This window comes from Trachypithecus francoisi, unplaced genomic scaffold, assembly GCF_009764315.1.
Source record: "Trachypithecus francoisi isolate TF-2019V2 unplaced genomic scaffold, Tfra_2.0 Lachesis_group2, whole genome shotgun sequence".
Classification (NCBI taxonomy): domain Eukaryota; kingdom Metazoa; phylum Chordata; class Mammalia; order Primates; family Cercopithecidae; genus Trachypithecus; species Trachypithecus francoisi.
In genome coordinates, this window is record NW_022681465.1 from 178,499,579 (window position 1) to 178,643,757 (window position 144,179).

Here is a 144,179-nt window from a genome sequence, read left to right on the forward strand (position 1 = left end):
GAAAGAAAGATGATGAGCTGAGGAAGGAACACAGCCTCTAAAAACTAGAAAAGAGAAGGAAACAGATTATCCCCTAGAGCCTCCAGAAGTAAACCAGCCTTAGCGACACCTTGATTTTGGCCATGCAAAATTCATTTCAGACTTCTGACTTCCAGAACTATGGGAAAATAAACATGTTGTTTTAAACTACTATTTTTGTGGTAATTTGTCACAGCAGCAAAAGGAAACAAATAAAAGAGATTGAAGGAAGCTTAGGACTCTGGAGACAAATTAGCAGAATATTAACAGGAAGTACCAGGGAGGAGGTGGACAAGGTGCTTAACAATGGCGGCTCACCTGATAAATCTAGATGGAGCTAGTGGCCACTCTCAGAGCTTAAGATGGAATAGAAGTTCTAATCAAAGAGTCTGTGCTCTAATACTTTAAGTGGATGGGGAACTTTATATGCTTTGTTTGCCCTCTGAAGAAAATAAGAGCAAAAGAAAACAAGAGACATTCATGTTTAATTGTCTGCTACCTTCAATAATGGCAGGACTGGGCTGGAAGTGGCGAGAGAGAGCATTTTAATATTTTGACACTTAGCCAGGTGAACAAGCTATAGTGAATGAAACCTACTACTGTCTTCAGGCTACTTCAGATCCACCATAATCCATGAGGTAGTAATGAATGCTAATCATACACTCATGACACTAGTGACCATCAACTACAGGACACAGAGGCACTTTTCCAGCAGTCCTAATGGATTTGCACAGATATTACAACACTCATTAACTGTCCTTTTAAATGCTGGAACTAACTTGCAGGTCAGAGGGTTTGTAATCCGAAGAGAATGAAATTGACTGGACCCTGTGGGAAATACCTCCCCAACCATGGTTACTTTCCATCATGTGAAAACTAAGATTGGACCTATAATAAATTTGTAATGTCACCTACAAGAAAAAGAACTTTCATAAAAAGCATATCTCCAGAACAATGTCTATCAAATCTAACCATTCAAGTAGGTCTACTATTTGGGTTTAATACTTTCAGGATACATTTATGGAAAGAGGTGTAATTGCCTAGAGCACAGAGTTGAATAGATCTGGATTCAAATCTCTGCTCCTTTACTTACTAGTTAGGTAACCCTGGGCCAGTTACCTGGTGTCTCTGAGTCTCAAGGTCTCATCTATGTAAGAGAGGTAACAGCAGAACTTGCTCCATTGGAGTAATGGAAAGATTAAGTGGGATATGGTATGTTTAGTTACAGTAGCTATTATTCTGGCCATCCTCTAAAGGATTAAAGATGAATACTCTGTCTCCTTGAGTCGTCTTTCCTACGTTTGCATGGTTGTCAATTAGGTTGGTGGATCACCAGGGTTTCTGTGGCAGAGTCTCCAGGACTTTGCAGTGAGAAATGAAACTTGTGGGGAAGAGAAGGTCTGCAGGGAGGAGAAGGTCTGCAGGAAAGAGTAGAACACAGGAGGAGTACCATGAGGGAGAGAGGGGACCTTCCTGGGGCTACAGTGAGATTTCCCACATCTGTGGGAGGTGAATAAGAACTTTAAGTCCAGGCCTGGATTCTGCACCATAGCCCCTGACAGAGATAAGAGAGGAGAATGATACCCACATGGAATGACTCTGTGATGTATGGGCCATGATTATATAGCTTGGTTTCAAGTCTCTTCACTAGATAGTGCAAGTCCTTACTTCAATTGCATTATGTAATAGAACTTACAATTTGAGATTGTGTTACCAAATAAGCCAGAGATCCAGTGTACCATGGTCAAAGCTAGTGTATAGTTCTGTTTTAACTATCTTTAACCTCCAAACCATGGCCACCATGTAGGAACAGATTGCTGTATTGATATTATGTGTTAAGCAGCTTAAATGCATGATCTCATTGAAACGTTAAAATAATCCTTAGGAAAAGGTACTCACGCTGGGTAGTGGTTGAGATTCATAGCCAGTATCACAGAACCTAGACAGCTAGAGAATCACAGCTTAAATACAAATCTGTTTGACTGCTGCTGAGCCTGGCTCTCTGACATTAAGTTACACGTCTCCTGGACAGTGATCTCAACCTGTGGACTCAGTTCCCAGGGGACTTCAAGGTATGGCAAAGGATCTATAAATCCATGGGTGCATTTTCTATAGGCCAGATATATGATGTAGCCTGTTTTTAAATATACGTACTGTTGATATGCTTGAAAAAAGACAGACGGGCATATATAAATGTAAATTTAAATATCCTGTACAACTGGACCTTTCTCAGCAGGTGCATACATGGAGTTCAATTTGGAAGTCAGAATAATTATTGGGGGACACAAGGAGATTTGTCTACAGGCAAGTAGACTATAGCAGGGAGAGGAGTCCCATTCTAGGAAAGACAAGCTAAAAGGAGTTAGGTAGGCCAAGCCCTAGAGGAAGTCTTCTGTACTAAGCAGAGAAACAAGGTAGAAAATGTAGATAAGAAATCAAGGCCAAGTGAACAGTGCTTAAAAGCATGCTCCCTGGAATAATCAGAATTGAATCTTGGTTCTGCCATTTGCTCTGTGACTCCAGGCAACTTTGTTAAATGGAACCATTTATGATAGAATTTGTAATTCCACTGTGATGCCAAATCTTTTTCAGGATCCAGTGAGATGAAGTTATAATCTGCCTTTGTTTAAAGTCCAAGTTACCTTCTTCCCCTGAGGCTCATAGGGATGTTTGAGCATTAAATGAGATAATACGAATTAAACATTTAGCACAAAGCCTGGCAAATCTTCCTCTAAGTCTTGTTGGGAAGTTTAAAAGAGATAAGGCACAGTGCCAGAAACCTCACAAGTGCTCAGCAAAATGATAGTTATTATTATTAAGCAGGTATTTATTTAGACAAATTCTGCTTCCTCTCTCTCCCTAAAATCCAGTGATGTTTTGTGTCCAGGACCACCTAGAAACAACAGATGTAAATGAAAGATATATATATATGTGGTTAGAGAAAAGAAACTGCCTCATATTCTTCACTCTCTACTCCAGAAGACAGGGCTGGAATCAGGCCTCATGCATAGTGCATAAAAAATAAGACAATATTTAAAGCAGCAGCAAAGAACAACAGCCATAAGAAAAACCAGTTGATAGAGAAAAACATCATTTAAAAATATATAATAGAAAACTAGTATTATAAAAAAGCAGGATGGAATTATAAGAAAGCATTGAGTACTCCATTGTATGGTCAACAAAAAATGATCAACAATGATGCCCCTAAGTTTCTAAGCAAATAGATGACATTAGGAGAGCTCTGATTCAGAGAGCAAAGCAGAGAAGTATGCAACAGATCTTAGAAGGATTTCAATCTTACAATCATCAAAAATAGGTTTTTATAAACAGGTTTTGGTACTTAAAGTGTTTCTTCAGAATTCACTTATGGAGCAGCTGTCTCCAGCAAAGCTGAATTCAGGAGGTGTTACTGTATTCAACCTTTGAAAAATCACTTTACTTGTTCCTTTTCTTTTCTTATTGTTCACAAAGCATGGCAGTAGATTTTCCCCTAAATCCTAGGCCCAATTCTCTGCCATTTGGTCTTCCAGGATGGCAGGACACTGTCTAGGGACATGTAGGCTAGCCAACACATGTTTAAACAAAGAAGAAGAATCCTTTCTTCTACCCTGACTAGACAACTACCGAGTCTTTTGAAAGATCCTGCAATGGTATAAGCCGAGATGCTCAGCTTGGATCCTTCTCGATAATTTTCACATTTAAAATGCTCAGGTCTGGTGGGGTAAGTGTGGTTCTACAGATAATCTATTCTGTGCTGAAGACCTGGAAATAAAACAGAATCTGGCCTTGAGGGAACAGGGCAGGTAAAGAGTGTCACCAAACAGCTACACAGATATCCATCTGCTAGGGTGCCAGCAGGAAAGTTACACAGTCAGATCAGCAAACTTTCTTTGGAAACAAAAACAAGGTCACCCATAAATAAGATAAAATAAAAAAAGCAAACAAAAAATAACCCAAACAAATACATTTATTCTTAAGTAGCATGTTACTCGGCAGGTGGAATGGTTAGCTGAAATGAGAACAGGTTTTAATCAAGTCTCCCACATATATATACATAGATTGGTTCCTTAAGCTTACAGGGCCTCAGTTTTTCACCTATAAACTGAGGTGAGAAGATCTGTAATGGGGAAAATTCTTTAGGTTATACTATGGTTAGGCTTTATGTCCCCACCCAAATCTCATCTTGAACTACAATCCCAATAATCCCCATTTGTCAAGGGAGAGACCAGGTGGAGGTAATTGGATCATGGGGGTGGTTTTCCCCATGCTGTTTCTGTGATAGTGAGTTCTCACAAGATCCAATCGTTTTAGAAGAGTTTGATAGTTCCTCCTGCATTCAATCTCTTTCCTGTCACCTTATGAAGCAGGTGCCTTTCTTCCCCTTCACCTTCTGCCAGGATTGTAAGTTTCCTGAGGCCTCCCCTGCCATGCTGAACTGTGAGTTAATTAAACCTCTTTCTTTTATAAATTACCCAGTCTCGGGCAGTTCTTTATAGCAGTGTGGAAATGGAGTAATACAGTACATTGGTACTGGGAGTGGGCACTGTCATAAAGATACCCAAAAATGTGAAAGCAACTTTGGAACTGGATAACAGGCAGAGGTCGGAACAGTTTGGAGGGCTCAGAAGAAGACAGGAAGATGTGGGAAAGTTTGGAGCTTCCTAGAGACTTGTTGAACGGTTTTGACCAAAATGCTGATAGTGAGATGAACAATGAAGTCCAGGCTGAGGTGGTCTCAGACGGAGGTGAGGAACTCATTGGGAACTGAAGCAAAGGTCACTCTTGCTATGCTTTAATAAAGAGACTGGCAGCATGTTGCCCCCGCCCTAGGGATCTGTGGAACTTTGAACTTGAGAGAGATGATCTGAACTTGGAATTTAAAAGGAAAGGAGAGCATAGAAGTTTGGAAAATGTGCATCCTGACAACGTGACAGAAAAGAAAAACCCCCTTTTCTAGGGAGAAATTCAAGCAGCTGCAGAAATTTGCATGAGTGACAAGGAGCCAAATGTTCATCACCAAGACAATGGAGGAAATGTCTCAGGCATGTCAGAGGCCTTCACAGCAGCCCCTCACAAGCCTGCAGTCCCAGGAGGAAAAAAATAGTTTCAGGGGCCAGGCCCAAGGCCTTGCTGCATTGTGCAGTCTCAGGACTTGGTGTCCTGCAACCCAGTCATGGCTAAAGGGGTCCAACTTACTGCTCAGGCCACTGCTTCAGAGGGTGCAAGCCCTCAGCCTCAGTGGCTTACAAGTGGTATTGGGCCTGTGGGTGCAAACGAGTCAAGAATTGAGATTTGGGAACATCTGCCAAGATTTCAGAGGATGTATGGAAATGCCTGATGTCCAGGCAGAAGTGTGAGCCCTCATGGAGAACCTCTGCTAGGGCAGTGCAGAAGGGAAATGTGGGGTCACAGCCCCCACAGAGAGTCCCCACAGGGGCACTGCCTAGTAGATCTGTGAAAAGAGGGCCACTGTCCTCCAGATCCCAGAATGACAGATCCATCAACAGCTTGCACCATGTACCTGGAAAAGTCACAGAAAATCAACACCAGCCCAGCCGTGAAAGCAACTGGAAGTGGAACTGTACCCTGCAGAGCTAGAGGGGCTGAGCTGCCCAAGGCCATGGGAGCTCACCTCTTGTATCAGCATGACCTGGATCTGAGACATGGAGATAAAGGACATCATTGTGGAACTTTAAGATTTCATGACTACCAGCCAGATACTAGACTTGCATGGGACCTGTAGCCTTTTTGTTCTGGCTAATTTCTCCAATCTGAAATAGGAGCATTTACCCAATGCCTGTACCCACCCCCCTCAATTATATCTTGTAAGTAACTAACTTGTTTTTGATTTTACAGGCTCCTAGGTAGAAGGGACTTGCCTTGTCTCAGATGCACGTGGACTTTTGGGTTAACACTGGAATGAATTAAGACTTTGGGAAACTGTAGGGAAGGCATGATTGGTTTTAAAATGTGAAAGAAAAACGAGATTTGGGAGGGGACGGGGCAGAATGATACAGTTAGGCTTTGTGTCCCCACCTAAATCTCATCTTGAATCATAATCCCCACAATCCCCACAATCCCCATGTGTCAAGGGAGAGACCAGGTGGAGGTAACTGAGTCATGGAGGCAGTTTTCCCCATTGCTGTTCTCATTACAGTGTGTTCTCATGAGATCTGGTGGTTTTATGAACGTTTGGTTGTTTAACCTGCGTTCATTCTCTTTCCTGTCCCCTTGTGAAGAAGGTGCCTCGTTTCCCCTTTACCTTCCACCATGATTAGAAGTTTCCCAGCCACATTGAACTGTGAGTCAATTAAACCTCTTTCTTTTATAAATTACCCCGTCTTGGACAGTTCTGTATAACAGTATGAAAATGGACTAATACAGGTTGCAAGTGGAAAGTACCCGTCTTTCATTAGCTTAAGGGAAAAGGAATTCATCTGTTCATGAAACAGCTTAAATATGGCTGGATCTAAGACGTCAGCCCACTGGGAAATATTTTTTATCTCTTCATTTCATCTAAACTCTTCTCAGTATCTTAACCTCATTCTCTCCTACTCCAGACAATCTGGATATTTCAGGTAGCTCCAAATTTATATACATCTAGTAACAGAACCCCTAAGGCAAGAGGACATCTTCTCCATATTGATTTCAGTAGGAAAGTGCCAAGGAGAGCTCTCATAGAGCCAAACAGAATCACATTCAGTTTTTCAATCAGCCACTCAATTGGAAGGGGAGGGTGGTTAATTTTGACTGACCACCAGGGGACAATAGCCAGGGGATAGTGGGAGACTGTGATTAACAGCCTTCCTGGAACTATAAGGCACACAGCTCGGCACAGTAGCTCACACCTATAATCCCAGCACACTGGAAGGCCAAGACAGGTAGATCACTTGGGGTCAGAAGTTTGAGACCAGGCTGGGCAACATGGCAAAACCCCATCCCTATGAAAAAAAAATAATGAGAGAGAGAGAGAGAGAGAGGGAGGGAGGGAGGGAAGGGAGGGAGGGAGGGAGGGAGGGAGGGAAAGGAAGAAAGAAAGAAAGAATTACCTAGGTATGGTGGTACCTACCTGTAGTCCCAGCTACTCAGGAGGCTGAGGTGGGAAGATCACTTGAACCCTTGAGTTCAAGGCTACAGTGAGTCAAGGCTGTCCAGTCTGGGCAACAGAGTGAGACCCTGTCTCGATTAAAAAAAAAAAAAAAAAAAAAAAAAGAAAGAGGCAGAGATTCTTCAACAGAAAACTGTAAGGTGGCTACTGGTGTTAGAAGAACAGGAATAGGGAAAAGTACTAAGTTTCCACAAAAGAATGCTACAATATCTTTCTCAGGATAGTATAATGAGGATTAAAATAATAAAGTGAAAAATACATTGCAAGCCATAAAGCTCTATTCAAATGTTCTTTGTTCAATTTAAATATAGCATATCTATATCCAAAAACTGTAATGATATACTAAGTGTAGTATAAAGAGAAAGTATATTATGAGACAGTTTTTAAGATTTGTCACAGTGCCTGACTACAATGATGGGTTTTTGGTTCTCACACAACTTTGAAATTTGGGGTCTGATGTGTCACAATATTTGTTCAGGTTTGACTAAGGAAATAATTCCTTCTGAAAAAAGGTTGAAAAACAATAAAGAACTGAAGATTTTCTTTATTGAAGAAATATAAGAGGGGGAATACACACACACATATGTGTGTGTGTGTGTGTGGTGTGTGTGTGTGTATAGAGAGAGAGAGAGAGAAGAGAGAAAGAAGAAGAGAGAAAGACAGGAAGAGTGAGGGAGAGAGCAACAGATAGCAATGCTTATGAATTCAGTCTTTCCTGTAGAACACATAAACCTGTGAATATTTTGTCCAGCCTTCCAATTTAAGATGATTATTTACGTCTGTTCTCTGCAAAGAAATAAACCACTTTTCCTCCTAGGTTTTAAATGTACTGATAATTCTTTTTTTCTGGATGCTTTAGCTCATTGCTGTGTTATCTTGAGTGTGCCACAGAAGATCCCTTAAAAAAAGCAATATATCCTAATTTTTTCCTTATCCTTAAGGCTTCTTGCCACTGTAAAGCTTTACTTGGAGATTGTCCTGACTTACCAGCTTGTATAGCACTATAAAAAATACCACCTCTTAAATTTTAGGTCATTAAAAATCTGTAAGATTGCCTTTGCTCTAAATATATAAAAAGATATCTGGAACGACAGCATTGTATAGTTCATATTGAAATTCAGATTTTCTTATTTAATTAAGGGATATCCATTGATTCAAGCTCACCAGCTTTTCTTGAGGCATAACTACAAGAACAAATATCTACACAACCCACAACATCACATAGAAAACATTGTAAAACATCCACTAAAACAATAAAACTATTAAGAAACTCTTTAAACAAAGTAAAATACTCAGATCCCTGATTCGTACAAGGGAGATCAGAAAATTCTGGAAGTTTTTCTCAATTTTAAATTCTTCTACTTCTCTTTTATCAGGAATGGTTCAACCCACATTATGTGCCATTATAAGCAAAAGCTACAGATTAAAATAAAAATGGAAAGTATTGTTGCCTCAGTTTTTTGTCTAAAGCAAGTTTCAGACCCCATTCTATGGAGGAGAAATACAAAAGGAAAACAGCAATTTCTCTAAACCAAGAAAACAGAGATTTAAAGTCACGGGGCACAGGCAGCGGGAATTGGCAATTTGGAATTTACAAGAAAAGCGTTCTATAAATTTGCTTAAGATTCCTTCTGAATTTTTGCCTGACTACCCAAGTACACATGAGTAGGATGAGATTCCACAAGGCCTGCCAAAGAACAATTATGAATTTAAAAATACCTAGGTTTTTGTACACTGAACAACTGGAGCTCCCACTGGATTGGGAGACATTCCAGGGCTGGTGAGCCAGACTGAAGACATCACACTGAACATCTGGAACATTTATCTTAGGAACAGGACTAAGCCAGGACTAGAATCCCACAGGTAAACTAGCCCCATGGTAGTGGTTATTCTAGATCTACCCAAACAAAGCTTAAGTCTCAAAAGCATCAAGCTCATTCATTAGCAGTTAACTGCCAGAACAAAATTCAACTACTTTTAAAGGAAGACAATAAAATCCAAACACTTGGTAGCACACCATTTTATAGTATCCAGCATTCAATAAAAAGTTGCAATGTATAAAAAGAAGCTGAAAATTATCACTGATAACTGACAGAAATTTCATTCAATAAAAACAGGCCCCCAAATGACAGGTGATAGAAGTAACAGATAAAAACTTTAAAGCATCTATTATAAATATGTTTAAAGAATTATGAAAAAATAGCTCAGTATGGTGAGAATAACTTTTTAAAACTGACAGTACAATATTTAAAATGAAAAATGTGGCTGGGTGCAGTGGCTCATGCCTGTAATCCCAGAGCTTTGGGAGGACAAGGTGGGTGGATCATTTGAGGTCAGGAGTTCGAGACCTGTCTGATCAACATGGTAAAACCCTGCCTCTACTAAAATTACAAAAATCAGCTGAGCATGGTGGCAGATGCCTAAAAGCTCAGCTACTTGGGAGGCTGAGGCAAGAGAATCATCTTACCCAGGAGGCAGAGGTTGCAGTGAGCTGAGATTGTGCCACTGCACTCCAGCCTGGGTGACAGAGCGAGACTCTGTCTCAAAAACAAAACAAAACAGCAACAAACAACAAAAATAAAAACGCACTCGATGAGCTTAACAGATTAGATATTGAAGAAGAAATGATAAGAATACTTGAAGAAAAACAATAGATACTAGCCAAGTGTTTTCAAAGGAACAAAAAGGCAGAAAAAAAATGGACAGAGCTTTAGCGACTTCAAACATATCTGTAACTGGAGTCCCAGAAGAATAGGATTGAAAAGTTGGGGCAGAAAAATGAGCTCAAAAACATAGCAGGATAAACACACACAAAAAATACTATCAAAGCACGTCATAATCTTAGTGAGATTTTCAAGAATAAATGATGCAAAAAATCTTAATATCATCCAGAGAAACAAGACCTATCTTTTAGGAGACCAAAGATAAGAATCGCAGCCCAACATCATTTCAGAAGCAATGCCAGCCATAAAACAATAAATATGTGTTTGTAAAATTCTAAAAGAGAAAAACTATAAATCTGTATTTTATATCCAGTGAAAATATCCTTCAAAAATGAAGGTGAAATATGATTCTTTTCCTGAAAAAAGTAAAAGCTGAGAACCCACTGCCAGCAGAATCATACTAAAGGTGGTTTAAAGGAAGATCTTACTAAAGAAAAATATCAGATAATTTCTGCAAACTATAAAAAATAACAACAATGTTAAGAAATATCAGATTTATAACCCACATAGAAATAAAATATACAGTTGCAAATAGCACAAGGAATTAGAGAGAAAAAAATTGAAATATATTCTTCTATGGTTCTTATATGAAAAGTAATATAAAATTATTTAAAGGCAGACTGTGAGAAGTTAAAGATAATATTATAATCTCTATAACAAACACTAAAAAATAAAACAAGGCAGTTAATAAGCCAAGAGAGAAGATACAATGGAATACTAAATTTACTCAATTAATCCAAATGAAGGCAAGAAAAAAACAAAAAGAGGAAGAGGAAATAAATAAGATGGATTTTAGAAAGTAAAGTGGTAGATATAAATGCAACCATATCAAAGATTACATAAATAAGAATGAACTACGATACCTACAGCCATCTGATCTTAGACAAAGTTGACAAAAATAAGAAGGGGGAAAGGACTACCTAATTCAATAAATGGTACTGATATAGCTGGCTAGCCATATGCAGAAGAATAAAACTGGACCCCTACCTTTTACCACATACAAAAATTAACTCATGATGGATTAAAGACTTAAATATAAGACATCAAACTATAAGAATCCTAGAAGAAAACCTATTAAACACCATTCTGGACATCAGCCTTGGGAAAGAATTCATAACTAAGTCCTCAAAAGAACTGCAACTGCAACAAAAATTGACAAGTGGGATCTAATTAAACTAAAAAGCTCCTGCACTACAAAAGAAACTATCAACAAACAAAAATGAAAAAATGTTCCACATCACTAAGCATCAGAGAAATGCAAAACAGAACCACAATGAGATACCATCTCACACCGATCAGAATGGCTACTACTAAAAAGTCAAAAAAGAAAAGATACTGGTGAGGCTGCACAGAAAAGGGAACACTTATACACTGTTTGTGGGAATGTAAATTAGTTCAGCCACTGTGGAAAGCAGTATGGAGATTTCTCAAAGAACTTAAAATTGAACTACCATTTGTCCCAGCAATCCCATTACTGGGTATATATCCAAAAGAAAACAAATCATTCTATCAAAAAGACACATTCACTCGCGTGTTCATCAGAATACTATTCACAACAGCGAAGACATGGAATCAAACTAGGGTCTCATCAGTGGTGGACAAGATAAAAAAAAATGTGGTACTTACATATCATGGGATACTACCTGCCATAAAAAAGAATGAGATGATGTCTTTTGCAGTGACATAGATGCAGCTGAAGGCCATTATCCTAAGCAAATTAATGCAGGAAAAGAAAACCAAATACCACATGTTCTCACTTACAAGTGGGAGCTAAACACTGGATACTCATGGACATAAAAATGGCAACAACAGACACTGAGGACTATTAGAGGGGTGAGGGAAGGTGTGAGACAGGGACTTAAAAATAACTATTGGGTACTATGCCCAGTCCCTGGGTGACAGGATCATTCATACCCCAAACCCCAGCATCACACAATATACCTAGGTAACAAACCTGCACATATATCCCCAAATCTAAAATAAAACTTGAAAAAAAGAATAAATGAGTAAACACACAGAATGGACTAGCCATCCCAGTTAAAGGTAAAGATTTTTAGAATGAGCAAACACACAGCTATACACTGTCTACAAGAAATGCATGTTAAATATAAACATAGCAAAAGGTTAAAAAAAAAACAGGAAGGAAGGGAGAGATGGCAAACTAGACAAAGAAAGAAAAGGAAGAAAGAATATGCAATACAAATTTTAATCAAAGAAAGGCTGTAGTTGCTATACTAATATCAGACAAAATAGACATTAGGACTAATTATATTACCAGGGATAAAGATTGATATTTTATGCTGAAAAAAGAGTCCATTCATCAAAAATTCATAAGAATCCTCAGTGTGTATGTACCAAATAACAGTGCTTCAAAATATATAAAGCAAAATGAACAGAACTGAAAAAAGGGACAGATAACATAGTAACTGTTACTAAAGGTTTCAACAATTCTTTTTTAGTAACTGATGGAATCAAAGACAAAAATTAGTAAATATAAAGGAGACTTTAAAAAAACCACAATGATCCAATTAACTTAATTGATATTTACAAAATAATAACTCAAAATTATTTTCCAGTGCACTTGAAACATTTACCAACTTAGATTTTATGCTGAATCACCAACATGTCTCAAATTTTAAAAAGTTGAAATTTAACAGTGTGTTTTTTATACAACAGAATTTATTTGGAAATCAATTTTTAAAATCTGAAATTATACTAAGATTGTAGGATATAAGGTTATATACAAAAGTCAATCTTTTCCTGATATACCATCAATGAGCAATTAGAAACTAAAGTTAAAAATACAGTATCATTTACAATAACACCAAAAAATGAAATACTTAACTATCAATCTAACAAAATATGTAAAGGATCTATATGGAGAAAACTACAGAATCTAGTGAGAGCAATTAAAGATATTAATTACCTGAGAGACTCATTATTATTAAGATGTTAGTTATTCCCAACTTGCCCCATAGATTCAACACAATTAAAATCAAAATCCCAGTAAGCTGCTTTGTAGAAATCAATAAACTGATGCTAAAGTTTATATGGAAAGGCAAAAGACCCAAAAGAGCCAGCACAATATTAGCTAAAATGAAGAAGAAAGTGTAAGAACAGACATTGTCTGACTTCAAAACTCATTCTAAAGCTACAGCAATCAACACAGCATGGTACTAGCTAAAGAATATATATATATGTGTGTGTGTGTGTGTGTGTGTGTATGTGTGTGTACATACATATATACACACACACACATATATATCAATGGAACAGAATATAAACACCAGAAATAAGTCCACACAAGTAGAGTCAATTGATTGCTGACAAAGGAGTAAAGGCAATTCAAAGGAGAAGACAGTCTTTTAAAAAATGGTGCTAGAACAACTGGACATGCCAAAAAACAAATCTAGACACAGGTTTTGTATCTTTCATAAAAATTAACCCAAAATTCAATCATAGACCTAGTTGTAAAACCAAAAACCATAAAATTTCTCAAAGAAAACATAGAAGAAAATCTAGGTAAACTTGTGTTCTGTGATGACTTTTTAGATAAACACCAAAAGTATGATCCATGATTTAAAAAAAATTTAGTAAGTAGCACTTTATTAAAATTAAAATTACCTGCTCTGTGAATGACACTGTTAAGAGTACTAAAAGACAGATGACATTGGGAAAAAATATTTACAAATATATCTGACAAAGTACCTGTATGAAAAATATACAAAGAATTCTTAAAACTCAATGGTAAGAAAACAAGCAACCCAATTTAGAAATGAGAAAAAGATCTGAAAAGATACCTCACCAAAGAAGTTATACAGATGGCAAATAAGCACTTGAAAGAAAGCTTGACATAATATATCATTAGGAAATTGCATATTAAAACAACAGTGAAATACCATAACGTATGTATCAGAATGACTAAAATTAAAAATGGACAATACCAAACTTTGGCGAGACTGTGTAGCAAGCAGAACTTCTATTCATTCTTGGTGTAAATACAAGATGGTACAGCCAACTTGGAAGACAGTTTGGCAGTTTTTTTCCAAAGCTAAACATAGTCATGCTGTACCACACAGTAATCATGCTTCTACATATCTACCCAAGTGACTTGAAAACATATGTCTGAACAAAAATCTTCACATGAATGTTAATAGCAGCTTTATTCATATTTGCCAAAAAGAAGAAGCAACTAAGATATCCTTCAAAAAGTGACTAGAGTGGCAGACTGTGGTACATCCATACAATGAATTTCATACAACAATAAAAATAAATGAGCTACAGAGCCATGAAAAGACATGGCGGAATTTTAAATGCATATTGCTAAGTAAAATAACCCGGACTGAAAAGGCTACATACTATGATTCCAACATTCAAAAAGAGTAATACTACAGAGACGGTAAAAAGATAAGTGGTTTCCAGAGGTTTAGGGGTAGGAAGAGAGGGATGACTAGGTTCAGCACAGAGGATTTTTAGGGCAGTGAAACTATTATTTGTAATAACGTAAGGGTGGATAAATGACATTATACATTTGTCAAAACCCATAGAACTGTACAACACAAAGTGAACCCTAATTTAAAGTATGTATTTTAGTTAATAATATGTATCAATACTGGTTCATCAATCGTAACAAACCACTTCATGCAAAATGCTAATAATAGAGAAATCTATGAATAAAAGAGAGGAGGTACATGGGAACTCCATATTATCTGCTCAATTTCCTGTAAACCTAAAATAGTTCTAAAACAGTCTTAATTAAAAAACAAAAAAGTCCACTTCCAAAATCAGGTTAACAAGGAAATGATAAGGAAAATTAGAAAATATTCTGAATTATATGAAAATAAAAACATAAAATTTCGAAACTTTTGAGATTCAACTAAAGCATATTTAGAGGGGTAATTTACAGCTTTGAACCCTGATTCAAGAAAGAAAAAATATGTATCTAAAATCAATTATCTAAGCTTCTATCTTAAAAAGTTAGAAGGGCAAGTGAAACATGAATTAAGTTGAAAGGAGGTATAATAAAAATACAAAAATCAACAAAATAAAAAATGGTGAAAAAGTAATGAAATCAAAATTTTCAAAGAATAAACCTCTAGATAGACTAAGAACAAAAAGGAAGACATTACAATATATTACTATATACAGATCCTACAGAATCAAACAGACAATAAAGGCTATATTACAAATATTTTTTTGGATTTATATTGTATGACAAAATTTACCATCTTAACCATTCCTAAGTATAAAGTTCAATGCTATAAATATGGATATAACATTGTGCAACCATCACTACTATCCATCTCTGTAACTTCTATTCATGGTGTAAAACAAACTTTATGCCTGTTAAAAAATAATTCCTCATTCCTCTCTCCACCAGTTTCTGGCAACCACCACTCTACTTTCTGTGGCTATGATTTTGACTATCCTAAGTGTCTTGTATAAGTGGAATCATATAGGATTCATCTTTTGTGATTGGTTTATTTCACTTAGCATAATGTCTTCAAGGTTCATCCATGCTACAGCATATATTAGAATTTCATTCTTTTTGAAGACTGAATAATATTCCACTGTATATATATACCACATTTTGCTTACCCATTCATCTGCTGATGGTTAGTTAGGTTGCTTCCTCATTTTAGCTATTGTGAATAATACTGTTATAAACATATTTTTCAAGACCTTGCTTTCTTTGGGGCATAGATCCAGAAGTGGAATTGCTGGGTCATGTGGTAATTCTGTTTTTAATTGTTTTGGGGACTTCCATATTATTTTCCACAGTAGGTATACCAATGTACATTATTACCAACCCTGCAGCAGAGTTCCTATTTCTCAATACCTATGTCAACACTTGTTTTGTTTTATTGCAGCCGTCCTAATGGGCTTGAGGTAATGTGCCCTTGCAGCCTTCATTCACATTTTCCTAATGACTAGTCATGTTCAGCATCTTCTTTTCTTTTCTTTTCTTTTCTGATAGGGTCTCACTCCATCACTCCGGCTGGAGCACAGTGGCACAATCACAGCTCACTGTGGCCTTGACCTCCCGGGCTCAAGTAATCCTCCCACTTCAGCCTCTGAGTAGCTGGGACTACAGGTACATGCCATCATGCCTGGCCCATGTCTAGGAATGATGCCAGGGTTGATCTTAAACTCTTGGGCTGAAGTGATCCTCCCACCTCAGCCTCCCAAAGTACTGGGATTACAGGCATGAGTCACTGCATCAAGCCTTGAGCATCTTTTCATGTGCTTATTGGACATTTTTATATCTTCTTTGGAGAAATATCTCTTCAATCCTTTGCCCATTTTAAATTAGTTTGCTTTGTTGAATTTTAAGAGTTCCCTACATAGTCTAGATATCAATCCTTTACCAGAAATACGATTGGCAAATAATTGTTCCCATTTTATGGGTTGTCCTTTTACTCTTTTGAAGTACAAACTTTTAAAATTTTCATGAAATCTGGTTTACTTTTTCTTTTGTTGTCCGTGCCTTTTGTGTCATACCTTAGCACTCACTGCCAAATCTAGTGTTGTGAAGCTTTTGCAATGTTTTCTTCTAAGAGTTTTGGGTCTTACGTTTAAGTCTTTGATCGATTTTGAGTTATTTTTGTATATGGTGTTAGATACAGGTCCACCATCACTCTTTTGCATAAGGATATACAATTTTTCCAGCATCTTTTGTTGAAAGCACTTTCTTCATTGAATTGTCCTAGCCGTCTTTTCAAAAACCATTTGAACATACATAGGAGGGTTTTTTTGAGCTCTATTCTATTCCATTGGTCTGTATGTCTGTATGCCAGTACTACATTTTTTTGATTACTACAGATTTGTAGTAAGTTTTGAAATGAGAAACTATGAGTCCTCCCATTTTTTTCCTTTTCAATTTTTGTTTTGGCTATTGGGGTGCCTTGAGAGTCCATATAAATTTTAGGATGGGTTTTTCTGTTTCTGCAAAACACATCATTGGGATTTTAATAGGGATTGCATCGACTGTAGATTTTTGGGGGGTAGAACTGACATCTTAATATTATCTTCTAATCCATGAGCATAAGAGGTTTCTATTTATTTATGTCTAATTTCTTCAACCATAATTTGTAACTTTCATTATATAGGTCTTTCACCTTATTGGTTAATTCCTAAGTTTTTTATACTTTTTGATGCTATTGTAAATGAAATTGTTTTTTGTAATTTTCTTTAAGGTTATTTGTTATTAGTATATAGAAATGCAACCGGTTTTTGTATATAAATTTGTATCCTGCTACTTTGCTGAATTCACCTTTCAGTTCTAACAGTGTTTTGTGCAGAATCTTTAGGGTTTTCTACATATAAGATCACATTATCTCTGAACAGAGATAATTTTACTTCTTTTCCTACTTGGATGTCTTTTATTTCTTCTTATTGCCTAATGGCTCTGCCTAGAACTTTAAATACTATGTTAAACAGAAATGGCAAAAGCAAGCTCCTTGCCTTGTTCCTGATTATAAGGGAAAAGATTTAGTCTTTCATTGTTGAGTATCATGTTCACTATTGGTTTTTCTGATATGGCTTTTATTATGTTGATATAGTTCCTACTATTCTTACTTTGTTTAATGTTTTAATCATGGAAAGGTTTTGAATGTGATTAAATGCTTTTTCTAAATCAACTGAAATGATCAGATTACAAATAATTATATATCAATGAGTTTGTCAAAAAAGAAAAAATGAGCAAATTCCTTGAAAAATTCAAAACTTACACGAAGGAAACAAATAACCTGAATAGCCCTATATCTACCAAATAAATTAAATGTATAAATAAAAACCTTTCCGCACAGATATCTCCAGGCCCAGAAGGCTTCACTGGTAAACTCTATTGCACATATATAGCAGATCTCAAATTCTTTCAGAAAATGGATGAGGGAGAAAAAAATCCCAACTCATTTTATAAAGCTAGGATTCCCTGGATAGCAAAATCAGAACAGGAATGTGCAATAAGTTCTACTGCTAATTAAATGCATGACCTTAAGAAAGTTGCTTTCTCATTCTAGTTTTCAAATGTCTCATCCATGATCATTCAATAGAATATTCATGCTTAGATTCTGGCACTGTGAAGAAGAACCTGGAGGAGACACCAGTCATTTTCTGCCCAGGACTTCAGGAAAGAAGCTGCAAGGGACTAACATCATCTCCAAGCAATAGCAAGTGCATGTGAGTCCGCCAGAGGTCTTTCCATACAAGGAAATTCAAAGTAATGAAACTCAGGAGAGTAAGAGGGAAGCCAGCTGAAAGTGAATGCAAACATCATACAGGAGACAGAGTGAACTAGGACAACCTAAGTTACACATGAAGTTCCTATTATTCTTTCCCCCATCCCTACCTTCTCTTTATCTCTATTTTCCCCCATCCCCATCTTCTCTCTGTGTCTCTCTCCCCTCCCCCCGCATCACACACACACACACACACACACACACACACACACACATTAAGTATCTATTGTTTATTGATTTTCCTCTTAAAGCTGACAGTTGCAGCAAGAAACATTTGGGAACTGCTACAGTAGATCATCTTTAAGACTCCCTCCACTTCCTAAACACTTACTGAATGCCTACTATGTGTCAGACACCAAGTTAAGCAGAATCAAACTTGACATTTATCCTTATGGAGTATTGTTCTATGTTCTACTGTGTTAAAAAAGAACAATAACTCTTCCTGAATGACCCTATGCACTAGGCATTATTATACCTACCCTGGAGTAATTGAGACTTAGAGAGTGAATAGATAGCCAGGGCTCATAGAGCTAGAAAGGAGAAGAGCTAGCATCTGAGCCTAGGTCTGCCCTACCCTTAAGCTCATGCTATTTCTACTCTGCTATGTTGCTTAATTAAGAAAGAATTTAACTTGATCCTGATTATATTTTATATCTCACTAGTAGAATAACTGATTTCTATTTTTTATGACTAATAATGCTATATTATATTTGTTGTTTGCCTGCTTATGTTTTTGAATGACTAACTTTGGATTCAAAGTTTTTATTAGAATATATTCAAAATTCTGCTAGATTGTCTGAATTGCAAAAATAATTAAAACTCTCTTTCTCTCGATTGATGAAGCAGAAACAAACTTAACTTTATTTTCAATAGAAATTTCCTTGACTTTACCCAGGAAATTGGTGAGTCAATGCCTCTGTACAGTTTTTTACAAAGATTGTTAAGTATTGGGGTATATTTGGGGCTCGGGGTAGTGGAAATAATCAATATACTTTGGTCATTAAAAGCAAGTCCTAACCCAAATCTCCCACACCACAAAGGGAACTTCCAACTCAATTTACAACTGAATATGGTTGATAGACCCATACAAAAAAATGATGACATATTCTTTCTTGCTAATAATCTTTGTAAATACCCCATCTGCACATGATATCAGCAGGTGCTCTGCAGGCAGAGGTAATCAAATATAATGTATCAAGTCCGGATTCCTGATTTGGAATACTAAACCTCTGGCAATATGATCTAATTCTATATTTTCTTGCCTCATCTTCTGCCTCCTCCTATCCACCGACGTCTCAGCCATAACGGAAACAAAACCAGTCTCCAAATATTCCTCTAAGCCTTATTCTTCAGGCTGTCCCCATGAGACATATAGCCATCTCCACCTTTTAGCAGCTGTACCAACTCAAACTACTTTCTCTTCTATGAAATCCCACTCCCATGGGAACTGATTTCTCCTTCTGCTCCATTTTCAGAGAAGGTTCCACTTCTGGTGCCCTGCTGATCATCTGTCTTCATCAGGGCTCAGAGCATGAGGAAAGGATCCTGGATGGTACCTTCCCTTCTGATATTCCTGGTACCATACTCGATGACGACACAAGACAGGTGCTGAATAAACACCAAATCCCTGAATTCGTAATGTAAACAGGAAATCAGCCAAGAAACAAGGCTCCCCTAGTTAATGTGTCAGCAGGACAAGAATGAGACAGCCTCTCACTCTCAATTTTCCATCAAGGTCATTGCTTTGTTGGTCATATGTGTTCTGTATTCTAATTTGCCTTAAATCACTGATGCAAGTCTCAATTTGGGTTTCCTAATTTAAAACCACACCCTCAAGGTATTTTTCATTATTTTTTAAATCCATTTTAATCATTTTAATACCCATCAGAAGCTTGAAATTGAAATGTCATGACTAGACCGCCCTGATTTTTCTGCACTACATTTGCACAATGGATAGTCTCCTCAGATCTGCAGTGTAACTGTACTGATCATTTTCCTCAAGTAATATTTTTACAGCATTATTAAACCAATAACATAAATCAAAGACTATGCCCAGAAAGAAAAACTTGAGAATATTTCAAAAAACACCTAAGACAAATACATTTGTCTAACTAAATAAAGTCTCTCCTAGTCTGTTTTAAATTGCACAAAGAGGGCAGGTGAGAAGGAGAAGAGAAAGCCATCACCACCCGCCTTCTCTGATCCTCTGCCACAATGAGGCCTCCCCCTAGATGGGACAGAGAAATGTTCTCCAATTTTCAAACACCTGCTTTGTCTGTGCCTCGGTGTAACTGCTCTAATGCTCTTGGGGCCTTCTGCAAAGCGCAGTTCTGTACTCCTCCCTCAGGCAGTTCCAGTTCCCTACTTGTTCACAATTCCCCAAATGACGCTATTGACAATTATAATATCATACTGAAGTGGGAAAGGAGGAAGGGAGTGCTTCAAAAGGGCCATCTACCACCTGATTAGAATGTGCAGAACAGAGAAGAGCTGCAGCCCCTCAAGACCCAGGGCAGTGTCCTTTACCTTTTGAAACTAGTATGTGAGCACCCAGTGTTGTCAGGTGTCCCATATCCTGTATATCCCACTGCCCCTACACTATGCTCCTACTAGAGGGCCTCACAATATAGCATCCAGAGACCCTAGGCATCTCTGTGCCCCACTGAACCACACTTCCACATGTGGTCTTGATAATACTGGAGTGGTTTTGGGGTTCCCCCAGTGTACTCCCTATGCAGTATGTGAGCTAATGCAGATCCCCACTGATAATAGTATAAGTTTCCACTGAATGTCCCATTCAACTGCTTACAACTCTGTTGGCTGGGAGAAGAGAATGCTTAGGTCTTCAAATGTTGCAGAGACTGCCAAGTGATAGCTCCATCTCCAAAGCACTTCTCAAATGAAACAGCCATTGAAATAGAGGGATACAAATATAAAAGGGAAAATGGGCATCTTTTTACCATTACATTCAAATTATTTTCTAAGGGTAATTCATCATCATACCTTAGGCTTTTCATTTATCACTATTAAAAAGTTCTTGGCCGGGCGCGGTGGCTCACACCTGTAATCCCATCACTTTGGGAGGCCGAGGTGGGTGGATCACCTGAGGTTGGGAGTTCAAGACTATCGTGGCTAACATGGTGAAACCCCATCTCTACTAAAAATACAAAAAATTAGCTGGGCATGGTGGCATGTGCCTGTTGTCCCAGCTACTCAGGAGGCTGAGGCAGGAGAATCGCTTGAACCTGGGAGGTGGAGGTTGCAGTGAGCCGAGATCATGCCACTGCACTCCAGCCTAGGCGACACAGTGAGACTCCGTCTCAAAAAAAAAAAAAAAAAAAAAAAAGAAGAAAAGAAAAGAAACATTCTTTAAAAACCTACCTTATTTTGGAAAATCTTATGTGACTTAGGAAAAACAAAATTGATTTAAATGAAATGGAAATAAGAGCTATATTTGGAGTGAGGAGATTCTGTTCTGATCCCAGATCTGACACTCATATCATGGGATTTGGCCAGTGACATAAGTTTTTGTGTAAGGATCTTTTTATAAAACGAGGAGTTGAAATAAATGATGTCTAAGTACCCTCCAGCTCCCAGTTCTCAAATCACATCTATTCTCTTTTTGTTATTATTCCTCTTTCCACTCACTCCACACACATCTCTCTCATTCTATCCTAATTACGGCATAGCAGAGATCCCAAAATGAGTTGGATTACACATCACAGTGTGGGGATCTCTGGTAGAGACCAAGAATGCTGTCATCTCTAGTGCCAGCAGCAGCAGAACTGTCCCTTTGGGCATCAACTACCAAAGATACCATTAGCACAGGAACACTGAGCCAAAGAGGAGGGTAGGTGAGGCGTGAAGGCCAAGAGTACTACACCTCAGACAGCATCCACAACATCCAACTGGCACTTCAAGAACTATTGAGATGGAATTTAAGGAAGAGTGGAATTCCTGCACAGCAGTACCAAGGCATATTAGATATTAGTTATTGCTGCTTAGCAAACTATTAATAGTGGTGCATAACAAACTATTCTAAATCTAGTGAATACACACTTAAAACAACTATTTGGCTCACAATTTCACCTGGGAACAACTAGGTGTTTCTTTGTTGGTCTTACAAGTGCTCAATCACACATCTGTGATGAGCTAAGTGGCTCTGCTTCTGGCTGCCACCAGGTGTTCTTTCATCATCCAATAGGCTGGTCCAGGCTTCTCAACATGGAAGTAGCAGCATGGGTCTGCAGTGTAGTAAAAGACAAGCCCCAGTGTGCAAGCACTTTTCGAGACTGTTAGAGACATATTTGCTAATGAGCCCTTAGCTAAAAAGCAAGTCACCTGGCCAAACCAGATTCAAGGAATAAGGACGTGGGCCCTACCTCTTGATAATAGGACTTATAATGGCCCATTGTGAGTATATGAATGGAAGGGTGAGAAGGATTTGTGGCCAACTTTATAATGTACTATATAAAGAAATACGTATTTGTGCTTGCCAATATGACATTTTAATTTTCAGGTTGAATTGTCAAGTAAATAAGGTGAATTTAGTCCTGCACTTTACACAGCAGCATATTTTACAGTAAAATTTCAATGAGAAATGAAATTTGTGAGTCTTCAGATCAAAGAGAAATTGGAAATTTTTTAGCAAATTATCAGCCGCATTTAACCTTTTGGATTCCTTCCAAAGTTATACATAGAAATGCTAATTTAGGGAATTCCTCAGATGATTTGCTTTTGCATCTTTTGTATTATTCTTGCCCTGACAAAACCCAACCTTCTGTGCTGTTCCTCCTGCCTTCAGCCAAGTCACTCAATGCACCTTAAAGAAATTCATGAGTAATCACAGCCCGCTAAAATGTTTATATCTCTGAAATGTATACCATTTCTTCCAGTCTCCAATCTGTGTTCGGCAATTAAACTGAGCTTTATGCCAGATTCATTCACCAATCATTCATGTGACACACATTTCTTACAAATTAACTGGTTCCTGGGCATAGTGCTAAGGGGTATGGATATCACAGAGACAGGAAGGAAGAAGGGAAGAAGGGAATGAACCTGCCTTCTTGTGTCTGGTGGCTCAGCAGGATGTATACCCATAACTTTTACAAGAAATGCAGTTCCAGAACTTCAACTCACTTTCAACACTAAAGTAAATTTTGCACTTTTAAACAACTTCCCTTGGATCACTTTTAATTTTCATAGAGCCTGACTCCTCTGAAGAAGGTTTAAAAGTGACTGACTTTCTTCTTTCTACTGTTAAATTGTCACTAAGTTATTTTTAATTCTGACAATGTCTTCAAGCTCTTTCTAAGGATATTAAATCTCTCTGGGCAGTTGGAAAAAATTCTAAGTCAATTTCCTCTTACCTAGAACCAGCCTTTCACTTAGATAACACTTCAAACGAAGCTTGCTTCACCACACAAGGTTGGAGCAGAGTGGAGGGGCTGAACACAGGTCAGTCTCATCGTCCCTAGTGCTTTTCTTTAAAAATCCACAAAAGCTGGTCCTGAATAAATCTGAAATGTTCCACTTTAGATTTAAAAATGGTCCACTATTGGCAGTGATTAATCTGTTCTTTTGAGTGTTCTCGGTGTTTTCCCCTACTTTAACTGCATAAGTGAGGGGGATTTTGTTGTTGTTTAATAACAACTCGTGGTCTTTGTCTCCTGGTGGAAGAGTTCATTTTAACAGGCTACCTTAAAGATCTTCCCTCTTTCTCTCTGGCACACACACACACACACACACACACACACACACAAACATGACCTTTAAAATTCATAAGAAATTAGCTCTACTGATGGTGATGGATAACGAGAGATACTTTGGTAGAGCATACCTACTCTCAAGATAGATCCCATCAACACAGATGTCCAGAGTAAGAGAATTTTACCTAGTCTGAAGAATCAGTTTAAAGTGCCTTTCTCAGATTCTCACAGAAAACAAAAATAGTGTTTTCACCATGAGAAGAGAGAATAAAACCAGGGCAGTAAGTCAACATGCCAAGAAAAAATCTCAAAGTTGTACATATTAGAGTTGTCCCATCTTGAGAAACTTGAAGGGGAAAACAATACCCAGACATATTAAGTGAAACCCTGTGTCACTGTGCACAAAAGTGATGGAACCATATTTTGTCTATTTTTCAGTTGTCTACTAAAGCAAGTTTTAAGTGTAGTTGATTCTCCATTACTTGAGGTAGATACCCAATATTGCTTTCTTCAATCCTGAAATTGCTTTATTTGTATGTAGCATTCAATTTACTTCAAAATTATTGAACATCTGCTAAGGATCAGGCACTGTACTAGACAACGGGAACACAACAATGAACTGAGCTTAGGACCAGCTGTCAGACTCTCAAGGACAAATGTAAGTAGTGAATGGTCTTGAATGTGATGTTAAGCTGACATGTGTATTTATTTTCTAGAGAAGAGACTGTGGGGATAAGGAGAGGAGGAGGTAAGCATAGGCAGAAACCTTAGATTTGGGCATCATTCAGGCCTGAAGAACTGTATATGATATGGCTCTTTTGAATTCACACCGAACCAGGTTCTAAAAAGATTATTACAACAATAAGCAATAATAGCAAAAATACAAACAAGGAGCCAATAAAGTCTATGCTAATTGAACATCAGGATAAAGTCTAGAATACAGATTTAGCGGAAAAGAGTGAATATATCAATAGGACAGCCACATAAGAAGTTACTCAAAAGTAAAGAAATTTTAAAAATGAATTATGGACAATGCAATCAAGCAACTTAAAGACATCGCACAGGCTTATCTGTGGGTCTGCATCAGAGGGAATGCTATACTCCTCAGTCTACATCTCTAGGGCACAACTGATGGGGATATTCCAGTGAGACCAATGTCACTCAGGACACAAAATAGAAGAACAGAAAGATGATAACACTAACTAAAGGAGAAGAGAAGTTATTACAACCGTCTTTGATTTCACAGAACAAATATGGCATATCAGAGCCAATCCATATAAACTACAACAAAAGTTGTCTCCTGTTCATGAGTGACCAGAGAAAAATCACTTAGAGAAATCCACAGTCACTATGCGTTACCTATGCATAAAATGGCAGATAGGAGATAAAAATAGATGTTATTAGCATACAATTAATTTAACATGTTTATAGTACTTACTTTTAAGGAAAGGAAAAGTATTACTTTTAAAAACTTTAAAATATTCACTTGTTAATATTCATAGCTATCTTATAAAGTAGATACTGTTACCTCCATGTTACAGATGAATTAACTGAGGCACAGAGAAATCCACAGAAATTTCCAAGTCCAAAAGGCCAGTTAGTGGTAGATCCAGGATTGGAACGCAAGCAGTTTAGTCGCAAAGTCCATGTGCTTCACCACTTTGCCATTCTACCTTGAGTGGTGTCTTAGTCTGTTCTGTGTTGCTATAACAGAATATTACAGACTAGGTAATTTATAATGGACAGAAATTTATTTGGCCCATAGTTCTGGAAGCTACGAAGTCCAAGAGCATTAAAAGTAATACTTTTACTTTGCTTAAAAGTACTATAAACATGTTAATTATATGCTAATAACATTTATTTTTATCTCTTACCTGCCATTTTATGCATAGCTAATGCATAGTGAGTATGGATTACTATGCTCTTGGACTTCCCAGGCTCTGGCAAGGGCCTTCACACTACATCATCAGGGTGGAAGGGCAAAAGAGGGTGAGGGTGAACAAGCAAGAAGGGATTGAGGTCACTTTTTTTTTTTTTGAGACGGAGTTTTACTTTTGTTGCCCAGGCTGGAGTGCAATGGTGTGATCTCAGCTCACTGCAACCTCCGCTTCCTGGGTTCAAGCAATTCTCCTGCCTCAGCCTCCCAAGTAGCTGGGACTACAGGCATGCGCCACCATGCCTGCTAATTTTATACTTTTAATATAGATGGGGTTTCTCCATGTTGGTCAGGCTGGTCTTGAACTCCCAACCTCAGGTGATCCACCCACCTCAGCCTCCCAAAGTGCTGGGATTTCAGGCATGAAGCACCGCACCCAGCCTTGACCTCGCTTTTATAACCAACCCATGCTCACAATAACTAATCCACTCCCACAACAATAACATTAGTCCAAGCATTAGGGCTGCACCCACATGACCTAATCATCTTTTATGAGGCCCCACCTCCCAACACTGTTGCACTGGCAATTAAGTTTGCAATGCATGAACTTTGGGGGACACATTCAAACCATAGCACATAGTCCCTTATGAGTGTGAATATAAGACCTTAGTGGTATCCTTTGTGTACTGCCCATAAAAGATACTGTCATGAGAAAAGAGAATTGCAATAATGCAAATATCACACCCTATTGAGAGAGCTTTCCATATCCACTACCATGTATACATTCATTCACTTTTTTCCTAAAATATGACACATATATTCTGTACATATGAAGATTTTAGGTGATATACCAATGAACTTTTATTTGATTTTAATGTATGTGGCAGATGATATTGTATATCGGCTCAACTGTTATTTCAGTCCCTTTGTAGTTGCTTTCCTTTACTATAGAGGCTGGAAATACAAATAGGACTCCCTGCAATCTCCTGCATCTATGGTACAAGCATGTGACCTCTGCTTTTTCAAACAGGCATGTCTTCACAAAATTTCAAAATGAGAATGAACAATGTAATCTGACAGTCAAGAGTGGGAGTTTGGGAGGTGAAGGGCCTTCTGAGGCAGCTGTGATGGGGCTGCCAAGGTGCTGCTACTCAAGCTCTGTGGTTTAGGGAATTTTGTTGGCTGTGTGCTTCTCAGCTGCCACAGCTCTGGCATTAGTGCACCCAAGCCTGATTCTCTGGACCTTTCAGAAATTACAGCCATTATGTAACATCCTTTAATAAAAATTCTTCCTTTTTTAATTAGCCAGAGTAGATTCTACTGTTAGCAACTAATTAACTTTCTTTAGATAATATATATTTCACATGTATACATATGTATGTGGCTAGCATATGAAACCCTAAGATTTCACAAAAATCATGCTTTGCATGGAGCTAATATTAAAAAGTAGTCAAAGTAAAGAATACTAGTCAGGTAATATATGAATATGTTGAAAATTGTGGAGCGGAGCAAGATGGCCGAATAGGAACAGCTCCAGTCTCCAACTCCCAGCGCGAGCGACACAGAAGACCGGTGATTTCTGCGTTTTCAACTGAGGTACTGGGGTCATCTCTCTAGGGAGTGCCGGACAATCGGTGCTGGTCAGCTGCTGCAGCCTGACCAGCGTGAGCTGAAGCAGGGCGAGGCATCGCCTCACCTGGAAGCGCAAGGGGGAAGGGAATCCCTTTTCCTAGCCAGGGGAACTGAGACACACAACACCTGGAAAATCGGGTAATTCCCACCCCAATACTGCGCTTTAAGGAAACAGGCACACCAGGAGAATATATCCCACACCTGGCCGGGAGGGTCCCACGCCCACGGAGCCTCCCTCACTGCTAACACAGCCGTCTGCCGCGATCGATCCGCAAGGCAGCAGCGAGGCTGGGGGAGGGGCGCCCGCCATTGCTGAGGCTTAAGTAGGTAAACAAAGCCGCTGGGAAGCTCGAACTGGGTGGAGCTCACAGCAGCTCAAGGAAGCCTGCCTGTCTCTGTAGACTCCACCTCTGGGGACAGCCCACAGCTGAAGTCCAATAGGGGAAGCAGCGGGGGCGGTGCAGACGCAAACGACTCTGTCTGACAGCTTTGGGGAGAGCCGTGGATCTCCCAACGCGGAGGTTGAGATCCGAGAACGGACAGACTGTCTGCTCAGGTGGGTCCCTGACCCCTGAGTAGCCTAGCTGGGAGACATCCCCCACTAGGGGCAGTCTGACACCCCACACCTCACAGGGTGGAGTCACCCCTGAGAGGAAACTTCCAAAGGAAGAATCAGACAGGTACACTCGCTGTTCAGCAATATTCTATCTTCGGCAACCTCTGCTGCTGATACCCAGGCAAACAGGGTCTGGAGTGGACCTCAAGCAATCTCCAACAGACCAACAGACAGTCCTTCTGACTGTCAGATGGAAAACTATCAAACAGGAAGGACACCTATAGCAAAACCCCATCAGTACGTCACCATCATCAAAGACCAGAGACAGATAAAACCACAAAGATGGGGAAGAAGCAAGGCAGAAAAGCTGGAAATTCAAAAAATAAGATCACATCTCCCCCTGCAAAGGAGCGCAGCCCATCGCCAGCAACGGATCAAAGCTGCTCAGAGAATGACTTTGACGAGATGAGAGAAGAAGGCTTCAGCCCATCAAAATTCTCAGAGCTAAAGGAGGAATTACGTACCCAGCGCAAAGAAACTAAAAATCTTGAAAAAAGAGTGGAAGAATTGACAGCTAGACTAATTAATGCAGAGAAGATCATAAACGAAATGACAGAGATGAAAACCATGACACGAGAAATACGTGACAAATGCACAAGCTTCAGTAACCGACTCGATCAACTGGAAGAAAGAGTATCAGTGATTGAGGATCAAATGAATGAAATGAAGCGAGAAGAGAAACCAAAAGAAAAAAGAAGAAAAAGAAATGAACAAAGCCTGCAAGAAGTATGGGATTATGTAAAAAGACCAAATCTACGTCTGATTGGGGTGCCTGAAAGTGAGGGGGAAAATGGAACCAAGTTGGAAAACACTCTTCAGGATATCATCCAGGAGAACTTCCCCAACCTAGTAGGGCAGGCCAACATTCAAATTCAGGAAATACAGAGAATGCCACAAAGATACTCCTCCAGAAGAGCAACTCCAAGACACATAATTGCCAGATTCACCAAAGTTGAAATGAAGGAAAAAATCTTAAGGGCAGCCAGAGAGAAAGGTCGGGTTACCCACAAAGGGAAGCCCATCAGACTAACAGCAGATCTCTCGGCAGAAACTCTACAAGCCAGAAGAGAGTGGGGGCCAATATTCAACGTTCTTAAAGAAAAGAATTTTCAACCCAGAATTTCATATCCAGCCAAACTCAGTTTCATAAGTGAAGGAGAAATAAAATCCTTTACAGATAAGCAAATGCTTAGAGATTTTGTCACCACCAGGCCTGCCTTACAAGAGACCCTGAAGGAAGCACTAAACATGGAAAGGAACAACTGGTACCAGCCATTGCAAAAACATGCCAAAATGTAAAGACCATCGAGGCTAGGAAGAAACTGCATCAACTAACGAGCAAAATAACCAGTTAATATCATAATGGCAGAATCAAGTTCACACATAACAATATTCACCTTAAATGTCAATGGACTAAATGCTCCAATTAAAAGACACAGACTGGCAAACTGGATAAAGAGTCAAGACCCATCAGTCTGCTGTATTCAGGAGACCCATCTCACATGCAGAGACATACATAGGCTCCAAATAAAGGGATGGAGGAAGATCTACCAAGCAAATGGAGAACAAAAAAAAGCAGGGGTTGCAATCCTAGTCTCTGATAAAACAGACTTTAAACCATCAAAGATCAAAAGAGACAAAGAAGGCCATTACATAATGGTAAAGGGATCAATTCAACAGGAAGAGCTAACTATCCTAAATACATATGCACCCAATACAGGAGCACCCAGATTCATAAAGCAAGTCCTTAGAGACCTACAAAGAGACTTAGACTCCCATACAATAATAATGGGAGACTTCAACACTCCACTGTCAACATTAGACAGATCAACGAGACAGAAAGTTAACAAGGATATCCAGGAATTGAACTCATCTCTGCACCAAGCGGACCTAATAGACATCTATAGAACTCTCCACCCCAAATCAACAGAATATACATTCTTCTCAGCACCACATCGCACTTATTCCAAAATTGACCACATAATTGGAAGTAAAGCACTCCTCAGCAAATGTACAAGAACAGAAATTATAACAAACTGTCTCTCAGACCACAGTGCAATCAAACTAGAACTCAGGACTAAGAAACTCAATCAAAACCGCTCAACTACATGGAAACTGAACAACCTGCTCCTGAATGACTACTGGGTACATAACGAAATGAAAGCAGAAACAAAGATGTTATTTGAAACCAATGAGAACAAAGATACAACATACCAGAATCTCTGGGACACATTTAAAGCAGTGTGTAGAGGGAAATTTATAGCACTAAATGCCCACAAGAGAAAGCAGGAAAGATCTAAAATTGACACTCTAACATCACAATTAAAAGAACTAGAGAGGCAAGAGCAAACACATTCAAAAGCTAGCAGAAGGCAAGAAATAACTAAGATCAGAGCAGAACTGAAGGAGATAGAGACACAAAAAACCCTCCAAAAAATCAATGAATCCAGGAGTTGGTTTTTTGAAAAGATCAACAAAATTGACAGACCGCTAGCAAGACTAATAAAGAAGAAAAGAGAGAGGAATCAAATAGACGCAATAAAAAATGATAAAGGGGATATCACCACTGACCACAGAAATACAAACAACCATCAGAGAATACTATAAATGCCTCTATGCAAATCAACTAGAAAATCTAGAAGAAATGGATAATTTCCTGGACACTTACACTCTCCAAGACTAAACCAGGAAGAAGTTGAATCCCTGAATAGACCAATAGCAGGCTCTGAAATTGAGGCAACAATTAATAGCCTACCCACCAAAAAAAGTCCAGGACCAGATGGATTCACAGCTGAATTCTACCAGAGGTACAAGGAGGAGCTGGTACCATTCCTTCTGAAACTATTCCAATCAATAGAAAAAGAGGGAATCCTCCCTAACTCATTTTATGAGGCCAACATCATCCTGATACCAAAGCCTGGCAGAGACACAACAAAAAAAGAGAATTTTAGACCAATATCCCTGATGAACATCGATGCAAAAATCTCAATAAAATACTGGCAAACCGGATTCAGCAGCACATCAAAAAGCTTATCCACCATGATCAAGTGGGTTTCATCCCTGGGATGCAAGGCTGGTTCAACATTCGCAAATCAATAAACGTAATCCAGCATATAAACAGAACCAAAGACAAGAACCACATGATTATCTCAATAGATGCAGAAAAGGCTTTTGACAAAATTCAACAGCCCTTTATGCTAAAAACGCTCAATAAATTCGGTATTGATGGAACGTACCTCAAAATAATAAGAGCTATTTATGACAAACCCACAGCTAATATCATACTGAATGGGCAAAAACTGGAAAAATTCCCTTTGAAAACTGGCACAAGACAGGGATGCCCTCTCTCACCACTCCTATTCAACATAGTGTTGGAAGTTCTGGCTAGGGCAATCAGGCAAGAGAAAGAAATCAAGGGTATCCAGTTAGGAAAAGAAGAAGTCAAATTGTCCCTGTTTGCAGATGACATGATTGTATATTTAGAAAACCCCATTGTCTCAGCCCAAAATCTCCTTAAGCTGATAAGCAACTTCAGCAAAGTCTCAGGATACAAAATTAATGTGCAAAAATCACAAGCATTCTTATACACCAGTAACAGACAAGCAGAGAGCCAAATCAGGAATCAACTTCCATTCACAATTGCTTCAAAGAGAATAAAATACCTAGGAATCCAACTTACAAGAGATGCAAAGGACCTCTTCAAGGAGAACTACAAACCACTGCTCAGTGAAATAAAAGAGGACACAAACAAATGGAAGAACATACCATGCTCATGGATTGGAAGAATCAATATCGTGAAAATGGCCATACTGCCCAAGGTTATTTATAGATTCAATGCCATCCCCATCAAGCTACCAATGAGTTTCTTCACAGAATTGGAAAAAACTGCTTTAAAGTTCATATGGAACCAAAAAAGAGCCCGCATTGCCAAGACAATCCTAAGTCAAAAGGACAAAGCTGGAGGCCTCACGCTACCTGACTTCAAACTATACTACAAGGCTACAGTAACCAAAACAGCATGGTACTGGTACCAAAACAGAGATATAGACCAATGGAACAGAACAGAGTCCTCAGAAATAATACCACACATCTACAGCCATCTGATCTTTGACAAACCTGAGAGAAACAAGAAATGGGGAAAGGATTCCCTATTTAATAAATGGTGCTGGGAAAATTGGCTAGCCATAAGTAGAAAGCTGAAACTGGATCCTTTCCTTACCCTTATACGAAGATTAATTCAAGATGGATTAGAGACTTAAATGTTAGACCTAATACCATAAAAACCCTAGAAGAAAATCTAGGTAGTACCATTCAGGACATAGGCATGGGCAAGGACTTCATGTCTAAAACACCAAAAGCAACGGCAACAAAAGCCAAAATTGACAAATGGGATCTCATTAAACTAAAGAGCTTTTGCACAGCAAAAGAAACTACCATCAGAGTGAACAGGCAACCTACAGAATGGGAGAAAATTTTTGCAACCTACTCATCTGACAAAGGGCTAATATCCAGAATCTACAAAGAACTCAAACAAATATACAAGAAAAAAACAAACAACCCCATCAAAAAGTGGGCAAAGGATATGAACAGACATTTCTCAAAAGAAGACATCCATACAGCCAACAGACACATGAAAAAATGCTCATCATCACTCGCCATCAGAGAAATGCAAATCAAAACCACAATGAGATACCATCTCACACCAGTTAGAATGGCAATCATTAAGAAGTCAGGAAACAACAGGTGTTGGAGAGGATGTGGAGAAATAGGAACACTTTTACACTGTTGGTGGGATTGTAAACTAGTTCAACCATTATGGAAAACAGTATGGCGATTCCTCAAGGATCTAGAACTAGATGTACCATATGACCCAGCCATCCCACTACTGGGTATATACCCAAAGGATTATAATTACTCTACTACAAAGACACATGCACACGTATGTTTATTGCGGCACTATTCACAATAGCAAAGACTTGGAATCAACCCAAATGTCCATCTGTGACAGACTGGATTAAGAAAATGTGGCACATATACACCATGGAATACTATGCAGCCATCAAAAAGGATGAGTTTGCGTCCTTTGTAGGGACATGGATGCAGCTGGAAACCATCATTCTTAGCAAACTATCACAAGAAGAGAAACCAAACACCGCATGTTCTCACTCATAGGTGGGAACTGAACAATGAGATCACTTGGACTCGGGAAGGGGAACATCACACACTGGGGCCTATCATGGGGAGGGGGGAGGAGGAGGGATTGCATTGGGGAGTTATACATGATATAAATGATGAATTGATGGGTGCTGACGAGTTGATGGGTGCAGCACACCAACATGGCATAAGTATACATATGTAACAAACCTGCACGTTATGCACATGTACCCTAGAACTTAAAGTATAACAAAAATAAATAAATAAATAAAAAGCTACTTGTGAAAAAAAAAAAAAGAAAATTGTGAAGAAGTAAGTGCATGACTGGAATCTTACAAATGGCATTAATTCCTCAAACTCTTCAGTAAGAAGAAAGTATAATTTCCACAATTCTACATCTAAATATACTGAAGTTTAGAGAGGTCTGATAATCTGCCCACCTTCACTCACTAGGAAGCATTCAGACCTGCCTCAGTCAGTGTCACATATGTGTAGTACCACACTCCCTTGCAATCATAATTCACAAATAAAATTGATAAAACATTAGGGCTTAAACCTTTGTCTCCACGTGTTTGATTAGTTCATGTCAGTCCTGAGAATACTGATAATCATTGAGGGCACTGGCAAAACACACGTTTCTGGACCTGCAAAACAAGAACCAGCTCCTGCTCTGTGAGGGGTGCACCAGCTTCACTGGTGAGCGCCTTGCCTGGCAGCTAACTGACCTCTGGAAGAGGCAGCCTGGGAAGCTTTCTCAGAGGAGATGTGAAGGAATAATGGGCATTAATGGAATGGAGGAAAACAAAGATAAAGAATAGCTCAGGTAAAGGAGTGGCTCATTGGAAAAATATTAAGTAATGAAGTGTAGCTGAAACATCAAAAACATGCTAGTTGGGCAGTGAAAGAATGCTGGGGAGCAGCAGGGGTCCTGCCTCCTCCTGGGGAGTTAGGACTGAAGCCAGGGACATTTGCCCCAGAGAGGAGGAACTGGCAGGACTGGCAGAGAAACCAGTTAAGAGACAATTACTTTAGTCCAGGGATGAGATAGTTGAGGCAGTTGCTCTCAACTATCACAGCAAGACAAGGATAGGGAAAAAGGAATGGTCGTGCACATTGTTAAGGTAAAAGATTTTATCAGATTGCTTTTCCACTCATTTCAGTGGTAACATAGTGAAAATAAAAGATATCTGGATGCAATGTAAAATGTTTGAGCTGTCTTCCCAGAAATGAATGCATATAAGAAAAGTGAGATATATTCATATATTATACCTTCAATAATTCTACAGATAGTCAGTGCAGTTGTAATAAAATGTCCTCTTACCTGTATTCTTGCATTCCCATAAACAGCTGGGACATGCATTATCACCGGCACTCCCTTTGTTTCATCTCTGAACTTTAGCTGAGATTAACTAAGGAGGAGATGACAGTTGTGTTGGGATTGGGATCATTGTGGTGGGTAGAGGAGAATTAGGTGGCCATGCCTGATGCTGAGAGTAGTCCACAGCCAAAGGCATTTTAAGACCTGTAGAGGCAGAACTGGAAAATCATAGGTAGTCAACTGGCCTTTCAGAACAAGCTTCATTAACTTTGAGATTTTCATCCTATACCTGGAAAAGAGTATTACTGGTGATAGATGTGGCCAGTCTGGGAGCCCACAATAATTTAGAGAAAAGGAAAATAAGGTTACCTTATAATCTTATTAGCAAGAAAAAAAATATCCTGAGCCCCAAATGGTTTAAAAGGCTTAGAAATCTATAGTTGAAGGCTTAAAGGCTTCAACAGTATTTAACCAAAAATACTAGAGATGTTGCTGGCACAAGTGCTTTTGAGAGGGAAAAATCATTAGCTCTCCATTACCATAAAAAGATGAGAGGCAAAAGGATGCATGCTATTTTTTTTTTTTTTTTTCTGATGAAGGGTGGTAGTGAATGTAATCCCAGGAAAGCAAGACTAAGTCAGGTAGGGAAGGAGAGCAAACATAAGGGGTAAGTAACTGAGCCGGCCATCACTTCCCCAAAGCCAGGGCTGGCTGCTGTCTTCTTAGGCCCTCGCCAGATAGGCTGTACAAACTCCTACATCTTGGCATCATCTACAGTTGAAAGAAGAAAAGCAAGCAATTGGCAGGGCATGCTGGCTCACGCCTGTAATTCCAGCACATTGGGAGGCCGAGGCTGGCAGATAACTTGGGGTCAGGAGTTCGAGGCCAGCCTGCACAACATGGTGAAACCCTGTCTTTACTAAAAATACAAAAATTAGTCAGGCATGGTGGCAGGCGCTTGTAATCACAGCTACTCAAGAAGCTGAGGCAGGAGAATCGCTTGAACCTGGATGGTGGAGCTTGCAGTGAGCTGAGATCCTACCACTGCACACCAGCCTGGGCAACAGAAAGAGACTCCATCAAAAGAAAAGAAAAAGGAAACGAAAAGGAAAGGAAAGGAGAGAAAAGAGAAAAGTAAAAGCAAAGGAAAGCAAGTAATTTGACCACTGTCTCTTCCTCTCCTATCTTTCCTTGGTCAATGTCTACTCCATGATGCATTAAGTTCCCTACACTGTGAATTATGTTACCCGGACCCTCTGGGCAACATTGGGAGAGGCAGAGCTTCTGCAGCAGAGACAGGAGCAAGTGCAGAAGTCTCCTTATCAGTGAGTGCTATGTGTGAGAACCCTGAAATGTATGTCCCGGAACATGAGAGCAGCCTGAGCTTTTTACCCCTGGAAACAGTGTAAAATGTCACTTGGGCAACTCTGACTGTGAATGTGAGGCCAAGGTGTAGACAGGGCTAAGCTGATCTGAAGATCAGCATATTTTATGCAGACCATGTGTGGCCATAAAATTTGAATGTGGCCATAAATGTTCAATTAACTCCAAATTTCTTCTATACCTTAGAAGCTCAAAGTTGAATTTCTGCCCAAGTCTGTTTTCTAAAAATGGCAAATGAGTTTATGTAATATTCAGAAATTTATTTAATAATTATGTTTCAAGGACTATTGAACTCTAACCTTGAGGCTAAGAATTATCTGTTATAGAAAAGTATTTGTTAGAATATTTGGTGTAGAAATTAATTTTTTCACTTAAACTTGTAAACTACTCTAGTAATAGGAGGATAAATGCACTTACCAGTCCTATGGTAATTAATCATCAACCATGACTTCTGTGACTTTGTTATAATAGTCCCTTATTGGGAACATATCTAAAAGCCTCCCTCCTGGAAAAATTAGTTTTTGTTGGTAAAATAAATATGTGATTCCTTCTATTCTAAAGTAAACATCTCATTATTCCATACTTGTAAAAAAAACTTCATATATCTGATTAATGATCTGAGGAGATCATTAATGTTTTGAATGGCAAATTTTAGAATAGCCATTAATATTATGCAAGTGAAGACTAACAATATAGAGAGTTGTTCTCAAATTAAATTGGAGCAAATAAAACAAAAATCAAATTCTATGGACAGTACACACAGATCCCTGTGGGAGGAGTGGGTATGAATACACACACACAAGATGAAACAAATCATCACAAATGTATGGATGCTTTTGCCTAATCCTTCACATATTTCCATTCTTTCCAAATTTTCTATATTTATATTAATTTCTAATCAGAAAAGTATAATTTTATAATTCTGACTATAATCTTAAAATGAATAAAAATACCCAATTTAGCTATGATAGGTATAAAACAAAATATTTAATAATTTAAACAGAAATTGAATCACTTATATCCCATTAGATTAAAGATGCATGGACAAAGGGATTTGATTTGATTTGCTTAGAGGAATTATCTCATACTACAGAGACAAAACCAGGAGAGTTGTTGAAAATGTAGCTTCATTTCATCAGTTTCAGCTTAGCAAGTCTGGGGTGAGACCAGAAATCTGCATTTTATCAGGTTGCCAGGTGATTTCAATGCAGCTGGTTGGAGCCACATTAGATAAATTCTGGTCAAAAGGGAAGCCCAAAGCATTAACATTTCAGAGACTCTCCATATGCCATCTAGGAACAATATTGCTCTGGCTCAAAAATTCCCAATTATCTGGTGTCTGTAGCAAATCCTACTGTGGACCCTGACACTGTCTCCTCCTTTTTCTGATTCATTTAGCACATTTCTTATGATTGGTTTTCCTTGTGGTTTACCTAAGTGGGGAAAATGAATTGTTTTGTCAACATTGGCAGCTGAGGTGGTTTGAATGTCCTTACTATGAAATAATAAATTGATATTCAGTGTATGTATCAGTCTCCCTGATCTCAGTTATGTGAGTCTATTTCCTGAAACTTGGGTCCATTTACAGATAGTCATGTGAGTTCTCAAAACTTGAATCGTGGCCAGGCACGGTGGCTCACGCTTGTAATCCCAGAACTTACGGAGGCCAAAGCGGGCAGATCATGAGGTCAAGAGATCGAGACCATCCTGGTTAACATGATGAAACCCCATCTCTACTAAAACACACAAAAATTAGCTGGGCATGGTGGTACGCACCTGTAGTCCCAGCTACTTGGGAGGCTGAGGCAGGAGACTCACTTGAACCCAGGAGGCAGAGGTTGCAGTGAGCCAAGATTGCGCCACTGCACTCCAGCCTGGTGACAGAGCAAGACTCCGTCAAAAAAAAAAAAAAAAAAACCCTTGAATCGTTCAGCTGGAAGCCTGTGAGCCCCTTTCCCACAGTACTGTGTATCCGTTGTTATTGCCATCCTGGCATTCTTTCACGTTTTTCTGATATAGCAAAATAGCATTTTTAATTTTCCCAGGGGAATTGCTCTCAGATTCCTCCCAAATCTGAAAATGACAACTTACTCTAGACACGTCCATTTAAACTCAACCCTAGGGTTTTGCCCAAAGTAAAACTATGCCAAGAGGTAAAGCTTGTATCTGTTGGTTTGTATCATGGAGCCACAAGAGAAAAATGTTCCTAAGAACAAAGCCATCATAAACAAAAGAAGGACCAAGAGATGGGGATAAAATTAGAGACAGAGAAAGAAAGTTCTTTATGACACCATTGCTTGAGTCCTCAATACATCTGGTCCTTTATGCCACTTAAGCTAACCCAAGTTGATTGCTGAGAAACCAATGCAAACAACTTTTTTCCAGAAAGATTAAGCTCTGAACAAGAAACCTTCCAATATGTTAAATAGACTTCTGATTCTCTTATATTATGACTCCTACAGTCAGGCTCAGACTGGATTGCAAAATGTAATGATAGTCATATAAAGCCACCGACATTTAGGAACCACCCAGTCTCATGAAATAACTAAACATGGCATAATGTTTATACAACCAAAATTGTTTTCCCCATTGCAAAAAATAAAAAGAATAAAATAAATTTAAAAATGTTTAAAAAGACCTGTATAGGAGAATAGTTAAAAGCTCTTAGCAACAACTCACTGGTGTCTTGCTTCTTTCTGGAAGATATAAAGCATGCACACTCCCCTCTATACCAGGAAAGACTTGGCTCTGTAAAATAGTAAAATAAGAAGCAAATCCTTGAAGCTGCAGACGAAAGCAGAACTGCTACTACTTACCACTTTTGCAACTGTCCATGGAAAGTGTTTAGTTTGGTGTGATTATTAGAAGGGAAAAGACCAGTCAAGACTAATATTGCATTTATGTTGATACTAAGCATATGGCTAAGAGATTCTCTCAGTCTTAGAATGTAGTCTACAAAAGCATTATCAAAATAAGGCACACCTACAGTGGTTCAGCAAAAAACAATAAATAAATTTAAAGTACACAAAAAGGTCATTCACCTCAGATTTCCTCAACTTCTTTTCTGTGTCTCTTGGTAAGCACTTCATGTACACATAGGTGTCCTTCCACTTTTGGACTTGGGTGAAACAACCATGCGTGGCATGGTGTCTGGACTTCCAAGTAGCCACTGAGAAGCCAAATGTGGCGTTAGCTTCCCATGGGATAAAACTTCATCAATAGGAGATGAAACAGGAGAGCGCTAGAAAGCTAAGGTCTTTTGTCTTCTCTCCTATGAACTACTCCAGGGGACAGTTCCTCTTCACAATCCAAATATCAAGTGCATATACTATGTCACTCTATAAGTGACACTGGTAGAGGTGGCACTACAAGTGACATCACTCACTTGTAGTGTGACATAGCGTATCCATCCCAGCTTGTTATTTAACAGTAGCCAGTGCGGGAATACATGGCATCACATCACATCACATTTTCTCTTGTCTTGTTCATCCTGATGCTCTGGGTTTGAACAGCCCCACAAAAACTAATAGCACCCTAAGCATTGTGCCTTGGGTTCCCATCTCTGGATGATACAAGGGAAAGACTATTGAAGCTACTATATCTTTGTTCACTATCACTAATAATTTTATTAATGAAATTAATAATAATGTTTACCTTCTAATATACAGTAACACAGGGTTAATTTGGCTTTCCACTTTGAGCTGAAGATGACAAAACATTCCTTGTTTATACAGGACCTTTCAAAATGCCCCCTTTATATCACTACCAGGAAGTGCAAGGAATCCACTTGTGTTTCAGCGATATATTGTTCCATAACATGCCACCCAAAGCTAAATGACCTAAGGCAATAATGGAGAAAGGAGACCTTTCCTGCATAGTTCTGCTCTTGGTAGCACTATCTGGGGTCACTCACAGGGTCAAATTTAGCTATTGACTGGGCTGGGACAGAAGGTCTAAGAGAGCTTCCCTCACACATCTGATGTCTCAATGCTCTCTCACACGGTGGCTCTGCCCAAAAGGTTAGCTGGAGCCTCCTCACCGCACTGTGGACTTTGAATGGTTCTCCCTCTAGCATGGAGACTGGCTTCCCAGGAGGACACAAAAACCACCATCCTCTTAAGGCCTGGGCTCAGAAGCCCCAGAATGTCACTTTCACTGAGTTTCATTGTTCAAAGGAAGTCACAAAAGCAGCAGGATCCAACGGGACGGGAAATAAACCCTTCCTCTTGATGAGATGAACGGTATGTCTGCACAAAGTGAGAGGCATTAGTAGCTGCCATCTTTGGAGACTATCTACCATGGGGGTTCCTAAATGTGTCTACATGTTAGAATCAGCTGGGGATCTTTTTAAAACTACAAGCATCCAGGCCACTCCCCAAACCAATTAATTTACAATCTCTGGGAGTAGAACACAAGCAGTTCGTTAAGCTCTCCCGGTGATTCCAATCTGAGGACAGGTCTGGGAACCCCTGATCTACCATAACTTGTAAGAAAAGAGATTTAGGAAAGCTGAAGGCTGGCACTGCCTCTGTCACATGTGGTCACCTGTCATTTCACAGTATGCTAAATGGCTTGTCTTAAAACACACCAGGAGTTTAAATGTTAGGCTAGGCACCAATCACTTTAAAGTACATTAAAGCTGCCATAATAAACTAGCTTAGTATGCCTTGTAGGGTGACTAACTTTCCGGTTTGTCTGGGACTGAGTGATTTCCTAGGACACAAGACTTCCAGTGCTAAAATCAGGACGGTCTGGGTCAAATTGGTGCAGCTGGTCAGCCTAGCATTGCCTTATCTCCCTCTGGTGGAGTAGTCATGTTCTGATGAATTTTATTTCTGAAATGCACTTCCATTATCCTCACCTGAGTCTTCTCAAAATTAGCTATTTGGGCCAGTGCTGCTTGAATTATGTTCGACAGACTTGCAGCATCAGCATCACCTGGAAGCCTTTGTTAGAAATGGAAATTTGGAGGTTGGGGGCAGTTCTCTAGACACTGAGTCAGAATTTCCGGGAGTGGGACACAGAAATCTGTTTCGCAAACCATGAATTTAAGAAGCACTGATCTGGGCTGCCATGCTTTCATCTTCCTCTGTCTCTAGTGTCCTGCATATGGCAAAATCATATTTCTGTATTGCACCAGGCGTATAAAAAGCATAGCAGGATCAGTCAATCAATGCTGACTGGCCAGAGATGCCCTGCCAAGAGCAGCCTCAGTTGCAGACACATACATGATAATCATCATCTGGGGCTTAGTTTTTGTCAGTCATTTGTCTGAGGGGCTGCATGAAACTTTTTTTACATCCACAGTAGGGGCTAGATAGTGGAATGAGGGAGGAGCTGAGCACAGCTGCCTGCAGTTGCTAAGGCCTGTCTCTTCCAGGACACACTAAAACTGTCAATACAAGTGAGCAAATTTTTCTCTGACCTGGAAAGAAAAAACTCTTCCTTAAAGTTAAGCAGAAAATCAAGCTTTATCTTTGACTGGATGCTTGATTTTTAATGGGAATTTATAGCAAAAATCATTCAGGTTTTGGTAATTTGGAAATCATGCTCTTTTGAATTAGCTTGGAATGAAGTTTACCTAAATGCAATGAAGAGTTCTGCCTAGAAAATTAATATCCTAAAATTTTAACTGCCTTAAAAGAAAAACAGGGTTTTTTTTAAGGACCTATCTCTTTATATTCAATGGATGTTAATAAGTACATGTGAGGTCTTATACATGATAGAAGAGACTAATGCAAAACACTTTTTAAGTATAACAACACATACATTGGAAGCAAAACAAAGATATTTCTTAAAACACAAACACACTGTAATTGAGACTTTTTGCTAATTCAGACTATTCTCCCTGCATATAGGACAAATTTCTTACTAGGATTTCTTCACCAGTCAATTAACATGTAACTTGATCCCTAATACACTGAAGCAAATGAAAATTAAAAGGCCCTCTTCAAAACTCACTTTTGATAAATTATTTCTCATGTGTTTCACAAACCTCATATTTAAAGTCAAAGAAAATGATCAGTAAACCTATTTTTCTCCTACATAAGACATTATAATCAAAGTTATCGTGGTAACAGATCTGTGGAGGTAGGGTGCTCTTTCAGTACTTCTGAACCACTTACAGCCAAAATCATCCTCTTGCTGCACTGCAGGTCTGGCAGGAGGTCTTTGTGCTGCCCTGCCCAGATATTCTGTGGGCAGCAGAAATACTTACTGTAATAACATCTTACACAAAGATAAAAACACAGAAGTAGATTAGGTAAACACATGTTTTTCTGAACAACAAACTCATTTTCCCACATTATAATTACATGACAAATAAGTCTGTGAAGTTTACTTTCCTTAATTTTACAAAAACAAAAGAACCCATATTTCTTAAATAATCATAAGCAAATTTTAATCAATGATATATTCTGTATGAGAAGATGTCTAAATATTTCATAAATGACCAACTACAGTTGGTCATCTTTGGGGAAATGTAAATAAGTCATTCAGTTTTTAAGGAGGATAAATTAATTCCTATATTTTTTTCTCTAGTCAAGAGAAACATCCAGCTGATTGGACAAGCTTCGTAAAACTGTGGTATCTGAAGGTTCTCCTACCAGATCCTCCACTTCCCAGTTGCACAAGCATAGACAATCAACCTAATGTCTATCACCAATCCCTCCTCCCAAGGAAACCATCGTGATCCTCACCTGGGCTTTGCCTCCCAGCCAATGCTGAAATTGAGTCCCAGAGATCAGAAAGGTTGCACAAACCCACCTGAATGGGATGAGTTGTCTGTGTAAGTCTACAGAGAACAAAGGTCCCAACAGGAAAGTTAAACTTAGCCATCAAATCCAATCAGTGAACTCACAATCAGAATCAAACCCCATGCCCACAAAGGTGGCAAACTAGATCCCTGAGTGGGAACAGTGCACAAAAGGGCTGGAAGGACAAATCATGGCAGTGTCCTGCATGACACACTTTTGCCTTAGTTTTAAAGGCATCTGCTCAATGGAGTCTTAGATTTCATTAATAAAATGGGTGTAGTATCTTTACCTATCTCATAAAGTTGTGAAAATCAAATGAAATAATTAAAAGTAAACAGTTGTAAACTGTAAGTATATGTACAAAGACAAGGGACCATCACTATTACTATGTTCACACCATTCTTCTCAGCAGTAGTGGGGGTGGGGGATAGTGTCTTGGAGTGAGGGCACTGGGAGTGATCCCATGAATGTATATATCGCAATTGTCTGTTTATTTGTCTGTCCCCCCAGCCAATAACTAGACTGTGATTTCCTTGAAAGCAGAGACTGTGTCTTAGTCATCATTGCATCTCCATTTGCATAGTAAGACATTCAATCACTGTTTATGGAATGTTGAATGAATAAATTCTGAATCCTCACTATTATTCAGACTCCCAGCTGCCCATGAATTATGTGCAATGGAATACTATGTAGCATAATGTGAGAAATGGAACAGCAAATGTCCATGTGCCCAGGAATAGTTCCCCATCTGCCTAAAATGGCTACTACTCCACTGCCAGAGCACTGGCCCTACTGGGTAAGGAGGCTGAATTCTGAGAAGTAGAAGTATTACTTGAAGTTGGTCAACAAAGACAGCGTTGACAATTAAATGGCTTGGAAAATGATAATACCCACATTTCTACTCTGCCCTTCTTACATGCCTGGTACTACACTAGAAACTGCACACCCTTATCTTATTTAAAACTCACAACTACACTATACAGTAGGTTTTGTTATTACCCATGTTTCACAGATAAATAGTCTGTAAGAGATTGTGACCTAACCAAGTCACATATGGTAGAGCCAGAATGGAACTACAGGTCTAGTATATCCTAAAGTCTACATTGTTAAGCAATCCCATACTCAGCAATGTCTGAGAAAAGGGAGGTCCTTGTGACTTTATCATTAGAACGGGATGGTCTCTTCTGGATCACCTCAAAGTCAAGCAAAAAAAAAATATATTCTTCATTTTCCCTCACTCCGTTCCTTCCTTCCTTCCACCCTTTCACAATTGCTGCTCACACACTGTATGTCAGGCACCATGCCAGGCACTAAGGTACACCAGTAAATAAGGGACAAAAGGGATCCATTTGAGGAAAGAACACAGATAAGAGATGTGAACTGCAACGAGAGGGTGGAGGCTGACAAAATAAATGTCCCCAAGGAATGGGATGTGGTGGCATGGGAGAACCATGCCAAGCCCAAATGTAGCAGGGCAGGGCCAGCTGCCCAATCCCAGTGCGAAGGTATTAGAAACGCACGTGCAGGCTAAGTGCTGCATACTCACAGCTGTGTGATGGGATGTGATATCTGGTATGCGAATGCCTTAGCAACCATTTTCTAAATGAGATTTCACAAGGGACAGCACACAGCCTGAGGTACTGTGGGGCTAGGGCTGTTAGGGAGTGTTTTGGCCAGTGCCAAGCTAGTTACCTGGTGACTCTCAAAAATGTCTGCAATACACTGGCCTTTAAACCGAACCTCACGGCTCCACTTGTATCAACTGCCTTGATCCTTTCATTCACCCACTTCAGTCCTATCTTCTCTCGATGATTTCACTGTGTCTCATCACCCATGAGATCGGCCATATTCTTAGTTGTGACCCTGTTTCTGGCTCAACACTCTTTCCTCTTCCTTGTTTGACCTTCAGGAGCTCTCCTGGCCATCCTGCATCCTCACTCTCTAGTTTCTGCCATTTCTGGCTGCTCCGAGTAGCTCTGGGGTCTCCTAAAGGGCTGGCACTACCATTAGACTTGCCTCAGCCCAAAGAGGGATTGAAAACAACAGTCTCAGCCTTCAGACACCAGCAGCATCAGAAACCTGGGCTAGTTCCTCCCCTTCCCCTTGTTTATGCATCCTTCTGTCATCTGTTCAACAAATATTTACTGATAACCTATTACTCCCTATACTTTGCTGGGGTAAAAAAGACATAATTTCTCTGCCCCAAAGGAATTCACAATCTGACAATGACCACTAAGTAGAGAACTTGAGCTATACCATCTGTATACCTGTACTTCCCACATTCACGACTCTTGGCCCGAAACCTCCCTCAAGCTTCACACTCATGTCTAACTCACTATCTGGTATTTGTACTTGGCTGAGAGCATTTTAAAAATAATATGATATGTCCAAAATATGACTTATTTGAATGTGAATCTTCCCTGCTCTTTCTGTCCTTTGTACACAGCACCAGTATCCTTGCAGTTAAATAAAAATCCAGGAGTTATTTTTCTTTACTCTCTTTCCCTTAATAACCCTTATATCTAGTCCATCAGCAAACCTTGTCCATTCTGCCCTCAGTTGTGCCCTGAATCCATCCACTTCTTAAGTCCATGCACAACACCCAGATCCACCAACAGGCTATTGCTGACCTACAGAGCTCTCTGTGCAATTTGAAAAATATGCCCTTCCTCCAGGCCTTCACAGCCTGGCAACGGGACATTTCTTGGCAACAGGAACATGGGCTGAATTTCAGCGACTTGCCCCCCCTGAGCTGGTCTCCTGCACAATAAGTAACCTGCAGAAACACAGTCGCAGTCCTGCCCTCAGCTTCTCTCCTCTACCATTGCAGGAGCCTCCCAACTGCCCCTCCGATCGTCCAGTCTCCACGCAGCTCCACAACGGTCGTTTAAAATCTTAAACCCAATCACGTCTCTTCACTGCTTAAAACTTTTCCACCCTTTACCTTGACCTGCAAAGCCCTGCAGGATCTGGTCCCAGTCCACCTCTCTAATCTGCTGACCCACTGTGCCACTCTAGGCTGCTTTTCTCTTCCTTAAAAACATCAAACTTCTTTCTCCTAGTAGAGCCCTCCCAACAAAAGTATCTACCTTCCTTTCTTTCCTGTTTCCACTTAGGACCACAGTACATAGAACTGAGTTCATCTTAATACCTGGTCCACCATATACTCTCATCATTAGCCCATGCATGCCCTGTCATACTTTGTTATTTACTAGTTATTTTTAATAACGCAACAAGCATGCCTGGCCCTACTAGCCAAAACTCAATTGTGACCTGCCAAAACACAGTTACTGACTTGCCTCTAACTAACCATATGGTGCCCCTGTTTCTCCTCCATCTGAGGTAACCATAATCACAAAATCACAAATTTTATGTTCATCATTCTCTTGCTTTCCCATTTATATAACGTTATTGCACATGTGCATACACACACACACACACCCTACCTAGTTGGGTTTTTATTTTAGTAGTTTTTAATACGCTACATGTAATATTTTAGACTTAATTTTCACTTATTATATTGCTAAAAGCCAATCATATTGTTATGTCATTTTATTCATCTTTGCTGTATAATATTCCTTTGTGTAACAATACTATTCATCACTAGTATTAATCACTAGCTCAAGGTGCTAGGCCTTCATGGTCCCTCCAGGTTTTCATTATTGGAAACCAGGGTGTTAAGCATATTCACATGCATGTCTTCTGTTGAACATGTAAAAAGTTTCTCACAGGTATAAAGCTAAAAGCAAGTTGAACTGTTGGTTCACACATGTTCGAATGTTCAAATTAGGATATAATATCAAACTGTTTTCCAAAGTCATTGTACCAATTCATAATCTCACCTGCAATGTTTGAACATCCTTTGGACCCACATCCTCTTCAACCACTTGATATTGCCAAACTTTTTAATTTGGAGCCAATCAAATGCATATAAAAGAATATCTCAGTGTGGACTTAATTTGCATTTCCATGATTACTTAAGTAACAACCATCACTTCATACGTTCATTGGCTATTTGTCTTTCTTCTCAGTTCTTCAGGGTCTCAGCCTGAATATCACTACCACCAAGAGAACTTCTCTGTCCACTCACCATGGGAAGGTAGCCAATCCAGCACATTACTCTGTTCTCTTTTCTTCATGGTATTTACCACTACCTGAAATCATCTAGTTTGTTTATTGATATATAGTCTGCCGCCCTCAACTGAAACACAAGCTCTAAGGATCTTGGTTGCCTTGTCCACTGTTGCATTTCCTAGCACAGCACTTGGCACAGAGGGGATGGATGAATATGTGAGTGACAGAGATGTGCAATGTATGAAGAGCTCTGTTCTAGACTCAGAGGCTGAGCTTCAATCTCGGCTTCCCAACTTACTAACTGTATGATTATGAATGAATTACTTAATCATCTGTTTCTGAATTACCCCATCTGTAAAAAAGACATAATAGTAGTCCTTACTCCATGAGGTAGTTATGATGTTTAAATGAGTTAACATTTGTAGAGTTCTTAGAACAATACCACAAACACTGCAGGTGTTCAATAAATGTGTTGTTATTATTACTAATGTGTGATTTTTGTTATTACTATCCATGACTTGAGGGCATAAAGGCACCAAACCAGCCTGAACTCAGTGAGTTTCTTCCTTCCTGCAAGCTCTGCATCCCCTGGTCTTGCAGATGCCCATTCCCACACCCTAGAGAAAGAAGTAGAGGAGGTAGGACAAACTTCTTGGGGCAATTTATTTTCCAGAAAACAGTCTGGTCACCCCCAACTTGAAGAAGTTGAACAGCAGCACAGAGTAGGTGCTTAAGAAAACCTAATCAATAAATAACTCATAAACCACCAATCCATATACCCTATAACCTCAGCATTACATTACACAGAAAAATCACAACCTTCTGCCCTCTCTCCCTTCATTTGGTTCATATTTTCATAGAAAGGAAAGAGAAGTTAGAAAGCGGGATGGCAAAATAAATAAAAGATTGGATAAGGAAAGAGGAGAGCTGAGAAAATGACAAGAGGGGAGGGATGGAAGATGGAAGGGAGCACAGGGAACTTCAGGTCGCTCTGTGGCATGGCCTCTAGTGCAGAACGCTAAAATGCTGAATATAGCCTAAGGGAGTCCCCCATCCAGGAGAATGTTTCTTTTTAAGGTATGAGTGGGCGCTGGAGAAAAGTAAGCAGGAGGGAGGGGAGGAGTGCAAGCCCAGGCAAACTTCACTTTAGTATCTTGCCTGGGGGAGGCTGGTCCCCATTAAATCTGTGGCCCTAGTCAATGTCACCTTAGTCGCGACCTTACCTCATTCTGCAACCAGAAGCCCCGCTCCATTTGAAACTCAGATTGGCCTCAAAGCGGTCAATGCGGCCTTGGCTAAATGCGTCAGTGGGCAAAGCTCAAGTGCGAGTCCACTGGGAATCCCAGCAGGTTCACCGGGAGAAATTGTTTCCATCTGAGAAGAATCAGGAGTCCTGGCCAGGACCAGCTGCCTCTCCAGGCGTCCAATGCTGCGCCTGCTCGCGGCCCGGGACAGCGCCCCCAGCTCTCCAGCTTCGGGGCGCAGAGAGCCTGCGGGAGAGCTCCGGGGCGCGGGCGAGCCGGGCCCCCGCTGCCCACTCGCTGCTGGTTGGGGTCCACCTCGGGGGCGCCCAGCTCCCACTTGGCTGCCCCTGCTTCGGTACTGACTGTGCTCAACACTGAACCGAATCCCAGGTGCCCCGCCGGGACTGGGGACTCCCTCCTTGTCGAGTCCTTGGCTGGCAGGAGCGAGTCCTGCAGGCGGGGGCCAGAGCGCTCAGGGTAGCGCGGACCTTGAGGCTACCGAGGGGCGTGCATGCGCCAAAAATAAACGCGCGCGCGCGCACACCGTTTCCAGTCGGTACTTCCCTCCGCAGGAAAGTAACAGTCCTTAAGCAGCGCTGGGGAGGGAACGCCGCTGAAGGGTGAAAACCAACATGAGTCCCAAAACCACATTTGGGGATGGTTTTAATTTTAGGTTTGGATGTATGCCTCTCGAAGGTTAAAAATAAAAGATATGGAACAAATTCCATCATGTGTGTGTTCTAAGGCCGAATTTCAGGTGTTAACCGGAGGGAGGGAGAGAAATCGCAGACTATGTGTTGTTTCAGTGCAAGGTGAGAAACGTGCCTTGATTCATATTTCCAGCGTGGTCTCCCTCACGCCCTCCCGGCCGCCGCAGGAGCTGCCCGGTGTCGCACGGGTTAAGGCCGCGCGCCCGCCAGCCGGCTTCCCCCGGCGCAGAACGCGCGCGGCGGCGGAGGGGAGAGCCCGGAATCTCCCGCCCGCTCCCCGCCGGAGGGCGCTTCCCGCCCCGCTCTATTTATAGCTGCACTTCCAGCTGCCGCAGGGAACTCAGCAGCCGCGCTGAGCATTCTGAGTTCTCCAAGAGCCTTCCAGACAAGGGATTTTCATAAATTCTGTGAATGGCAGAAATGTCTCCAGCGTTCTGGATTTGGATTGCCACTGTTCAGTCTGTCTTTCATACATTCCATTTCCAAGTTGAAAAAACAAAAACGGGAGCCGAGAAGATTTTGAGACAAGAGGTGAATGCCGGCGGGCTGTTAGGCAGGGGACCCCTTTGTTATCCCATGCCTGAAAGAACAAAAGCAATCCTCCATGGATTCCCTGGCTTCAGGCTCGTTTCATATTTTCTGCAACACTCAACCTGTCCAAGGTTTTGCCTGTCAGCCATATGGCAAAAAAGAGGTATGAAGCAAATTTAAGATTCATGAAACATCACATCCTCTGCCATCTGATTACCTGCTTACAAGGGGTCTCAGGGCTGGCTGGCTGCATAAAAAGCACAGTTAGGTGGTCTCTGCATCAAACCCTCCACCAAACGCCCAAAGACAACAGGCTAGTTATGGTACCACATATGGGTTCCCGACCCCAGTGGATCCTGGTGACACAGGAAAAAAACAAATTCTGTTGCCTGGAGTGTTACCTTCAGTATTAAATGGAACACACTGTACCAGTCTGGAAGGTACTAAACTGATACCTTGCTCCCAAGCCCCTTCTTCCAATGACTCCTTCCTGAAACAGTATTGAGCCTCTGTGATTTGCAAAGCCCCCATAGGCGCCCTGGGAGCTACGGAGGAACAAACAGCATCTGTCCTTGCAGCATTTAGCTAAGACGCTGCTCTAATAACTGTGGAAGGAAGCTTGCGCAGCACCAAAGGGGCACTCAGGGAGGTCTGAATGGTGGTGCTAAGCCACCCACTTCTCCCCCTCCTTCCCTATCCTCTCGCTTCCAGTCTCCAAGTTTTCCTTTTAGGGTTGATTCCAGTATAGTGAGAGTTATTTATTTAACTGCATTGAATCAGAATGATCCTAGAATGGGACTTCCAGTTCACGGAACTTTCCAGTAATCTATGAGCTAAGTAGAAACCCCTTTTGGTTTAGTTTGTTGTTGAAGCACTTTGCCCTTGTATTCACTTTCCTGCTCTAGTAAAGAGAGGATACTGAATATGCCTTTTCAGGGACCAGCCAGGCACTGGGAGTGCATCAGGGAGATGCCCGTGTCCTGAGCTCATCCCAGCTATTTATGTGATCTTGTTCGATTTACTGTACTGTCTGTGCTTCAATTCCTTATCTATCAAATGTGAATAATAGTAAGGTCACAACAACATGACCTCAATTCTTTTAAAGAGCCCCAGAACCTTTGAAATTAACCTGTGCTGGCAGCTGTGCTTGCTTACAGAAACCAAGGGCAGGCTGAATGCCAGTAACCACGAATGAGCCAAATGAAAAGATGAGAACAGAGCTCACCAGTGCTACCCCTACCTGAATCTTCCCTTCACTACCATTATAAAATCTCTGCAGGGGACGGAGGTGGGAGAGGAGATGCACTTTGCTAGGCACATACAGGGTCCAGTGCAAAAGAAAGAAGACTACACACACTCCAGTTCTCCCTCAAAGGCCCCACATCTTTCCGCAAATGCTCGCCCGCAGTCTCCACCTTCATGCCGTAAGAGATCTTAAAAGTCCCCTTCAGACCCCTAAGAAGGTACTTGGAGCTTGAGCACCCCTTCTCCATTCCTTGATCAACAAATAAAGTTTTTGCTCTACTTCACAGAAACTGGTCTTGTTCTATTGGTGTGAACGGCACCAGGCAGGAAAATAACCCACTGATGTCAAATGACCCCCCTGAAGGGTCTTCGACAGTAATAGTAAATACCACATGGCTTTCTTGTGAAATTAAAGGCAGTAATCTACATAAATTACTTAGAGTACTGCCTGGCCTATGGTAAAGCTAGTAAATATTAAATGTTTTTACTGCACAAATATGAGCAGTTGATTTGGTTGAATTTGTACAAAGGGATATTTAAGTAAAACCTGTTTTATCTGTGTAAATCCATGCTATAAATTAATTTCCTTTTCATTGTATTAAAGGAGATCCCCCAAGTCATTCCATGTATAAGGGAGGGCCCTGGTCATTGACCTTGCATTTTATTCTTGCAGTGAAAGAAAACAGCTCCTCGAAAGGCGTTTAAAAAGTTTGCTGCTAATCCATATAAAACACACTCTGACACCCAGAGTAAAGAATCACCCGCTTACACTGGTTCACTGCTGTCCTGAGGAAAACACTTTCATATATGAAAAGTTCTTTAAACATACAAACACTCCATGAATTTTTCCAAGGGGCTATGAAATGGAGGTATTGCTAGTTAGCTGAAAACTCGAAGCTCAGTACAGGTTTGTACAGTGTCTTATTTCTCCTTCTAAAAAATTAGGCTCCAGAAGGTAGGAACTGGGTTCTATAAATAGTAATACTCTGGTAGGAACTGGGTTCTATAAATAGTAATACTCTGGCAGAGAGGCCTGGTTATCTTCTCCAAGATCCATATTCACCTTCTTTAGAAGAAAACCCTTGATGTTTAGCCTTGCTCCCAGGTGTGGTTATGTTACTAAATTCAGGCTAATGAGCTATAAAAGTGTCATGTGGAAGATTCCAAGAAATGTCTCCCAAGATACTGACTGTGGTGGGTTTTTACTGTGTCAGCTTGACTAAATTAGAATGATACATACCAGAATTATGTTCCCCATATGGTTCTGAGCTAGCATAGGCCACAAGAGAAATTTACACAATCTTGGATGGTAGAGGCAAAGCAGCAGCCATGTTTATGCTAGGAGGGTTGGTGTAGAGTCAGGTGCTGCTACAGCTCATGGACCTGATCACAGATCTGCTGGCTCACCTTGTCAGCATGAGATAGAGGCCAGGTTTGCAGCAACTCCTGCTGAATCTCCTCCTTTAGCTTCTCCAAATCCTGGACAAGGTACATGTTAGCTCCATGACCAACAGCATTAACGTCCCCTGCAGGTCACTAGCATGACCAAAGTTGGAGGCTTGGAGGTAGAGATTGATGCAGGTTTGACTTTGTCCTCATGTGTTCCAGGGTATCATTATTCTCTTTCATATCATGTCTGTATCGCTTAGGGTTTCACCAGAGAAACAATCAGGAAGGGACACACACATGCAGTTATCTCTCAGTACCCGCGAGGGATTGGTTCCAGGATGCCCCCAGGATACCAGAGTCCACCGATGCACAAGTCCCTTATGAAAAATGGAGTGGCATTTGCATATAACCTATGCACATTCTTCTGTATACTTTAAATAATATCTAGATTACTTGTAATAGCTAATACGATGTAAATAGTTGTTATACTGTGTTGTTTAGGGAATAATGACAAGAAATAAAAGTCTGTACATGTTCAGTAGATGCAACCATTCATTTTTTTCCCAATATTTTGGATATGGAGGGCTAACTGGGTATATAGATCTGTATATATATATATATATATATATATATAAGCTTATGTGCTTGTCGGGGTTGGTGAGGCAAGTCTGGTATCTGTAGGGCAGGCTGTCATGAAAGCTAGACTGGGACTATCAGGCATCAGCTGAAGCTGCTGTCAAGTAGAATTTCTTCTGCTTCTAGAAAGCCTCAGTTCTACCCCTAAGGCCTTTCAACGGATTGAATCAGGCCCACCCAGCTCATCTAGGATAGCCTTCCTTAAACTGATTAGAGACTTTAATTACACCTGCAAACTATTTTCACCGAAACATCTAACTTAGAGTTTGACTGAATGACTGGGGACTACAGCCTAGCCACATTGACTTATGACACTGGCCATGAAGAGAGCCTGTCCTGCTCTCTTCAGGTCTAGCACCACACAAAGAACCAACAGAGCAGAATATAAATAATTTATCCAGTTGTGGAAGATCAAGTCCCAAAAACAAATCCGTTACTCTATTTTCCTCTTCGTGGATCTGCTTCTCAGATCTACCCTGACTCATACCAGTAGAGTGGCACACATCCTTTGCCCCATTCTCCTTTTCCACTACCTTGCTCTCTAGAATACAGATATGGTGGCTAGAGGAGCCAAGGTGGACATGAGGACAATGGCCACAATCCAGGGGTGGTGGCGAGGTGAACTGCCAGGATCTGTGTCTTAAAGATTGCAGAGCTACCACATCACCCCTGAGCTGCCTGCCTCCACATTTATTTCACATGACAGAGAAATCTATTTCTGTCTAATTTAAGCCACTGCTATGTTGGTGTTTAGTGTTGCTTGTACAAAATTCATTTTTAAGTACTATGTCTTCTACATAGAAATATGTTATAAATAGATATTAGAAGACTCAAGAGTGAGAGCATCCTGCATTAGAGTGAGACAAAAAGTCACTGAATTATTTTTTTTATTTCCTTTTACCCAATTTTCAGGGGAAATCTGTTACAGGTAATCACATATTTTCCAAACACAGCCACTCACTGTGAAGCCTTAAACCAAGTTCATTTAATTAGAGGAGGTCTTAATTTTCACAGCTATAAAATGAGAAGTTAGATCAGATGGTTTCTAGTATACTTACAATTCTGAAGCATATAGGAACTGGGAATGTAGGACATACTAGACAGAAGAGGTGCTTACCAGGATGGGAATAAAGTTTGTCAGAAAGTAGAGACAGACTCATGAAAAATTTCACCTGTGAGATTGAGAATTTTGTTTCCAGAAAACCTATGCAAATTATTTTACAAGAATTATACACATCTTTTCTATGCCTTCCTTATGATGTAGAATATAGGTTGCATGAGGGCTGGCATTTTTGCCTGTTTGGATCATTGATACATCTCAAGAATCTAGAGTGATACCCTGCACAATGGAAGCTCTCAGTAAATATTTGTTGACTGAATGAGTAAATGAATGAACAATGCAGGTATTTCACCCATGTATGTATGTGGGACAACGTCAGCCTTAGAGATTCAAGTCCTGCCAATAGCCAACACAGTAAATTCTGTCTCTTTAAACATTTGTTTTACTTTCAACTCAGAAGAACTGATTCCTAGACTTCAATTTCCCAACCTGAATGGTAATCTACAAAGATGTTAAAGAAAATACCAAGAAAGCATCACTTTTAAGGGAGTTTCTCACTTACTCACTCACTCTGTAAGGTACTGTGGGCAGACAGCACAGTGCCTGGCCCTGGAGGTAATGAACCATATTGCAGGTGGCTGTGTATCTTTAAAAGGAGAATGGGCACACTTGAATTGTAGCCACCACTTCTTATTATTTCCTGCCTGTGTTTATAGAGACCAGCACACAGGCTCCATCCTCCAATCCTTCTTATCTCCTAGTCTTTCTGTGCTCTCCACCTCTATGTGCATGCTGAACCTAAAGATAAGAAGAGTAGTATTATTTATGTAAACAGTATCTTAAGCCATTTTCGAGTATTAAATACTTGAATCTTCGCAGTAACTCAATGTGTTAATTATAATACTTCTACTCATTTTAGATGTAAGTAAACTGAGGCTCAGAGAAATTGCCCAGGTTCTCATGATGAATAAGTAGTAAAGCTAAGCCTACGCACCTGACTATAATATTACATATTTATTATTTTCAGAGACTTATGGCAGCCCAGCAGCTTGAACAGTCCCAACAGATACCACTGAAAGCAGCTTAGTCAACCTGGGTCCCTTGGGGGCTGAAAAGGAAAAGTGCTGATTGCCTCCTATTCTTCCTGGCACTCCACCACGGAGCAGCTAATGTAGATAAACATCCCTGAATGTCCAGCCCTGTTTCTAATTGTAGCCTAGCCTCTTCTAAATTCTCATATTCACTCCATGGTTTTAATAACTGTGAATTTATGCCTCAGCCCATACTGGTTTTCTCAAATCCAAGGTCATATATCTATCAACTGGACCGCGCCTCTCATGTTCCAGATGTAACAGGTCCAAAAGTAACCTTACATTCTTGACGTTTCAACCAGCCTATTCTCACCTCACTCCAGACAAACATATGGCACTGTTACATGTTTGACCTCTTTGATAGCTCGTCAATCTGTTTGCTCCTGACCCCACTATAATTAGTTTGGTCCACACCATGATGAACTTTTTGTTAGACAGCTGCAATAACCTTCTCATTGGTCTCCTTGCTCTCACTCTTGCCCCTGTAATAATCCAATCTTAGTCAATTTTTATCTTGACACTTCCACTTTTACCAAGAAAATAAAAATCCACATAGCCTACAGCCCCTGCATGATTCAACCCTGTTCCAATTCTCTAATTTCACCTCACACCATTCACTTTCTCATATCCAAAAATGCTGAACTTCTTTTAGCTTTTCCAAGAAAAAGTACTGGATTCTTTTCTTTTTTCTTTTTCTTTTTCTTTTTTTTTTTTTTTTGGCTTTTTGTCTTTTTGCCTCTGAACATTTCTCCAAAAATTTCCTCCTGTTTGAAATACCTTCTTCTTGACCTTTGCAACAGCTTGGCCTTTGAAAAATCCTTCAAGTCTTAGTTCCAGTTGCTTCCTCCAGAAAGCCTTCCCTGATTTCTTCAAAGTCGAGTAAGGACGGACCATAAATTCTGTGTCACCATAATGCTCTACTGTTTAATATAGCTTTTCCACTATAATACATATTTCTGTAATATAAATAAGTACATATTTGATTGGTAAATAGGAGATAATAATGTACCATATAGATCACATTTGTTCATACATAGTTTTTTTCTGTCCAACATATTAATGTTTTACACAAATAATAACAGCTAACAACAAAGTACATGTATTTTGAAAATAAAAATACAGCAGAATACAGCAAGCCACAGAGGAATATGTCTCTGCATAGGAAGCCATTCAACCACATCATTATTGGGTTGAGTTTAGCCAAGTGTTGTCTATTGGAAGGGCTTTTTGCATGATTCTCCACAAACTTGCTCTTGTGTGCATTTTATCGTGTCTCTCTCTTGGAAGTGCTTTCTGCATGATTCTCTATGTGCATTTTGCTCCTGTCTCTCAAACTCAGTAGCTTCAACACTTTTCCCTTACACCAACTCAGTTGAGCCATGTTTGTCTTTTTATTTTCAAGATAACGCTTATATTTATAATTTGTTCATGCCTTTTAACTGTGCAAGAATTTATACCAGGGTTGTTATTACTCTTGTTGGCACTCTGGTTACAGCGTTGCTGTAGGTTTTGAGTGATTAGGAGGAAGTAATTAATTTTAATGTCTAACCTTGTGCTCTTAAGGAAAATAATATCGAAGTGCACAAATATCCAAATCTCCTCTAATTTGGAGTACAAATTCTTCTCTTCACACTTCTCTAACTCCTTGCCAATGTGAAGCTTTCCAACCCTCCTCACCTTGGAGCCATGTCTGGGGCCTCTATCACCCTGAGTCCCTGAGCCACAATGATAAGAAAATCCCTACTGTGGATTCATTTTGGACATGTAATGTGGGACACGTATATTTTCTACTTTAAGACCCTGAGATTGTTCGCAGACTAACCTGATTAATACAAACTTGGTATGAGCTGTAGGATGATGCTATAAGATAATCTTAAAATACGTGGCATTGGCCTAAGTGGTTATTCTGTGGATGAGGAGGAAACTGATCCTGGAAGCTATGAAGGTAATGTCCGTGTTACCTAATGGCAAAATGTGGTAATACTGTTGTCTGTAGAAACCTCTGGAGGGGGAAATTACATCCCAATAAACAAGTAGCAATGTTAGCAACAGGTATTACTTACATGTTTGGCTGTATTTCACAAGATCAATATAAAAGAGTTGAGTTCATAAAAGCATTGGCTGGCTGGCAAGTAAAAGTAAAGAGAGCCCAAAATATTCAGGGTTTTGCAGAGTTAAAAGCCAACTTTTTCCTGACCTAGAAGAATAAAAGATAAACTTGAGTATGCCTTTAAGAGATAAATGATCATATTTTTATAAATCAACTTCATTAAGGTGTAATTAAAAAACAATAAAATTTGCTTTCTTTTTTTTTGAAACGGAGTCTCACTCTGTAGCCCAGGCTGGAGTGCAGTGGTCAGATCTCAGCTCACTGCAAGCTCCACCTCCCAGGTTCACGCCATTCTCCTGCCTCAGCCTCCCGAGTAGCTGGGACTACAGGCGCCCGCCACCTCGCCCGGCTAGTTTTTTTTTTTTTTTTTTTTTTTTTTGTATTTTTTAATAGAGACGGGGTTTCACCATGTTAGCCAGGATGGTCTTGATGTCCTGACCATGCGATCCGCCCGTCTCGGCCTCCCAAAGTGCTGGGATTACAGGCGTGAGACATGGCCTTTTTTTTTTTTTTTTTTTTTTTTTTTTTTTTTTTTTTTAAGACAGGGTCTCATTCTGTCACCAGGCTCAGGCTGGAGTACAGTGGTATGATCATAGCTCACTGTAACCTAAAACTTTCAGGCTTAGGCAATCCTCCAACTTAGCCTCCTGAGTAGCTAGGACTACAGGCACATACCACCATACCTGGCTAATTTTTTTTTCTTTTCTTTTTTTTTCTTTTTGAGGCAGAGTCTCACTATGTTTTCCAGGCTGATCTCAAACTCCTGACCTCAAGCAATCCTCCCACCTCAGCCTCCCATAGTGCTGGGATTCAGGCACCACACCCGGCCAAATTAACATATTTTAAGTATACAGTTTGATGAGTTTTGAAAACTATATACAGTCACATAACTATGAGTCAATCAAAATATAGAACACTTTGATCAACCCAAAGGGTTTCCTTTGTTCTCGTTTCCAACCTCTCTTGACCCCTGGACTCGATTAACAATGGATCTGCTTTCTGTCACTATATAATTAGATGTGTTTACTTTAGAATTTCATATAATAAAAGCACATAGTATATACTCTTTTGTGTCTTGTTTTATCAAAATATAAATATATATATACATATGTGTATATGTGTGTGTATATATACCTAAGATACATACCTAAGATAAGGTAGGCTCTCAATATTCATTTTAAAAATGAGGTGCATGGCTGAGCATAATAGATAAATACCATTATGCTCTATTTCATAACCTCAGAATAATAACATGTTTCTGTTTTCATAGTCCTATACTTAAAAATTATTACTACTTTTGCAGATCAAACCCATTCATACCTTTAGAAGAAAAAATAGTTATGATGCAGTATGTTTCATTTTAGGTACTGAATCTATCCAGCAAACAGGTAATAAACATGTCGTAAACACACAATTTAATTCTTCCTCTCAAAAGTTTATAGACAGTGAAATAAAAAAAAAAAAAATCCACCCCTTGCCAAAGGACACAACTAATCCCCGACAGCAAGTGTGAGACACACAATATAAAGAATGACATTCTGCAAAAGTCAAATGCTAACCCATATGAAAATTATACTTTCTAGAAAGCAGTGATTGATTTTGAAAAGTATTAGGGTTACAATAAAATTAACATATGCTGTTCTAACACATGAAATGTTATTAACTTGTAATGATGGCTTTATCTAAAATGTAGTCGTTGCAAATTGATTAAAATAGAGAGACGGAAGCTATTTAATTTATACTTAGCGAATTTGCTTTGACAAGGTTACATTTTATTAGCTTGTTGGTCAACTTGTATTTTGATAATTAAATTCAAACGTTGGAGCTATTCCTAGATCTATTATACCATAGTATAAGAGTAAGCCAAGCTGACTTTGAATTAACATTTTATACAATATAATAATATACATGGAAATTTAAGAATACTTGTTCTATCTTTCCTCTGATTTTGAGGCAAATTTTATTCTTATTTTTAAAAAACTTTTAAGTTCAGGGATACATGTGCAGGATGTGCAGGTTTGTTACATAAGCAAACATGAGTCATGGGGGTCTGCTATACAGATTATTTCATTGTCCAGGTATGAGGCTAGTACCCAATAGTTATTTTTTCTGATCCTCTCCCTTCTCACATCTTCTGCCCTCAAGCAGGCGCCAGTGTAAGCTGTTCCCCTCTTTGTGTCCATGTGTCTCATCACTTGGCTTTCTCTTATAAATGAGGACATATGGTATTTGGTTTTCTGTTCTTGCATTAGTTTGCTAAGGATAATGGCCTCCAGTTCCATCCATGTTCTTGCAAAGGACATAATCTCATTCTTTTATGGTTGTATAGTATGCTCATCCTGTATCTGTACAACATTTTCTTTATCCAATTTACCACTGATGGGCCTTTAGGGTGATTCCATGTCTTGCTATTGTGAAGAGTGCTGCAATGATCATACACATGCATGTCTCTTTATGGTAGAATTATTTATATTCCTTTGGATATATATCCAGCATAGGATTGCTGGATTGAATGGTACTTCTGTTTTTAGCTCTTTGAAGGATTGCCACACTGTCTTCCACAATAGTTGAACTAATTTATACTTCCACCAACAGTATATAAGCATTCCTTTTTTCTACAACCTTACCAGCATCCTTGTTTGTTTGTTTGTTTGTTTTTGTTTTTGTTTTCTTTCTAATAATAGCCATCCTGACTGGTATGATATGGTATCTCATTGTGGTTTTTATTTTAATTTGATTGAATTTTTCTAATCAGTGATATTAAGCTTTTGTTCATTCCATTTTGGTGGCATGTAAGTCTTCTTTTGAGAGGTGTCTGTTCATGTCCTTTGCCCACTTTTTAACGATTTTCTTTTCTTGTAAATCTGTTTAAGTTCCTTATAGACACTGGATATTAGACCTTTGTCAGAGGCATAGTTTGCAAATATTTTCTCCCATTCTGGAGGTTGTCTGTTCACTCTGTTGATAGTTTCTTTTGCTGTGCAGAAGTTCTTAGGTTTAATTAGATCCCATTTGTCAATTTTTGCTTTGTTGTGATTGCTTTTGGTGTCTTCATCATGAAATCTTTGCCAGTTCCTATGTCCAGAATGGTATTGCCAAGGATATCATCTAGAGTTGTAGCAGTTTTCTGTTTTACATTTGTTTTTGATCAATCTTGAGTTTATTTTTGTATATGGTATAAGGAAGGGGTCCAGTTTCAATCTTCTGCCTATGGCTAGTCAGTTATCTCAGCGCCATTCAGGCCTGCTGTTAGCCTGATGGGGTTCCCGTGGTAGGTGATCTGCCCTTTCTCTCTAGCTGCCTTTAATATTCTTTCTTTCATTCCAACCTTGGAAAATATGATGATTATGTGTCTTGGGGATGACCTTCTTGTGTATAATCTTGCAGAGGTTCTCTGTATTTCCTGAATTTGACTGTTGGCCTCTCTAGTGAGGTTGGGGAAATTTTCATGGATGACATCCTGAAATATGTTTTCCAAGGTATTTCTTTTCTCCCTGTCTCTTTCAGAAATGACAGTGATTTGTAAATTTGGCCTCTTTACATAACCCCAAATCTCATGGAGGTTTTGTTCATTCCTTTTCATTGATTTTTAAAAATGTTTTGTCTGACCATCTTTTTTCAGACAGCCAGTCTTCAAGTTCCAAGCTTCTTTCCTCATCTTGATCTATTCTGCTATTAATACTTGTGATTGCATTATGAAATTCTTGTAGTGTGTTTTTCAACTCTATCAGATCAGTTAGGTTCTTTTTCAATACTGGTTATTTTGTCTGTCGGCTCCTGTATTGTTTTTTTTGTTTTTTTTTTTTTTTTTTTTTTTTTTTTTTTTTTTTTTATTTTTTATTATACTTTAAGTTCTAGGGTACATGTGCATAACGTTATATCATGTATAACTCCCCAAAGCAATCCCTCCCTCCTCCCCCCTCCCCATGATAGGCCCCAGTGTGTGATGTTCCCCTTCCCGAGTCCAAGTGATCTCATTGTTCAGTTCCATCTATGAGTGAGAACATGCGGTGTTTGGTTTTCTCTTCTTGTGATAGTTTGCTAAGAATGATGGTTTCCAGCTGCATCCATGTCCCTACAAAGGACGCAAACTCATCCTTTTTGATGGCTGCATAGTATTCCATGGTGTATATGTGCCACATTTTCTTAATCCAGTCTGTCACAGATGGACATTGGGTTGATTCCAAGTCTTTGCTATTGTGAATAGTGCCGCAATAAACATACGTGTGCATGTGTCTTTGTAGTAGAGTAATTTATAATCCTTTGGGTATATACCCAGTAGTGGGATGGCTGGGTCATATGGTACATCTAGTTCTAGATCCTTGAGGAATCGCCATACTGTTTTCCATAATGGTTGAACTAGTTTACAATCCCACCAACAGTGTAAAAGTGTTCCTATTTCTCCACGCCCTTTATGCTAAAAACGCTCAATAAATTCGGTATTGATGGAACGTACCTCAAAATAATAAGAGCTATTTACGACAAACCACAGCTAATATCATACTGAATGGGCAAAAACTGGAAAAATTCCCTTTGAAAACTGGCACAAGACAGGGATGCCCTCTCTCACCACTCCTATTCAACATAGTGTTGGAAGTTCTGGCTAGGGCAATCAGGCAAGAGAAAGAAATCAAGGGTATCCAGTTAGGAAAAGAAGAAGTCAAATTGTCCCTGTTTGCAGATGACATGATTGTATATTTAGAAAACCCCATCGTCTCAGCCCAAAATCTCCTTAAGCTGATAAGCAACTTCAGCAAAGTCTCAGGATACAAAATTAATGTGCAAAAATCACAAGCATTCTTATACACCAGTAACAGACAAGCAGAGAGCCAAATCAGGAATGAACTTCCATTCACAATTGCTTCAAAGAGAATAAAATACCTAGGAATCCAGCTTACAAGGGATGTCAAGGACCTCTTCAAGGAGAACTACAAACCACTGCTCAGTGAAATCAAGGAGGACACAAACAAATGGAAGAACATACCATGCTCATGGATAGGAAGAATCAATATCGTGAAAATGGCCATACTGCCCAAGGTTATTTATAGATTCAATGCCATCCCCATCAAGCTACCAATGAGTTTCTTCACAGAATTGGAAAAAACTGCTTTAAAGTTCATATGGAACCAAAAAAGAGCCCGCATTGCCAAGACAATCCTGTATTGTTTTATTGTGATTCTTAGTTTCCTTGGATTAGGTTTTGTTGTTCTCCTGAATCTCAATTATCTTAATTTCTATCCATATTCTGAATTCTCTGTCATTTCAGCCAATTCAGTCTGGTTAAGAACCCTTGTTGGAAAACTAGTACAGTCTTTTGGAGGACATAAAACACCCTAGCCATTTGAGTTGCTGGAGTTCTTGCACTGGTTCCTTATCATTTCTGCATGTGGGTGTTTCTTTAACTCTTGAGCTGACTCTAATTGAAATGCTTAGGCAGGAGCAGTGTGGGTGTGCTAGATTCCCAGGTCAGGTGGCCCTACTGGGTGAGAAAAAGTGAGGATAAGGAACTGTGTGGAGAATAGTCTGGCCACCTTTATGTGAGGTAGGTGCTTTATGCTGGGGGTCTGGATCAGCCCCTTGTCCCCAAAGACTCTCCAAAACCTGGAAACAACAAGGATAAGGGCTGTCAGACAGCAAAGGTGGCAAATTGCCCCTTGCACTGGGAGCTCTGTCCCAGGGAGTTGCAGAGCTGCTTCTGGCTAGATAGCCCTGATGGGGAGTGGCTGGAGACCCAGGCCAGGAGCACCCACCCACTGAGGAGATAGGGTTTGGAGACCCATGTAACAAACAGTCTGGCTGTTTTTCTGCAGGGCTGCTGCAGTATGCTGGTGGTTCACTCCAGTCCCTCATCACCTCAGATTTTCCAGCAGCCAAAGGTATAAACAGTGAAGGCTGCAAAACAGCAAAAATGGCAACTCACCCCTCTCTCTGGAAGCTCTGTCCCAGGGAGGTTTGAAACTGCTGCTGGCTTTAAAACACCAGCAGGGTTAGCTGGACACCCTGGTCGAGAAGTCCCTTCCAGTGAAGAACAGGATTGAGGACCCACATAAAGTAGTCTGGGTATTTTTTCATAGATCAGTTATGCTGTTTTGAGGGTCTGCTTCAGCCCACAGTCACTTCAGGCTCTCCAAATCCCACAGGCAACAATGGCTAAGGCTGCAAAACAGCAAACATGGTGGCCTACCTATTCCTCTGGGAGCTCCATCCCAGGGAGGTGCAGAACCACTCCCAGCTGGGAAACACCAGCTAGAGTGGCTGGTGACCCTAGTCAGGAGGTCTTGCTCAGTGAGGAGAAGCAGAGTCAGGGATCCACATATAAAAGCAGTCTGACCACTTTTCTGTAGGTCACTTGTACCGAAGGCAACAACAGCTAAGGCTGTGAAACAGTAAAGATGGCAGCTTGCCTCTCTTTCTAGGAGTTTCGTCTCAGGCAGGTGCAACGCTGTAACTGGGGTGTGGCTGGAGTTTCAAGCCAGTGGGTCTTATCCTGCAAGGTGACATGGAAGAGGGACCATAAGCATAGGAAAATAAAACACTATACCTTCTATTTGTAGTATGCAAAATCTTGCATCTGTACTGTCCTTTTCTCTATGTATAGCTAAAAAAATATAGAGTTATGTTGGTTATATTATTTAAATCTTCCATATCTATGATTACTTTTCTGTCTCTTAGATTCATTAAATTCTGAAAGATAGATAGTAAGCAGCATGATTTTGTCTTCATCTTGATTGGTTTGTATTTTGAGAAATTTTTGCTTTATATACTCCGTGGTTCTTATTTAGTGTTAAGGTCTGTGTTTATTTTATCTCATTAGTGGATTGTAAATTTTATCCATACATAACATCCCTCTTTGTCTCATTAAGTGTTTTTGGCCTTGAAGGTCCTTTTGTGGTATCAGTTATGATCCTGTTTTCTTTTAAGTTTACTTTAAATATATTTTCTTAATCTTTTATTTTTGACATTTCCTTATCATGGTGTTTTAAATGTATTTCTTACAAATAACATATGTACTTTTAATTCACTCTGACCTTATGGTGACAGTCTCTATCTCTTGATAGAGGAATTTGGCAGGGAATTTTATACTCCTCATTTATTGTAACAACCAATGTACTCGTATATAGCTTGATCTCCTCCATCTTATTTTATTTTTACTATTTAATAATGTTAGTAGTTTCATCTTTTCCCTTCTCCTTACTTTTACTGCATTAATGAACTGTCTCTTTATTCCACCTCCACTCTCAATAGAAGTCTTACTTGACTCTTCTCCCTGCTCTTCAGTCCCTATCCTCACTGACTAGAATAAAGCATGTAGGAAGGGAGACTTATATTCACCACCAATCCCCCTTTCAAATCCTGGGTTTGTTGAGATAATTTAGAATTTTAAGTACTAGGCTAACTCATTAACCTTTAAACCCTTATCTTACAAATTTCCATCAATTTCATATACATTTAATTATTATAATGAAAGACTTCTTGCTCATTCCTGTTTTCTTACCTCTCCCTCTCCCCTATCTTGAGATTTCTGTTTTGATTCAATGAGCATTTTATGACAGTACTTCCTTTATAGTTGTCTTCAAGGCAAGGTATTTCGGTAGAATAAAAACAACCACATCTCAAAATACTTTTACATTCTCTCACTACATAACAAATTAATAGACAAATCTTGCAATTTAAAATAACACCCATTTATTATCTCAAACTTGTACAAGTCAGAAACCCAGGAAGTCTTGACCAGAATCTCACCATAAGGTTCCACAAGGTTGAAATCAAAGTGTTGGGGGCCCTTATCTGAACATTCTGGATAAGAATCTAATTCTAAGCTCATTCAAGTTGGTGGCCAAATTCAGGTCCTTGTCATAGAATGAAGTCCTGATTTTCTTGCAATCATACAATATGTACTATCATTTTGGGGGGACAGGGTTTCTGGTTCACTGCACTCAGAATAATGATTTTGAAATGTATTAAAGTTAATTGTGTGCATTCATAGTTTATCCTTTTTTTTACTGCTGAGTAGTATTCCACTGCATGCATATACTACAGATTGTTTATCTAGTAATTTGTTGATGGATATATGACTTTTTTACAGTTTTTGGTCATTATAATAAAGCTGCTATGAACATTCAAGTTCATGTTTTTGCATGAATATATGCTTTTCATTTTCTTGGGTAAATACTTAGGAAGATAATGGCTAGACCACACAGTAGGTATATGTTTAATTATTTAAGAAACTGTCAAACAGTCCTCCAGATCAATTGTACATATAACATTCTCTTCAGAAATGTACAAATGTTCCACTTGCTCCACATCCTCACAATCACTTGCTCTGCTCAGTCGTTTAAATTTTAGCCACTCAAATAAGTATGTCGTGGCATGTCACTGTGGCTTAAATTTTTACTTCCCTAATGATTCGTGATGTTGAAGATGTACGGTTTTGCCATGCATATATCTTCTTCCGTGAAGTAGCTGTTCAAATCTTTTGTCTATTTTTTGTTGAGCTGCTTATATTCTTAATATTGACTTTAAGAGTTATTTATATATTCTACATACAAGTCCTTTATCAGGTTTGTAAATATTTTCTTCCAGTCTGTGGTTTGTCTTTTTCCTCCCAACCTTTATTAAGATTAAAAAAAAAAATTCCAGGATAGAAAATCTGAGGTTTTTAGCGTGCCTCAGCCACATGGAAATAGTGAACTAATGCATAATGAGAAACTCTGTGAGCTTGAATTCAAGAAGGAAAAGAAGAATTCACTGAAATAGAGAAAGACACCTCAGATCCCAGACAGAAGAAGGTGAGCAAGCAGTTCCCAGCATTGAGCTGAGAAAAGTATGTGAAGCCCCTGTACACGAGGGGGCAAAGACTGTTCCTCTTTGACTCAACCTTTCACTAGAGATCCATGCAACTCTCTCCAAGGGAGAGCACTTTGTTTCTTTCAAGCCCTGGAGCTAACATGGGGAGAGGCTGGGAGATACTGAGAAGGAAGACACCAGGAAAAGCTGTGGGCATTTTCCCAGACCTAGGACTGAGAGCAGCATGCCATTTTTAATCTGGGCACATAAAAAGTCTGCCATTGTTTGGCAATCCAGCCGCACGGTTGCACGGGCATTTAAACCTTGGCCCAGAGATTGGAGCACTTGCTCTAGAGCAGGAAAACGGCCACCACAGCCAGAATCAAGTGACAAGTATGGAAAATGCCCAGAAGTAGGTGCTGGAATTGGGCTATCTTCCATCACAAGACTAGAGTGGGAGAAGAATTGTTGAAGCCATGGTTTCTCTTGGGTGGCAAGACTTGCAGCCAGGGACAGCTCTGTAACCTGGAACTTGTCTACATAATCATTATTGGGTGTCCAGCCTTCTCCCCTGAGATTGTGGTACACAGGGGTCCTGTCTACTCTATGACCAGGTAATACTCCAGGCATGCAGAGCACTCACTCTTACCTGGATTAGCAGTCTGAGCCACCCCACCCTTCCTGTCCCAAGATCCTGGTGCAGTGGTGTTGCCTCCAGTCCACACCTGGGCATATTCTTAGGCATTTAGTACTTCCCCACTCCAGGATTTGTTGCCTGAGCTGCCCCCAACTTTCCTGCCCCCAACTTTCCTACAAAGACATTGTTTCACTATAGGTCACTCCCCTCCTTCCTGGGGACATACTTCCAGGCAATTGAAATACCCACTCACCTGGACTAGTAGTCTGAGCTGCCCCTCCCATCTCCTGCAAAGACATTGCTGCAGTGGTGGTTCTCTCACTCCTCACCAGGGTATATTCCCAGGCATTTGCTGTACCTAACTCACCTGAATAGGAGCCTGAGCTGCCCCTCCCATCTCCTGCAAAGACATTGCTGCAGTGGTGGTTCTCTCACTCCTCACCAGGGTATATTCCCAGGCATTTGGTGTACCTAACTCACCTGAATAGGAGCCTGAGCTGCCCTCCCTTCTCTTACAGAGACCTTGGTGCAGTGGCATACTCTCTGCATGATGCCTAGATTCCAGGTATTTAGAGCAGCCATTATTCTAGATTAGGACTTTAGGCTGTCTCCACTTCTCATGCAGAAAACTTGGGACAGCAGAGGTTTGTCAACTCCAGGCTGAGGCACACTTCTGGGCACTCGGTGGCCGCCCACTGGACCTCCCCTCTGAACTTGTGCTTATGCCTGCCATTGGGGGACTTGTAGGCGGGCATGCCCAGTATAGCCATGCCCATGTTGGCCCCCCATTCTGGGGCTGAGCAGGCAGCTCAGGGAACTCTGCATTCCACAGATCAGCCTACTGCCTGAGGCAACAGAGAGCTTCTCCTAGTAAACGAGGATCAAGTATCCACATTGCCAGTAGCCAGCTATTACCCATGAGCATCACCTACTATCCTGGAGGTTGAATAACACAACAGGACATTTGCTTTATGAGCATACAGCACTGGGAAATGAAATAAGTTTCCTGAGACATCCACCACTCTGGCCCCACAGAAGGCAGTGAACCTGCTCATACACCCAGCACATCACTAGTACATCCAGCTTTTGGAAAAGCCACCATGCAAAGGCTAGCTATAACCAAGGAATGTAGAAAGACTCCTAGCCACTGAAAACACCCAGAACCAAAGCCAAAGGACCCTACACAACGTAGTATATTATGGACACCTCCTCAATGGGGAAAAATTCCATCCAAATGAAAGCAAAATTAAAAAATAAGGAGAGACAGCTTATTTCTCCTTCCTCTGAGAAAGAAGCAGAGAAACAACTCTGAAAGTATGAAAAAACAGATATATCACACAAATGGAAAACAAAAGCAAGCAAGAGTTGTGATCTTCATATCAAACAGATTTTAAACCAACAACAGAAAAAACAACAACAACAACCACAAAGATGGGTATTATATAATGATAAAGGGTTCAATACAATAAGAAGACAAAACTATTCTAAATATATATATATATATATATATATGCAGTCAACCTCAGAACACCCAGATTCATAAAACAAATACTACTAGATATGCAAAAACGTATTACAAGAAATACAATAATGGTGTGGGACTTCAACACCCCACTGACATACCTAGACAGACCATGAAGGCAGAAATCAAAAAAGAAACTCTAAACTTAGATTGGATTATAGACTAAAGGGACCGCATAGACCTTCACAGAACATTCCAACCAACAACCACAGAAGGTACATTCTTCTCTCCTCCACATGGAACATTAACCAAAATAAACCATATGCTTGGTCATAAAGCAAATATCAATAATTCCAAAACATCAAAATCATATTGGGTATCTTCTCAGACCAGAGTATAATAAAATTAGAAATCAATACCAAGAAGAACTCTTAAAGCTATACGAATACATAGAAGCTAAACAACTTGCTACTGAACGATCTTTGGTTAAACAACAAAACTAAGGCAAAAATTAAAAAAAAGAAAATAGAGACAACACACCAAAACCTCTGGGATAGAGCAAAAGTAGCACTAAAAGGAAAGTTTATAGCTGTAAATGCCATATTGGATTTCCCAATTGGAAAAGCGGAAGTTTACAGCATTAAAAAGATGCTTAAATTAACAACCTATGTCAAGCCCCAGGGAACTAGAAAAACAAGAACAATCCAAATCCAAAGCCAGCCAAAGAAAATAAATAACAAAGATTAGAGCAGAACTAAGTGAAATTGAGACCAAAAAACGATACAATGTATTAATGAAACAAAAATTGTTTTTTTGAAAGGATAAGCAAAATTGACAGAATGTTAGCTAGGTTAACCAAGAAAAAATGAGAGATTATTCAAATAAGTACAATAAGAAATGACATATCACCACCGATACCACAGAAATACAAAAGATTATCAGAGACTACTATGAATACCTCTACCTACACAAACTACAAACCCTAAAGGAACTGGATAAATTCCTGGAAACACATAACCGCCCAAGATTGAGCCAGAAAGAAATAGAAATTCTGAACAGACCAATAACAAGTAATGAAATCAAATAAGTAATAAAAAAAACTTCCAACAACAACAACAGAAAAAACAGGATCAGACAGATTCAGAGCCAAATTTTGCCAGACATACAAAAAAGAGCTGATACCAATTTTATGGCAACTATTCAAAAAAAGGAACCAGAAGAGAGTACTCTCTAACTCATTCTATGAAACTAGTACTACCCTGATAACAAAATCAGGCAAAGACACAACAAAAAAAGGAAACTACAGGCCAATATCCCTGATGAACATAGATACAAAATCCTCAACAAATACTAGCAAACCAAATCCAACAGCACACAATCAAGTGGATTTTATTCCAGGGATGCAAGTATGGTTCAACATCCACAAATCAATAAATGTGATTCATTACATAAACAGAACTAAAAATGAAAACCATATAATCATCTCAATAAATGTAGGAAATGCATTTGATAAACTCCAATATTGTTTCATGATAAAAACACTAAACAAACTAGGAATCAAAAGAACATACCTCAGAATAAAGCGACGTATGACAAACCCACAGCCAACGCTATAATGAAGGGGGAAAAGTTGAAAGCATTTCCCCTAAGAACTGGAACTGTCACCACTCACATTCAACATAGTACTGGAAGTACTAGCCAGAGCAATCACGCATAAGAAAGAAATAAAAAGCATTGAAATTAGAAAAGAGAAAGTCAAATTAATTCTGCTTACTGGTGACACAACTGCATACCTAGAAAACCCTAAAGACTTCTCCGCAAGACTCCTAGACTTGATCAACAAATTCAGCAGTCTCAGGATGTGAAATCAATGTTAAAATTTCAGTAGCGACCGGGCGCGGTGGCTCAAGCCTGTAATTCCAGCACTTTGGGAGGCCGAGATGGGCGGATCACGAGGTCAGGAGATCGAGACCATCCTGGTGAACGCAGTGAAACCCTGTCTCTACTAAAAAAAAAAAAATACAAAAAACTAGCCGGGCGAGGTGGCGGGCGCCTGTAGTCCCAGCTACTCGGGAGGCTGAGGCAGGAGAATGGCATAAACCCGGGAGGCGGAGCTTGCAGTGACCTGAGATCCAGCCACTGCACTCCAGCCTGGGCGACAGAGCGAGACTCCATCTCAAAAATAATAATAATAATAATAGTAATAATAATAACTTCAGTAGCATTTCAATATACCAACAACATTCAAGCTGAGAACCAAATCAAGAACTTAATCCCATTTACAATAGACACACACCCCCCAAAATATCTAAGAGTACATTTAACTAGGGAGGTGAAAGAGCTCTACAAGGAAACTACAAAACCCTAATGAAATAAATTGTAGATGACACAAACAAATCAAAAAACATTCAGTAGTTATGGACTGGAAGAATATCACTAAAATCACCATACTACCCCCAAAGCAATCTACAGATTCAATACTACTCCTATCAAACTACCAGTGTCATTTCTACAGAATCAGAGAAAACTATTCTAAAATTCATATAAAACCCAAAAAGACTCTGAATAGCCCAAGCGACCCCATGCAAAAAAAGCAAATCCAGAGGCATCATACTGCCTTACTTCAAATTATACTCTGAGGCTATAGCAACTAAAACAGCATACATCGTACTTGTACAAAAATAGACACATAGATCAATGGAACATAACAGGGAACCCAGATATAAAGGCAGATACCTACAGTCAACTGATCTTCGACAAAGTCAACAAAAATAAACGATAGAGGAAAGACTCCCTATGCAATAAATGGTGCTGGGAGAATTGGCTAGCCATATGGGGAAGAATGAAATTTGACCCCTATCTCTCATCAGATACAAAAACTCAAGATGGACTAAAGACTTAATCTAACTCAAGATGGAGTAAAGACTTAAAAGCAACAACTAAAACTATGTAAGTCCTAGAAGAAAACCTGGGAAAAACTCTTCTGGACATTGGCCTAGGCAAAGAATTTATGATGAAGACTCCAAAAGCAAATGCAACAAAAATAAAAACTAGACAAACAGGACTTAATTCAACTAAAAAACTTCTGCACAGCAAAAGAGATAACCAACAGACAGACCACCTACAGAATGAGAGAAAATATTTGCAAATTATGCCTCTGACAAAGGACTAATATACAGAATCTACAAGGAACACAATTCAACAAGATAAAAACGACCCCATTAAAAAGTGAGCAAAGGATATGGGCAGACAGTTCTCAAAAGTAGAAATACAAGCAGCCAACAAACACATGAAAACATGCTCAACATCACTAATCATCAGATAAATGCAAATTAAAACCACAACGAGATTGAGATATCATCTTACATCAGTCAGAATGTCTATTATCAAAAAGTCAATAAACAACAGATGTTGGCAAGGATGAGAGAAAAGGGACGGCTTATACATTGTTGGTGGGAATGTAAATCCATTTAGCCTCTAGAGAAAATCATATGGGCCGGGCACGGTGGCTCATGCCTGTAATCCCAGCACTTTGGGAGGCCAAGGCAGGTGGATCATGAGGTTAGGAGATCGAGACCATCCTGGCTAACACGGTGAAACTCCGTCTCTACTAAAAAATACAAAAAAAAATTAGCCAGATGTGGTGGCGGGCGCCTGTAGTCCCAGCTACTCGGGAGGCTGAGGCAGGAGAATGGCGTGAACACAGGAGACGGAGCTTACAGTGAGCCAGGATTGTGCCACTGCCCTCCAGCCTGGGCGACAGAGTGAGACTCCGTCTCCAAAAAAAAAAAAAAGAAAGAAAGAAAAGAAAACCATGTGGAGATTTCTTAAAGAGCTCAAAATAGAACTACCATTTGACCCAGTAATCTCAATACTTGATATTTACCCAATGTAAAAGAAATCATTATATTAAAAAAAAACACCTGCATGCGTATGTTCAGTGCAGCACTATTCACAGTAGCAAAGTCATGGAACCAAACTAAGTGTCCATCAGTGGTTGACTGGATAAAGAAAATGTAGTATATATACATCATGGAATACTATGCAGCTATAAAACAGAATTAAATTGTGTTCTTTGCAGAACATGACGGAGCTGGAGGCCATTATTCTAAGTTAACTAATTGAGAAATGGAAAACCAAATACTGCATGTTGTTACTTATAATTGGGAGCTAAACAATGGGTACACATAGACATAAATATGGAAATAGTAGACACTGGGGACTTAAAAAGGGTGAAGAGTGGGAGGAAGGTGAGAGGTGAGAAATTGCTTATTGGATACAATGTTTACTATTTGGGTTATGGGAACACTAGAAGCTCAGTCCCCATCAGTATGCAATATACTCATGAAACAAACAAGTACATATATCCCCGAATCTAAAATTTAGCAAAAAGTGAGAGTCTTTATATGTTGTCCCAAATTCACAGCAATGGCATATTACTGTGCAAAAAATTAATGAGGGGGTAGTTTATAGTTGATTTACTCTTTGAGGTGTTAGTGGACTCATCTTTTCTAGTCAGTGTTCATGATGTATTTTGAGCCAGACTGGCTATCTTTCATTTTTTATTGTAATTGGGGAAGAAAAAAAAACACATAAAATCATTTTCCTGGATGAATGGTGAAATAATTTAAAAGCCAATATGTTAGCCTGGCAGTTTGTCTAACAACCATGAGACTCTCTTCAGAACAATAATTAAAGTAGCTATTTCTTTATTATATAAATTATTCATTCACTTTTTAACACCAGGTGAATGTTTATGTTTATATAAAATGAGTACTAAAGATGGTTTTCCCATTTCAAAAGTCATCTCCCATTAACTTGTCACACCTTCATCAGGAAAAGAAGTCACTGCACAGCTGTTTTCCGGTGAAATTAATGCCATAACTTAAACAAACACAAAATTGTACAGTAAGATTCAGGTTGTGTTTACATTGATTGACTGACATAGAAAAGGCACACATCTACTCAAGGGGGACAAAAGTATCCTCATGGGCAAGAAAGCATTTTGGGATATCTCTTCTTATGTACTCTAAAAATTTTGGGTATGATGTCTCTAACTCCCTGAGGTACAATTCATAGAGGGAAGATGAGGAAATGGAAGTTTCTTTAATACTAAGTGCAAGCAGTGAGTTAAGACTAAAAATTCTTTGACCACATGAGTTCCCATCACTGATCTTTTCACCTGTCCAACGTCCTCCTCATGTACTCACTTTCCACTGTCCTTATTTAGATTCCACACCATTGTTAAAAACACTTCTTGGTACATAGCCTCAATCCTCCTGCCTCTATCCCTCTGTAAGACTCAATTGGTTAAACCCCACAGGGTTAAGTTCAACTCCCCTTCAACACTTGCTATTATAACATTAGTCTTTTAAATTTTAATCATTGTTATTTAAATGCAGTGGTATTTCCATGTGATTTTTAATTTGAATTTTTCTGATGAGTAATGATATTGAGCACTTCCCCTGTGTGTGTAGCCATTTGGGTATTTTTTGTCAAGTGCCAGTTTAAGTATTCTGCCTATTTTTGACTGTTTTTTCCCCCTTATTTGTAGTTCTTCACATCTCCTAAATATGTATCCTTTAATGTTTATATGTATTTTAAATCTCTTCTCCCAGTTTAAACCATATCTTTTCACCCTCTTAGTGGTGTCTTTTGGTGAACAATGTCTTAGCCTGGGTAATTTATAACAACTGAAATTGATTTTCTCACAGTTCTGGAGGCTGAGAAATTCAAGATCAAGGTGCTCCCAGGCTCAGGTGTCTGGTGAGGCTTGCTTTCTGCTTCTGAGATGGTTCATCCAAAGAGAAGGAATTCTGTGTCCTCACATAGCAGAAGGCAGAAGGCCAAGAAGTGGTGAATGCTGTGTGAATCCTCTTTTAAAAGAACACCTCATTCCCACTCATGAAGGAGGAGCCCCCATAGACTAATCACCTTTTTAATGGCCCCACCTCTTAATATTGGCAATATTTGAATTTTGGAAGGGATATATTCAAATTATAGCAAACAGACATTCTTAATTTTAATGATATCCAAGTTATAATTTTCCTTTATAGTTAGTGCTTTTTTAAGTCTTTGCTAATGAACTTACTTTTTTTCATTCACCAAAAAAGTAGAAACAACCAAAAAACGATATTCATAGCCTGCCTAACAACAAATCTATCAACCTACCTGTACTGCTACCCATAATCTTCCTTCTCTCTTATTAACAGTAGATGGGTTTTCCCTGCTCCTCACTACAGCCAAAACTGCTACTGCTTCCCATCCCCTCACCTACTGAAGATCTTCTCTCTTTCAAGTATTATTTCCTCTTCTCATCATCAAGCTATCCCTCTGTACTAGGGTCATTCTGATCAACATATAAATATGCTGTAATATCACCCATTGTATCTGTTAGAGTACCAGCAGGAAGTTGATGACACTAAATTAGGATAATTTGAGGAGGATGCATAAAAAAGACCATTTACAAGACAAAGGGCAGGGTATAGAGAAAACATGAAAGATACGGAGTACCACAAGATAAGTAATAGTGACATTGTTACCAAGCATAGGTCTCTAGTGAAGGAAGAGATTACCAGCTCTCAAAAGGAGTCAGTCGTGCAAAATGACTACTGGGAGTAGTAAAGAGAACCGGGAAGCCAGAGGCTGCCTCCTGCAGGGAAGGGGATAGGAGAATAAATGTTATAAACTTCCTTTCCCTCTCTTCCTCCAGTCTCCAATTAAGGTTCCAAACCTCAGAGGTTAAGATAGGTTGTTTAATATAATCCATGTAGGTCAGCTTCCTATGATATAGTGAAGTGTGGAGAAGGATGGAGAAAGTGCTAAAGTGGTAGATGGCAGGTACACCGCAGAGTCTATCCCCTTCCCCCTTTCAGTCCATTTTTATTCTTCAAATGGTTGAAAAGTTTATACCCTCAATACAAGGGACACACATGTTCTTCAGCTCTCATATTAGTGCAAAGTGATATTAATTTGGCCATACTCACAAATCGAACCTAAAATATCAGTATTATAAGTGTTCATTGTATAAGATAAGAGTGTGGAGGTAGGGAAAAATAATCAAGTAATTATAATTCCTACCTATGCAGTTAGTGCCAATACCTAAGCTGGTAATTATGACTCCCTTTCTCTATCACTCACTTTATGTTTCCCTCAACATATGTCAGCAACTTGGCTGGATACAGTTCTCCATAGGGAAAGACATAAAACTTCATTCCAGTAAAAATTGTGTACTCAATAGGCATGTCTTTATTGGGCTGCCAAAGCTTTCCATTGACCTATACTACTGGACAAGGGAATATAAGAGACTATCTAATTGTCCTCTTAGGTTCAAAACACAAGGGTCTTATTTGCTCCTACTATGTAGCAGAAATGTAATTTTCCCCTGGAAATTAAGATCAATTACCCCAGCTCATACAGTGAAACATCTCTCTGTTGGTTCATCGCATGAAAAGCCCCAAATGGCCATGAGACAAGCCCCTTTTTCAGTTAATCAGAAGGAAGACCATGTTTCCTCGTGGAAGCATTTTTTCCTTGGTGATATGGTTTGGCTCTGTGTTGCCACCTAAATCACATCTCGAATTATAATCCCCACGTGTTGAGGGAGGGAGCTGGTAGGAGGTGATTGGATTTTGGAGGCAGTTCCCCCATGCTGTTCTAGGGATAGTGAGTGAATTCTCATCAGATCTGATGGTTTAAAATGTGGCACTCCCCCTTTGCCCGCTCTCTCTCCCGCTGCTTTATGAAGAAGGTGCTCACTTTTCCTTCAGTTTCCACCATGATTGTAAGTTACCTGAGGTCTCCCCAGCCATGCAGAACTGTAAGTCAAATTAAATCTCTTTTGTTTATCAATGACCCAGGCTTGGGTATTTCTTTATAGATCATTACACTGGGACAAGAAGACCTCCGGACTTAGCAGTCATAGCGTTGAAAGCAACAAAATTTAAGTGAATTATTATGGAAATAGTGGAAGGCGTTGCTCTCACTTTCCCCTCTTTCCTGAACCCATGCATTCTGAAGACGGTGACACCACCAAATATCAGTTGTTACTTTAAGGTAAAACTCTCATCCTTCAGAATAGCATCAGTTCTTCAGGGTGATCTACCCAGCTGGTGCCTAGCTGGCACCATAACTGAGCCTCCACCAGGCACTCTAACATCCCATTAAGTCAGCTTCTATAGGGTGGTAGGGTAATACCAGTGAATGTAATGAGAACCAGTCCATTGCCTCACCTTCTTTGACACGAAATATGTTTCCTGGTCAGAGGTGATGTTGCGTGGGATCGGCTGGGAATGAATAAAGAAGGTATTCTGTTAGTCCACAAATGACAGTGCTATTGAGAGGTGATATGTGCTAGCAGCCCTCAATCTCGGCACCTCCTCTGCCTGGGCGTCCACCCTGGTGGCGCCTGAGGAACCCTCCAGCCCGCCACTGCACCGTGGGAGCCTTTCCCTGGGGTGGTGGAGGTGGAGCCCGCTCCCTCTGCTTGCGGGGAGCTGTGGAGGGAGAGGCGCGGGCGGGAACTGGGGCTGCCAGCAGGGCACACAGGTCAGCGCGAGTTCCGGTGGGCACAGGCGCTGGCTCGGGGGGCCCGGCACTGGGCCCAGGGCAGTGAGGGGCTTAGCACCTGGGCCAGCAGCTGGGAGGTTGGGCCGGTCCCCCAGCACTGCCGGCCCGCAGGGCGTGCTCCAATTCTCACAGGGTCTCAGCCGCCTCCCTGCTCCATGGCGCCTCCCGGGCAGGCGCCGCCCTCTGCTCCGTGGCGCCCCATCCCATCCACCACCCAAGGGCTGAGGAGTGCAAGTGCCCCTAGGGACTTGTGGGCAGCTCCGCCTGCAGCCCCTGCAGGGGATCCACTAGGTGAAGCCAGCTGGGCTCCTGAGTCTGTGGGTACTTGGAGAACCTTCGTCTAGCTGAGGGTTTGTAAACGCACCAATCAGCACTCTGTGTCTAGCTCAGGGTTTGTAAATACAACAATCAGTACTCTGTGTCTAGCTAACCTAGTGGGGACTTAGAGAACTTTTCTAGCACTCTGTATCTAGCTCAGGGATTGTAAACACACCAATCAGCACTCTGTGTCTAGCTCAGGGTTTGTAAATACACCAATCAGCACTCTGTGTCTAGCTCAGGGTTTGTAAATACACCAATCAGTACTCTGGGTCTAGCTCAAGGTTTGTAAATACACCAATCAGTACTCTGTATCTAGCTAACCTAGTGGGGACTTAAAGAACTTTTCAGTCTAGCACTCTGTGTCTGGCTCAGGGATTGTAAAAGCACCAATCAGCACTCTGTCAAAAGGGAACAATCGACTCTCTGTAAAATGGGCCAATCAGCTCTCTGTAAAACAGACCAATCAGTTCTCTGTAAAACGGACCAATCAGCAGGATCTGGGTGGGGCCAGATAAGGGAATAAAAGCAGGCTGCCCGAGTAAGCCAAAAGCAACCTGCTGAGGTCACCTTCCACATTGTGAAAGCTTTATTCTTTCACTCTTTACAGTAAGTCTTGCTGCTGCTCACTGTTTGGGTCCACCCGGATTTTATGAGCTGTAACACTCACTGCGAAGGTCGGCAGCTTCACTCCTGAAGCCTGTGAGACCATAAACCCAACAGGAAGAATGAAGAACTCCATTCCTGAAGCCAATGAGACCATGAACCCAACAGGAAGAACGAACAACTCCAGACACACAGCCTTTAAGAGCTGTAACGCTCACTGCGAAGGTCTGCAGCTTCACTCCTGTCAATGAAACCACGACCCCACCAGAAGGAAAAAGTTCCAGACACATCTGAACATCTGAAGGAACAAACTCCAGACACACCATCTTTAAGAACTGTAACGCTCACCAGGAGGGTCCGTGGCTTCATTCTTGAAGTCAGCGAGACCAAGAACCCACCAGTTCCATACACAGTATCAAGACATTGTAAACAAAAAATGCAAATACCATGTGAAATATGCATCTTCCACATAAGGACAAAGTGATACACTTGGCAAGATGGGAGAGATAAAATATAATTAATCTGCAATTAGGCGACCAGCTTGAGTCTTGATAAATGGTACAATGTGGGGCTCAGCATCTGCCTATGCTTTTAGAAGGTTGAGCATTGACCATGGCAGTAGCCACATCAGCCCAGGCAAGAAAAAGACTGTTTTTGAGCCTGTACATATCCTCTTTCCCAGTTACTATGGCTACTTTGTACATGGATCCTTTAAGTATGTTCCAGGGTGGCTGGGAAGAGACTGACCTCAAGAGGATGAGTGCCTTGTGTGCCTGATTATTAAGGGTCTCCTCCAAAGCGGATGCCCTCTGGCACACATTTACAGGTTACATGGATATCTGCATACTCTATGCCCATTCTGAGAGGATTATTTAAATCCCTTTCCCCCAGAACTCTGTCAGTAATTTTCCAATTTGTCTTTCTTAGTCATTGAGTCGGTGTAGTTTTGCACCTTAGGCCATCTCTCTTTTAACACCAGGTGGACAATTCAACCCCCCATTCTAAGTTCTGCCTACTGAGAGAATTTCCCTTCCTCACTACCCACCTTCCCCAGAACACACAGCCAGACTGTAGTTTAGTGGTTTTTTTCCTAGCATGTGGGTCAGAAATACCTATAATTAGTCCCATGCTTTTTCCTCTCCCTTAGCTGGCCAGAGGGAATAAATTATGGTGCCATAGATGTGAATTGAGGAGGAGGCAGTAAAGCATCAGGGGCAGGTGGCACAAGAATCGGAGTCACCTGACCATGCAGTTTAGTCTCTGCCGGGGTCCAGCAGCAAGCCAGGAGCTGTTTCTTAAATAGGGTATAGTAGTTGGCAAGGGATGAAAATGTCTTAGCCTAAAGTCTTCTATTCTCCTACTATGGTTTGTGCAGTATGCATTTTTTAAACTCACTTTATTTGTTTATGCCAAAATATTTTAAAGTGAATCAACAACGTCTTGATACTACACCTCTGAATTCCTTAGTATACATCTTTTTTGTTTTGTTTGTTTTGTTTTTGAGATGGAGTCTTGCTCTGTCGCTGAGACTGGAGTGCAGTGGTGCAGTCTGGGCTCACTGCAACCTCCGCCTCCCGGGTTCACACCATTCTCCTGCCTCAACCTCCCAAATAGCTGGGACTACAGGCGCCTGCCACCACGCCTGGCTAATGTTTTATATTTTTAGTAGAGACGGGGTCTCACCATGTTATCCAAGATGGTCTCGATCTCCTGACCTCGTGATCTGCCCGCCTACGCCTCCTAAAGTGCTGGGATTACAGGCATGAGTCACCGCGCCCGGCATTGTACATTTTTAAGAAATAAAAATATTGGCTAGGTACGGTGGGCTCACGCTTGTAATCCCAGTACTCTGGGAGGCTGAGGTGGACGGATAACTTGAGGTTAGGAGTTTGTGACCAGCCTGGCCAACATAATGAAATCCCGTCTCTACTACAGACATAAAAATTAGCTGGGCGTTGTGGCACTTGCCTGTAATACTATCTACTCAGGAGGCTGAGGCAGGAGAATTGCTTGAGCCAGGGAAATAGAGGTTGCAGTGAACGGAGATCGTGCCATTGCACTCCAGCCTGGCTGACAGAGTGAGACTCTGTCTCAAAAAAATAAATAAAATAAATACATAAATACAAACATAAATAAATATTTTCCTACTTAGCCAAAATAACACCATTGCATTTAAAAATTAAAATTCCTTTATATTATTTATTACTCAGTCCATAAGTTTATGTTATTGTTCCAGAAATGTCCTTTTCACTTAACTTACTACATTCACAACTTTTCTCATGATTTGACATTTTTAAAATAGAAACTTTGAAAAAAGTGCCAAATCAGACAAAAATTATGCTGTGTAAAATTGCATACATAGATAACAAAACTTCAAAAAAACAAAGAAATTTAGACAGTGGTTAATTTTGGGGACAATGATATGATTATAATCAGTTAGGTACAAATAGGGAGCCTTGGGATGCTGGCAGTATGCTGTTACTTGGCCTGGGTGACAGCTGCACGAAAATGTCTTTTATTGAGCATTTGTTAAATTATACCCACATGTTTATGGACTTAAAGATACAGATATGACATTATATATGAACAATATATTAAAATATTTTGGAAAGTAAAACTTCTATACGAGTGTTAAGCATTATTATATAAAATAAAAATAAAAAATAGAGCTTTCATACCATTCTTTTGATTTGTACAGGACAAATCTAAATAAAAGTGGCTTTTGCTAGCATTGTAATAAAAGTATTTTATTTTTACAAAAGGCAGATGTCTTATGTTATAACTTATGACCATTAGTTCAAAATTTAGTTCTGTCTGGTATTTTTTTTTTTTTTCTTTTCAGATGGGGTCTTACTCTGTGACCCAGGCTGGAATACAGTGGCGTGATCATGGCTCACTGCAGCCTTGAATTCCCAGGCTGAAATGATCCTCCCACCTCAGCTTCCCAAGTAGCTGGGACTATCGGAGTGCACCACCACACCCAGCTGGCTTTCGCATTTGTAGTATAGGTGGTGTTTTGCCATGTTGCCTCTGTCTGCAACATGCCAGGTTTTCATGCATTGTAATGTATTTTCACAGTTGGTTTTATAAATATTCTAACAAATGCTATTTGAAAAGGTACAACAGGATTAAGGAAGGAAGTTTGATAGTTATAAATATTATAAGTAAACATTTTCTTTTATTGCCAAAGATCAATGGATTTCTTAATCACTTGCTGAAACAAACATCTCTAGATTCTCTCAGAGAGTCAAGTTAGAGAGATTGGCAAAGCGAATCATAGATAATTACAACATTCCCATCTACCCAAGTCTTCAGGCTCCCAGCTCCATGTTACACCAAGGAAGTTTCCACTTTTCTACTTTTTTTTTTTGAAAGATGAAGCAAGTTAATGTTTCATTAGCAATACATCCTAGTAAGAGTAACAACATTTACTAAGGCTGCCAGAGGCATCAAATAGTATCTCTGTAAATAATAATAAAATATTTTTTATTTCCAATTCTGACTTTTATTTACTTTTCTTATCTTCTTTCACTGGCTAGGACTTCAGTACAATGTTGAATGGAAGAGGTAGTGGATATTTTTATTCGTTTCCCATTCTCATAAATAAAACTTTCAATAATTCACCTTTAAGGGTTGTTACAAATAATTTTTTATAAATTAGGTTAAAAATATAGAAACCTTTTCTTTCTATTTTGCCTATACATATATATTATTATTATTATTATTATTATTATTATTATACTTTAAGTTCTAGGGTACATGCACAGAACCTGCAGTTTTGTTACATAGGTATACACGTGCCATGGAGGTTTGCTGCAGCCATCAACCCGTCATCTACATTAGGTATCTTTCCTAATGCTATCCCTACCCTAGCCCCCCACCCCCTGACAGGCCTTGGTGTGTGATGTTCCCCTTCCTGTGTCAATGTGTTCTCACTATTCAACTCCCACTTATGAATGAGAATATGCAGTGTTTGGTTTTCTGTTCTTGTGTTAGTTTCCTGAAAATGATGGCTTCCAGCTTCATCCAGGTCCCTGCAAAGGACATTAACACGTCCTTTTTTATGGCTGCATAGCATTGCATGGTGAATATATGACATATTTGCTTTATCCAGTCTATCACTGATGGGCATTTGGGTTGGGTCCATCTTTGCTATTTTGAATAGTGCTGCAATAAACTTTCATGAGAATGATTTATAATCCTTTGGGTATGTACCCAGTAATGGGATTGCTGGGTCAAATGGTATTTCTGGTTCTTGATCCTTGAGGAATGGCCACACTGTCTTCCACAATGGTTGAACTAATTTACACTCCCACCAACAGTGTAAAAGAGTTCCTATTTCTCCACATCCCCTCCAGCATCTGTTGTTTCCTGACTTTTTAATGATCGCCATTCTAACTGGCATGAGATGGTATCTCATTGTGGTTTTGGTTTGCATTTCTCTAATGACCAGTGGTGGCTTTTTTCCACATGTTTGTTGGCCACATAAACGTATTCTTTTGAGAAGTGTCTGTTCATATCCTTTGCCCACTTTTGGATGGAGCTGTTTGTTTTTTTCTTGTAAATCTGTTTAAGTTCCATGTAGATTCTGAGTATTGCCCTTTGACAAATGGATAGATTGCAAAAATTTTCTCCAATTCTGTGGGTTACCTGTTTACTCTGATGATAGTTTATTTATTTATTTATTTATTTATTTATTTATTTATTTATTTATTTTTGCTGTACAGAAGCTCTTTAGTTTACTTAGATCCCATTTGTCAATTTTGGCTTTTGTTGCCATTGCTTTTGGTGTTTTAGTCATGAAGTCTTTGCCAATGCCTATGTCCTGAATGGTATTGCCTAGGTTTTCTTCTAGGGTTTTTATGGTTTTAGATGTTACGTTTAAGTCTTTAAGCCATCTTGAGTTAATTTTTGTATAAGATGTAAGGAAGGGGTGCAGTTTAACTTTCTGCATATGGCTAGCCAGCTTTCCCAACACAATTCATTAAATAGCTAATCCTTTCCCCATTGCTTGTTTGTCAGGTTTGTCAAAGATCAGATGGTTGTAGATGTGTTGTGTTATTTATGAGGTCCCTGTTATGTTCCACTGGTCTATATATCTGTTTTGGTGCTAGTACCATGATGTTTTGGTTACTGTAGCCTTGTAGTATAGTTTGAAGTCAGGTAGCGTGATGCTTCTAGCTTTGTTCTTTTTGCTTAGGATTGCCTTGGCTATGTGGGCTCTTACTTGGTTCCATATGAAATTTAAAGTACTTTTTTCCAGTTCTGCGAAGAAAGTCAGTGGTAGCTTGATGGGGATAGCATTTAATCTTTAAATTGCTTTGGGCAGTATGGCCATTTTCACAATATTGATTCTTCCTATCCATGAGCATGGAATGTTTTTCCATTTATTTGTGTCCTCTCTCATTTCCTTGAGCAGTGGTTTGTAGTTCTCCATGAAGAGATACTTCATATCCCTTATCAGTTGTATTCCTGTATATTTTATTCTCTTTGTAGCAATTACAAATGGAAGTTCACTCATGATTTAGCTCTCTGTTTGTCTATTATTGGTGTATAGGAATGTTCAAAATTTGCAAAGCATTGATTTTGTATCCTGAGACTTTGCTGAAGTTGCTTAATTGCTTAAGAAGTTTTGGGGCTAAAATGATTGGTTTTTCTAAATATACAATAATGTCATCTGCAAACAGGGAAAATTTGACTTCCTCTCTTCCTGTTAGAAAACCATTTATTTCTTTTTCTTCGCTGATTGTCCTGGCCAGAACTTCCAATACTATGTTGAATAGGAGTGGTGAAAGAGGTCATCCTTGTCTTGTGCCAGTTTTCAAAGGGAATGCTTCCAGCTTTTGCCTATTCAGTATTATATTGACTGTGGGTTTGTCATAAATAGCTCTTATTATTTTGAGCTATGTTCCATCAATACCTAGTTTATTGAGAGTCTTTAGCATGAAGGGGTGTTGAATTTTGTTGAAGGCCTTTTCTGCATCTATTGAGATAATCATGTGGTTTTTGTCCTTGGTTCTGTTTATGTGATGGATTACATTTATTGATTTGTGTGTGTTTAACCAGCCTTGCATCCCAGGGATGAAGCCAACTTGATTGTGGTGATAACATTTTTGATGTGCTGCTGGATTCGGTTTGCCAGTATTTTATTGAGGATTTTTGCATCTATGTTCATTAGGGATTTTGGCCTCAAATTTTCTTTTTTTTGTTGTTGTATCTCTGCTGGGTTTTCATATCAGGATGATACTGGCCTCATAAAATGAGTTAGGGATGATTCCCCCCTTTTCTATTGTTTAGAATCGTTTCAGAAGGAATGGTACCAGCTCTTCTTTGTACCTCTGGGAGAATTCTGCTGTGAGTCCATCTGGTCCTGGATTTTTTTGGTTGGTAGGCTATAAATTACTGACTCAATTTCAGAACTTGTTATTGATCTACTCAGGGATTCAACTTCTTCCTGGTTTTGACTTGGGAGGGTTTATGTGTCCAGGAATTTATCCATTTCTTCTAGATTTTCTAGTTTATTTGCAGAGAAATGTTTATAGTATTCTCTGATGGTGGTTTGTATTTCGGTGGGATCAGTAGTGATAGCCCCTTTATCATTTTTTATTGTGTCTATTTGATTCTTCTCTCTTTTCTTCTTTGTTTGTCTTGCTAGCAGTCTATCTATTTGTTGATCTTTTCAAAAAAGGAGCTCCTGGATTCATCGATTTTTTTTTGAAGGGTTTTTTATGTCTCTGTCTCCTTTGGTTCTCCTCTGATCTTAGATATTTCTTGTCTTCTGCTAGTTTTTGAATTTGTTTGCTCTTGCTTCTCTATTTCTTTCAATTTTGATTTTAGGGTGTCGATTTTAGATCTCTCTGGCTTTCTCTTATGGGCATTTAGTGTTATAAATTTCCCTCTAAACACTGCTTTAAATGTGTCCCAGAGATTCTGATACATTGTGTCTTTGTTCTCATTGATTTCAAAGAACATCTTTACTTCTGCCTTAATTTTGTTATTTACCCAGTTGTTGTTCAGGAGCAGGTTGTTCAGTTTCCATGTAGTTGTGCGTTCCTGAGTGGGCTTCTTAATCCTGAGTTCTAATTTGATTGCACTGTGGTCTTAGAGACTGTTTGTTATGGTTGCCATTCTTTTGCATTTGCTGAATGTTTTACTTCCAATTATGTGATCATGTTAGAATAAATGCAATGGGGTGCTGAGAAGAATGTATATTCTGTTGATTGGGGTGGAGAGTTCTGTAAATGTCTATTAGGTCTACTTGGTCCAGAGCTGAGTTCAAGTCCTGAATATCCTTGTTAATTTTCTGTCTCATTGATCTGTCTAATATTGACAATGGGGTGTTAAAGTCTCCCACTATTATTTTGTGGGAGTCTAAGTCTCTTTGTAGGATTCTAAAAACTTGCTTTATGCATCTGGATGCTCCTGTATTGGGTGCATATATATTTAGGATAGTTAGCTGTTCTTGTTGCATTGATCCCTTTACCATTATGTAATGGCCTTCTTTGTCTCTTTTGATCTTTGTTGGTTTAAAGTCTGTTTTGTCAGAGACTAGGATTGCAACCCCTGCTTTTCTTTCTTTCTTTTTTTTTTTTGCTTTCCCTTTTCTTAGTAAATCTTCCTCCATCCCTTTATTTTGAGCCTATGTGTGTCTTTGCACGTGAGATGAGTCTCCTGAATACAGCAGACTGATGGGTCTTGACTCTTTATCCAATTTGCCAGTCTGTGTCTTTTAATTTGGGGCATGTAGCTTGTTTACATTGAAGGTTAATATTGTTACGTGTGAATTTGTTCCCATCATTGTGATGCTAGCTGGTTATTTTGCCCATTAGTTGATGCATTTTCTTCATAGCCTCGATGGTCTTTACAATTTGGTGTGTTTTTGCAGTGGCTGGTACCGGTTGTCCCTTTCCATGTTTACTGCTTCCTTCCTTCAGGAGCTACTGTAGGGCAGGCCTGGTGCTGACACAATCTCTCAGCATTTGCTTGTCTGTAAAGGACTTTATTTCTCTTTTTCTTCTGAAACGTTGTTTGGTTGAATATGAAATTCTGGGTTGAAATTTCTTTTCTTTAAGAATGTTGAACATTGGTCCCCAGTCTCTTCTGTCTTGTAGGGTTTCTGCAGAGAGATCTGCTATTAGTCTGATGGGCTTCCCTTTGTGGGTAACCCGACCTTTCTCTCTGGCTGCCCTTAACATTTTTTCCTTCATTTCAACCTTGGTGAATTTGACGATTATGTGTCTTGGGGTTGCTCTTCTCAAGGAGTATGTTTGTGGTGTTCTCTATATTTCCTGAATTTGAATGTTGGCCTGTCTTGCTAGGCTGGGGAAGTTCTCCTGGATAATATCCTGAAGAATGTTTTCCAACTTGGTTCCATTCTCCCCATCACTTTCAGGTCCACCAGTCAAACATAGATTTGGACTTTCCACATAGTCCCATATTTCTTGGAGGCTTTGTTTGTTCCTTTTCATTCTCTTTTTCTCTAATCTTGTCTTCACACTTTATTTCATTAAGTTGATCTTTAATCTCTGATATCCTTTCTTCCACTTGATTGATTCACCTATTGATATTTGTGTATGCTTCACAAAGCTCTCATGTGGTGTTTTTCAGCTCCATCAGGTCATTTATGTTCTTCTCTAAATTGGTTATTCTAGTTAGCAGTTCGTCTAACCTTTTTTTCAAGGTTCTGAGCTTCCTTGCATTGGGCTAGAACATGCTCCTTTAACTCAGAAGAGTTTGTTATTACCCACCTTCTGAAGCCTACTCCTGTCAATTCATCAAACTCATTCTCTGTCCAGCTTTGTTCCCTTGCTGGTGAGGAGTTTTGATCCTTTGGAGGAGAAGAGGCATTCTGGTTTTTGGAATTTTCAGCCTTTTTATGCTGGTTTCTCCCCATCTTTGTGGATTTATCTACCTTTGGTCTTTGATGTTTGTGACCTTTCGATGGGGTGTCTGAGTGGATATCCTTTTTGTTGATGTTGATGCTATTCCTTTCTGTTTGTTATTTTTCCTTCTTACACTCAGACCCCTAGCCACAGGTCTGCTGGAGTTTGCTGGAGGTCCTCTCCAGACCCTGTTTGCCTGGGTATCACCAGCAGAGGCTGCAGAACACCAAGAATTGCTTCCTGTTCCTTCCTCTGGAAGCTTTGTCCCAGAGGGCCCCTGCCAGATGCCAGCCAGAGCTCTTTTGTATGAGGTGTCTGTCAGCCCCTACTGGGAGATGTCTCCCAGTCAAGACACACAGTGGTCAGCGACCCACTTGAGGAGGTAGTCTGACCCTTAGCAGAGCTCAAACACTTTGCTGGGAGATCAGCTGCTCTTTTCAGAGCCGTCAGGCAGGACGTTTAAGTCTGCTGAAGCTGTGCAGTCAGCTGCCCCTTCTCCCGGGTGTTCTGTCCCAGGGAGATGGGGGTTTTATCTATAAGCCCCTGACTGGGACTGCTGCCTTTTTTTCAGAGATGTCCTGCCCAGAGAGGAGGAATCTAGAGAGGCAGTCTGTATGCAGCAGCCTTGCTGAGCTCTGGTGGGCTTTGCCCAGTTTGAACTACCTGGTGGCTTTGTTTACACTGTGCTGTGAGGGTAAAACCTCCTACTCAAGCCTCAGCAATGGTGGATGCCCCTCCCTCCACCAGGCTGAAGCATCCCAGGTTGACCTCAGACTGCTGTGCTGGCAGTTAGAATTTCAAGCCGGTGGATCTTAGCTTGCCGGGCCCTGTAGGGGTGGGATCTGCTGAGCTAGACAACTTGGCTCCCTGTCTTCAGCTCCCTTTCCAGGGTAGTAAACGGTTCTGTCTCACTGGGGTTCCAGGCACCACTGGGGTATGGAAAAGAAACTCCTGCAGCCAGCTAGGTGTCTGCCCAAATGGCCGCCTAGTTGTGTGCTTGAAACCCAGGGCCCTGGGTGCATAGGCACCACAGAGAATTTCCTGGTCTGCTGGTTGTGAAGACCATGGGAAAAGTGCAGTATCTGGGCCAAAGTGCACTATTCCTCACGGCACAGTCCCTCTCGGCTTCGCTTGGGCAGAGGAGAGAATTCCCCAACCCCTCACACTTCCTGGGTGGGGCGACACCCCACCCTGCTTTGGCTCACCCTCCATGGGCTGTACCCACTGTCCAACCAGCCCCAATGAGATGAACCGGGTACCTCATTCAAAAGCACAGAAATCACCTACCTTGTGCATTGATCTAGCTGGGAGCTGCAGACCAGAGCCATTGCTATTCAGCCATCTTGTCAGCTTACCCCATTTTTCTACTTTAAAAAATCTGGCCAATATACTTAGATTTGCCAGTCCTATAGATGATGAGTATCACTTCCAGGTGCTTGAACCAGCACATCAAATCCTGTCTCCTTGGTTGTCCATCATAGCAATGAATGTGGCCTATTTGAGCCTCATATCATATCCCACTTGTTCAAAAACCTTTAGAATTCACCCCCACAAGTTTCCTAAATGCCTGTAGTTTGCCCCTATGTACTGCTGAGGTCTTATGCATTTTTAATCTATAGGCTATCTCTGCTCTGAGCAAGCCTTCTATTGAACACTCTTAGGGTTACATAATATTGTAACTTTTCTGGAGGCAATCAGAGGTGGTAGGGTTGGGTCCTGTTTTGGAGTTTAGTGCTTCAAGTACAGTCAGTGAAAAGCTTTTACTACAGGGACTATTTCCTCAGATAGGGAAACGGAGCTCGCTCTATAGGCAAAGAAAATGTAAGGGACATTTAGGACATTCGGCCTTGTCTAGGTCAGCTCATATGTTCCTATCCTATTTCTCAGCATTCCACTTCTTCCCCACCAGTGCCTTTACCTTAGTATAGACACTTGGTGAGCTCTTCCATTCTGTAACTCTGACAATCAGCCCTAGGATTGGTCCTTAGTCATATCTACCCAAAGTATTTCTTCAAAGCTTATGTGAAAACCTTTGGGTCCTCCATGTGTGTTCTTTATTGAATGTCCATAGCCCTTAATGTCACGTTTTCCCTACATATGCCTCTCCAGGACAATAATAAAAAGCCTGATGATTATACCATCTTTATAATCACTTTGTTACTTTGGTGACTAATTTTCACTTCTCACTTAATTCAATTCTACCATTAATAATCTGAGTAACCATGATTCCACAGCAGGCCGTGATTTGCCACGTTCCTTCCCTCCTTACTCCCATGAGGAGATTATACCATACCCTTTGACTGTATGACAAATTTCATCTGGAAATGCCAGTTTGACGACCCATTTCTTGGAACCACTTAATTTAAATCACCTTATATCCTGAATGGTACTACCTAGATTTTCTTCTAGGGTTTTTATGGTATTAGGTCTAACATTTAAGTCTCTAATCCATCTTGAATTAATTTTCGTATAAGGGGTAAGGAAAGGATCCAGTTTCAGCTTTCTACTTATGGCTAGCCAATTTTCCCAGCACCATTTATTAAATAGGAATCCTTTCCCCATTTCTTGTTTCTCTCAGGTTTGTCAAAGATCAGATGGCTGTAGATGTGTGGTATTATTTCTGAGGACTCTGTTCTGTTCCATTGGTCTATATCTCTGTTGTGGTACCAGTACCATGCTGTTTTGGTTACTGTAGCCTTGTAGTATAGTTTGAAGTCAGGTAGCGTGACGCGCTCCAGCTCAGGACATAGGCATGGGCAAGGACTTCATGTCTAAAACACCAAAAGCAACGGCAGCAAAAGCAAAAATTGACACATGGGATCTAATTAAACTAAAGAGCTTTTGCACAGCCAAAGAAACTACCATCAGAGTGAACAGGCAACCTACAGAATGGGAAAAAATTTTTGCAACCTACTCATCTGACAAAGGGCTAATATCCAGAATCTACAAAGAACTCAAACAAATATACAAGAAAAAAGCAAACAACCCCATCAAACAGTGGGGAAAGGATATGAACAGACATTTCTCAAAAGAAGACATCCATACAGCCAACAGACACATGAAAAAATGCTCATCATCACTGGCCATCAGAGAAATGCAAATCAAAACCACAATGAGATACCATCTCACACCAGTTAGAATGGCAATCATTAAGAAGTCAGGAAACAACAGGTGTTGGAGAGGATGTGGAGAAATAGGAACACTTTTACACTGTTGGTGGGATTGTAAACTAGTTCAACCATTATGGAAAACAGTATGGCGATTCCTCAAGGATCTAGAACTAGATGTACCATATGACCCAGCCATCCCACTACTGGGTATATACCCAAAGGATTATAAATTACTCTACTACAAAGACACATGCACACGTTTGTTTATTGCAGCACTATTCACAATAGCAAAGACTTGGAATCAACCCAAATGTCCATCTGTGACAGACTGGATTAAGAAAATGTGGCACATATACACCATGGAATACTATGCAGCCATCAAAAAGGATGAGTTTGCGTCCTTTGTAGGGACATGGATGCAGCTGGAAACCATCATTCTTAGCAAACTATCACAAGAAGAGAAAACCAAACACCGCATGTTCTCACTCATAGGTGGGAACTGAACAATGAGATCACTTGGACTCGGGAAGGGGAACATCACACACTGGGGCCTATCATGGGGAGGGGGAGGAGGGAGGGATTGCATTGGGGAGTTATACATGATATAAACGTCATGCACATGTACCCTAGAACTTAAAGTATAATAAAAAAAATAATAATAATAAATCACCTTATAATTTCTATAAATCTGTGTCTTAAGCCACTAAGTTTGTGATAATTTGTTACAGCTGCAATAGAAAGCTAATATATCCACTAACAACTATTGTTTGGGGACAGCCACGTTTTTTCATTTCACTGAATGACTACACAATAGTTATACAACAAGGCAGTTTAACATTTTGTTTTCACTATTATTTGGTGGGGATATGGCTGTTGGCACCTTCTAAAGAGAATCTAAAGAGCATTTTTCATCATGCAGTTGTTTATACTTTTTATTCAGTGCTTATTATGCACCCAACACCTTGTATGTATTATTATTTTAAAATTATAACCCTGAAAAATTGATGCAATTATTACTCATTTTAGAGCTACAGAATCTAAGACTTGGAATGGTAAAGTTACTTGCTCCAGGTCATATGGCTAATATGTGCCAGAACCAGAAGTTAAATCCCAAAACCATCAAAATAAAAAGTCCAAGTTCATTTCATGACCATGTGGCATCCAGAAGAACCTGTGTATATATCAACAATTAATGCCCATTGAGTAGGATTTGGGGGAAGGGGTATCAATAAGTATAGTTTCCTACTTTTATCTAGACTCTTAGTTTCCAATTTACTCATCCCAGCCTGTTCCACTAAAGATAAATTTTTAAGGAACTAGAGTTGTAGTCAGCACAAAATCTAATCACTTAGTCTCAGCCCTGGATTAAATTAAATTAGATCCAATACTGGGGCTTCCAACCCTGCTGTATGAATTTCAGAAGATCAGAGAATAGATGTGAAAAACTGCAATGTAATTAACTTGTTACTGGGGGTTTAAAATATCACTTTCTATCTGTTGACCATGGAATTAGGAAGGCACATTCTAAAAAAATTGGTACACATATTCATCAACAGCATCTTCCCACCAATAAGCCCAAATGAACATCAAGTTAGTATTTGCATGGATGTTAACTGTTTTATTAACATCAAATTTCATTGACTCCCCCCTCAATGCCCCCTCCCCTTCCCCTAAACAAAATCTGAGGCTGAAACTTACAAGAAGAACCGAAATGCTATGGACTGCAGGGTCTTGTTATTGAGATTCTGGGAAAGTGTCTTCTTATTATAATACATTCATTTCTCAATAGTGTGTTCTATATTTTGCTTTGTAACTGACCTTATACTGATAAGAAAATTGAGTTCACAATCATTTTTTACCCCTTTGAAATTATATGGTTCTGCTGTTATAAATAACCAGCATTCTGTTTCTATCAACGGGAATCCATAAGTGATTTACTCGGAACGATCACTTGCAGAGAGAGTTGTCAGAGTGACTTCTTTAAGACAAGAAATAAGCTGGGCAACCCAGCTCAACCAGGTGAGTGGGGCACAAAGATTCAAATCCATCCTATCAGTGTGCTGTTGTTCTTTCTTTTTCATGTCATTAACCCAAACAGCAGGATCCAAACAACCAGCTATAAGCTGCTAAAGCGATGTCACACAAGAAAGCTGGCTAAAATGCAAAAGCCCCCAGCTGGAACTCGAAGCTACATAACAGAACCAGGACAGAGACCCAGTGTCCCTTTGTCTAGAAGAACATTTTTTCAACAGCAAAAAGAACAAGAGTGACACTTGGTGGCCAATACAAGACATCACAAAGGACTGAGCCATATGCAACGCTCTTCCTCCAGCCTTGCTCTGGGAATTTTGAAGATGAAAGGAGAACTGCACTGTCCATAGAGAAACAAGACCTGTGTTTGCAGGAATAGTATTACTTTTAGTCTGGTTGGTAGCTAAATATCAGAAGTGACATCATATGGCAGATGTTTTGAATAAACAGAAGTTAGTGGGTCCAAATAACATTTCAGAAGAAAAGATAGACACTGGAATGCTAATTCAGATAGCCATTAAGAGCCAGGCAAAATCTTCTGTGATGAATAAGAACTTTAAATGAACCATTCTTAGCCACTGCACAGAACTTAGTCACTTTTTCCTGTACTCTGAGTTTACCATATTCTTCCAGGATGACTTTAACCTTTTTTCTAATCAAAGCCCCTCCTATAAGGCTTCGCAGCACAACCAAGTTAACTTCCAGTTCCTGTAAGCACCTTCTTAGATATCTCTTATTAGTTAAATCTCAGACCAAAGAAAGAGCCCATTTTAAAGTGTTTGCGGAATAAATGCATGCATAAATAAATGTAAAAAGTGCAAACAAATGGAATGGTCTATAAAAACACCACCTCAAGTAAGGGAGAACAGAGATAAACAACTGAAAATATATACCTATTCAGGAACAATAGAAAACAAGAGTTTCCAATGTATAGCAAACAGGCTATCATCCATTGATATACTCTGACACAGAGATGCTGGGAATGTGTTCTAGTAAGTATGTAGGTATTTATGCCTAAGGTGATTATTTGGCATGCAAGCCTTGTCACTGTGTGACCACCCAACAGTTTCATCTTGCCCACTGCCCAGATCCAGCCAATTTATTAAGACTAGAAAACTGCAATAAAGAGCTTAATACATGCAGAGTCAGTTAAACAAGAGACCAGAGTTTTATTATTACTCAAATCAGCCTCCCTGAAAATTTGGAGGCCAGGGTGTTTTAAAGATAGTTTGGCAAGCAGGGGATTACAGAATGAATGCTGCTGATTGCTTGGGGATGTAATCATAGGGGTGTGGAAAATGACCCTAGTGCACTTTTGGATAGGGGCCACAGGACCAGTTGAGTTCTGAGTCATGGGTCGGGGTGGAGTCATCTAGTCATCAGAAATGCAAAAGTATGAAAAGGCATTTCAAAACTCCAATCTTAGGTTCCACAATAGTGTTGTTAATTATGGAAGTACTTGGGAAAGTTACAGATCTTGTGACCTCTGGAACAATGGCTGGTAATTATTTATATCTGTTTCTAAGCAGATTCTGGTCCCACTCATAGTCCTAAACTCGTGGACTTTATTAGTTTTATAAAGGCAGCTTAGTTTGGGGAAGGGTTATTACCATCTAGACTATAAAATAAATTTATCCCCTAGTCAGCTTGGCCCACTTACGGGAATGAGCAATGGAAGTTTAGAGATTAAAGGCAAGATGGAGTTTGTTAGATCAGGTCTCTTTCACTGTTACAATTTTTGCAAAGGTGATTTTAAGTGTCTCTCAGTCCTGGCTACTCAGTAGCTTCATCAGAACAAGATTTAAAACCCTTTTATCCAGGCTAGAATCCAGACCAATGAAGCAGAATTTCTGATGGTAGGCACCATGCTCGAGACTCGTTTAAAGGTCTCGGCTGATTCTAATATGCAGATAGGCTCACGTTAGAATCACGGCTGAGCACCAGTGTGCTAAAATGGTGAAACATTTTGGTCTCAAAATCTCTTCACATTCTTAAAAATTACTGGAGGACTCTAGAGAGTTTTTGTGTAAGTGGCTTCTATTTATTCATGTTTTCTATATTAAACATTAAAACTAGACTTTTTAAAACATTAACTCAGTAAAAAAAAATCACAAAAAATCCATTACATAGTAACATGTATTTATAAAAAAAACTATATTTTCCCAAACCAAAAATTTAGGAGAAAGAGTGGCATTGTTTTACAATTTTATAAATCTACATAATGTTTAACTTCGTAGGAGGCACCGGGATGCTTATGTCTGCTTCTGTGTTCAGTTAGTCTTAATACGCTAGTTTTATTGAAGTAGCTAAAGTAAACTTGGCCTCTCACACGTATGTAGTTGGAAAAGAAAGTAGTATTTTAATTATCTTTTCAGACAACTCTGGATATTCTTCTCTGATACTACATTAGAATTCAACAAGTGCTAGTTTCTCAAAGAATAGTTACAACTGGAATCTAAATCCATATCAATGAGCATTTTATACTTTGTTACATTAAAATTCTTTAGTGAATCTCATAGTTTGAAAGGATATTTTATCCAGCCATGAATTTGTAAAATTATGCTTTGGTCATTTAAAATATAACAGTTTAATAATTACACAGATCTTTTAAATATTGACACATTTCATTCAGCATTATAAAAAAAATCACATTAATTATCATCACCTCTGATCTCATCAGAAAAGTCTTTACGAACTGGGAAGCTGTCAAACTTACAGTGACACCACAGTTTTCCAAAATTTTAAATTTCACTTGAAATTTTCTGTTTTGTAATTGTCAATCAATGCTGTCACTTTTTTTTTTTTTTTTTTTGACATGATAGGCTCACTTCAATTATTTTCATGAAAATATCTGTCAAGGCTGGGTGTGGTGGCTCATGCCTATAATCCCAGCACTTTGGGAGGCCGAGGTGGGCGGATCACGAGGTCAGGAGTTTGAGACCAGCCTGGCCAATATGGTGAAACCCCCATCTGTAATAAAAAAATAAAAAATAAAAAATAAAAAAATTAGCCAGGTGTGGTGGTGCATGCTTGTAGTCCCAGCTACTCAGGAGGCTGAGACAAGAGAATCGCTTGAACCTGGAAGGCGGAAGTTGCAGTCAGCCACGATTGTGCCACTGCACTCCAGCCTGGGCAATGGGGTGGGACTCCGTCTCAAAAAATAAAGGAAGAAAGAAAGAAAAAAAAGAAAGAAAATATCTGTTAAATATCACAGTCTTAATAGCCATAGTTAGTATATCAGTGTTTTTTTAAAATAAAAATGTCGTTTCTTGGAAAAAGCAGCTCATTCAGCTTGCATTGCAATCACACAAATGCTTTCTCTTCAGACAACCATCCTGCTTCAATAAGGACCACAATTGTTTTATGAGTTGTATTAGACCATTCTCACATTGCTGTGAAGAAATACTGGAGACTGGCTAATTTGTAAAGAAAAGAGCTTTAATTGACTCACAGTTCCACATGGCTGGGGAGGCCTCAGGAAACTTACAATCATGGTGGAAGGCACGTCTTCACAGGATGGCAGGAGAGACAATGAGTGCCAGTAGGGGAAATGCCAGATGCTTATAAAAACCATCAGATCTCTTGACAACTCATTATCAGGAGAACAGCATGGGGTAATGAGCCCCTTGACTCAGTAACCTCCCACTAGGTCCCTCTCACAACACAAGGGGATTATGGGAACTACAATTCAAGATGAGATTTGGGTGGGGACACAGCCAAACCATATCATGGGTTTTTCTCATTGTTGTCACACAGAATGTCATTAAAAAGTGTGTTCTTCTTGTAATTTAATATAATTTATAATTTTTATTGCTTTATCAAAAACCTTCTCAAATGAAGCTGGCATGTTGTCTATGAGTGAACAGCATGAAGGAAACCACAGGTGCTACTTCAGTTCTTTGTACCATCAGAGCAAATGTCAGCATGGTGAAAAGGCAAATATCTCAATATTATTAATAATAATGTATTAATAAAAGTGGGTTTGGCCTCACAGGCCTCCTATAAAAGTGTCAGGGACTTTGAGAACTTCTGCACCAGAGAGAATGGTGGAAAAGTTTAAACAGCATTCAACTACACCTCCAATTTCCTCAAAAAGGAGTAAAAGAAAGGTAAAGCCAAGAAGGGAGCTATTATTTCTGGGAATTTTAAGTCCATGTTAAAAAGGAGTTAAAGTGATATTAAGAAAAATGGGAAGAAACTGTTTGGCTGAAGTTACAAGCTATTCTGAAATTCCAGACAGGAATATCTCGGCATCCTAAAGATACTATGGTAATTGCATGCAGGCATCAGTGCTGTGTTTCTCAGACCTCTAACATCCGTGTCAACATCCTGTCAGTGCACGTGAAGATCATTAATTTTAGCCAATTTTTAAAACAGAAAATTAACCAAAGTGTCTAACTAGTAAAATAAAATACAATATCTGAACATTAACAAGAGCAATAAATAGTTCCAAATCATAGAATATGTATCACAGTGCCCTGAAGATAATATAAAATTTAATAGGAAAAAATGTGAAATAAGGTCTTTGCAATTTTGGGTTTTTTCTTTAATTAGCTACATAAATAGAGATGATAGAGATCTGGCCTGATAAAAGTTGATGGAAAAGGTCCAATTGAGTTTATTGATTGCAAACTTAATGTTTGTAATAACTGTTATAAAAGCTGATGTTTTCAGTTGCATTAATGTAAGTATAGTAGCAGGATGGAAAGAAGCGACTTTCACACTATATCAGGTCACAAATCAGTTTCAGGAAAATCACAAATCAGTTTCAGTCTGTTGTGCAGTTTTAGGGTTTATTTTTATAATCGTGGTTACAATTTAGCAGTTTTTCAGAAGGATAGATTGTCCAGGCCAGTTGACAGTTTCATGTAGCCTGCAGTAGTATAGTTGAGCTTTTTAGTATGGAAATGCTCCTTCCTTAAAAAAAAAAAAAAAAAGTAAGAATGGTAGGAAATACCAGCTCTTGCAGGGAAAATGTTAGTTTCAGAGTATTTGGAGACTAAAGGATCAAAGGTCTAAAACAGAGACAAATTAAATTCAGAACATGATCAATGGAACATCATGGCAGAGAACTAGGGGTCAGATCATTTTCTTTCCAAGTAACACTGACTGGGCAATGCGAAGATGTGATTCTAGACTCGTGCATGAGCACAAAGATAAAAGTAAGTGGTCTCTCACTGGCGCATGACCATGCTATTCTTACGGAATAGAATGAAAGATGCTGAGATACATGCTTAGGGTCTTTGAACTTGAGCCCCAGACATGCTGCTCATTCACTGTTTGAAACTTGAACACATTTCTTGGCTCATTTCTCTGGGCCTCAAGTTCTCCTTTATAAAATGAGCAGGTCTTTGTGAACAGGAGCAGTGGTCTTCAAACTGGCAGATAAAATTGTCCCTGTGTGTTCTCAAAGATCTTTCAAGTAGTAGACTATCATGGAGAGTTTTCCAAAGATAAATTGAATGTGTTGTATGTATTTTCTTTCCTAAAATTTATTCTTGTCGCTCCTCTTCCCCACCACCTTTCACAACAGCTCTTTTTCCACTTTGTAAGAAATAGGCCTACCACACTAGTTAAGAATCTTACATGGCACCTTATGTAAGGGGTACAAATCTCCGGGGCACCAAACCAAGGAATAAATCAACAACTACAAATAGGATACTCCATTTGTTTCAAGAGATATATTTAAAACAAAATTTTACTTTTCCTGCTTAGTAAGAATCAATATTATCTATTTTGATAATATATTAATGATTGTAGTGATTATTCATCGAGCAAAAGTTTTTAATTCTTGTAACCTTATGATGACAAATTGAAAAATTAACTGTGTATGTGTGTAATTACAGAAATGTATGAGGTGATCAATAAAATATTTTAAAATATAAAGTCATACTATATAGAATAAAATTCTATGTGGGAAATGGAATGGAAATCCAATTTCAAAGATAAATACAGATATTGCAAAATGTCTGGTTGTTAAAAAGTTTGTTCATGTATATTTTAAAGGATGTTGTTGGGTATGAAATGTCTGTAGCATTTAAATCCTACTAGATACATAAAAAGAATGACACTTTATTTTTAAATGTCAATATTTGCAACATATAGGAAATTATACTGTGTATTTATTTAAACTTATGACAAAAAAATTCACATATCTAAAAAATGTGTATTTTCAAAAATTCTTTTAGGGGGCTTATGAGTATAAAAGTTTGATGGTCGCTGAATTAGAATATTTCTAAACCTTGCCTTTCTCTTTTCCTCTCTGTCAGCTTTACAGCTTTATAAAATAGTGCAAGTGTTTTATGGGTTTGTTTTGCTTTTTTGATGAACATTGTGGGCAAAAACACGTGATAACTAAAGGGGATCTGGAAAGTAAAGATCTCTCCTTAAAGAGCTCTGCCAACTGGAAAGTTTCTATTGCCCAGGGTGAGAACTCTGAGTCCATTACTTAAACAAGATCTTCAATCAAATATACCAGCTAAGGATAAGACAAAAAATTACAAGTTCACACACTAAGACTATTCTTGGCTCCAAGTACAGGAGTCCTAGTCCTTCAAATTCCAATTACTGTGCCACAATGACAGTTTTCCTCTTCTTTAGTCTTCTCTGTCTTTTCTATGGAGAGATATATAGCTATAGCTGGGAACAACCATAATAATCAAATTTTAAGGCATTTTTACTAAATGGGTAGTCTTTAGCATCATAATTGTGTCAGAGAAAGATAACTTTAATAATTGATTGGTTTCAACAGGAAGAGGTCTTAATACTTTGTCCATTTTAATCAGCTTTATTTTGGCCTTCACTTGTATCTAGGGAAAGGTAGTCTTTGTGGTACCATATCTATGGGGATCTACAAGGAGGAATGGATTCTCCTTAGGATCAGAGTATAAATGGCTGTTTGCCTGGTCTCCTGAAGAGTCAGAAATTCACCATTGGAAATTAAATCTAATGTTTTAGATCCACAGGCGTTTGTCAGCCAGTTTCATGGAAGTGTCCCTGCCTCGCCTTTAAGGGAGGAACCTGGTGGGAGGTAATGGAATCATGGGGTTGGGTCTTTCCCATGCTGTTCTTGTGACAGTGAATAAGTCTCATAAGATCTGATGGTTTTACAAAGGGGAGTTCCCCTATACAAGCCCTCTTGTTTGCCACCATTTAAGACATGTTTGTTTCCCCTTCCACCATGATTGTAAGTTTGCTAAGGTCTCCCCAACCCTTCAGAACTGTGAGTCAATTAAACCTCTTTCCTTTACAAATTACCCAGTCTCGGGTATGTCTTTATTAGCACCATGACAACTGACTAATACATGGGGACAGGAACAGTCAAAAGGAAATTTCTCCAAGGCCCTGAGTAGCTTGAGAGTAGAGACTGATGGAATCTCTGGGAGAAAATAGAAGGGGCTACCAAAAGCAGGGGGAGAAGAAAGATTAGATATGAGTATTCACTAAAATAATAAATTTGTTACAATCTAAACATTATTACACATTTCCCAGCCAGCTCAGCAGCCTCAAGAATCATGCCTAGTATTTTTGTGCCCAGTTTATTGGGTCCACAGGCTGACACACAGTCAGTACTTTGGCAACTATGTTTATTTGTGACATGCCTCTTCAGCTCTATATGTCACAGGCATATCATCCAGATCCTGAGAACATTGTTAGTCCAAATCTTAAGTGAATTGCTTGTGGGCATTTAAAAACTATCTGAAGTTTTTTTTTATGGAGTATGCCTTAATATTTTACTTACAAAAAGGAATTAGCCTTTGCGGTTTCCTCATGGTGTGATGATAATTCATATTAGATCTTTAATATGGCAGGAGAAAACAAATGTATACATAAATTAAAAATGAACATGAGTTACCTAGAAATGTGTGGAATCTTCTTCTCAAATGATATTTAATAATAGAACAATATTGCAACTCCTTGGGTTAAATAGGAATTCTGCTGTTGGCAGTAATATTATCTATGTTAGTGAGCATGTGCTACTCATCCAGCACTGTGTCAAACAGTTAATCTTTATGATAATCATGTAAGTATTCTTATCTTCCCTTAATAGGGGAAGATACTAGATCGATTAAAGAGGCTAAATGACTTGCCCAAAGTCTAAGAATTGCTAACTAGTTACTAGAGTCAGGATTCGAACCCAGATGTGTCTAGATGGATTCCAGGAGAATCTCCAGCAGTGAGAATCAATGGTGTGTGACTACTTCCCAAGACCCGTGAGAAGGGCTTGCCCATAAATGGACTGGGCAGCAATGAACAGAGTTGGAATGAGCTGTGTGGGTGGTGACAACTTGCAGCTCAGCCCTGTGCAGCTCTGTGTGGAACATTACCACCACATAAAACTCCAGTATCTTTTAGTGTGGGTGATTACTCTCTGATTAAACATTTTGGAAGGCTTCCCCCCATTCAGATCTCCACTAACATAAAGTATCATACACATGAACTGTGTTTGGTTAAGTTCATGAATAATTTAGTACCAGCCCAATTTGACTAGAAAGATTTTAAACTATTCAGCTGCCAAGTTAAAAAAAAATAACATTTGGGGCAAAATGTGTAGTAGTGCCAAGCACTTTCTTCATGAAGAAATACATGTGTCAATTGGATTTTAATTCTATTTTGTAAAATAAATTGTTGTTCAAAGAGACCCACAGATAACATACTCAACACATTTGATTTCGGAATGTTTTAGAATCGAATGTTATTTTCTTTATGCTTGTCTCTTACACTTTTACGTGAAATCAATGAGATTTAGCTTCCAAAAGCATTTGTTCTTGCTGCAATGCCCACAGTTACACCCTGTTACTCAAAATTTTATAAATATATAATTTATTTAAAAATGTATAAATGCTTCCTTATAATCATAGGATAGCAGCATCTACTAAAAGCATCAGGACAACTAGTGTTATTTAAACATGGATGGAAACACTAGACCAGATTACAAGGTAGGGAAAGACCAATTGACTAATGACTGACTTGGAAGAACCCACATTTGGTATTCAAGTGCACTTGGCTATTACAAAGCCTTGTTTTTTCACCCCTTAGTGAACCAGACCTAGCCAGTCACCTGATAAACATATTTTGGATAGAGCTAGGGCCATTTTTAAAACAAAACTAAAATAGAAAGAACACATTTTCTTTAAAACCACATGATTTATGAATTTGCAGTTGTCATTTGTCTCTTATTCCTTATTGATGACAGCAGTCAGTGTTGTACATTGGCATGTCTAGTTTTGTGCATGAAATTTACTCTGGAAATACTGGCCCAAGACTCAGCATCTTGTGGCACATGATTGCAGAGCAATGCTCTGAAGCATTGCCACTTTCTGCCTGTGTGACCATGGGAAAGTCACTTAACCTCTTCAACAAAGTATAAATACTTTGTTGCAGGCAATTGCTATGAGAATTAAGTAGTACCTATTGCAGGCAATTGCTATGAGAATTAAATAGAATAATATACATGAGATACTTAAGACCATGACTAGAGCATAGTAAATGCTTGGCAGTATAAAACGTTACATATTATCAGACTACATAGAAAGCTGATACATAAATCCTTGAACTTAAAAGATTGATCATTGGAATCACATCCATCTGCACTCTAATCCAAGTTCCTACCACTTACTGGTTCGTTGACTTTGAGAATGTTTCTTAATCTCTCTGAATCTTGGTTTTCAATCTTTAAATTGGGATAATTAAGCCTGTTCTCTCTGATGACCGAAAAAAATAACAGATAATAAATATAAAGGGTCTAACATTACAACAGCCATGTGGTAGGAACCCAATAATGGTCTGTTACTAATTAAGGCAGGCAGTGAGGGTACAAAAGAATAATGAAACTCTCTAGCATGAAGGAGTTTATATCCTTATCTTATCTTAAAGGAAACATAGCAAAAGAAGAGAAACAGTAGGAGTATGAGACAAAGAAATCCTGAAGCCCAGAGAAATAGACAGTAGACAAAAGAGAATAAATTTGTGTTAAATAGTGGAGAGTCAAGGTGTGTGTTAGTGAAGGCAAGAAACAGCTCAGGGATGAGGAGCTGAATCAGCTTCACTGACACGGATGGATTTCTCTAAGATATCCCCCAAAATGGGGGAGGTACTCCAACTATTTCTTTTGCAAAATTGAGTTCTTTGTTAAACAATGTGTTAGGAACCATTATACCTATAATAGAAGGGTATACCTTAATTATGCTATTTCTCAAAATGATGCCTCTTCCATGATTCATGGTATACCAAGGGTAGGATGAAGGGTAAGAGAAGACTTCTCGGGTACAGGCAGTAGGGTTGCATTTTCTGTAGAGAATTTAAAAACAATAAGAAAACTAAAAGTTTGTCTAGTTTTGTTTTTGATCATTAATCATTAGATACAGGATATAATGATAGAGATCAATCACCAGGTTTTGGTCTCTCCATGATTGTATCATTTAAAATTCCATGTTTGCCCTTATGGAAATGAGGGATATATTTTGCTTAATAAGCAGATTTCCTTGTCCTTCCTTGTTTTTAAAATAATTCTATATATAATATACAAAGGTAGTTTTTAAGTTGACTGCTGAACTATTACTATTCCTTCATATAAGGCCATTTCATCTGTATGGATTTTACATGAACATTTTATACAAGAATGAAGACATTAGAGACATGATATGTCACAGCTTAACGAGTCTGTCAGCAAAAATCAGTCTAAAGCAGTTTGCACTCTCAACCTGTCAAGCACTTAATGACTGAGAAAATCCTCTAGTTAATTTGTCAGTTGAAAACTTGGTGGTTATGAGCTTCATATAATACATCACCCGCATCCTACTCAACAAACTGTCATCAAAAAATCTCTAAAATGGCTGATGTGTAGAAATGCTCTCCTTCTTCTTTTGAATAGCTGTTTCTTGTGACAAAGAATATTTCTGTCAATGCTTATCCATGCTCCAGTGACAAGGCTGACAGACAACAGGCAGAGAAAGACCAACAGCTTGCCAGGCTGCTCAGTGTCCTCAGAAGCCCCCAACGCAGTCAGGAAGGACATGACTGCTGACATGGTCATGGATCTGCACAGAAGTGTGAAACTGGAAAACATGTCCCATGCATATTTGATTCACTTAAACAGTCTTAGATTCTAAACTCAAAGTGTCACAGAGTCAAAAGCACAATTTAGCCATAAAAATACTTCCAAGAAGTTAGAATGCATGATCCTGAATATTTCCAAGGGGTCAAATTAGTCTAGAGACCAATAAGGGATCTTCCAAAACTCTTCTGAGGATAATATATGTGCAACAAATAGGAAGCAGAGTAAGTCCAAGCCACTAGAAACAGGAATGTACCCCACTGCTTGGAGGCCCTCAAGCCTTGGAGTCTGGACTAAAACCTGCAAATATCTTAACTGGTGTCAACTCCATTTTCTGGCGCTAGGAGCAAAGTATGAAGGAAAGAGGAAGCTATATACTAACTGGAGAAAAAGAGAAACAGTTTGGTAGAAAATAAAGTAAAGTAATCTTGGCATTTACAACAAGAAAATAGAGGAAAATGGGCATGAAAATAACAAAATGTTAAAATGTATCTATTTATTTGTAGATTCGGAATTCTGAATATCTAAAGGCATTTTCTTCATGTGCCAATTTTCTGGGGAAACTATCAAAAAAAATCTGATAATATGGTTATATCAACCTCTTAGCCTCAGAAAAGTAGATTTGGAAGAGACTTACAGAGCATCTAGTCTAATGTCTTTATTTAAAAAATGAAAACTAAGGTCAGACTATTAAGACGCTTTCTCCAAGGTGACAAAGTAAACTAGAGGCAGAACTGAAACTAGAAGCAGGTCCTTGACTACTGGTGCAATGACATTTTCTCTGTGCCATATATGAGACAAAGGAAGGTAAAATATCCTGTTCTTGTTTCGAAATCAGTTACTCTGTCTACAAGACTATCCTGAAGTTTTTCTTAAAAAACAAATGGAATGTTTGCCTTTGTGGCATTTAATTCTAAGTGTCCGTTTTTCACTTGTTGACGTCTGTTATAAAGGCTTGTACTGCTGCACCCTGAATATTCAGGGATTCTCATGCTAACTTCATATCCCGAATTTCCCTCTTGGGCAATTCCTTATGGTCCATAAACCTGCTTACAACAATCACACTTCCTTACACTAAAACGTAACTTCATGTGCTCTATTCTCTCAAAATCTCAGCAATCAATTGGCACAGAAATCTGATACATGTATCCTATATACACCACTTAGCTGACTCTGGATGAAATGCAACTGTTCATTCCCTTTTGTTCCCTCAGCATGCTGAGTACTTGTAGCTAGCCTGTTGACACACATGAGCAGCGTGGTGTGTGTGTGCGTTTGTAGTATGGCATGTGCATGTATAAGTGCATGCATGTGCATGTGTATGTACACAACACTGTCTTGATAGCAAATAGATATGGGATAGTTGAGACTTTCTGTAATAACTGTCTGTTTCTATAGTAGTGCTCCTACCAAAAGTATGAACACAAAGTAAAACAGCTCATTTTTGTGTCCTACCCCCTTATCTTCGTAGTTTGCAAATAGCTACTAGATGCTAAGGTATTAGACTTAAAAATAGACTACTTCCTAATGGAAACCATCAGGTGAGAAAGGAAGAAATTGTAAGGAACAGGAAAGAAATAGAAGAAATACAAGCTTTTGGAGCATTCGTTGTCATATTAAGCAGATTCCTCGCTTGGTGCTACAGTATTTATATCTCCCCAGTTTTGGCATGCTTTTCAGTTCTTATTTTTGCTTTTATCAATTTTGTTACAAAGATTACTTGAATTCCAAACATTTTGATATGCGGAATTGCATTCAATAGCTTATTTTTTTTATTAAAATGATTTAAAAGTTTTATTTCCACTTTTTTTTTTTTTTTTTTTTTGAGATGGAATCTTTGTCGCCCAGGCTGGAGTGCAGTGGCATGATCTCAGCTCATTGCCAACATCCGCTCCCCAGGTTCAAGCGATTCTCCTACTTCAGCTTCCCGAGTAGCTGGATGACAACGGCCTGCCACCACACCCGGCTAATTTTTGTATTTTTAGTAGAGACAGGTTTTCACCATCTTAGGCAGGCTGGTCTTGAACTCCTAACTTCATGATTACTCACCTCGTCCTCCCAAAGTGCTGGAATTACAGGAGTGAGCCACAGTGCCCGGCCTATTTCCACTTTTTATTTTATGAAGTATAAAAGCTCTTTTATTTCTTGGGGAAATATCTCCTCACAAGTCAAGAGAAAAGTCTGTGATTGTGAGAAAAGGTCAAGTTTTATTTCAGTAACCACCACATTGATCATGTTTCTAATTCTGTCTACCTGAACACAAGGCAAATTAATCCAGCTCTTGGGATTACTGACGTGACAAATTGGAAGAAAATACAAAAACAGTTTCCTGAGAAGATATAATGTGTTAAAGTGCTGACTGATGATCATTTAACAAGTTCTGAATCAACTACTTCTCTTTAGCAAACCAACAGGACCCAACAAAACCCTAAACACTGTATTACCTAGACTTTAAGAAGTGCTTCCCCTCTTCACACACATGTACTTTTAAATAAACATTTTTTAGAATATTTTTAGATTTACAAAAGAGTTCTAAAGATTGTACAGACTGTTCCTCTTTACCCCACACTAGTTTCTAGTATTGTCCACGTCTTATACTGGTATAGGACATTTGTCACAACTACTAAGCCAACATATAGATTTTTTAAATTAAAGCCCATACTTTATTTGGTTTCCTTAGTTTTCACCTAATTTTTTTTTCTGTTTCAGGATCCTATCCAGAATACAATATTACATTTAGTTGACAAGTCTCCTTAGCCTCCTCTAGATTGTGACAGTTTCTCAGATTTTCTTTTTTTATCAGACTTTTTTGATCATCTTGACAATTTTGAGTAGTACTGGCTAGGAATTATGCAGAATGTCTCTCAACTTGGGTTTGTCTGATGTTTATCTCATGATTTTAATGGAGCTACGGGTTCTTGGGAAAAAGAGCACAGAGGTGAAGCACCATTCTGATCACCTCTGATCATCATTCTGATCAAGGTGCGTGCTATCAACATGACTTCTCACTGATGATATTAACCTTGATGACTCTGCTGAATAGTGACTGCCAGATTTCTCCACTATAATTTCTTTTCCCCCTTTGCATATTGTACAATTTTAGAAGAAAATCACTCTGTGCAACCCCTACTTAATGTGTGGGACATTTGCTTTACCTCCCTGAGAGGGGAATAGCTACATAGAAGATACATCTATTGTCCTTTGTTTATTAATTCAATCATTTACTTATATCAATATGAACTCATAGATATTTTACATTTGGGTTATAATCTGACTTGAAGCCATTAATTTTGTTTCTTAAATTATTCCAGCTTTGGTCACTGGGAGCTCCTTCAACTGCTCCGAGGTCCCTTTGATATGTCCCCATCAATTTATTTTATTTTATTTTTTGAGGACTTGCCACCACAATATTTTCCAGGCCCATCATACATATTCCCTGCCTCAGACCTAGAATTAGCCATTTCTCCATGGAGCCCTCTATTCATAGGAAGATGGCATTAAAAACTAAAAATGGGTGCTGGATTTGCTCATCACCACCAGACCCTATCAGTTGGTAGAGAAAGAAAATATATTTGTGCATACTAACTTGTATATATACATACTTCTATAAGAATTTCTATATGTATCCATATGTATTTATATTAAGCTAACCATGAGTTCATGCTGATATCTCCAACTGGAATCCATTGCTGCATGAATCACTGTAGTTTATTCTTTGTTTTTCTGGCTCTCTCTCTCTCTCTGCCATCTGTTTACTTATTTTTTCAATTCCAATATACATTATAAGAGTTTCAGAATTATTAACCTGTACCACCATGGAGAAAAACTTTATCAAGTAGAATACAGCCGTTACATACAATCTATTTTGCTTTTAGTCTTAGAGTCTCCACTCATTTCCAATTACTTTGGTCAGCACTTTTCCCCACTACCTTCCTTAGTCAGGTAGTTTCATACATTTGTAATAAAGTTATGTTCTTTGGTCACATTCAGCATTCTACCCTGGATCCATCACCTCCTAATTATTTTTTAAATTTGTGTAAATTAAAATTGACTTTGTGGACCAGGCACGGTGGCTCACGCCTGTAATCTCAGCATTTTGGGAGGCCAAGGCAGGCAGATCACCTGAGGTCAGGAGTTCAAGACCAGCCTGGCCAACATGGTGAAACACCATCTTTACTAAAAATACAAAAAAAAAAAAAAATAGCTGTGTGTGGTGGCAGGCACCTGTAATTCCAACTACTCAGGAGGCTCAGGCGGGAGAATCGCTTGTACCCGGGAGGCGGAGGTTGCAGTGAGCCGAGACCATGCACTCCAGCCTGGGCAACAACAGTGAAACTCTGTCTCAAAAAAATAAAAAGACTTTGTGATAAAAGGTTCTGTAAATGGGGTTACATAGTATACAGGCTTTTCAGATTGGCTTCTTTTGCTTAGCCACATGCATTTAATATTCATTTATATTTTTATGTGGGCTAATAGCTCATTCCTTTTTATCACCAAAGAGTATCCTATTGTATGGATGTATCAAAGTTTATTTACCATTGAAGGTCATCTTGGCTGCTTCCACTTTTTGGTGATTAGGAAAAAAGCTGCTATAAACATTCACATGCAGGTTTTTGGGTGGACATAGCTTTCAGATCAGTTGGATGTATACCTAAGAGTGCAACTGCAAGATCGTATAGTAAGACTATATCGTTAGTATCATAAAAAACTATAAAGCTGTCTTCTAAAGGGGTGGTACCATTTTGCATTCCCACCAGGAATGAATCACAGTTTTTGCTGTCTTCTTTATTGTTAGCAATTGGTATTACCAAGTTTTAAAAATTTTTAGACATTCTAATAAGTGTGTGGTGGTAGCTCATTGTCATTTTAAGCAATACTCCTCCCACCCGCCAAGCCCCCCCACACACACATATTTTAACATTGCTGAAATAAACCTAGCTCTGATAAAATACATGAACATTTAATATAATATTTCTGGTTTTGCCCATGAAATGCTACAGCTCATCTTAAAGCAGATAATACTTAGATTTATACAGTACAAAGGAACTGTGACTTTCAAGGATTCAAGCAGGAGACCATACATGTTTTATCTGTCTTATGAAGTTGTCAGTTTGGAATATATCTTGCTGCAAGTAACAGAATTCTTCATTACAGTCAGTGAAGCAAATAAGGTTTTGTTTACCTCACATAACAAACAGTCTAGGCCGGGCGCGGTGGCTCAAGCCTGTAATCCCAGCACTTTGGGAGGCCGAGACGGGCGGATCACGAGGTCAGGAGATCGAGACCATCCTGGCTAACACAGTGAAATCCCGTCTCTACTAAAAATACAAAAACTAGCCGGGCGAGATGGCAGCGCCTGTAGTCCCAGCTACTCGGGAGGCTGAGGCAGGAGAATGGCGTGAACCTGGGAGGCGGAGCTTGCAGTGAGCTGAGATCTGGCCACTGCACTCCAGCCTGGGCAACAGAGCGAGACTCCGTCTCAAAAAAAAAAAAAAAAAAAAAAAAAACAGTCTAGAGGAAGGCAGCTGCTGTCACTGAGTCAAATGCTTAGATTTGATATCAGAGACTAAGAATCTTTGATATTCCAGCTCCACCCAGGTGTTTTACATCATGGTTAAAAGACTGTTCCTCTTGCAGACCAAATGTAACGTCTATTTTCAATGTAGTAAGTGAGTGAGGACAGTGTCAGTAAAAGTTGCATAAATAACCGATGTCTACTTCTGTCTTTATTTCTAGAACTGGGCTACACGGCACCCCATCACTGCATTGGAGGCTAGGAAAGTTAGTACACCGTTTAGTTGGATGATATCCCAGACTGAACAAAACTGGACTGCAATTAGTAAGGTAAAGAAGATAAATGGTTACACAATGGACAGAATTTGGGGAAAAGACATAAAATGAATATTTTGAAATATGCTTTTACAGTGACATTATTAATGATTACTACTTTTTTGACCAGCTTTAATCAGAGCAAGATTTTTTATTGAATTGGAAGAATATATCACACTGACATAAAATTTTAGAGATGGAACAGATTTAAAGAAGTGAAAAGAAAGTGGGATTTAGAATTAGAACACCAGATTTCAAGGTTTGGCACTGGTTTTCACTAGCTATCAAACCTTAGCTAAATTATATTACTTCATGTTACTTTCCTTATTTATAAAAACTTTGCCTCCTGTGGATAACATTTTCTGTTTTTTCATGTGTCAAGTAATTTAGGATTATGTCTTGGACATTGCAAACGATCCAATGAAAAGACTCCAAATTCTGTTATATTACTCTGAAGATTATCAATTTTTGTTTCATTACTTTTTTAACCAGGCAGTAAATTAGGTAAATCTCTATCTTCAAACTCTGTCTCCCTTGCAATGGTCAACAACTGAAAACTCATTTCAGTTTTTTTAGCATAAGCTGCAGTGCTTCAAGTCTGTCTCATGCATGCATAACTCTGGAATTCACCAGATATTTGGGCAGACACAGAATTTGGAGCTCTCCCTAACTTTCTTTTTCCAGGATTTTCTCCTTCACTTTTCAGCTTCTATGGTTGCACTCGAGTCTGTACTCTGTCTTTAAGCCAGTAAGACGATAGGCTTCTATTTGAGTCTTAGTTGTTGCCCCTGATTTAGTCTGAAGTCTCACCTCAGGCTGAAAGCCATAAAAGGTGGGAATTCCTCTTATGCTGCTTCTGTCATCCAAGTATTCATCTTCTTCCAGGATCAGCCTGTTTTGAGATATGGCCTTGTGCCTTGGATAGCTGTTTCTTCTTTTTTTTTTTAATATTTTGCTTAGAGTGTATACTTTCTATTTGTAGACGAGTTGGTTAGTAGGAACTACTCAGTTATAATCAGAAGCAGAACCCCTACTCTTCTTTATCTATAACATGGGGAATAATAACTATGTATGTCATAGTTCTTTCTGGTATTTTTATGTATATCAAATAAATTAATGCACATGAAAACAATTTGTGATCATTGACATTATTGCACAAATGAGAATACTTTGGCCCAGAGACATGAATTGAGAGTAAAAAATTATAGATCTAGTCAGTATCAAAACTAGGACAATAATCTAGGTATCCCAAACCTTAGTCTAGCCTCATTTCAATTATGCCATACAACTTTCTTTATATTTGAACTTTGTCCTTAGGCACCAAAATATTTACCAGATTTACCCATTTGGTGAAACATCGAGCCAATTCAGTGAAACTAGAATTATTGTTTTTCTGAATCAACTAATGAGCTAACCAGAACAGCTACTCCAACAGCAGTTTTTAGAAGAACTGAGAATCACACAGTGCAAGTTGGGTCTTTGATTAGCCAACACCTCCCAGGGAGGAGAGTAGTAAGTGAGTGAGGACAGTGTCAGTAAAAGTTTCATAAATAACCGATTTCTACTTCTGTCTTTATTTCTAGAACTGGGCTACACGGCACCCCATCACTGCATAGGAGGCTAGGAAGTTAGTATACCATTTAGTTGGATGATATCCCAGACTGAACAAAACTGGACTGCAATTAGTAAGGTAAAAAAGATAAGTGGTTACACAATGGACAGAATTTGGGGAAAAGACATAAAATGAATATTTTGAAATATGCTTTTACAGTGACATTATTAATGATTACTACTTTTTTGACCAGCTTTAATCAGAGCAAGATATTTTTATTGAATTGGAAGAAATATATCACACTGACATAAAATTTTAGAGATGGAACAGATTTAAAGAAGTGAAAAGAAAGTGGGATTTAGAATTAGAACACCAGATTTCAAGGTTTGGCACTGGTTTTCACTAGCTATCAAACCTTAGCTAAATTATATTACTTCATGTTACTTTCCTTATTTATAAAAACTTTGCCTCCTGTGGATAACATTTTCTGTTTTTTCATGTGTCAAGTAATTTAGGATTATGTCTTGGACATTGCAAACGATCCAATGAAAAGACTCCAAATTCTGTTATATTACTCTGAAGATTATCAATTTTTGTTTCATTACTTTTTTAACCAGGCAGTAAATTAGGTAAATCTCTATCTTCAACTCTGTCTCCCTTGCAATGGTCAACAACTGAAAACTCATTTCAGTTTTTTTAGCATAAGCTGCAGTGCTTCAAGTCTGTCTCATGCATGCATAACTCTGGAATTCACCAGATATTTGGGCAGACACAGAATTTGGAGCTCTCCCTAACTTTCTTTTTCCAGGATTTTCTCCTTCACTTTTCAGCTTCTATGGTTGCACTCGAGTCTGTACTCTGTCTTTAAGCCAGTAAGACGATAGGCTTCTATTTGAGTCTTAGTTGTTGCCCCTGATTTAGTCTGAAGTCTCACCTCAGGCTGAAAGCCATAAAAGGTGGGAAATTCCTCTTATGCTGCTTCTGTCATCCAAGTATTCATCTTCTTCCAGGATCAGCCTGTTTTGAGATATGGCCTTGTGCCTTGGATAGCTGTTTCTTCTTTTTTTTTTTAATATTTTGCTTAGAGTGTATACTTTCTATTTGTAGACGAGTTGGTTTAGTAGGAACTACTCAGTTATAATCAGAAGCAGAACCCCTACTCTTCTTTATCTATAACATGGGGAATAATAACTATGTATGTCATAGTTCTTTCTGGTATTTTTATGTATATCAAATAAATTAATGCACATGAAAACAATTTGTGATCATTTGACATTATTGCACAAATGAGAATACTTTGGCCCAGAGACATGAATTGAGAGTAAAAAATTATAGATCTAGTCAGTATCAAAACTAGGACAATAATCTAGGTATCCCAAACCTTAGTCTAGCCTCATTTCAATTATGCCATACAACTTTCTTTATATTTGAACTTTGTCCTTAGGCACCAAAATATTTACCAGATTTACCCATTTGGTGAAACATCGAGCCAATTCAGTGAAACTAGAATTATTGTTTTTCTGAATCAACTAATGAGCTAACCAGAACAGCTACTCCAACAGCAGTTTTTAGAAGAACTGAGAATCACACAGTGCAAGTTGGGTCTTTGATTAGCCAACACCTCCCAGGGAGGAGAGTAGTAAGTGAGTGAGGACAGTGTCAGTAAAAGTTTCATAAATAACCGATTTCTACTTCTGTCTTTATTTCTAGAACTGGGCTACACGGCACCCCATCACTGCATAGGAGGCTAGGAAAGTTAGTATACCATTTAGTTGGATGATATCCCAGACTGAACAAAACTGGACTGCAATTAGTAAGGTAAAAAAGATAAGTGGTTACACAATGGACAGAATTTGGGGAAAAGACATAGATTTTGCTTTAGGACTCTTCACCTTCTGAGCACCCCAAGCCTTCTTTAACTTTAGGGTTAGAGTTAATTCCAGGTTAGTCTAGTCCAATAGTTGTGAGAGGTAAAACTAACTTTTTTCTTTTGCATCCTCTTATTTTGTATTAGGTGCTGCTAATTGAAAAGAAAATATCCTTGAGTGAGATCATGCAATTATCTATTTCCACTTCTTACACTATGTCAAACACCCCACAGTCTATGTGGCAGCAGGGATATGAGTATGTGATGTATTTTCCCGTGTGTTCTTTCTTAGCAACAATGTCATAAGGACCAACTAGATTCTCACTAAGGCTTGTGGGTTATTCAGATGTTATCTATCCATCTGAACTTGTGTGAGGCAAGATTATGAACAGCAAACAGAGGAAATTTTATAACAGACTCCTTGGGTGTTATCATGCTTTACCAAAATTTATTATAGAAGTGCCTTGACATCTTCAAATTAGATACTCAAATTCATTTAAAAAAAAATCAGCAGGACGTTGACAAAGTCCCTTCAGCAGCCTCGAACTTTAAAACTCTTTCACTGCTAGTGCAGCTCTTAGCTAAGTTTTACAGACTATGCAAACCTTTCATCCTAGTCTAAGTAATGATGTATTTTTTATTGATCCTGATCAGAATGTGTAACAGATCACTATAGCACCTTGAGCTTAGGAACCAGTCTCCCAAAAAAAGGTTTTCCCGTATTTCTGTTTTGCAAATCTTGAAATGGCATACAAATATCCAGGCAGACAACTTGAAATTCAGGTTTTCTAGACCAGTGTTTCCCAACATGTGGTCCATAGACTGCCAGTGTCAGAATCCCTAGATGTTATTTCAGAAGAAAATTCCTGAGCGCTAGGTGCTCCCTGCCTAGGGATCTTTCCTGAGGGTGGTGGAAGGAAGAAACCCACATCTTTAACAAGGGCTGCAAGCCATTGTGATAAGTGACCGTACCACATGGGATCTCATAAATAGTCAAGGACAGGGGATTTTGATTGTAAGATCAGATCTTTGGAATATATATATATATAATATATATATATATATATATTTTTTTTTTTTTTTTTTTTTTGTTGTTGTTGTTGTTGAGACGGAGTCTCGCTCTGCCGCCCAGGCTGGAGTGCAGTGGCCGGATCTCAGCTCACTGCAAGCTCCGCCTCCCGGGTTTACACCATTCTCCTGCCTCAGCCTCCCGAGTAGCTGGGACTACAGGCGCCCGCCACCTCGCCCGGCTAGTTTTTTTTTTTTGTATTTTTTAGTAGAGACGGGGTTTCACCGTGTTAGCCAGGATGGTCTCGATCTCCTGACCTTGTGATCCGCCCGTCTCGGCCTCCCAAAGTGCTGGGATTACAGGCTTGAGCCACCGCGCCCGGCCGGAAATATATCTTCAGGAAGGATTTCAGGCTTAGACCATGCTGACCCAACGGGAAGACCTGACATTTGAGGTATAATGTGTCAGGCATCAAAACTCCTCCATTTCCAGTAAATCTAATGCTGGTATGACTTCTTTGAACAAATACATTGGCAGCCCTTATTCAGATACAATTTGAATAAAATCTCAAACTCTTAAAAAGTATGCTGTGACAATCTTTAGACATTCATTCATTTAACATGTAATTATCAAGCACTTACCATGAGTAGTCATTGTTCTTGGCAAGGGAAATACATTAATGAACAGAGAGATGATGCTTTGGCCTCATATAGCTTACATGTTAGTAAGAAAATAAATAAATACATACATACACATACATGCAGATTTTGAACACTGCTGAAGAATAAAGAAAAAGGACGATGATCTACAGGATGAATGAGCTGTGGGTAACGGAGAGGGATTTAGCCATCCCTCTCCCTCTTGCAAGAAGCTATTGAAAGAAGGACTACCTGAGAGGTTTGATCTGAGAAATTAGTTAAACATTTCAGGCACAGGGAGTAATAAGTATAAAAGCCTAAAGAAATGGGAGAGCGAGCAATGTAGTGAGAGCCCTGGTGACCACAGGGCAGAGTGCTATGAGTAGAGTTTTGATAATTAAGGATATAAGGCATAAAGAAGACTGTGACGTTCTCAGTCATCTAGGACATGATCTAGTTAGCTGCCCAAGAATCATCTGATTCTTGGGGACTGTTACTCATTTACTATTATCCATCAATTAAAGCGCACGCCTTTTACATCTTTGTAAAGTTAGATATTAATTTGTAGAAAATGGATAAACTGGTTTTTGGATAGCAGAGCAGATAATCCCAAAGGCTACATTTTAAATTTCTCTGTAGTATATAATCAACATTTTCATTTGATTAACTAACTTTTCATTCTTATTCCTGCTGCTTTCTTTGCTTTTAGTTTTCTATTCATCTTAAATGTATTTATGTCTTACATATTTCTTTAAATCAACTTTGTTATCCCATGGGTCTCCTCATTAATGAGTTAAATAAATGGTTGACACATACTCACTGTAAAAATTTTTTTAATATTTCAGGAATTATACCTTTGTAGTTGAAGAGGCAGGCAAAGGTTGCTCATACAGGGCCTTGTAGGCCTTGGGATGATCGCTTGAATTGCTTTTTGGAGAATGGATGGAAAGGAAGGATGGTGGCAACAGAGAGACTGCTAGAAGCCTGCTTCTGCTTCAGTGGTCCAAGCAAGAGACGAGGTCAGGTGAAGAAAGGAGATATCTGTGGAGATAAAAGAAATTGAAAAAGTCAAGAATAAACTTTTAACTAGCTACTTAGTGAGACTTTGAGTGACTTGGACTCGTGGTATCAGGTAAGTTTTGATAGATGAGGAGTACAGCAAGAGACAGGAAACTTCAAGAAAAAATTCTATTAAGTCATGGAAATCTTAGGAGGGAAACCCAGAGTGTGAGATCATTTTGGAGGGCATGAAACAATATACCTTTAATAAGATGAGAAATAAGTCTCTTGTTCCCTTCTTTTTAGTCCTGCATGAAATAAGTGTCCAGATAAATCCACATAATAAAAGTAATATATAAACTAAATTTATAGGAGTAGAAACAGAATGCTTATTAAAGTTCAATGTTAACATTTTAAAAATAGACTTAATTACTACATTATATACATGAGAAAAAAATTAAGACTGGAGAATATGTAAAAAAAAAAAAAAAGCTCTTCATAGACTGAGAAGTTTAGATAAATAAAAAATCTGTTTGACTAAATATGTGCAGGAAATATATGAATAGGGAACTCCCAACATTTTCTCCAGGCTATCATTTTCAAAAATATATTCAGTGAAGGAACTGTGGAATTTTCAATTTGCTTACCAAACCACTAGGAAGGTCTATTTTATAAGATTCATTTCATCTCCATATCACCATCAGAAAATTCATTTACACTTGGGTTGAGTTCTAATGCACTCAAGTGATTGTCTTTTGTTTGTCTTCTTTTTTCTAAGCAGCCAGTCAATCAGTATTTTCATTTTACTGCTTTGGATTTGAACGGGTATATTTTCTTACAGCAAAGCCATAGATTGCTAAGAGAGATTACTATATGTACTTACCATATCAGAGCCTTAACAAAAGAGAATTTACTCTTGTCAATAAATCAAATTTCACCTTTAAAAGCATGCATGCCTTCAAACACCAATATTATGACTTACAAATGAGAAGTCCTTGCTCAGATTTAGCTCCCATGCATTAGATGTCAAAGTGAACTAAGCAATTGCAAATTACAGAGACAAAATAAAGACATTCTGTCATTTTGGTACATGTAGTGGAGAAAGCATGAAAGAAAAAGAGCTCATATATCAACAGTATCGCTGTTGTATAGTTATTGAACTTTCATAAGTAGGGGTCCACAAGTAATTACTCAGTGCTGAAGGTTGGGACTCATTTCATGAAGTATACATCAAAGCCAAGATGATGAAGAATAAGCAGTTCAGTGTGATTAATAGTTACAGGAGAACAAAACAAAGGAGATTAAGAAAGCCAGTGGGTTTTACTGATAAAGTTAACCTCAATTCTCAACAAGGCAAAAAATACTCATTCAACCAGCAAGCCATTAAGCTCCTTAGAAAAATATTTATATGCACCAGGGGAAGACCTAATATGAGCTTGTATATGGTGGCACAATTAGGAAATTCATTCATGTAGTTCAATAAGAAATTGTTCCTTGAATTAAAATTCATTCTTTAAAGGGACCAAATTAAGACAGTCTTATAATCAAGAGATAGAATGTTATTTCATTTAGTTAATTCAATTGATAAATTATACTAAAGCTTCTATAGGTTCTATTAACAAAGAAACATGTAAAAATGCTAATTCAAGAACCTATGTGTAATTTTTCCTGCTTATGAATTCCTTCCCTGTGTGCTGCGTGTGAGGTATATCTGACGGACTGTCTTAGGGTAGCCAGATTGAGCAAGTAAAAATACAGAGCAGCCAGTTAAATTTGAATCTCACATGTACACAACTAATATTTTTAGAATGTCTGAAATGTATTTCTTGTGTATCTGAAATTCAAAATGTAGTTGAGTTACCTGTATTTTGTCTGGCAACGTGTTTATGTATTTCTCTGTGTATTCAGTTATCTTATTACGAGTACTGTTCTTAACAAAAGAACAGAAAACATTTATACAGATGGCATCCTTAGAATTACAGAATTTTAGAGCAAAAAGGGACTTAGATATAATGTAGCTGAATAACTTGTTCTATACTTAAGGAAACTGAGATTCAAACAGATTAAAAGACTTGTCAAGATCCCACAGCTAGCTAATAACAGAGACGGAAGTGGAATATTTTCCCAGTTCCCAGTTCTTTCTTTTCCTAGTGTGTGTTGTCTGTCTTAAAATTGAACTGCCAGTTGGTTTTTTGTGACAAATATGGACCAGACTGATCATTCAGACAGACATACCTACTTACAAATCATTTTGCTTTTCACATACAAAATCGAAGCAAAAACACAAAGACACACGCAAGCACGCAAGCACGCAAGCACGCAAGCACGCAAGCACGCAAGCACGCAAGCACGCAAGCACGCAAGCACGCAAGCACGCAAGCACGCAAGCACGCGCACACATGAGCCAAGAGGAGAGTTTCAAGGCAACATGTTGTATGTCAAGAACTTTGTAGGCTGGGGCTTCCCAGTACCCGTCCCACCTTTAGGTATTAGTGTCCAAAACTTCTTTTAGGAAGTGATCTTTACTTCATTGAATATAGTCTAATGAGGCTGTTGATTTGGGTACCCTTCCTAGCCAAAGAGTGGGCACATGACCAAGCCACGTCAGTAGACAGTTTTTATTTTTTAGCTTTCTTCTAACCTCCAATTTGAATCCTGGAGGCAAGCGACAAGAAGTATCCTCCTCCACCCCCTCCAACCTTGACAGCAAGATGATTTCAGGTCATTTATTGCAACGGAATTGACTGGGCAATACAATGGAGCAGTTCATACTTCCAAGACACTTTGGAACTAATTGCTTCCTTCTATTTGAAAACTCTTTCTTCAGCTCCCTCATATTCTCCCAATAAATTACTTAAAGAAGCAGAGTTGTTTTCTATTGCTTACAATCAGAGACCTGTGATGACACATAATATTTGTATATTTCAAAAAGAAATTGAATGCTAATACTGGCATAGGAAAAACTTTCAATATCATGGGTAATTCATTATAACAGAAGAATCCAAGAGAAAGAGTATTGAGGCACTAGGAATTTAATATATACAACTTCCACTTGTGTGGGTGTAAAAGTGGTTTGAAAAACATTTATAGAATTAAATATAAAATTCAAACTGTTATATAGTTGTGGTTAATAAAATTCCAAAGACTTAAATATAAAAACTAAAATGATGAAGCTTCTAGAAAATTCATAAGAGAAAATGGTTTTTACCTTGAGTTAGGCAAGGATATTTTTGAAAGGCACAAAATGCATGAAGCATAGGAAGAAAAGATTGATAAAATGAATCTCATCAATATTACAAACTTTTGCTCTTTAAAAGAAACTGTGCTGGGAAAACTGGCGAGCCATATACAGAAAACTGAAACTGCACCCCTTCCTTACACCTTATACAAAAATTAACTCAAGATGGATTAAAGACTTAAATGTAAGACCAAAAACCATAAAAATCCTAGAAGAAAACCTAGTCAATATGATTCAGGACATAGGCATGGGCAAAGATTTCATGACTAAAACACATAAAACAATGGCAACAAAAACCAAAATTGACAAATGGATTCTAATCAAACTACAGAGCTTCCGCACAGGAAAAGAAACTACCATCAGAGTGAACGGGCAACCTGCAGAATGGGAGGAAATTTTTGCAAGCCACCCATCTGACAAAGGTCTAACATCCAGAATCTACAAGGAACTTAAACAAATTTACAAGAAAAAAATCAAACAACCCCATCAAAAAGTGGGTGAAGGATATGAACGGACACTTCTCAAAAGAAGACATTTATGTGGCCAACAAACATATGAAAAAAAGCTCATCATCACTGGTCATTAAATAAAGGCAAATCATGCTGCTATAAAGACACATGCACACATATGTTTATTGCAGCACTATTCACAATAGCAAAGACTTGGAATCAACCCAAATGTCCATTAGTGACAGACTGGATTAAGAAAATGTGGCACATGGCTGGGCGCGGTGGCTCACGCCTGTAATCCTAGCACTTTGGGAGGCCGAGGCGGGCGGATCACGAGGTCAGGAGATCGAGACCATCCTGGCGAACATGGTGAAACCCCATCTCTACTAAAAATACAAAAAAATCAGCCAGGCATGGTGGCAACACCTGTAGTCCCAGCTTCTAGGGAGGCTGAGGCAGCAGAATGGCATGAACCTGGGAGGCGGGGGAGCTTGCAGTGAGCGAGGATAGCAATACTGCACTCCAGCCTGGGCAACAGAGCAAGACTCCATCTCAAAAAAAAAAAAAAGAAAGAAAATGTGACACATATACACCATGGAATACTATGCAGCCATAAAAAAGGATGGGTTCGTGTCCTTTGTAGGGACATGGATGCAGCTGGAAACCATCATTCTCAGCAAACTATCGCAAGAACAGAAAACCAAACCCCGCATGTTCTCACTCATAGGTGGGAATCGAACAATGACATCACTTGGACACAGGAAGGGGATCATCACACACCAGGGCCTATTGTGGGGAGGGGGGAGGGGGGAGGGATAGCATTAGGAGATATACCTAATGTAAATGATGAGTTAATGGGTGTAGCACACCAACAAGGCACATGCATACATATGTAACAAACCTGTGCATTATGCACATGTACCCTAGAACTTAAAGTATAATAATAATAATAATAATAACACAATAAGATACCATCTCATGCCAGTTAGAATGGCTATCATCAAAAAGTCTGGAAACAACAGATGCTGGCAAGAATGCAGAGAAATAGAAATGCTTTTACACTGTTAGCGGGAGTGTAAATTAGTTCAACCATTGTGGAAGACAGTGTGGATTCCTCAAGGATCTAGAACCTCAAGGATCTAGAACCAGAAATACCATTTGACCCAGCAATTCTACTACTGGGTATATACCCAAAGGATTATAAATCATTCTACTATAAAGACACATGCACATGTATGTTTATTGCAGCACTATTTACAATAGCAAAGACTTGGAACCAACCCAAACGCACATCAGTGACAGACTGGATAAACAAAATGTGGCACATATACACCATGTAATACTATGCAGCCATAAAAAATGATTTCATGTCCTTTGCAGGGACATAGATGAAGCTGGAAGCCGTCATTCTCAGCAAACTAACACAGGAACGGAAAATCAAACACCACATGTTCTCACTCATAAATGGGAGTCAAACAATGAGAACACATGGACACAGAGAGGCGAACAGCACATACCGGGGCCTGCTGGGGGGGTTGGGAGGAAGGGGAGGGAGAACCTTAGGACAAGTACCTAATGCAGGCAGGGCTTAAAACCTGGATGACGGGTTGCTGGGTGCAGCAAACCACCAGGGCCCATGGATACCTATGAAACAAACCTGCACATTCTGCACATGTATCCAATAATTTAAAGTACAATAAAAAAGTAAATTAATGAATTAAAAAAAAATGAAAAGATAAGCTACTGGCTTAGAGAAAAGCTTTAAAAGCTTTTCAAAGAATATGTCTGATAAGAGGCTTGTATCCAGAAGTTTCAGAGAGAGAAAGAGAGAGAGAGAGAGAGAGAGATATGTATATGTATGTATTTATATATGTGGACACAAGCCTCTTATCGGACATATTATTTCATATATATGAAACAGTCGCCCTCTCAAAACTCAATAATAAAAAAATTTCAGTAATAAATGACCCAAGATTTGAACAACCGCTTTACTAAAGAAGACACACGATGGCAAATAAGCTCATGAAAAGATGTTCAGCATCACTAATCATTAGAGAAATACAAATTTAAAACACAATTAAAGGAATCTCACAGTCAAGAGGAACCTAAGGATTCATGACAACTGAATTTAATGTGGTATTCTAGGTGGGATCCTAGAACAGAGAAAGAATATGTGGAAAAAACTAAGTAAATCTAAACGAAGTATGGACTTTAGTTAATGGTTATATATTAATATTGACTCATTAATTGTAAGAAATGTACCACACCTAATGCAAGATGTTAATAATAGGAGAAACTGGGCATATGGAAAATATCTGTACCATTTTATCAATTTTTCTGTAATAGTTTTCTGCAAAAGCTACTCTAAAAAAATTAATGAAATAAACACACATATTCCTATTAGAATGTCTAAAACTGAGAAGACTGACTATACAAAATGTTGATGAGGAGGTGGTGGAATTAGCACTCTCATGTACTGCTGTCAAAGATGTGGAATAACACAATCACTCTGTAAAACAGTGATTTTAAAATACATAGCCAGAATATATTAAAAAACAGAAACTCTTACAATTCAATAATAAGAAAAAAACCCCTTATAAATAAGTAGAAAATTTGAACACACGCTTTACCAAAGAAGGTACATAAATGCCAATAAGCTCATGAAAAGATACTCAACATCATTACTCATTAGGAAAATACAAATTAAAACCATAACACTGCCACCACTTTGCTAAAATGGCTAAACTTAAAGACTGATGATACAAATTACTGGAGATGGAGCAGAAGAATTGGAACTCTCATACATACATTGTTGATGGAAATGCAAAATGGTATATTAGTATAGCCCATTTTGAAAGCAGTTTGGCAGATTCACATGAAGTTATATATACCTTTACCATATGATTCAGCAATTCTTTTTCTAGTCATTTATTCAACAGCAATGAAAACCTATGTCCACACAAAAATGTGTATGTGAATGTTTATAGCAGCTTTGTTATAAAACAAAGCAGAACCTGGAAACAACCCAAATGTCTGGTATACTCATATGGTGGAATATTACAAAGCAAAAAGGAAGGAGCTACTGATACATGCATAACATGAATAAATTTCAGAACCATTTTGCCAACAGAAAGCAGCTGACCAATAAAAGCTATATATTATATAGTTTGCTTGTATGACATTCTAGAAAAAGCAAAACCATAGGAATAGAAATAAAATCCATCGGCAATGAGTAGTTATCAATTTTTCACAGAAGTTAGAAAAACAAACTCATGTGGAACCACCAAAGACCCTGAATAGCCAAAGTGATCTTGAGCAAAAAGAGCAAAGCTGGGGACACCGTAGTATCTGATTTCAAAATATAATACAAAGCAATAGCAATCAAAATAGAATGATAGCGGTGTAAAAACAGACTCATCAACGAATGGAATAGGATTGAAATTCTAGAAATAAATCTATCATTTTATGGTCAATTAATCTTCAACAACATTTTTTTTTCTCAAGAAGAAAGTTTAAAACAGAACTGCCATATCATTCCGCAATCCTACTTCTGGGCATATATTCAAAAGAAATGAAATAAATATGTTGAAGAGATATCTCCACTCCTATATTCATTATCCACAATAGCCAAGATATGGAATCAGCTTAGTGGCCACTGGTGGATGAAAGGATAAAGAACATGTGGTGTATATACACAATGGAATACCACTCAGCCTTCACAAAGAAGGAAATTTTATAATTTGTGACAACATGGATGAATCTAGAGGACATTATGCTAAGTGAAATAAGACAGATACTGCATGGTCTCCCTTGTCTATGTAATCTAAAAAAGTAGAACTCACAGAAGCAGAGAATAAAATGGAAGTCACCAGGGGCAGGGGGTAGCAGAGGCTGGAGGAGAATGGAGAGATGTTGGTTAAAAGGTACAAAGTTTCAGTAAGACAAGATGAATAAGTTATGGAGAGCTATTGTACAGCATGGTAACTATAGTTAAAAAGAATGTATTGTATACTTGAAAATTGCTGAAAGTTCTTAAATGTTCTCACCAGAAAAAACTGGTAGGATAACTGATATGTTAATTAGCTTTATTTAATCATTTCAACATGTATACATATGTATCAAAACATCACATTGTACACTATATAATATGTGGTGTACAATTTTATATATATAAAATTATATATATATATGTATATATAATCTGTCAATTACACATTTGTAAGCCTGGGAAAAAAGAAACCAAAAAGAATTCCACTTTTATAATAAACCAATATGGAAATGTAAAAAAAGAAATTGATGGTTGTCAGGGTCTGAAGGATGAGGAGAAGGACTGTAAAGGAGCATGAGTCACTTTTTGTGGTGATGCGAATATGTATCTTGAATTCAGTGGTGGTTACGCATTTGACACAACTCACCCAATTATCCACATAAAAAGGGTGATTTTTACCGTATGTAAAGAATATCTCCAAATACTTAAGAAAAGTTGAGGCAAACCTTGGAAAGAAAAGGAACACAGTTCAGGAGAGCTATTCCAAGGAGTTGGAATATGCTAGTGAAAAGGTAAAGACTTTCCCAGGATATTAAAGCTGAAGACCTCTGAAAAATTAAAAGAAATTTACATGGTAAAGGAGGGGAGTGAAGTTATATGCATAGAGTATACCAAACAAATAGAGCAGCCCACACAAAGGATTGGCAGTAGCAAGAAATACAGTGCGCTCCAATCTGGGAAAATGAAAGTAAGCTACGATAGCATAGCAGGGTAGAGAAAGCAATGCTAGAGGCATAGAGAACAGATGGGGATCAAATTTCAGGGGGTCATTTTAACAATCAGGAGTAAGTTCAGCTTCATAGAAAAATAGAGAAACCAAATAATGGAGGCTCAAAGATAAACAGGTTAACAATGTGTTTCCTGACATAAAGAAGTCTGAAGAGAGGTACTCTGTGGAGACTTCAGCCACAAGGGATCCAGACTTTGTCTACTTATTTTCTCTAACATCTTGTTGTACGGCTTCTATTCTGAAGGCCTCCTCATAGTCACAACAATGCTGCTGTAGCTCTAACATCACTTACTCATTCCAGACAACAGAAAAAAGAAAAGAGCAAGAGAAAAATTATGTGCCTTACAGTCAATTAAGCCTCTTAAAAAAAAAAAAATAGAAATAGGGTATCACTCTGTTGCCCAGGCTGGAGCACAGTGGTGTAATAATAGCCTACAGCGGTCTTGAACTCCTGGGCTCAAAGCAACTCCCTCACCTCAACCTCCTGAGTTAACTGGGATTACAGGCATGACACACCACAGCCAGCCTAATGAACCCTCTTTAAAAGTGCTTTCTCCAAGTCCCATTCAACAATCCCAGCTTTATCTCATTGGCCACCCCTATCTGCAAGCGAGTTATACTGCCACATCCCATACTACAGATTCTTTCAATAATAGAAAAGGAAACTATGGATTTTAATTGGATAACTACCATTCTTGGCCTCAGCCACATAAGCCAGGTAAAGAACTTGGCTCACTGTAGAAACACTGGAGAGTCATTGAAGGTTTCTAAGCAGGGTTTATGGAGCATGGTGAAACATGATCAGATTTGCAGCTTGAAAATATTACTTGGGCTGCAATCTGGCAAACACCTTCAAAAGGGGACATGTTTGGTACAAGGAGATCAGTAGGGGTGCTCTCAATAGTTCCAGTGAAAGATGACTAAGAATTCTGGCACTGAAAGTGGAGATAAGTACATGTAATCAAGATAATATAGAGAAAAACAATAAAAAGTTCACAGTGATGCTTTGGTATTGATAGGTTAGGGGAAAAGGAGGTCTAAAAGATGGGGTACAGGTTTTCAGCTTACCAAGATGAATGGACAGTGGTAACATCTCCTAAGGCAGGAACCCCAGGTCTGGAGAAGATCATGAGTTTGTCTGTGGATGTGATGAATATGAGATTCCCTAAGGTGCTACAAATATAAGACAGGTAAGGCAATTGGAGAGTTGAAGAAGTTAAGCCATATGAAATTACTAATATTCAACCACTTAATTTGTATAGTTGGATTAAATAAGTATGTAGAGCTACTGTCCACCCAAAATGATATGAGTGCCTTTATAAAAAAGCAAGCACTGAATATTCCTTAAGCAAAATTATGTCTGTAATCATACTGCATACTATAGAGATATTCATAAAGAATATATGTTTCAAGGTTGCATGTTATGAATTCTTCTTTATGCATGATGTGTTTTTGACAGTAGTTATTAATCATTTTCTCTCAAAACAAACTAAAGTAATTAGGATCCATCATGGTGGCTGATATAAATAACTAAAGGAATTTGGAAAAGAAGTAATTCATTTTTGGAGATTTGCCAATAAATAAATTCTTCAAGTATGACACATTGTTGGTCCTCAGAGATCAGTTAACTGCCTTCTACAAGTCAATCACCAGCTTCCATACATTCTAATAATCTATCCAATTCTTTCTGTTGTAATATCATTTTGTTCAAAATTTTACCAATTATCATTCAGCTGTAGGTATGAAAACTGAAAGTATTCTTATCTACTCACCAATCACAGAACAAAAATAGGTTTCAACAGGCTATTAACGGATAGGAAAAACAAATGTTGACGCTATTAGACCAGAAGCATGAAGTTTGATCTATAAATATGTTATATTTATTATACTGTCTAGGATAGGGAAAATATTACAAGTCACATTTAGTAAATAAGATTCATTTCAAATTGTAGTATTTTCTCTTTCTCTACTGCAACTATAGTGCTTCGGATGGTTACATTTTCACTGCCAAAACTATCCAAAGGTGCCAACATATAAAATCCAATAATTTGTTCTTAGTGTAACCAGTAACTCCCATTTGAGTCTTATTTGAGACAAATTATATAATACATCAATAAAAACTATCATACTACATCAAAGAAGACTTGAATTTCTTTGAGAAGTTCTCCATAATTCTATAATTAGCAAATAGAATGATCAAACCAAAAAGATAATAATACACAATAATATGTATGTAAGTCTTTTGCCACTATGTTAAGCAACACGCGCATTGAATAGGACAAGACTAGCAATCTGGAAATCTGGATTCTGTCACTGCCCAGACTGACTTTATTCATTGATCAGTCTTTTATATTCCCAATAAAAATGAAATGAACAGATTAGTCAATATTTAAATTTCTTTCCATTTCAAAAGTTCTGACACCTTAAAAGTCTGCAAAAATGGGAAAAGATTAACTTGGGTTATTGTATTAGTACCACTGTTCAATAACTTTTCCACTGAAGTAACTCCAATGGCAAAGACTTCAGTCACAACTCCATGGGCCTCCCCGTGGTATAGCCTGAAGTGAGAAGTTTTATTTTTATTTCTAGATTTATTTTTAATCTATTTTCCATTACACTCCATAATATATTTCTGGAAGATTTATTGTAAAAATAATATGTTTTGTAAACCCCTATGCACAGTTAGCACTCTGGGATTATCTACTATGCTTATGGAGTGACATTGAATATACACTGTAGACCCTCCTATAATCCAAAGCCCACATGAGAAATGCATACAAGTAGCAGAGAAAAGAAGTCTATGCCAGTGTTGAAAATTCAGATGCTACAAAAACCCAGGCAAAAACACAAATGAGTAGCATAGGGTGGTGGTGCAGTAGGCTGCGGAGGGAACTATAGCACTCTTTAGATGACCTAAAGGAATAGTCATTACTCAACTCCAACCAAATGGTTGCTCAGTACGGCCAAATATTCTGATTCTTCAAGGAAGAGAAAATGATGAATTTTATATGAAATTTTTCCTGTTTTTAAAACATCATGCATACAAAATAAAACAGGTCAGCTGGCCAGATTCAGCCTAAAGCCTTCTAGTTTGGGGTCCTTGGTTCTAAAGCCTGCTCCAGGAAATTAGTTCAATTATACAGGAGAGAGAGCATCTCCATGGAGGACCAAGTGGGAAAACATTTTCAAAGAGTCAGAGTGAAGGCTACGGACTTCTGAGGGCAACAGTAGAATTTTCTTCGTTTCAGCTAGATCATTAAAAGCAGAAAAGACATCAATTTTTTACGATCATTATGGGCAGCTTAGCCTGGAGGCAGAAAGCTGTGGACAGGCTTGACTTTTAGGATGATGGGAAAGTTGTGCGTTTTTATGTTAGCATTTAACCTTGGAATAATGACAACATACTTGAAAACCAGGTTAAAGAGCTATGGCAAATAAGTGAAATACATTTAAAAGCTACATGAGTAAATGCCAAGCGGTGCTCCATAGAGCAATCTATGATATGGTGGCTTTAACTTTTTCCATTCACAGGAGAAAGCCAAAAAGGAGCAGCTGCTGACATTCAGAAACTGGTGTGGGTGGCACCCACAGCTGGATCATGTTATTCTTTTCTCAAACATTAACAGTTTCACAGAGTATCAACCTCAAACAAGGTTACTCTGATATCATGGGTAAAATGAGACAATATGGAACAACTACATAATTTTTTCTAAGCCAAGATAAAAGCAAAGTCACTGTGCCACTCACAAAATACCAAGCACTCTCTTTTGGCTAAAATGAATGATAGCTACTTCTTTACCAGTTAGAACTTTAGCCTTATTCTAGTCTCCCGTCTTTATAGATAAGATCTATTGAGACACCCAATTTTAGAATTGCCCCTGCTTTCTGATAGCCAGTTTAGAGAAAAGCTCACCTTTCTTAAACCCTTCCCCAAGTCACCCAACTAAAGATAATCTTGTAACAGGTTCTCACTAACATTCTGTCACTAAAACATCTCATAGTTCCCCATGGTGTGTGTTCTTCCTTGTTACAATGATCAATAAATGCAACATGTTTTACCACAGCGGTGTCCCTGCTGTTCTTTTCCTGAAGGTCATCTACATGTGTGAACAATCAGAATAGTTTACCACACAGTCAATCCATTTAGGGCAAAAGGTGATGCCTTTGAGGGTGGCTGGAATGACTATGCCCAGCGGAAAGCACTTTCCCTGACACTTACAGTTGGGGCTTACCTCATTCTATTTCTGCTCCTTGCACGTTGCTTGATTAGGCAATTTTTCTGTCCTTGATAAATGCAGAGGGTTTGCAGGCCTTTCTGAGATTCATTATTCAGACAGCAGATAACCAGTGTTTACACATTTACTCTGTGTGACCTTACTCAAAGAAACAATGAAGTACAAACATTCCTCTTGAAAGATCAAATTGAGAGTAAAAATAGTATTGTAGTGGGAATAAACACACTTCAAGGAAGGCAAGGCTTGCATTCTCTTTCAGTTGTATAAAAGACAAGCAATTAAATTCCAAAATGCTATTAAGCATGGCATTTAGCAGGAAAATATATTTTGTTTGTGTGGCTTCAGAAGACAATAAATGTAGTCATGTGTAGAACAGAATGTAATCTGGCAAATTTGTAGACACAAAGGAAACGTTATATTCAGTTTAGGTAAAGCAGTGTCAAAACAGTAAAATGTAAAACCAGGACAGCCAATGTTGTTAGATGTCTGCAGCTTTTTCTCGACATTAGTTCTGTTATCAACACGGAAAAAGCCGTATAGACATTTACTTCTAATTTTAAATAATAACAGAATTGTTAAAAACAAATATGAAAATAAAACAAAAAACAAAGGCCCATATATATGTCCTGTAGACACAATAAATGCAACTAATATATACACATAAGGATACCCAAACAAAATAGAAAGCTACCAAATAAAACATCTCCTCTTCCCTCTTGTTTCCAAACTCTTTCCCCAATATAACCTTTGTTAATAATTTTTTAAAACATAAAAAATTATTATTTTTTGAAAAAATTAAAAATGTTTTATTGAGCTATGACTACACACTCAGAATGGCTTAAAAATTTTAGTGTAATTCAAAATGCTGGTGACAATGCAGAGAAACTGGACTAATTATTATGATTATTATTATTATTTTTGAGACAGAGTCACACTCTGTTGCCCAGACTGGAGTGCAGTGTCATTATCTCAGCTCACCAAAACCTCTGCCTCCCAGGCTCAAGCGATTCTCCTGCCTCAGCCTCCTGAGTAGCTGGGATTACAGGCACCTGCCACCATGCTCAGCTAATTTTTGTATTTTTGGTAGAGATGGGATTTCACCATATCGGCCAGGCTGGTCTCGAACTCCTGATCTCAAATGATCTACCCACCTCAGCCTCCCAACATGCTGGGATTACGGGTGTGAGCCACTGAAATTCTTATACATTGTTGGTTAGAATGTAAAATGGTACAGTCACTCTGGAAAATTGTTTGACCATTTATTATAAAATGAAAGATGTACTTACTCTATGACCCAGCAATAACAACCTTGGACATTTACCCCAGAGAAGTGAAAACTTACACACACTTACACACACACAGACACACACCTGTGCGTGAAGGTTCATAGCAGTTTTATTCATAATAGCGAAAACTAGAAATAATCCAAATGTCCTTAGGTAAATGGTTAAAAAATTCTGGTACATCCATATAATGGAATACTGCTCAGCAATAAAAAGAAACTATATGTGCAGCAAACTGAATGGTATTCAAGTGCATCATGCTTAATGAAAACAAGCAGTCTCAAAAAGTTGTGTACTATACAATTCCATTCATACAATATTCTCAAAATGACAAAATTACAGAGGCTAAGAATATATTAGTTGTTGTCAGGGTGGATGGGTGGGGTATAAAAAAATAACACGAAGAGTTCCTTGTGGTGAAGGAGCAGTTCTGTATCTTGATTATGATAGTGGCCACACAAATCTGTACACGAGGTAAAGTTGTATAGAATTACACACACACACGCACACACACACACATGCACACATGCACAGAGGAATGTATAAAAATTCATGAAAACTGAATGAGATCTGTAGTCTAGTTATCAATATTGCACCAAAGTCAATTTTGTGATTTCAATATTGTACTATAGTTATACAAGATCATCATTGTTGGATGAAGAGCACACAGGACTCTCTGTGCTTTTTTTCAACTTCCTGGGGTCTATAATTATTAAAAAATAAAAAGTTTTTAAAAGTTACATATATAACAGCTGTGAAAATTAGTATGCTCTTGGCTACCAGTAGCAGAAGATTCCAATTCTATTGTCTTGAGAAATAGAGATAACTATCTCCTATAACAAGAAATCAGAAAATATCATAGGTCAAAGACTAATTAATTAAGTGTTCAAAAACATCACCAAGGATGCTGGATTTTTCTGTCTTTGTACTCTGTCATCATTGGCACATAAGCTTGGTCCTTAAGCTAGTTTTTATCATGGTCCCTAAATGACTATCAAAATTAGTGTTATCATTCATGAAAGAAATTGAGGAGTACACAAACAAATGGGAAGACATCTTATATTCATGAATTAATATTGTCAAAATAACCATACTCCCCAAAGCAACATACAGATTCAATGAAATCTCTATTAAAATGCCAATGTCATTTTTCACACAAGTAGAAAAACAATAGTAAAGTTCATATAGAACCAAAAAAGAGTCAGAATAACTAATGCAATCTTGACCAAAAACACAAAGCTGGAGGCATGAAAGTGCCTGACTTTAAAATATGTTACTGGGCTATATAACCAAAACAGCATGGTATTGGTATGAAAATAGGCATATAGATGAATGGAACAGAATACAGAACCCAAAAATAAATCAACATATTTATAACCAACTTATTTTCTACAGAAGTGCCTAGAACATCCACTAGAGAAAGGACACCCTCTTCAATAAATGGTACTGGGAAAATTAGATAGCAATATGCATAAGAATGAAACTAGACCCTCATCTCTCACCATATAGAAAAGTGAACTCAAGATGGATTAAAGATTTAAATGTGAAACTCAAAACTATAAAACTACTAAAAGCAAACAGAGAAAACACTTCAGAACATTCGTCTAGGCAAAGATTTTATGGCTAATACCTCAAAAGTATAGACAACTAAAACAAAAATCGACAAATGGTAATATATTAAACTAAAAGGTTTCTGCACAGCAAAGGAAACAAAAGAGTGAAGAGACAACCTGTTAAATAAGAGAAAATATTTGCAAACCATTCATCTGACAAGGAACTAATATCCAGAATATACAAGGAATTCAAACAACTCAACAATAAAACAAAATAAAACAACAACAACAAAAAACCCACAATTAATCCCAATAGAAGGTGGGCAAAGGACATGCATAGACAGTTCTCAAAAGAACAAATGCAAATGGGCAGCAGGTAAATGAAAAAATACTTAACATCACTCATCATCGGGTAAATGCAAATCAAAACCACAATGATGTATCTTCTTACTCCAGTTAGAATGTGTATTATCAAACAGACAAAAAATAACAGATGCTGGTTAAGGATATGGAGAAAAGGGAACTCTTATACATTGTTGGTGGGAATGCAAATACAATCACTATGGAAAATAATATAAAGATTTTTCAAAATTATAAAAACAGAATTAACATATGATCCAGCAATCCCACTACTGGGTATCTATCCTAAAGAAAATAAATTAGTATATCCAAGAGATGACTGCACTAGTGCATTTATTGCAACACTATCCACAAGTAACTAGAAGAGAGGATTTGAATTTTTCCCAACACAAAATGACAAATGCCCAAAGTGATGAACACCCTAAATACCCAGACTTGGTGATTACACATTCTATGTAAGTAACAAAATATCCCATGTACCCCATAAATATGCAAAATATTATTTATCAATAAAAATAGTGCTAACATATCCAGTGGTAGAGAGGCCACTTTTTGTCATTATCTCTTTTAATCAAGGAGGCAAATATTTACCAGGAGCCCACCTCCTAACTTTCTCTCATGTCTTATTGTCAGTGTCATATACCTACTCCTAACCCAAGTGTTGGGCTACTGCGTGGGAAGATATGCAGGAGCGGAACCACCATGACTGATGTAGCCCAATCACAATCTACCGCAGGGGACTCAAAAGAAGATAAATATCGACCACCAAGAGTTAAATAAGTTAATGCACATGCACATGATGATATACCACAGTGACATTAAAAAATGAACTAGATATTTGTGGACTGATATGAAAATTTTTCAAAAATCTAATATGAAGTATAAAACAAGATATAGAAGTATGAACATAACATGATACCGATTGGGCTCATTTTGTAAAAGGGTGGCAAACAATGTTGGTATACTCTAATTCCTTGCTTTTTAACCATTTTGTTCTAATTTTATTTAGGAAAATACACTATTATATTTAATAAATAGGGCAACTTCTCATACCTTCGCTAGTACCAAATCTACTCATTTTTGCTAATACACTAAAACTGGCATGACATTATTTTTGGGCTTATGTATTTTTAATTAAGAGTGAGATAATACTTATTTTCATATTCTTTTGAACATTTGACTTTGTTTACCTTAACATTTTCAAGTTGCTTTTCTTATTGAATTACATGAATTTCCATAAGCCTAAGAAACTTAGCTTTTTATGTCATAAATATTGCAAATCATTTCCCTCTTCGATATTTCGTTTTACTTTGTTGAAGATACCATTGGCTATCTGAAGTTTCTAGTTTTTATACAACTAAATTTATCAAAGTTTTTCCTTTCTTGGTTTTGTAATCTGTTTTTGAAGGTTTCCCTTATATGGTTATAAAGAAATATCCAGTCTATCTCGTAAAATAGCACTGATCAATAGAACTTTCGGCAGTAATGGAATTATTCTAGATCTGCACTATCCAATTGGCAGCCACTACTCCTAAGGGGTTTTTGAGCATTGGAAATACAGTTGGTAAAACTGAGGAAATGAATTTCCAATTTTATTTAATTTTAATTAATTTACATGTAAACAGCTTCTTATGGCTAGTTGCTACCATATTGAGTGGTGCAATTCTAAAATCTTTATGGTTTCATTTTTTAAGATATCTAAATAAATATTTTAGGCTGAATTAATGTACGTGAATGTCTTAACATTTTCATATCTTTCCTTATGAACACACTCTAGAATTTGATGGGGGAACTCATTAGGGTCTTGCTGAGCTAATCATACTGTCCTGTGGAATTAGGACACCATAGGACAGGTGCTGTAATGGTTGAGAGCAGGCCTGACTGCCCCTTCCAATCATGTTTGAACTTGGCCTGCTTGTTTAACTTATCTGAGCTGCAGTTTCACAATTTGTAAGAAATGCAATGTGGCCCTGTGTGCTTTAACCTCATCTCATCTTACTTGAGTCTTCAGGAATTTATTTGAATAAAAGGAATAATTTATCAGGACTCAAATAAGAAATTTTTGTGTTACCTTTGGAACACACAGACCACCTCGAGATTCAAATGAAAATTGTAAAACCTACCTCCGGAAAAATGAACATGTGGAGAACAGACAGAATTTTGGAGCTTATATTCTGTTGGCATGAAATAAACAATAAACAAGTAAATAATAAAACATAATTTCTGATGATAATAGGGGTCAAGAAGGAAATGAGACAGAGTTTTGAGCCAGAGATTGACTGTGGAGATGGAGTGTGGGAGACTTTAGAGAGGACAGAGACCCCTCTAGGAAGAGGACACGAGCTGAAAGCTTAAAGATAAGCAGGAGCCAGCACTGTGGAAAGCTGGATAAAGAGCATTTCAACAAGAGCAAGGACTTAGAAACAGGAATAAATTTTACTCTTTGGAGGGCAGAAAAGATGCCTGGTGAGGGCGCAGGCCCGTGCATGAGGAAAAAGTAAGATGAGATGAGGTTAAAGCACACAGGGGGGCCACATTGCATTTCTTACAAATTGTGAAACTGCAGCTCAGATAAGTTAAACAAGCAGGCCAAGTTCAAACATGATTGGAAGGGGCAGTCAGGCCTGCTCTCAACCATTACAGCACCTGTCCTATGGTGTCCTAATTCCACAGGACAGTATGATTAGCTCAGCAAGACCCTAATGAGTTCCCCCATCAAATTCTAGAGAGTGTTCATAAGGAAGGATATGAAAATGTTAAGATATTCAGATACATTAATTCAGCCAAAAATATTTATTCAGGGCTAGGTATGTACAAGGCATTGAATAAATTCTGTGGTATATTCAAAGAGGTGGCGCCTATATGTAATGAAAAGAACACCAAATTGACAGTGTGCCTAGGTGCTTAACCTTTCTTTCCTTCATCTTTTAATACCAGTAGCAGCCTCCAACTGTGGGATTTGTCCATGTAAAAGGTTTTGCACAACATCTGGCACACAGTAAATGCTCAAGAAATCTTAGCTCCAAAACATATTAAAAATTAAAAGACTTGATTTAAGCCTTGACCTTGATGGTTACTTACTGGGTGACCCTGGGCAAGTATTATTTTCTCATGTGCAAATTTTTTTAAAAGAGTATACTTTTTACTTAGCATGGTTGCTATGATTAAATAAACAATTTTAAATGCAAGCACTTTGTGAAACTTTCATGTATTAGACAAGGTAAGAATTGTTTATATCTTTATTAGAGTAAAATTTAGTCCCTATCCTAAAGGAGCTGACAATGTGAAAAGCAATGTATAACAGGATAGAAAACAGAAAGCTTTTGACCAAAAACATAAAGAAACAGTATTAATTCTCCCGACAGTTTATCTGGTGCTGAACTATAGGTTTGCCAAGGGTAATTATAGAGAGACAGAAACAATAGTCTACTATCTGTCCTAAAAGCAGAAATATATAGAAATGGTGTCATACTGAAAAAAATCCAGATTGGCTCAGAGGAAAAATTCTTTGTAGTGAGGGTTATTTTGCCATTACATCAGGCTCGCACAATGAAGGTTTTCTTTTTGTACACCCACTCCATTTCAAGCTTATCGTTATGTGCTATATCCAGAAAATAAGCAAGATCTCATCACTACTCCTCACATAGTTCCCTGAAAGGTCAAAGAAATTTCGTCACGTATTTTTCTCTAGCATCTTTATATATGATATAGATGATTATTTCTTTAGGAAGTTTAGAAATAAACCCATCACAAAATAAGAAAATAATAAATTACATAATTTCTAACCTCTCCTTGGAGAATTTTATTCTGTGGATCCTAAACTGACATTGGCAACCCTAGGCCATGGAAAAAGATTCTTAGCTGAACTCATTATCTCTGGTCTATTTCCCTTCAAATACTCTTCACTCAGCTGTCAGAGTGATGTTTGAAAGCCTGAATCCGATTGTGCCCTCCACTCTTTAAATAACTCCACCTGCTATAATCCTTACTGTGGCCTCCTGTCTCACCTCTCTTGGCCCTGGTATTCTGTCCGTCACAAACTATTGACATGCCCTCAAAGAAGCCAATCTATAACATGCCATCCTGGCTCTGCTCTACCAGCTCCTTATGCCTGTAATGCCCTACCCACCATTTATGCCTGATAAACAGCCGCTCATCTCAACTGCCACAGGACTTTTTGATTCTCTCCCTCCCTGAACTTCTATCTATCTGGCGGCCACTCCAGACACATTGACCCCTTCTCTTATAGCTCGCTATAGCCTGTGCATACTGCTAAGGAGCTACTTATGATGGCTGATGGTACCCTTTGGGTAATATTTTGTCAATTCCTACCAAATCTCTATTGTTTAATGTCATAGATCGTATCTTACTCATTTTAGTATGCCACATACGTGTTTTGGAATGAGTTACTCACTTAATGGGCTAATATCCATAGAACAACCCACTTCCCATTCTGTTCCCTGTTACGAATCACAGCAAGCGCAGCTGATAACATTAATAATGATTCTATTTGTCCTGAACTGTGAATCTGAGATCTGATTGGTGTTTCAAGCATGCTATTGACTTCCTAATAGATTAAGACAATGCTCTCAAGTTCCCAATATTGTCTAACAATGTCCTACCTAATAAGGAGCCTAACATTTTTATCTTTCCCTTGAGTTCTCAGTTAATAGTCAATCAATTCTTTACTCATTACATTCTAGAAAACCTAGTCTATGCCCCATACACACTTGATGCTTTACATTCAAGCTATGCTAAATATGTAGGGGCTGGGAAGATTTTCTACTGACCAAGATGATTTTCAAGCCACCATTTGAATATCTAACATCAAAAACCACCATCCCCATTTAAAGAGGAATTCAAACAGCTTTATCATGAATGAATCAATGCCTTGGTATTATCCAGCTTTCATTTTCTAAGCCATAGCTTGGTTAATTTAACAATGATTTAGCAAGAAAATATAAATTGATTTTTAGGGAATGATATTTGATTATTTAGGTCTATATATGGCTTATTCCTATTAGTCATTATGGAGAGAAACCAGGAAACAGAATTTAAGGAATGTTATATTTAATAGAGAATCACTGATCACGTAATATGTGTGCACAAAGTGACCTCGTTATCAAAGGACACATCAAGTGCTGTGGAACTTGAAAGTAATGTAATCAAGCATCACAGCAAGGCCAACCTTAGAGAGAAGATGACAGAAAAAAACTTTATTGTCAGTACTTAGATCCTTTCTTCCAATTTCTAGTCTACTTGTAAGAGAGCACTCTAACATTTCTGATAAACTATCTGATTGGAACGTGTAATATACCACTATGATAATATGGTCTAATTAAAGCACTCAACTTGGGAGGGCCACCCACAACTGGCATCTGGAGGAAGGCCACAGTGGATGCCAAAGGATCTGGAAATTGTGTTGAGGTGGAATAGTTTATGCAACTGGCATGTTTTGCCAAGAATATAAAACACACTCAACTTTTACTTCTAACATGGCCAGGTAGCACATATTGTACCTGATCTTTCTGTAGATAACAACCATAAGCTCTGGACAAAATGCAAAAACAACACAAAGCAAGCCAAAATGACCTAATACAGTAGAATAAATAAAAAAGACAGAATCTGCAAGAGAGTCACTTGGAAGAAGGGAATAGCATAGTGTGAGTTACTCATTTTTAAAGTTTTTAGCCTGAGGGCAGTTCACAGTCAGAACCATGTCTTTCTCCAATCATATTATTATCATGCTCAAATAAACTTAAAACTTTTAAAATATTATTCAAAGCCCTTCATGTCAAGGCCTGACTTTACAACTTTACAGGCCTTTCATTCACCAATTCTTCCAAGGTTCTGGGCTCCTATATGAGGCCAACCCCTTGTCTTGTGTACTGGATCCCATCTCCACTTCCAGCTCAAGAACATGACTCCTAAGGCTGGCCCCTTTCTTGCCTGCCTCATTCCTTTTTCACTCCAAACTCTGTAATTCCTCCAGCTACTGCTCCAGTTCTTGGATACTCTTTATACCAGAAATTTCAAAAGAGTTGTTAATAGTCTTCCCTTTCAGTCTCCCTTGAACCTACACAGATTATGCTTTTTCTCTCCTATCCACTACTGAAACTGCTCATTTAGGTCACTAATGACTTTCCAGTTGCTCAATTTGTGGTACTTTCATTGACCTCTTCCTACTTGAACTAACAATAGCATTTGTCACATCTGATCACTGACTCTTCCTTAAAATATCTTATTTTCTTGTCCTCTGGGATACCATACTCTCTAGGTCCCATTGTCCTCAATAGCTGTCCCTTCTCTGTCTTCTTTACTGGATTCCCCTTAGCTTCTTTATCTCTAATGATTGTAATCCTTGAGAGTCATTCCTAAGAATTGTCCTCTTTCTACATTTCCTTCCTAGAGGATCGCATTTTAATCCTGAAGCTTAAAATATCATCAATCTAATTAAGAGTCATGCATTGATATCTCTAGGCCTGATTTCTTCCCTAAACTTCAGTCTGTTATAACAAATTCAATATCTCCTACTTAGCATCTCCAACTTGGATGAAAAATGGATGTCTCAAACTTTACATATCATAAACTGAATTCTTATTCCAACTATATCTCCACCTTGCTCCCAAACTTGCTCCTCCTGTGATCTTCCCCATCTCCATGAGCAACAACTCTGCTTCTCCTGATACTCAGGTTCAACATCTTGGCATCACTTTTAAATTAACTCTTTGTCTCACACTTCAATATACAATTAATCAGCAAAAACCTGTTAGCTCTAACCTCAAAATATATCCAAAATCTGACCACTTCTTGCCACCACCCTAGTTTGAACTTCATTATACACAAACACTGGGTCAAAATAAGCAAGAGTTTCAATAAATACCATCTACCATCACCAAAACATAGGGGTAATGTCTTCTACAGAGTAGCCGGCATGCAAGAAACGTTGATAAGAAAGCCACCATGGAGGAAGCACCATACTAGAAATCCAGAGAACTTAGGTCTCCATTCTGACAGATACATGTGACTCAGGCAACCAACTTCATGTCACTCTGGTTATATCTCTAGCATTGTGTTTATTCACTTACTGGATTGCATTCTGTCCATTTATACCTGGGTCTCTTCCTAACACTAACCCTCTAAGGGGAGGGATCACTATTTCTTTCTGATAGCACTACAGTTGGTGCTTCATAAGCATTTGCTGGAATAAAGTTGTTTTGAAGGGTTTTAGTTGGATTGGGTGAGGAGTCTATTGAATTGGGAATTGATAATAAGAAACTAAAACTAAGATCAGTTACAGGAATATTGCAATAATATAGCTGAGAGATGACAGGAAACCAAGCTATAGGGAGACTGAAGTGGAGATAAAGGAACTAATTGTGTAGATAAATTTATGTTAGAAGTGACAAGAATTGATAACTAGTTTAGTTGCAAGGAAAGAGTCACTAAGGATGTCGATGTTGCTGGTTTAGAAAAGTATGTAGATGGAATTGTCATCAGCTGGGGTAGTAGAAGTGGAAGAATGAGGTTTGTGGAGTAGAGGGATTTAAACAATTAATGATATCCATTTTATGTATGTTTTATTGAAGTACTTTTAAGCACTAAGTTGAAAATAATAGTAAACTGGCAAAATAGGTGTGCTGTGGGGCAGGAGGGGGAATGTGGTGACTGATGAAATCAATGGTAACTAATACTGGGGGTGGATGAAACTGGCTAGAGAGTGTATAGAGTGAGAAGGTAGGGAAGTCCAGGCCTAAGTTCTGGAGAACACAACAAGTTAGGGGGAAGGTAAAGGAAGTTGCAGCAACAGAGATAGAACGAGTGTGCTCAGTGAGTCAGGAAGGAAACCAAAACAAAATCAGGAACCAATGGGAATAAACCTCCAGGATGTAAGGTTAGCTGTGACCCCAAAAGGCACAAACAGATAAAACAGGATGAGGACAAAGAGGAGGCCACTGATAGCTTGTACCAGCCTTTTCAGTTCTGTGGTCAAGAGGAAAACCAGACGGCAAATCACTGAAATGGGGAGAGAGTTTAAAACAGATGCATTCTTTCCAGAAGACTGTGGGGTCAGGAAGGTGAGAGAGAGCATTAAAAATGGAGGCAGGCTCCAGATACACATTTTTTGTAATGAGACAGACTCAAGTTTGTTTTTGAGGTCCAAAGAAGAGAAAAACACAGTGGCTAAAATGTTAGAGGTAGGAGGAGGGAAATAACTGAGAAACAAAATTCCAGAGGAGGCAAAGTTCTCTAAAGCATAGGCTGAGAAAAGAGCTCAAAAAGGAAAAGGGACAAATCCTTCCTTCCTTCCTTCCTTCCTTCCTTCCTCCCTCCTTCCTTCCTTCCTTCCTTCCCTCCTTCCTTCCTCCTTCCTTCCCTCCTCCTTCCCTCCTTCCTTCCCTCCTCCTTCCCTCCTTCCTTCCTTCCCTCCTTCTTCCTTCCTCCTTCCCTCCTTCCTCCTTCCTTCCTTCCTCCTTCCTTCCCTCCTTCCTTCCCTCCTTCCTCCCTCCTTCCTTCCTTCCTCCTTCCTCCTTCCTTCCTCCTTCCTTCCCTCCTTCCTTCCCTCCTTCCTCCTCCTTCCTTCCTTCCTTCCTTCCTCCAACATTTACTTAGCATCTATTGTATGCCAGGCACTATTCTAGATGCTTAGGATAAATCCATGAAGAAGACAGTAAAGGAAACCCGCCCTTATGATATTTATATTTTAGCAAGGTTGGGGAGTGGGGGAGAACATGCAATAAAAAGGAATATAATAAATATATAAATCACATTTTATTAGAAGGTGACAATTTCCATAAAACAACAATAGAGCATTGTAAAGGGGATTGAGAAGGTCAAGATGAGGGTTGGGTTGCAATTTTTAATGAGTTTGTTAAACCTTATTGAGAAGATAAGACTTGAAGGATTGAAAGGAGTAGCTATGTTTACATGTTGGGCAAGAGGAAAGAATGGGCACAGACATGGATAGATGTGGAAAAAGAGAGTAAAAATTTGCATTTTTAGTATCAGAAAATTAAAACAATAAATTAGCTACTGAAGGAAAAAATATTGGTGACATTTAGCTATGTTTACTGGAAGGAAAATCCAATAAAAAGAATTAATTTGTTTACCTGTGTTGTCAAACGGGTCATGCTGGTATTTCTAGTCTCAATATATTTTAAGGATGTTAGCAATAGGTTGCTGAAAGGTCACAGAAGCCCCACAGTTAATTAATAGAATCTTCTACCAGTCACACAAAAGAGAGGCTAGACCTGGAGTTCAGTCTTATTGTGACAAATAACTAAGCAAGACATTTCACAGCTAGCACACAAATCTCTCCTTACTGATTTATTCAGCCAATCAGCAGTCATATATTATTAAACTTAAACTACTCGAAATATTCATGCACATAGTACATAAGGCCTCTATACTCACATATGAAGCAAACTTAAATTACATACCACCTGTGGAATTTCCACTTCAGATAAAGACAGCAAACGCATCAAAGAAAGGTGTGTGTTGATGAGCAGGAAGTTTCTTAGATTTCATCAGATGCAGAAAGGATGATTGAAGATTTATGTCCACATTCTTACATGATAATTATTTTCAAGGACCAGTAGAGTGTGGCTCCCGTTGAATACAGCATTGTTGTGACCACACTAATATACACTCACAATGTCTCACAATGAAGAGCCCAAAAGGTGAAAATTCTGTTACTAAAAACAACTGCAGAAGCCAGGAGGAATTTCCATTAACTCTAAAACTTGGTAGACACAAAGTAGCAGAAATGTAAGATGAACAAGTCTAGATCTTAATGTACAACATGAGGACCATCATTAATAAAATTGTATGGTATTTGGGAATTTTCTTGAATAAGTACATTTTAACTGCTTTTGTTACAAAAAAGTAACTATGTGAGATGATAGATATGCTAATTTGCTTCACTATAGTAACCATTTTACTATCTATCTATCTATATATCCTATCACGTCATGTTGTAAACCTCTAATACACACAATAACATTTATTTTTACAAAAAGAAAAGAAAGATCAGGTGCAGTGGCTCATGCCTGTAATCCCAGCACTTTGGGAGGCTAAGGTGGGTGGATCACGAGGTCAGGAGTTTGAGACCAGCCTGACCAACATGGTGAAACCCCATCTCTGCTAAAAATGCAAAAATTAGCCCGGCATGGTGGTGCATGCCTGTAATCCCAGCTACTCAGGAGGCTGAGGCAAGAGAATCGCTTGAACCCAGGAGGAGGAGGTTGTAATGAGCCAAGATTGAGCCACTTCACTCCATCCTGGACAACAGAGCAAGACTCTGACAAAAAAAAAAAAAAAAAAAGAAAAAAAAACTGTCAGAACCAGACTCACAAAGCCATTTTGAGTTGCCAACTGTCTTAGAGAAGATAAAAAGATGTGCTTCTACTCTGCCAACTGACTCCTAGCACAGAGACTCGAGCACAGAAAAAAATTTCTAAAAACAGTCTGTCAGTCCTCAGTTGTATTACTCAAGTTGGCAGATCACTGTCTGCCCCTCTTTGCTATCTTTCTGTATCCATTGAGAGGCAAAAAATAATCAGAGGAAGAATGAAGAGAGGAGGGGATAGTTGTCATGCACTGACAATGGCAGTATAAGCTGAGATGAGTAGACCCTACAGTGAGGACTCTACTTGGGCATGGAAATTCCCTGGCAGAACAGGCCCTGGCAGTGGTTTGTCCCTATAATTATAGCATCTCATATATTGCATCTGTTCTGAGTGTCAGACAGCCAAGAATTGGGAGCAAGGGAAACTCCTACCTCAATATAGCCAAGATACATTAAACAAATGCCTGCTCAACATTAGGAATTTGGCTGGGTGCTGTCCACATCAATATCTCCTCTAAACCATAGACTCGACAAGGAATAGGATTTGATGAGTACTCAAGCTGACAATGAGGAAAGCCAGGGAAATTCCACATACCTTATCTTTTGACAAAGATGTAGTCTAGATGTTTCCTGCCTTGTTTGAATAAAAGACAAAAAAGCTTTGAATATATGAAAATATGTGCAGAAATAAGGGTAAAGGAGTATTTCCTAAAGATTCAGAGTAATCGTGTATAAGTGAAATTACTTATTACAAGAAATAGACAGCTGTTTTAGAAAACGCGTGTTCTGAAAGGACCCAAGAAGCTACTGTTCATGTAAAGAAAAATCATAAGAGGCAAAGAGGCAAGGAGAAAATACAATAGGATGAGTTGCAAAGATGCTAAATTGAGATAAAGAAGGAGCTCAGTGCTTTAAAAAATACAAACAAATGAAATTTCATTAGATCACATCCTCACTCAAGGAAAGGAAAGGAAAAATTTTGTTATAGATGTGGAAAAAACTTTTGGGGAAATGAGTCAAAGGCTAGGAAGAGATATACATCTTTGTTTGGTAGACAGGGCATTGAAATAGAAAGCTTAATGAAAATCAGAGGAGAAAGAGAAAAGTCCACATTATATATCTAATCTGGACTCATCTCATATTTCCATAACTTCAGGCATCAGAAAAATAAAATGGATGCAACACTCTACTTTCAAACTATAATGTGGAGGGAAAGAGAAAACAAACTCAGATTAGGTGTCATGGATGCTAAGGAGAATGAACCCATGTTATGTTAGCATATAAAGGAGATCTGGACAGAATCACTCGAACATAAACAGGCAAAGCCATGGCATGGTATCTCTGCAAGTACACTGTACAGGGTATCTCCCATTTGCCCTTCTGTCCACCTTCTCCCATTCTTCTCCTTCATTCCCCATGCCCTGGAAGGTAGTCCTTTATGCACATTTGTCTTTTAGTCTTCTATTGAAAGACACCTGCAAAAGATGAAGGGAAAGGAGTTGGGTTGGGTATTTTTTCCCCAGCTCTCTCCCTTCCATATCACAATGGATAAGCTTGTCTCCCTGTAGAAGGCCACAGTTTCTCTCTGGCAGTCTTCTCTGTAGTTGCCTTCTATGGGTTCCAGCAACCATGGCCTCTCGGTGGTAATGGCCCCCTGCTATTGCTGGCCCAGGGGTACCACACTAGTTTTTGTTGGTTTAGAAATCTGCAAATCCTGCTTATGCCTTTCTGAACAGGTCCTGTATTAAATTATCCTCAGATATCCCAGTTTGAATGTATCATCTGTTTCCTGCCAGGACCTTGACTGAAACATATACTATAGCAGATAATAATGTAAGAGAAACGGCATGCCAAAGAGAGACGAATAGCCCAGCAATTACAAAAATATAACCCAAGCAACTGAAACAGATTCCTTGCATATTTTTGCAATGTGTTGTGGAAGACTTTAATTTAATAAACAAGAGCTCAAACACAAGCCTATCTAGTAAGAGAATGAAACTTGAAAGAGCATTGTAGAAATAAGGCAACAAATTGAGAACTGTGATAAAGAAGCATTGCCATTTATTACATGTGTAATTATTCATTTTAAATAGGAAAAAGTATAATAGAGATAAAAAGCAAATTAATATTATTGAGATAGTCAAAATGCATGTAGAAGGAAAGAAACAGACAAATGAAGTTAGAGAAGAAATGAGGGATAGGGAAGACAAGTGCCATACAACATAAAAATAATCAAGGTCTTTGAAATTTTAAGTATCTCAAAAGCGATGCCAAGAGTATTCTGAAATACTCAGGAAAATTTCCCAGAAATGGCAGAAGAATTGGACCTGCAGATAAAAATGGTGTATCTTTTTAATTAAAATTATCAATTACAAGATTTCTTAATGATAAAAATTTCTCCAGTTATCCAGACATAGAAAGCAAATTGTCCACAAGGATAAGAAATCATGGCAGCCTTCGTTTCCCCACCGTGTCCAGCAATAATTAGTGTCAGAATATTGGAAACGGGTCTACATCACTAAGAGAGAACAAGTGAAAGCCAATGATATAATACTCAGACAAGTTGTAGCTCAAATAAAAAGGCAGTAGGAAGGCACACTCAAATTTGAAAACATCTGAAGACTATAATACCCACCAGAACTTTTTTTGAGAAAAGACCCCATAATGAAATCCAATCAAATAGGAAAAGAATAGAAATAAAACATGGAGCAAGAAAGAAGTAGTGGCAAATGGCCTGGTAGAAAGTGTGGAATCCATTTAAACAGATAACCAAGACCGAGAGAGTTACGGTGGGAAAAAAACTAAAAATAGGCCAGGCAGGGTGGCTCACACCTGTAATCCCAGCACTTTGGGAGGGTGAGGCTGGCAGATCACTTGAAGCCAGGAGTTTGAGACCAGTCTGGCCAACACAGTAAGACCCTGTCTCTACAGGAAATAAAAGAAATTAATCAGGCATGGTGGTGCATGCCTGTACTCCCAGCTCCTTGGGAGGCTGAGCTGGGAAGATGGCTTGAGCACAGGAGGTAGAGGCTGTAGTGAGCTATGATTGCACCACTGTACTCTAGTCTGGACAGTGGAGTGAGACCTTGTCTCAATAAATAAATAAATTTTTTTAAAACCCTGTAAAGGTTATAAATGCTAAATAAATAAAATTAAATAACAATAAATATTGAAACAGCAGGATAAAAAGTGTAAGAAAGTGCAGAAAAAGTAAGTGTGTTCATCAATTCATTGCTCATAGCTGGGAGTCAATAAATAATTTCCAAAATATAAATGTGTTTATTATGTTCTTTTCTTAACATTAGAGCAATGTGTTAAAACTAAATATCTCTTACAGTGAATACGTGAACTTCTCTGTGAAGTTCAATAATTTATTTGATTTTCCTTTAGTTTTCTTCTGTTCAAGTAAAATAAAATTGAAAACTTTTTATTAAAACATTTTAATTAGGCCATGGGAGGTGGCTCACACCTGTAATCCCAGCAATTTGGGAGGCCAAGGTGGGCGGATCATGTGCAGTTAAGAGTTCGAGACCAGCCTGGCCAACATGGTAAAACCCTGACTCTATCTAAAATACAAAAATTAGCCAGCGTGGTGGCGGGCACCTGTAATCCTAGCTACTTGGGAGGCCGAGGCAGCAGAATTGCTTGAGCCCAGGAGGTGGAGATTGCAGTGAGCTGAGATAGTACCATTGCACTCCAGCCTAGGCAACAAGAATGAACAAAAACTGGCCGGATGTGGTGGCTCACACCTGTAATCCCAGCACTTTGGGAGGCTGAAGCAGGTGGATCATGAAGTCAGGAGATCAAGACCATCCTGGCCAACATGGTGAAACCCTGTCTCTACTAAAACACAAAGTATACAAAACATTAGCCGGGCATGATGGCGGCACCTGTAGTCCCAGCTACTTGGGAGGCTGAGGCAAGGGAATTGCTTGAACCCGGGAGGCGGAGGTTGCAGTGAGC